Source organism: Amphiprion ocellaris, chromosome 4 (assembly GCF_022539595.1).
Source record: "Amphiprion ocellaris isolate individual 3 ecotype Okinawa chromosome 4, ASM2253959v1, whole genome shotgun sequence".
In the NCBI taxonomy this organism is placed as follows: domain Eukaryota; kingdom Metazoa; phylum Chordata; class Actinopteri; family Pomacentridae; genus Amphiprion; species Amphiprion ocellaris.
The window spans coordinates 8,535,291-8,679,469 of NC_072769.1; the positions used below are offsets into that span (position 1 = coordinate 8,535,291).

At 38.7% G+C, this 144,179-nt stretch overlaps 4 protein-coding genes across 8 annotated transcripts; all 4 read left to right on the forward strand.

Moving 5' to 3' along the window:
* The first annotated feature begins 11,253 nt into the window (after positions 1-11,253).
* On the forward strand, positions 11,254-69,502 carry rbm20 (RNA binding motif protein 20). 2 transcript variants are annotated; one of them, XM_023289934.3, is made up of 14 exons: positions 11,254-11,916; positions 47,575-48,619; positions 50,144-50,208; positions 50,608-50,717; positions 51,823-51,923; positions 58,351-58,497; positions 59,756-59,887; positions 59,967-60,046; positions 60,176-60,854; positions 60,933-61,013; positions 61,114-61,684; positions 62,630-62,695; positions 65,883-66,004; positions 68,163-69,502. In XM_023289934.3, exons 1-14 carry the CDS (start codon positions 11,795-11,797, stop codon positions 68,229-68,231), a joined length of 3,390 nt encoding a protein of 1,129 aa, XP_023145702.2. In that variant the 5' UTR covers positions 11,254-11,794; the 3' UTR covers positions 68,232-69,502. The 2 variants fall into 2 exon arrangements, with proteins under 2 accessions (XP_023145702.2, XP_035813001.2); XM_035957108.2 differs by lacking the exon at positions 11,254-11,916 and adding an exon at positions 36,570-37,020.
* A 2,240-nt stretch (positions 69,503-71,742) lies between these two features.
* pdcd4b (programmed cell death 4b) lies at positions 71,743-80,941 on the forward strand. Of its 2 annotated transcripts, none has more exons than XM_023289930.3 (12): positions 71,743-71,831; positions 72,270-72,374; positions 72,655-72,972; positions 75,362-75,456; positions 75,685-75,798; positions 75,985-76,206; positions 77,565-77,662; positions 79,030-79,144; positions 79,612-79,719; positions 79,953-80,063; positions 80,186-80,325; positions 80,435-80,941. In XM_023289930.3, the coding sequence occupies exons 2-12, from the start codon at positions 72,332-72,334 to the stop codon at positions 80,493-80,495; spliced, it is 1,425 nt and encodes a 474-aa protein (XP_023145698.1). In that variant the 5' UTR covers positions 71,743-71,831; positions 72,270-72,331; the 3' UTR covers positions 80,496-80,941. The 2 variants fall into 2 exon arrangements, with proteins under 2 accessions (XP_023145698.1, XP_023145700.1); XM_023289932.3 differs by having other exon boundaries at positions 71,772-71,831; positions 72,300-72,374.
* A 4,543-nt stretch (positions 80,942-85,484) lies between these two features.
* shoc2 (SHOC2 leucine rich repeat scaffold protein) lies at positions 85,485-107,221 on the forward strand. 3 transcript variants are annotated; one of them, XM_035957107.2, is made up of 10 exons: positions 85,545-85,576; positions 87,547-87,561; positions 92,119-93,184; positions 93,669-93,806; positions 93,962-94,092; positions 94,985-95,173; positions 96,069-96,191; positions 97,419-97,556; positions 100,587-100,704; positions 103,024-107,221. In XM_035957107.2, exons 3-10 carry the CDS (start codon positions 92,485-92,487, stop codon positions 103,230-103,232), a joined length of 1,746 nt encoding a protein of 581 aa, XP_035813000.2. In that variant the 5' UTR covers positions 85,545-85,576; positions 87,547-87,561; positions 92,119-92,484; the 3' UTR covers positions 103,233-107,221. The 3 variants fall into 3 exon arrangements, with proteins under 3 accessions (XP_023145705.2, XP_035813000.2, XP_054865990.1); XM_023289937.3 differs by lacking the exon at positions 87,547-87,561 and having other exon boundaries at positions 85,485-85,576; XM_055010015.1 differs by lacking the exons at positions 85,545-85,576; positions 87,547-87,561 and adding an exon at positions 85,653-86,066.
* A 7,307-nt stretch (positions 107,222-114,528) lies between these two features.
* adra2a (adrenoceptor alpha 2A) lies at positions 114,529-117,160 on the forward strand. The gene is made up of 2 exons (XM_023289938.3): positions 114,529-114,802; positions 114,967-117,160. The coding sequence occupies exon 2, from the start codon at positions 115,169-115,171 to the stop codon at positions 116,450-116,452; it is 1,284 nt and encodes a 427-aa protein (XP_023145706.2). The 5' UTR covers positions 114,529-114,802; positions 114,967-115,168; the 3' UTR covers positions 116,453-117,160.
* Positions 117,161-144,179: the final 27,019 nt, after the last annotated feature.

The window sequence follows — 144,179 nt, forward strand, 5'->3', positions numbered from 1 at the left end:
AGCAATGCTCGTTTATTTGTATAGCAACATTCAATAACAGGGCAAATTTTGAAAAAAGGAAATAAGGGACAGTATAAAAAAAGCATTTGAGAGTATGAAGAGAGCCATATGAATAGAGTTTTAAAAGAATAAATAGAAATATGAGCCAGGGAAGGTGACGGTGCCTCTGGGTGAACAAAATACAAGTTGGTGGTCACATGATGTGCTGTCAGCGTATCCACAAACGATGATAGTTTTTGTTACTAATAAGAGAGAATATGTAGTTTGTCACTGCATTTGTATGTTAATGGATCCAACAGAAAATAGAAAAACAGAAGATGTTCTAAGAGAAAATAATATGAGCTAAAACTTCATTAATCCCAAAGGAAACTCTTGTGTGAGATATTGTTCAGAAAAAACAAAATGACAGGAAATGCAAAATCTCTGCAAATACCTGCTTTGCCGTATTTCCAAACACATCTACAGATTTCAGTTTCAGATCAAACTGTGTTGTCCTCTCGATTTACACGAGAAACTAAAAGCTCAGTTTTATTATTTGAGTTTTAATTATTTTAACACACACCAAAGCCATTTACTGCTCTGTTTTAAAAAGACCCATGAGATCAAAATGCAGCCCAGTTACGTTATTCCCAAACGTTACGTGTTCAGAGTCACATTAAAATATATTTTTTACTATAGGTCACTGTGGTTCGACAGTTGGGGAAGCACATTAAAGATGGTTCTGTTCTATTAAAGTGTCCCAATAAACCATGACAGCGTGACTGGAAGCCAGCATGAATAATACCAGGAGCCCGGTGCTGAAGCTGCTGATTTTATGACCTACACCTGTGCTCTTCTTACTGTGACATGCCTGAATGCTTAATGTAAAGTCTATTGAAGGTCATTTAGAAAATAAATGTGGCTTAAAGGACACATTTTAGATAGCTGGCCTCATAGGCGTCATTCTGGGACTCTGACTGCATGCCCCGAACACTTTTGGAATAGCCGATCACTTTTTAAAAGCACGATTTTAAAAAAATTAAGTTTTGGAAAGCTTGAACTAAGAAATATTGCCTAGCAAATAAGAGTGCATTGAGAAATGTCTATTTCCACAATGAGAAAACATGTAATGCAATGCAAACATATAGAAGAAAGAAATATACATTGTCCACACAGTAGGGCTCCTGAAGTGTCTATTCAGCTGCTTTTGTAAGTAGAAGAATCCAGTGCATTTCGAACTACAGTCTGGGGTCAAAAAGCTAGGGAAGTTTACATTGTTTTCAATTATATTTAAACTGTTTTCTTAGAATGAGTCATGAATGGCTGAACTTGACTCATGAACTCTTCTGAACTCTAACTAAAAAAAGAAAGTGAGCAGTACTGAAACAACAAGGCCATTTAAACATCTAAATGTAAGGTAGATTTATCACATTTAGCTAACATTGATATTCCTTCACTTGTTTGTTTGTGTCATATTTTATGTACACTTGTAATACTGAATATTTTTTATCACATAACAGTGCAGTGATGCTAGATGTTATATTAACTTTTGTGGTGCACCATTATGCAAGTTTTTCCTCACCTTTATTATCAAATCTGACATTATGACAGTTGGCCCAGTGAATTGCCTAAAACTGCACATGTTCCTCATTCACTTCAACAAAGTGACACCCTTGAGTGATTTGGCTCATGATACAGCCAGTTATTAGCCATAAATTTACTAATTAACTATTTATGTATGCTCTGCTTTTGTTTATTCATCAACTTTATGCAGCAGCAAATCTGTGAACGTCCACAGGCCTGTATGGTTTGATTTGTAAAGATAATCTGTTCTCCGTTTCTTCTTAAATCGTTTCTTCTACCGCCTAATCCACCACCACTGCCAACTCCCTTCTTCCACCCCTGGCATCCCCTCTTCTCTCCATAGCCGAACAATAAACACCATATCTTCTCAACCGTCCGCCCGCCCCTCTGCCCTCTGGTTTCAGAATGTGGAGTACAGTAATGAACAGATAATACCAGCCCCCATAATCAAGCTCATTATCATAAAAAAGGGCATAAAGCTGTCTCGCTTTTTATAGTCAACAAGTTAATTTGTTGTCTAACAGGTGCTTATTAACTGCAGTGGAGAGAGGGAGGAGGAGGAGGAGGAGGCCTGTGAAAGATTGGCTCTGTCCTTTCACTTCATGGTGGTCCATCTGCCGTGCAGGCCTCACGGACTGACTGGATATTCCTCTGAAGTCATCCGTGTGTTTTAACTGCTTGTCAGCTGAGCAGTCAGTCTGTCATCTGTCTCACAGTTTTCCTCCAATCACGGATGCGTGCTTCTGCTCTGTGTTTAGGTTCCTATACAGACCTGACAGTGAGCCTGGAGCCCTGAAAGTTGTGGTACTAATGCTGTTTTTTAGCCCCTCTGCGTTAACGTTCTGTGCTTTCCTGTAGTGTTGTGCGTGTTCAAAGTTGAATATAATTAAAGAGGATTTCACTTTTTTTGTGCAGTTTGACTTTTTTTAAAACACGTCGTAGCTTTAACCACATCGACACGTTGGTGACTTGTGGCCACGTGATGCAATTGTGAATTCAGTCATTCAGTCAGTGAATAAGCAGAATTTTTTTGACACCTCGGTTTTGTGATAATGATTATATGAGGTGTCATATCAAGACAACAGATGTATGCATGTTGGTGCCAAGCAGCAACCTCCAGGGCCGAAAAAAGAAGCCAACCCTGAAGTGTCCAAAACTACGGTTCTTTAAATGGCCACTCGAGACTGAATGCAAAAGTGAGTCAATCCCCCACAGACCCCTTTGTTAAAATGTCCAACTTCACAGCAGAAATAAACACATTTACAGCCTGGTGCAAAAAAACTGTTATGGTCTCTAAAGCTAATCTCTCTGTTCATTAAATCTCTATAGGTGGTAATTTTTTTTATGTAACTCTCCCATTTAAATTGTATTAAGGGTGAAATTTCTGCATAATTAGAAAAACAGGTGGTTACTGTCACGATGCCCAGCCTCAGTTGCATTCAGGCTCCATCTCTTTGCTAATTTTTGGAATAATCAGGAGTTAGGAGAAGTCAGGCATGTTGGTCACCACTGAAGCCACCATCCTGAACTTGCTCCTCAGGAAACCTACGTTAGACATGATGGAATGTTTGTCCATCTTCACACACAGTCTATGGGTGATGTTCTTGGATGTTATATTGCTGATATTCCACTGTTACAAACCACTTTCCATTAGCCAGTGCTGCTTGATATCGGTCGACCATTTAGAAAGGGTTAGTGGCCGTGGTTAGTCTGTGTAACTGAAAAAGTGCTAGCGCCATCTAGCCTGAGAGTTATGCAATGCAACGTTTTAGAAGCATGTAACCCAATGAGAGAAACGAGGAGCTTAATGTTCTTTTCAGCACATTTTAATTCATTCGCTTGCCTGACATTGCCAAGGTTAATTGCATGTACATTTGCTTCAGTACTTTTTAATTGTGTCACTGGCATTAAATTTGCACCTGAAAGTGGTTTGTGTCAGTAAAATACCAGCAACTTATCAAATGAGAGCCGTGCCATGCAACTGTAGGAATCACCATCTTCCACTGAATCCAGAGATACCATCAGCCACTTTTTGGCATCACTCTGATCAGTTCTGACTTCTAAAAGATGCATGTTTGAATTGGATTTGATGTGTAATTTTTTTTATCTTTGTAGTAATAAACTTTCTTTTTTTTATATAGTTGGTGAATGCTGCATCTTTCTTCACGACCCACTGTAGGTTCAGCTCACAACAACAGGATGTATACAGTATTCTGAACTAGAGCGGTTCCTCTTTATGGGAGGTGATCAGTCCATCCTCACCCACTTAGCTCCATGATGTGCAGTGTCCCCACAGGCCTTATTCACAGAATTTGACTTGTCATGGTGGGAGAACCGCAGGTGTTTCTAATAATAACATTAACGATGTGTCTGTTCTACTCAAGAGTCCCAAAGCTGTGACAGCACCACACTGCGTCAGCATGAGTTGTGCAACAATCGGGACCCAAAACTGAATTTACACCTGTGCCGTCCCGACTGCGTCATGTTACGTGGATTTATTATTTTGACAACCCGCAGAGGCTTTGTGAATTTTAGAGAGCCTGACACTTTCTTCAGAGGAGGTAGGGGAGATAAAATGTCTGATGTGTGTTTTATAATATCCACACAGTCGACCTTTATGTTTGTCATTTTGTGAAGACCAGATCTGGCAGGTGTGTATGTCTGTGAGGGACTGAAGGATTCACTGTGGAGTATGAAAATAGAGCAAGTCTTTTTTTTTTTTGTATTTAACACGCTTATCTATTTGTATGGTTCATTAGCTGACCTAGTTACCCCACTTATGATATAGTATGGTAGAGCTACCTGTCAGACAGACTAAACATATATAATAGCCTTTGTAATCCACTTAGTTGCCTCATGACGTTCAAAGATTATGCTTTCTAAGTTTACTAGTTAGACATATGAGCCTAATCAGCCAAGCTGCTAACTGAGTGACCGTCTAAGATTAAATTGACAGATGTATTTGCTAATTCGAATGACGTGGCATACTAGCTCACATGTCTATGGCTAAAGATGGACAAACTCTCTGCGACGTCACACGTAGGTTTCCTGAAGAGCAGTTTTAAAGTTCAGTGTGGCGACTACAGCCGTCGCCGCCTTGGCAGTGCCTGACTCCTCCCAACTCATGAATAATCCAAAACTGAGCGAAGAGATGGAACCATGTAAATGTCTCAGACACATGGACTGTCCCAACAGTAGCAGCAGTCCCTGTCCCAACACATCCTTAAATATACAAAGCTCTACTCCTTATTACAATTAAAATAGATGACTTATCTAAACGTTTGGCCTCTGTAAAATTGTCATGAACAGGAAAGCTAGCTATAGATGCCAAACAAGTTTCATTTACCAAGCTGTAAACATAATTACTTCTGCTGTAAAGGCTGGCATTTTAACATGGAGGTCTATGGGGGTTTACTTTATTTCTAAGCCAACCTCAAGTGGCCATTCAAAGGACTGCAGTTTTTGGCACTTCAGTGTTGGATTCATTTTTTAGTCCCAGAGATTGTCCCTTGGGCTAAACTTGTTTGGGTAGACTTTTAATTTTACAAGATTATACAGGTATTTCAACATTGTGTCAAAATTAGTTTGAGGCTTCACTTTATTTATATATGACTATACCTGTGATTATTATTGATGAAAATGTAAGCCAAATTTGAATTAAGAATAATATTAGTTTTTCTTCCAGGGATTTCCTCGGGTTTATTTAGCTGACACCAATTAGCTGTTGAGCTGCTGGAGCCGAGCAGGAGGCCCAGGATTAGGCTCTGTGGAACCAAAGGTCACTGGTCTGACCGAAGCTCCTGGCCTGAAGTGCGATTTAATATGTTTCAGATGAGTCAGTCTTGTTCCATTAGCCTATTTTGTGATTTGTGCAAATTTCTAGACCTTTTGTAATTTAGCTTGAATAAATCAGCTGTGGCTTCTTAGACAAAAACAGTACTTTAAAGTGGTAAAATTGAAGATCCAGTTGTTCTTTTCTGTTACTTTCAAGGTCTAATGAGTCATTGTTGAATTGTTCACTCGCCAGAGATGACTTATGAAAGGAGCAACACGATTTAGCTATTATCTGAATTGTGTGATGTGACACGAGCCTGTACCTCTTCGGTCATGGTGTCCACAGATTCTTTTGCAGACGATCAGGTCTTTTGTTAATCTCTGATGATGCAATCTGAAATGAAATGAAGGCAAAGTGACCTGAATATCAGGGGACTTTAAAAGGAGAGGCCAAACTAACACCTGTATTTCCAATGGCAACTTATTTCTAGCATTTGATACACTGGAAATAGCATGATTTATTAAGTAGACTGAAATTTTGCAGTTTGCAGATTAATAGTTAGAATATGTAGTACCAGAAAACAGAAATAAGACATATCTAAGTGGTAAAATAAAGACAACTTGATTCATTTGAGTGCCTTGAAGATGTTCCACATGCAGTAGTCTTGTGGAAAAGAGGAGAAATGTCTTCAAGAAACTCAAGCTATCCAGCTCATCGTCAATAACAGATTTATTCTGAACTAGATTGCTGAAATTCTTTTCACTATAATTTGTGTGTTCAAAACTTCTTAATTTTAACTTTCCTTTGCCAGTAAGTAGATTTTAGTATCTCTCATCTCTGAGAGGTGAAACTTCTAGAGTATGTAGTTTATAGTTTGAGTTACAGTTCAGCACTAAGGTGAATTTTACTCTGAATTAGTGGGGGATGGTTTTATATTGATATATTGAATCTGCTCAACGGAGCTACTTTTAGCTGCAAACAGTGTTTACTGTTTTGTTCTACTTGAGTTTATCTAACTCAAGTATTAATGATAATGTTTTTACACTCTTCATTTCTTACAGAAACTTCAGCTGCAGCTTGTCTCACTTTCGCTCATCAAGGAATTATTACAGCAACTCTAAGGTAAGCTTGACGTTGCTCATTCACACTTTCATTTCTTAATTACACAAAGCTTTATTGTTTAAGTTTTACAAGCCTTGCCACATAATTATTGTGAGCCAATGCAGGGGCTGTTCAAGTCTATAAAATGTGAACGTGTTAACAAACTCTCCCGTGATCGCAGCTGTTAAAAGCTCCTGAGGTTTGGGACTTAATCCATTTGCACAGGATCTGCTGAAGGTCCCTCTGCTGGTGTTGGTGTCGCACGGCTCTATAAAACCTTTAAGTGTTTACAAATGCGCTTCTAATTTTGGCTGTTTTAAAGCAGACACTTTGTGCTCCGTAAAGCCAGCAAACATGACGGGATGGAAGCGACTGAGTATGCTGTGGTGTGGCCGTGAGTCAACGTGTAATTTTAGTCCAACAATAAAATAATGCAACTGTTGTCCTGTTGTGAACAATGGAATTTACAGGCTGTTGTCGTCAGTGATTGCTGCAGCCTCATTCCTTTTTTAAGCTGGCTTTATGAGGTCATATGTTCTCTGGGTCCTGGGCCAAATGCTGATGACTGCTCATAAGTTCTAGCCACAAGGGCACCAGTGTCTAAACTGTGAATTTCTCCCTTTTTGTGGTGGTTTGAATGTGTACCAATGTTCTTGGTGTGCGATTTTTCTGTGACTGTGTAAATGGGGAAAACACTTGCAATATTTGTGTCCCTTTCAAAATAAAATGTCATCATTTCAAAAGATATCCTAAATAGCTTCAACCAAAACCCGATTAGCGCTAATGCCCTGTGTGTTAGCGTTTGTCACTGGTACACACAAGCAGAGAGGCCTGCTGAAATAGATACGGTCTTCTCATGCAATGGCCATAACCACATTTGACCTTCAGCGTGCATGCGTGTCACATGTGTTAGTGAATGAATTTGCGTGCTTTCACTCCCTGCAGCCCGCCCGGTTCTCAGACACACAGAGGTCCCGCTATAATGAGGCCAAAGGTAGAGTATTAGAATGGTTTTAATTAACACACTAAGCCTACTTAATGGCTTCACACATGTCTGCTCAAATCCCCTGCAAAATAAGCATTCCCCTCTTCATGGGAATGCTCCGCTCCAGAGAGGCATTCTCAGCTGCAGCGGGAGAATTTTCTGAAAACTGATCGCTTGGAAAGGGAGTTGCTTCTTACTTAGCACGGTATTACGTTGGCATTTCACAAATGGTGAGGATTGTCATGGTTGTCTTTGTTTGAATTATTGTGTCACAGAATATAATGTGCATGCTGATATAGAGAAGTTGTGGTGCGATTACATTTTTCATCCCAGCAAGATTAGCGCAGAGGAGCAACCTCTCCGTGTTCCGTTTATCCCTGTAAAACTAGACACTCTTAACTGCCTGATAATGACTGCATGCATGGTAACATTTACTGAACTGCTCTCAGATCCACTCAGAATAGTTTGAATACACTTACTGTAAGCATATCCACACACGCACACACACCTTTAAGCCAAAATATATCAGCAATGGCTCTCACAAAAATATATCAGGTGGTTAAATTTAATCTTCTACTTTTAGATGACTTCTGTCATGTAAAACCTGCAGGTCTAACTAGGTACATGGCTAATATTAGTATGTACCGCCAGTGATAGAGAAGTTGGACTGACATGAAATCTTTTCAAACTGGAAGAGCATTTAGAGAACGCAGACCTCAGCCAAGGCCAAAATTCTGCTCTTATGTGATGTGCGATTTTACACCACAAACCAGAGTTGCACCAAAATGTTATGTTGTTCTTCCTTTACCCATGATCCACCTTTCTAGTAAGTTTCATGAACATTGGCTCAGTAGTTTTTGCTTAGTCCTCTTCAAAATAATAATTCTCAGTATATAATTTGAACAACAAAAAGCACAGTGCAACAAAAGTTAAAGTCTTAAACTTGCACAGCGTTTAATATCAGGCTAAAACAACTTAAAACACAGTACAAGTACACCGGACAAGTTACAACTTCTCAGCACTGAACGGACGCTAGATCTTACAGACGAACCTGATCTGCAAAAAGACTGAAGTGTTTGAAGAATACACTCTTGAAACACTTCAGTCTTTTTGCAGATCAGGTTTGTCTATAAGATCTAGCGTCTGTTGAGTGCTGAGGAGTTGTAACTTTGCCACCAGTTAGTTCTGCACGAGGAATCTTGTTGCCACTCTTAATCATCAAAACCGACTTCTCATCACTCCGCTTTTCAGCCACACCTGGCTACACCCAATATGACAGATCACTTCTCACCATGTTCTCAGTTGACATGATTGTGCGATGGTGGGGCCGCATCGGTGAATTCTGGGAAATGTGGTTTGATGGCAGACTTTCAGTGCAGTGAGAAGGCTGAACTGAATTCAGATTCACTACAACTACCATCATGACTAGAACTAGACGGTATTTTCGCACAGATGGACACGCGCTCAGACTCACTCCGATGCAAGATCACAAAAATGTTTTGCACGGGTGCCACTCAGATCATTTTTTAAAGCTGGATTAGCAGCTATAATGTAGGTGTTAGTTTCAGAAATGGATTTCCATTCCCGAAATTGCTGTGGCAACAGCGTAGTGGCGGATACTTTTTTCTTTTCAGTGTGGACAGTGCACATATTCTGCATTTTTTTTTCTCAATTAACAGGAATTCACAAAGTCTTTTACATTGAAAAACCCTATTACAACACTCGGTTTAATGTGGATACATGTCAGGGCCAAGGAAGAAAATTGCAGTCATATTATATCCATACATCGGTGCACTTTTCTCTGGAAATCCTCTGAGATGAAATTAAATATACACACAGTACATTCGTGAATTAAAAGTGAATTGTTTTGACTTTGATGGTTTTACCAGATTGCAGGAGATTCACTGGACAAACCGTTTAAATGTAATTCACCTCAGTAACTGCCTTGCTTAACACTGAGTCATCCAGGCATGCACCATTATAGAAACCCTTCATGCTACAGTGGTATCTGCTTTCTCGCAGGGCCAAAAATAAGCGGTGGGGGGGATTGTTATCTAGAGTTGTCACATGAATATATGCACACGCTCTCACACACGCAATGCATAGCGAGAGTTTTCTGGTGGTTGTCAGCAAGGAGTGTCAGATATTTTTCTAATTCTACCATTCATCACCGAAGCAGACGATGTGAGGATGGAGAGAATGCCTCCTCTGTTGGACCATTAGGAAATTGCCCTCCTGTTTTACCAGGATTTCTAAATATAAACTTGTGCCGTGCTTGTAGGAACCCTGCATGCTTTCGTCTGTGTCACCTTATCTGAGATTTAGGGTGATCAATGATGTTCTCAAATACAAGATGGTAATTATAAAGTACACAACCCTCTTACATTTGAGAAACACCATAAACACATGTTCAGACAGAATGCAAAGCAATCTACTGTTTTGCCTTTTTTTTGTTTGAATTCAACAGATGGACTCTTTGTGCACTCAGAATATATTTGCCCTCAAAATGTGTCTTCAGATGTCAGATGTAAACTTGTCTGACTCACTGGGTGTAGCTTATGGGTATAAGCCTCATATTTCCTCTGCTACTCTGTATGAGTTACCGCTTTTGAAATCCCATTCGCATAAGGAACAAAGAAAAACAACCTACGTAAAACAACCTACAAGCTGAAGATTTTAGGTTTTGTTCTTTCTTTTTTAGGTTTGGATCATGCAATAAAGCAACGCTGCTGTGTTAGTTTTCAGTGAATTAGCCATTTTAACGTTTCACATCCTCTTCTTAGCCCAGCCCAGCATTATTGGAATTGGTTTAAAGAAATATAAACGCACCAGAGCTTTTTTGATAATGTTTTGGTGCAGTCAGACCATTCTACACAGTGTTGTGTCAGCAGTAGAGAATGATCTGACTCTGCAACACTAGCTGTAGCCAAGCTAGCAGCACTAGCTATGTGTGTGGAGTAACTGTGTGTTTGTGTGACGACTCAGACTAAAGTTCCAGTTCTTTGTTTTTTCCTCCACTCTTTCTCTTTCTTTTTCTTCTCATCTCACTGCATTTATTAAGACGATTCAGAAAGTCCCAGATGTCTGAAGACCCAAGTTATGTGCACTATGGCCGCTTTTAGATTAAAAGCAATTTAAATCTAATTTAAAGCAAATTGGCCCAGTGTATTTTTGTTCCATGATAAATGGGATGTAAAAAATTGGTATACTCTTTCTTTTATTTACTATCTACTTGATTTATCATTTTTTTTTAGTAACCTTTAAAATGTGTCACAACCTTGACACCTACTTTCACATAATTACATTTATATGTGGAGGCCAGGCTTAGTTTTCTGACAACAGGCATGATGTATTTAAAACTGTACCAACCTGAAGAGAAAATTCAACCTCGGACACTCCGGGGCTCCCAGTCACAACATTTATCCTCGTTCCAAATAATTTCCCATCCAACCTAGACAATAATGTCATAAAACAACCACGTCTCTTCCGTTTGAGGTGGACCAGTGACTGATGTGCTCTCACTCAGTGCTATTCTTCATTTCGTGATTTATTACCAAACATGTCCTACCTTTTGGCTCATAGATGTGAAACCTCAGAGCATCAGACCATTAAAAAATGTGAATAATCTGACACCGTGTTCCAGAGCTGGAGATCGGACCCGTCCAATGATTCAGCAGCTAAATCGATCCCGACACCTACTGAGTGACTGATGGCATTCCCAGAACCCCAGCGCATCCCTTCACTGGCCAGACTGTGTGAGTGCTGGTGTGTTTGTGTGCGACTGCAGAGGTGATAATCAGCAGTGGCTGTTGTAGGGGAGGGAGGACTTTCTTGTCCCTGTTGTTGTGCCGCGTGGAGCTTGTCCTGGGCAGGGAATCCCATTTGGTTCAACTCTCCCCCCTCCTGCCATCCCCAGAGCCCACCTCTTCTGTTATTCCCCCTTAAACTTCACTCAGTGAGCCTCCTGTTTCCCTTTGAAGAGGCGCTGCTCTGATTTCCGTATCCCTCGACACTGGGGAGAACACGGGAAGTGAGGGAAATTCTTAGAAGTGTGTGTGTAGCACAGTTTACAGGGGACAAAAAGTCGGTGAGTCGAGGCTAAAGGGGGCTTCGCTGCCTTTGCTGCTGTCGATCAGGAGTATCTGAGTGGAAGAGACCCTGCTGAAGTGCTCAGCAGCCAGTCTCTTCCCGCCTGCTGCTCTTTCTGTCATCTGTCCATCCAGTCAGGGGAGAGAAGAACTGAGCAGCCCAGAGAAAGTTGCCTCATCAGGATTTGCTGTCTTTGGACTGTGGTAGTTATTTCTGAGGAGGGTGTTTGGGGAGGTTAGGGGTGTTGAGGCTGCAGGTGGTGCTAGGGAGTTTGTTTTGCCATGCAGCGAGCTTGGGATCGGACGAATAGCATTGAGAGTGCAAAAAAAGGCCACACAAAAATGCTGGGAAAAGGACAAAGTGGCGGATATCTCCCCGAGACAACGAGCGAGGCCTTGCAGAGGTAAGAGGACATTACGTGAACCACAAAATCAGAAGGTAGATACAGTAGAGGCCCGCACCCGGTGCTCACAAGGCTGTGAGGAAACAGAAGTCCACATGGGATTTGGGTGTTGGCATTCATGAATAATCTGTAATTTCCAAAACTAGCTGTGCTGGTGGAAGATATGACATCTGTACTGGAACGTCCGCCCACATGAAATCTCCTGCAGTGTGTCCGGTCTGAATTTCATAACAATAAAATTATTTTTTGCAGTCGGCTTAAGACAAGTAATTGGGTTTTTCCAGGGATGTAATATTCAGTGCAGTAACACAAAGTTCAACTTACTGGATGGATGTTAATATGAAGAAACAGTATAAAACTATATTTTTTAGGAACTTGTTAAATTGTTAATAATGTACATTATGACTCTAAAAGAGACTCAGAAATGTTGTGACATTAAAAGTAATATTTGAAGGTTCGATTTGTCTTAATATTACTGGTTGTTTTTTTTTTTTTTTTTAAAAGATTAAAAGTGAAAAGATGTTTTTTAAAAGTGGCAAATTACATATGGATGTCTGCAAAAGCAAAGACTAAACACGTCATAACACGTGACTGTAGATCTCAGTAACTTGTACCGAAAACTGACAAAATGTGACCAGATTGTTTTTTTAAGCTGCAACAAATGCTGATTGACTTTATATTTTTAGCACATCACACATGTTATAATTTTTAACCATTGATTGCTATCTGCAGTCATTTTTTGTTTTAAATTTCAGACAAAAAAAGTCGTGAAAGATTAATCTAATTTCAAATTTTACAACTATTTATGCAGTGTACATCAGGAAGAATAAAGAAAGAATAAATTTCATTCCTTTAAAAAAATAAAACATATCAATATCAGCATTTACAGCCATTTTTAAACATTTAACCATCATAGCATGCTATTTTTAAAATAAATGTAATTAACTGATTGCTTGCTGCCTGTTATTAGTCTAAAACTCTCCATACTTAACAGTTAAGGAATAAATTGCATTTTCTCAACATACAGCAATTGTTTTCAGCTTTTCTTAAACATAGGCCATGATTATTGAAAATACAATGTTTTTCAGTATGCACTGTCTGCATAAAACCACCAAATTCAAAGGCTGAACAAACTATATGTAGCATCTGTAGAGTCAGCCCAAATTTCTTTTGATATTTGGAATTGGGAGATTTCAACGTAATGTTTCTCTTGCTGTGAGTTTGTCTGCGTTCTTATATATTTGTGCACAAGTGCTGCAGTACAAGATTTTATGTGCCTTGCAGCTAATGCCTTATCCAACAAAGAAAACTGCTTAATACTGTATTTAATATTCCCTTTAACATTTTTGTATTGTTTTATTTCCAAAGATATTTTGTGAAAGTCTTCTTTGAAACATGAAACATTATGTGAGGACCGAGAAGCTTTTCATTCATTAGAAATGTCCACATTGACACACAGATGAATTTTTCTTAAAGCGTGAAAATTGACTTGTCAACTTATGTGCCATCTTATGCAGCTTTACTGTTTGGTTAACTGAGTACTCGAGGCCACTGGAAGATGACTTTATTGGTCTAACATTTGTCAGGGACCAAGAAGCGATAATGAATAAGAGTAAAGTGTATTTTTTGTATGAATATATTGGCAGTGACATTTTAATTGCTTACTTGCTGATCAACAAAGCAAAAGAGTGCAGCAGTCCCTACATGGATTTGCAGTCGGCTGCTTATTTTAGATCATCAGCGAAATAAGGATGTGCTTCCCTACATGATATCCAGCAGAGTTTTATTTAATTTTTTATAAGTTTGTGTTAGTGAATAAGATTTAGTCTTAATACACAATTTATACTACAGTGCTACACGTTGAGGCCACTGCACTCACTTACTGTTACAATACGGACATTGTAATTAATGGATTTGTTTTTTACTGGTAATACTTGTGATATAGTTTGTCAAGTCAGATTTTTTTTATGTAGTGCAGTTTCAAGTGCTTTACAATCTATGCAACATATGATTTCATGTAACTTTTGATTTTTTTAGTACTAGTAGGAAACATGATAAATATTGTTCTACAATGTGAACAGGAAAGGGTTAAGTAGATTTGCTACAGGTAAGGCAAACAAAAAGTGAACAAACCACAACCACAGACAGCTTTTACAATACAAGAAACACAAAGTTGAATGAAGCAGAAGATTGTGCAGAATCATTTTTAGACGTACCCACGTTAGTATAATAAACTGAGTCATATACATCCAAAGTTAATTGGCAGATTGCATATAAAAGTCATATAGCAGCTCCAACCAAAAGTGAAACATTGGCTTTTTGTTTCTGTTTCTAACAAAGTATCTTACAGTACATAATTTGCTCTTCAGCTTGGTAACAACTGCATGGAGTTTCTTAAATTGTTAAGCTCAGTTACATTTGTGCTGATTAACCTTTGCTATCACAATAAAGTAGCTGTTGTACAAAAGACATTTCAGTTCAACGATGAGGCAGCTTTAAGGGACCAGTTCTCTCTCACTTTTATTTAATTATCTGTATTTGTTTATTAAAGAAAACTCACACTGACTCCTCTAAAACAGAACATTTCCACTGAATAACGGGGTTTTGATGTTTGTTCTGCTAGAGTGAAAGTTCTCGATGGTAATGCTAGTTGCTTTCTCAGCACCTGTCAGGGTCTTTTCAGTTGTACTGTTACAGGATACAGGTTGTGGTGTTAAGTTTTCCTGTTCTGCTCCTAAGCGCCATATAAACCTGTTCTTTGTTGTCATTCTCTGAACACACCATCAGATATAAAACTTGCATTGCATTTGTTAAGGTCTGTAATGCCAGAAGGAACTGATTTGCAGTAAGGTATATATACTACTATTTGAATTTTGCTAGATGAAAGGAATTTGTTGCATGAGTGCAACTTATCAGATGTCGACTACACAGTTAACACTGACAGGGTTGTTTCAACAAGCAATTTCATCTTTAATCATCTTTTTTCGATGTATTTTTTTGACATGCCTTCCTAGAATGCTGACTTTTTGTGTCATTGGTTATTACACAAACCACTGTGCCTGCAAAATAAACGGTGAAAGTTGGAAGGTTAAGGCCAGTGGCAAGATGAATAAAGCAGCCGCAGTTTTACGACACTATGAATGATGGCAGGAGTGAAGGATCCAGGTGGCTTAACTACACTGCAGTCATGTTTTTATTCTGGTTTGGTGATGAGCGCTCTGTGATGGATCGTACCACAACAGATTTGTGGTCAAACAGATTAGTAATGCATGGTTAACATATGTTGTCGCATCATTTTCACATTAGCATTCATACCTGCCCTCCTTTTTGCTATTTCACTTTCCTCCTCTTGCTGCTCCCTCCCACCTGCTGGCCCTATATCACTCCGACAGCGTGTCACACGGGGGAAAGTTGGTGGTCTGAGCCAGTTCTACCTTCGCACCGCCGGTACATTGGCATGTGAAAGTGAGACAGGAGAAGGAAAATCCCTCTGGGCTTCTGTGTTTCTGCTTTTTTAGGGGATCACACTTTGTGTGCTTTGGGGTTGGATGTTTTTTCTCGAGCTGCGGCGCCAGCAAAGACACCCAATGTCTTTATATGGTGTTTCCAACACTGAACATAGTAAAGAGTGATTTTTGGTGTAGAGCAGAGACGTTGTATTGAGTTTTCTTTTTGTGGCAAATAAGGACAAAGAACATACAAAATAATTTTTAGAATAAACAAGTTTGGTGTCATAAAGCAATTTGAATAGGTTATACACTAGAAGGTGTAAAACCTTCTAGTTATTTTACATCACTTTTTCAGCACCATTAAGGACTGATTAAAGGCCATATACCAAAAAAAAAATTATAAACAAATATCCTCATGTTTTTAATTAAATAGTTTTCTTCCCATCTATTTAATATATTTAACTGGGGCTGACTGGAAACAAATGTAGTGGTGATTTCATGGAAGCATGGTTTTCATTTAATGCAGTTATTCTGTTCTTCTAAAGTTGTGTTTTAAGATTTATTATGCTAAAAGAGAATTTTTCGCCTTGAGTAGAAGGTATTTTATATGACTTTGTATTTTTTGTTTCTATTTTTTTGCTTGTAGTTTTCCAAGTTATTCAAAACAATAGAACAACTCTGTAAAGACAACCTCAGTGGTCAACTGAGAGTTTCAGTCACTTCACCCCAAAGGTCATTAAGAAGAGTTAATCTGTTGGGCTCTCCCACACCTCATATGGCTCTGCCCAAAAGCTTGTGTGGACTTAGATGTGGCGATTGATTAGTGAAGTGGCTTTACAGCTCTGCGATGGTTGGAGGATCACTTTGAAATTCAAGGCATTCGTTTGAACAAGGCTGAACAAAATAATGCCAAGTATTTTATTTTGTTGTTTCAGAGAAGTGCACAATGTTGTTTTATGCTTCCACGCTGGCGGCAGTAGTGGTCGGAGGCTTTATGTTTTCAGGTTGTCTGTCTGTCTGTCTGTCTGTCTTATTGTCGCAGCATCTCAGGAATTTCATTACATCCGACGCAAATGTCCTCTTAGACAAGAATGAACTGAATTCAGTGCTCAAAGTCAAACATCAAGGTCACCGTAGCATCACACACTTTCATGCCTGTCTTTAATCTCTGGCGATTGTGCAGATCTTCTGTCCTGCAGAGTGGAAGATGTGTTTGAAGCATCCATGTTTTACAGTTTGTAGCATCTTTGCATTATCTAACACCATGGCGACAAACTTGTGTAGTATCACAACCAGTTTTAATGGACAAACTAGAGAACACACCCAAGGAATTTGACTCTTTTTTTTAAAGTTTCTTTCAGTGAAGCACACTTCAAAGTCTCCACTTCATATATCATGTGAGACCAGACAGACGTGTAAACAGAGCAACAGAGAGTGTAAACTGCTGCTTGTAAAAACTTGCAACCATGAGATGTTAATTCTAGCTTTTCTTTCAGTCAGCAGTGGTTCGTGGATTAGCTTTACAGACTAAACAGTTGCACCAAAAGGAAGGACAGTGTATGAATAATGATGTATTTAGAAATACCATTAGGTACATGCTTGTGGTATTAACATTAAATCCTTACTGATCCAGGGTCTAGATGTTATCTCTTCCTCTGGTCTTACCAGAGCAGCAAACCACAAGCAGCAGTCGATTAACGGTTTCCTGTCCTTACTTGTACATGACAGGATTTGTCTCGCTCTCTGATTAAAGCAATTACATATTTATTGTGTCACCCCCTGTGGTCTCACCACTGTGTCCCTCTCCCACCACCACCTTAAGCATGTGTTCATTGCTGTGTTGACACGTGGCAACAACTGTAGCTAATCCTGATGTTAAATGGCTGACAGTTGCATGACACCAGACGGGCTCTGAAGCCTCAGAGTTACCAGGACCATGGTGCTGTTCACTTTCAATCAAATCTAAGTGCATCTTGTCAAGGGTTCATTAAATCAGCATAAAGATGCCTTGTAAAATGCACCAGTGACATCAGCCCAACACAACACAGTCCCGTTCCATCCAATTTTGACACTTTGACCTTGTTTGTGCCAAATTCTTGGCAGGTACACAAAGATCTCTATGTGTAACTAAAAGTGACAAAAGACAGAACAACAAAACACACTTGCAGTGTATCTCTCAAACACACTTAGTTTATTTTTGAAGGTTATATTTGCTAACTAGCTTTGATAAAATCCACCTTTTGTTCCTTCTGAGTTTGAGTGCACCCATTAGAAAATGGTTTTGTACAAAAAAAATGCACCTGTGTGGACTTAGATTTAAGGAGGGTAAACTAATCTTCTCAAAAAGAGCCTTACTTTGTAGTTTAGGAATTCAGCCCTATTCTGAAGCTTTTCTACATTCCACTTAATTCAGCACACATCACGAGTCTGATGCAAAGGTATGTTCTTTACGGTCTTTAAAATATGTTCATAAAGACATAATTTGCAAACAAAAGAGCTTCATTCGAAGGCAACTGGACTTTTCTTTTGGTTCTTGAAAATGTTTCATCCAAGAAGCTGAACTGAAAAAAATCTCTTGATGAGAAGTGAAATGTCTTCAAGAGCAAAAAAGAGAAGTCCAGATGCTTTTTACAGAAACTTTTTGACCTGGATGAATCTACAGAGACATTATATGCAGGATTTGCAGAGACATCCTTCAAATAGTGAGAGATAAATACAAGAGAAGCTAGAGTCTGGTTCACATAAATTAACGGCTGTTACATTCAAGCTCTAATCAAATACATCCAAACAATACTGATTAAGCCTATCAGCACCAGGTACATCTCTGCATTTTGTAGTATACCAGAGTTTTAAACCCAGTGTCTGTGATTACCTCTCCTGTGGAAGTGGAAAATGTAGGAGAAGCCCAGAAAATAAGTTTCTGATGCTCCGGATAAAAATGAAATTCATATCTGATGCATGCATCGTAGGCACACTGAAATAATATTTCTGCAGCCACTGCCACTGTCAGAGAAGGATGACAAAAGGTCTGCACTGCAGGTTTAAAGGTTCTGTAGCTCTGAATAGATTTTTTGGCTCATTTGCCTTTTTACTGCAATTATAAAAACAGTCCTAATTTGTCATTTGGCTTCCTTTTTGCTGTTAGACCAGCATGCAAGTTTGCAATATCAAATTTGTCTGTGTCAACAAATATCCACCAGTGCTGTGAATGATTGTTGTCATCCTGCAGCACACAGGGTTGTGTCCTGGTGTAGAGGGGTTTACGGGCGTTGAGTTGGTCGACTTATCAGGGCTAACTATCTGGAACAATGGGAACGGATAGAGTTAAAGAGGCTTAAACGTCTTTATGCGCCGTATCAACACTAAAAGATAGTGATGAGCAAAGAGCGTCGTCAAATATTTTCATCTGTATATATTTACCGATGAGATTTGCGGCTAACTTGGACAGGCTTGAGGGGGATCTACCAGTTAATCCGGAAACCACCACGGTTTGAGGGTTTGGTTCTGGTGCCTCTATAAATGAAGCTGTAATGTGACTCAGTTGGCCTGATGGTCTTCTGATACGACAGGAAAAAAATGCCAGCTTGTACAATACGGATAAAATGAGAAGCCGTGATACCGTTTATGTGATTTTTATTGCAGTAACCTGGAAACCTGGACGTTACTGTATATCACACATACTTCTGCTCCTGAAACTCTGTTGAGTGTAATTCTAGTAGCATCACCTGCTGCAGGAGCAGAAAACTGATAAAGATTAGCAGGATTATAAAGAGACACAGTGATCCTGCTCAGATTGTTGCAGTTTTATCAGTATAGAGCTCCAAAAAGCCTGTAACTCCAATATCATATATAGTTTTTTACTTTATCGCACTGAAGGAATCAGTGCAGGTGTGTATATTCCCAGATGTGGACTAAAATGAATGACTACAGATATGTTTTCTGATGTTATGGTGCACCTTTATGACATTTCAATTCCCTAGACAGTTAAGCAGAAGTTGACCTCAGCTCAGATAACAAGAAACAATCAATCAGGATCAGCTCTTCATCGCTGCCTTTCCAGATGTTAATGCTTGAATATATGAGCTGGCAGGGATTAAAGGTCTCGGTGTAAACACAATCTAAATTTAAAAGCTTGTTCATATGAAACTAATGATGGGCGCTGCCCCTTGGAATTATAATGTGCAGTCTGCGAGACTCCTGAACAAATATACAAGTGTTACTTAGATATATATACATATCTGTGTCTTAAATAGCAAAATGTGTGTGTATGACCACTGTGTTAATATGTGATTTCAAACTTGTTTATACATTTTCCACTTGATTGTTTTATACACCAATGACAGCTCTGATCATCATTAACTATCTCACTAATGGTTAAAGTACACAACTTAAATACTCATATAATCACCCATATTTTTGCACTTGTTGACCTTCCTACATGAAAACATACCTTTTTGCACTGTTTCTTCTGCACACGCCCCTTTTGCACTGTAGTTTGTATGTTCAGCATTATAGAGTATTTTTTCCTGCATTATAAGTATTTCACATGCTTTTTTTTTTTTTTTTTTTTTTAATCTTTTTTTTTCTGTACAGAAGTTTTTTCCACTGTTCTTGTATATTCATGTGTGTTACCTCAGTGTGTATGAGTAGATATAAGTGATGGGTGTGTCTGTAAAAGGGCTGATCACAGCACTCGGTAAAATTAACTGTTAACTAAGAATTTCACTGCTGCATGAGACAATAAAACCTTTGAATTCTTTGAATGTCACTTTGTAACTGGCTTGTTTTTTGGGAAGTGGAAGAAGAAATTAAATCCTTGTAGCCTTTCACCTATCACTTGTCAGAGGCACTAAACAATCCCAAAGTTGTTGAAAGACTTTAGAGGATCTTACAGAACAATTAACTGTCTGATTGATTAGAAACAATATGACGATCCAACTGATTTTTTTTCCTTTTTGATCTGTCAAGGCCATCTCCTTCCCCTTTCAATAGGAACAAAGGTCAGTGGAAAAAGTTGACTCTAAAAATGACAGAAAAAACATCAATTTTGCACACATTCAGAGCATATGTTTTAGGTATTCCCCACACTGCTGCAGAACTTTACACACTGTTGAATTAATGGAGACCAGATGTCATTCAATCCACTAGAGGGTGACTGACAGCGAGTAATGGACTCAGGTCCCTTTATGACCGTCACGTCTTTTACGCTGAATTTTTTCAAAACCTTGTGGGAATTTTTTCTTGTGGATTCCTTTTACTCTCTCTCAATAGATTTTGCATCACCTCACAGTCACTTTATCCATATGAACAGTTAGTGTATGCGACATGTGATATAATACATTTAGCAGTCCTTTCAAAAGGCCGACCTCTGACAGTATATAGCACTTGACCGGGAGCACAGCTGCAGCTGCTCTGCTTGGCTGCGCTGGTCAGGCTGCAGACATGATTATTGCTCAGACTTTGGCTGCATTTGCAGTTGACATTGATATATCCAGCTTTATGCAGTAACTATCTGAACCTGCAGTGCTTCTCTCAGATGTGTTACCAATACATAAAGCCAGCACAAAAGTTCACCCGACAAACACAACTGCTGCATGTAGTTAGTTTTACACCGTATCTTTGCCAGAATTGTTAGAGCCGAAGCCCAGCCGAACCGTACGGCCACAGTCACAACGACAGCTATGTCAGCTCACGATGCAGTCATAAATAATCACAGCTACAGCCTGTCTCCATCTGCCTCAGCAGCAGTGTTGGAGGCCAGCTATTTTTCTATCGCCACTGCAGATTGTTTCTGAAGAGACACAAGTGAGGATGTGTTCACTCCTGCTCTGGTCACAAACAGCATCGGCCTTCTACATTATACATACAGTAGAATCATAATGCAGCTCTTTCAGCACATCCTTTGTCTTTGTATAGGATGAAATGCTAAACATGTTGTGAGAGAAAGACAGAATTAGTTTAGGGCGGAAAAAGCAACAACGAAAGAATATTCCAAAACACTTTGATCCTTTGGAGGCTCAAGAGGAACCAAACCAGGACTTATGGTTTATAGCTGATAAGATAAGATAAACCTTTATTAATCCCATTTAAGGTAAATTTTCAATGTTACAGTAGCAAAGGGGATAGTGCAAATGTATAGGGAACATCAGAAGACATCACCAAAAAATAATACAGAAGTACTGATTCATATATGTTTATGGACAGGTTAAATAATCCTCTGGAGATTGTACTGATATTATTGATATTATTTACACATTATCTGGACTGCACAATTCTCCTTCCTCTTGATGCCGCTTGTTTTAATCGTAACTATAGTTTTAATGTAACATTCCATCTCTTATCTTTAATCGTCTGAACCAAGCTGTGCAAACCAAGCTACAATGTATTATCAAGATAAAGGCTGCTGAATCAAGAGTCTTACTTGGTTGCAGCAGGATTTCCATGTTGTTTCATCCACTTCTGTCGGGCAAAGAGCTCTGCTGTTGTGCAGAATGCATCAACAAGAGCAGCACTTAAAAGTAGTGTAGCAAGTTGTATGTCTGGTGTCAGGAATAGTAATTACATGACGTAGTAACTCCGCATATTCTGGAAGTCCAAGGATTGTACATAATATTCTCTTTTTAGAGCAACTATCCCATTTTTACCAGAAACCTTCTTTTCTTGCTTCTTTCCATGTTATTATGTAAGGGTGATAATATTTTTAATACGTTAATCATCAGTCCTTTACCTCAGACTAAAAAAACACTCTGGTTTCTCAATGAGCCTTGAAAATCATTATTTAAAAAAAAACGTATAAAAAGCAATCTTTTTTTCTGTGAAATTGTCCACTTGTGTTTTTCATCATTTTACTGACAAGGTACTGTGTAGGTAGTGAGCTGTAGGTGAGCTGAGTACGTGGGCACTCTGCATGAATTCAGCATAATTAATCCCCACATTTGCCTCCATAAGTCTGAAGTGAGTCAGACGCTGCTTTCAGATCTTGCCAGTGCTGCTGCTGAGCTATTTTCCTCCGACAAGGCCAACATTAGCAGGAAGCCTCTGCTTCTAGTTGTCAGTCAGGCGCTGGGGGTATTTCTTCAAGATATAGTGAAGCAAACGAAGAGGGAGGATTAAAGGCGGGTGTTACTTTGCACGCTACAAACTAAGTTTTGTTTTTTGACACTTAACGGTGAAAAAAAACTTGAGCTGACAGCTTTGTCACTTTCTCAAACTGACTTTTATGAAGTTTGCTCATACAGTGGAATCTTTTTCACCTCTCTAGATGTTGTTAAGGAAATTTGGCAAATGCACAATGGTGACTTTTCTTGTTACATTTTTTTAAATTTCATACAACTACACACAGTTCTGCTTTACTTTAGCAAAGACATGTACTGTAAACGGGCTTATAGATGCTTCTGTTGACAAAATTTACACCAATTATAATAACTATGAGGATTTAGAAAATTTGCCAGAAAAATGTGTTTTAATGAAGTGCACATTCTCAGTCTAATGTAGCACCATAGTTCCACAGTTAAAGCCTTCAAAACAAGCCTTTGTTTAGCTCCTCTTTAAAAATAAAATGACTCAGCCTCTGTGTGTCAAACTGAATGTGCATTTGAAAGACATGGCAGGTGATAATTGGCCAGTTTGACCCGGAAATAAGATGCTATTTGAAACCTGAAAGCTTTGGATGAACTGATACATTATTAATTACAGGACGGCACTGGCCTGCAGGTCTTCCTAATTAATAGAAATGACTGTCTTTGACACCACTCTACAATACAGCAATGATACAGCGATGTCAGGCATCAGCGCAAGGTCACACATTACACGCACAGAGTCCAATGAACAGCCTCAGTAGTGAATCCGGAGAATGTACTGAATGCGTGTTGCCCTACAGGTTGAACAGTAGGGGTGTCTAAGTGACACATAAACCCACCCCCTGTTTTAAGTCCCACACAGCCACTCTATGCTGCTCTGTTAGGCCGGCATTCAACAGCTGAGGCCGGGGGAGATTGGAGCACGTGTGCTCACCCCAAAGGCATCTTCCTTTCATCCTCATGGTGAGAGGGCCACAACACAGGAAATCAAATTTACTGTATCGTCGTCACACACAGGTGGAGCTCAACCACACAGAAGGGTGAGAAACGCTTTTGATAGAATGACAGATTTAAAGACTATGCCATCAGTGTCCTTTGCATACATTTCTAGAGTCTGTTTCCTGGAGGATGGCTGCAAGCCTTATAAAAAGTCTTTTTTTCCCCCACACAGTTCACACAAGTATGACTTTCCTCCATCCCAAGATTATTTTTGTATATAAGCTGAAGGTTTGCCAGTACAGTCTGACACTTTGTGCCGCGCGTTTTATAGCTTTTCATGAATCATCCACAGGGACTCGGAGAGACTAGTAGAACCATTCCCCTATAACACACGACAAAAAAGCATTCCTTTTATCACGCATTAATACTTTTATTTTATATAACTTAGAGACATAATTATATCACAGTTTGCCACAAAAATAACAAATGTACATATAGATTTGCTGTTTTAATGTATCATTTGTGACTTATTTTACAGATGTTTCATGCTTTTGTTGATGTATGAGTTTAGTCTGTAGGTGTATATTTGTGTTTATGTGTGTTTTGTGTATGTCTTGTGTGTAAATGTCCAGAGTAACACAATGTAATCTAATCTGACACAACCTATTACCATCCATGAATGTGTGTTGCTGCATGGCGATAATCTCTGTGAATACAGTCTGTCTTTATCCAGGAAAAGCAGAGCTGAAAACAAATACAAGACTACTGGCACCAGGATTCTGTTATGCTCTGGGTTTACACCAACCTTAACTTTAGAATTTGAAAGTAATTGGTTATGTAAATGAAAAGAGCTAGACTGCTGATGATTATTGAATTAGGGCGTGAATTCTGTTAGTATCAATGTAGAGATGACGGGTCTGGCTATGTTTAGGTCCCTAATAGCAGAAATACTGGGATCATCATCTCAGCCCTGAAAGAGACGCTGCTGACGAGGGAACAACAGAAAGCAGGAGGGAGGAAAAGGGTGATAATTATCTACGTATAGTTATTTATAATCACCAGTTAATTGATGCATGTGGACCATGAGTCATTCATCCTGATTTCAGTCTGCAGAGTGAAGGGGTCTGATTGCTGTTGCTCAGCGTGTTGATTAATCAAAACACAGTCAATGCAGAAGTTCTACTGTTTAGACAGCTGCTGCTAATAACTAATGTTCGTGGGTGTTTGCCAGTTGACAATGAATGGTTCTCCTGACTCTTTAGCTCGGATTTGTGACGTAGGCTTAATCTGAACTTTACACCAGGTTTGGTGATAGAGAAGATGGTGAGATACAAAGAAAAGTTTGTTACATCTACAATACAATGTCATCCGCATATAACACTGACTGGGGTCTTTGGTGGTGCACACATGTGGCGCATTTGTGACTCTTTATTTTGCAAACTTCTACTATATTATCACAAAAACGTTTCAGTGAATTTATGATTAATAATGTCTGTTTCTAGTCTGTTTTGAGTGCATAAAGTACCCAAGCATTACCAAACTGACTTGTTTGTTGTTGGCTAGAAATCACTGCTTGGGGTGGTGGAACAATTGCTTTGGACACTCGTGGTTTAGTTTGACTTTATTGTCAGCTTTTTAATACACAGCAGTCTCTTAAAAGATTTCTATATATTTTGTAGGTTTGATCCTTTTTTAAGTAAATTTTCTATGTGCGAGACCCTTCTACTAATTGGTGCTGTGTCATTCAGGCTGTTTCTCTTCCCCCCCAAACTGTTGTCCGATTGGACCAGCAGCAAACTGCTCACCTCCAATCAAGTCACATAAATTTTCCCGGCACCTGTGTTTAAAAGCACTGCCACACTGTCATTAATCCATGTGTCTCTCATTGCATTGTCTTGAGAAACTAGTTTCGCAGCAGGAGATTGGTTAAGATTAGTGACTTTTTTGTTTGTCTTAAATCTGTAGATTGATTAAAAGTGTTCGACAATAGATAGTGGTGCTTCTCTGTTTTGTACCTTTCGATTTAGCTAGTATAGATAATGTAACTCAGGATTTGATATGGGGACTTTTATTTTACTAATGCGGTCAAGGTATTAGCATATTTAACTTCTGGTAAAAATCCTTCTTTTAGTATATTATTTTGTTTATCTGTGTAGCATCCTCTCCTTTTTTATGGCCTGTGTTTGTATTAATTGCCTACATGCAATATAAAATCTAATCGGTTTGGGTTAAACAGCATCCACTTCCCTTCTCTTTCCCATTGTGAGTTTTGTTTTAACAGATGTTTTGGCATATAAAGAAATGGTCACCAAGCTATTCATCAGAACAACTCAAATTAAGCTACTGTTAAATCGCTGTGAATAAATAATAGATATGACGACACAATTCTCATCTTTTTAAATTGAAATACCTAATTGAAATGAGATGAGAAGGACACGTGTTTGTAACTTTAATAGCTTATGTCCTTACATGTGGAGGAGTCTAAAGCCAGTTTAGTTGTTTGTGTCACTCGTCACTTTTAGATTTACCATCAGGGCACATGTTGGTTTGCAAAGTTGGCATATTCTCTTGTTCCTTCTTGGGTTCTGTAAATGTAATATGAAGAAAGCACCAGTGGACACAGTAGAATGTGGCATTTCTGTCACTGTGGGATTTATCTGCGAAGTAAACAGCGTGAAGTACTCATGTGACTGAGCAACGTAACTCGTAGCTCACAGTGGGTCCCACACACTGACACATGTACACTAACACATGAGAGGCAGGAGCACAGAAGTCAATGCTTGAACACTAGACTTGTTTGACAGTCTTGTAAACTATTTGATCTACTCTGACCAGAATCTGATCTCCTTTCTGTTACTAACTTGTACTATTACTGTCATCAGAAACACTTTCTCGACCACTTATGATTATTCAAGTCGATTTCTTAATACGTTTTGAGTGCAAAGAGGGCCCAGGCACCACCAAACTCTTGTTTGGCCATAAAGCAGCATGTGTACATTTTAAAACTTCTGCATGTGTCGTCTCGCTTGTCTTGCAGATCCAGATTTATGGGTTTGGGTCAGCAAGTTACCCACCAGGAAGTCTAAGTTTTTTTCCATCAAGGGGATGCTTTTACCACCATTAGAGTTACTGAGTCTAATTAACCGCCTCTATTTTTTTACTAAATTATTACACTAATTGTACATGGTTTCATGTCGAGGAAGGCAAATACACAATGTTCACATGTATATATGCGCTTTTAACCATATGTGGCAATGGGTTCCAACATGGAGGAGCTTGGTGATTTGTGGTGGTATTAAGATACAGTGGGACATGTAATATCGTGGGCTCATGTTGCTTTTTGACCCGTTCCCATTTGTTTTAGCCCTTCTAAAAGTGAGCGGGGTATCTGGGCCGAGGCAGATGATGGTAGAGGCTGTTCTCGGTCGGATACATTCAGAAGCAAGGCAGTCTGGAGGGCACCAGGTGGGTGATGCATAAATTAAATGAGACATGCCACATCCTCTCCAACACCGGCGGGGGGCCGGGAGTGTTCTTAACAAGTCGAGTTAATATATAACTTTACAACTCAGCAATTGTAATTGTAGATACACTGCCACCAGTGGTAATGTATAGCAATGTGTGATATCCAGTGTGGAGTGTTCGGCCACTTCGGCTTCTGCCAACAGAGGAAGCAGGTGAGCAGGACTGCTGACATTATGCATTGACAGCTGAGAGCAGGTCAGCTTACAGTTGTCAAGATAAATGAAGGTTGTTGCTACTGTGTAGGAATGTAAAGATGTCAGGGTGAGTTTCAATATTAATATCCAGTCGATTCGATAAAGCACAATGCATTTGAATTGACAAGTTGTTGTTGTTCATGTGTGTTTAATGATCCAGTTTTGGAACAATCCACACAGACAATAATCAGAAACATACAAATAAGGCAACCATGAAGCAATTCATGACAAAAAGTCAAAGAAAGCATGAAGATGTCTGCAGCACAGGCCTGGGAAAGCTTTAACACAGAAGATACTACCGACTGATATCTGGGGATTGTCCACTGTAAAGAATTTGTAACCACAAATGAAGTTCATGTTAACTTCCTAAATTACTGGGAGACTATAAAAAGACCACAGTTATTTCACAGCTTATCTTGACTTTAAAGCTGAGAATTAACACTGAAACCTCACTGTGCCATTTGACATTGTGTTGAAGTCAACCTTCCGTCTCCTGGGTGCCGTAAAGAGTAAAACTTTTGTGATAAAGGAGCTCTGTTTGGCAGAAATGCATCAGCTACAGTTACACATTAACTTAAACGCTCTTCTTCTTCTTTACAATACAAGATCTCACAGAACTTTGGAGCAGATTTACATTCAGGGATTAGATGTAAATGGACTGAGCAGGATGGCAACAGGAAGAATGTTTCACAGGAGACCACATTGCCGCCAGTGAGAACCAATCAATCTGTCACCAAAACCACTTTATATTATCTTTCTTGTAATCAAAACCATGGCAACATGCCAAAATCTCTGCTCCGACGAGTGGATCACAGTTATTTATAAGTATTATTTCAAAACTCGGAAAAATTGGTAATTTTTTCAGTGAATCCCTCAGATAGTACATGTAGCTATACTGTCGTTTTTAGTATCAGAATATTCCTTATTTGATTAAAGTGTTATAACCGGAAAAGGAAATCAGAGCATGTGTTTACATACTGTACAATAACATAGTTATGGGCTGACAAGGAGTTGGTCAGTAATCAGATGCCTCCTAAACCCACCATGGGTTAGACTAAGATGTGTAAATTTAAACTGCATTAAAAGTAATGAGCTATAAATTCCTTGTAGCGATACATGACTCTGCAGCTTGAGGCTTTTTATTTTTCGTTTTTTTCGGTCAGACCATTTAAACAGATGGCTTAATGAGAGAAGAGATGTTTTTTCTATACTCACAAATAACTAAGTGTTCATATCTGTGGATCTGTTTGATTATTTGGATGTGTACCCGAGGAATTAGGTTTCTCCATCAGATTTAAAGCTGGAATTATGTTATCTTGATCTGATAAAGGACACAGCATTTATTATATTCATCTGCTGGCCACAACAGAGTATGCTGAGTTGCTTATTAAGGAATGACCTAAACTGGGCTAATAAGGAAAATGCTTTCCTTCACTTTACACCCCAGATATTACTGCCTGCCTACACATTTTTCCTGCACAAACCTGTTTCTCTAACTGTAAGGCTGCCTCTATATATGCATTTATTCACTGTATCATGGATTTCCAAGCTCACTCACTTACTCACTATTTGCTACATAGAAGACTCACTGGGGGATAAGAGCGGACAGCTGTTGATGAATTTCACACTTGGATGTACCGCTTCTACAGAATTATACATCGGATATTCTTAATTATCTCTGTAGCGTAAACAAACGACAGAACATCTGCGCCACATCTGAGGCCCTGGACACCACAGAGTTGCTATTTTTGGACATTGTATTAGACATATCTCTCTACAGCAGTGAAATATACCTTTATAGCAGAAATCTGTTCACGCGCAGCTTTATTTATAACATATTCTGGCTGTATTGTACCCAGGAGTGAAGGTGCGAGTAGCTGTAATGATGCTATTATATGATAATCTTCAGTATAAAGTTTAAAAAAAAAAAAAAAGAAGTTTAATAAAGGAGGAACAGTAAGAAAATAGCGACAGCAGCTGACATTTGTCTTCTTCTGTCAACAGGGAGACAGGCTGTATTGTGTGACTGATGTAGTGTACAGCTTCTGTGTACTATATTTTGTTATGTTGCGATGATTTTGTGCTGTTGCCACCGTATTCAACATTTACAACAGTTTTTGTCACGTCGTGTCTTTTTTATCATTTTGTGTTTGTTTTCGTTTTCTGTCTCATTTGCATCCTTTTGTTGTTTATGTCTCTATTGTGTCATTTGTGCCTGGTTTTTATTTTTTGTTGTGAGTTTTTTTGTGTGTGTGTGTCTCATTACATTGTTTTTGTGTCTGATTTTTGTTATTTTTTTGTCAATTTTTGTGTATAGTTTTTGTTATTTTGTGTCTCATTATGTCATTGTCTGGTTTTGGTAATTTTGTGTGTGTGATTTTTGTCATTTTGTGACCCATTTGTGTTATTTTGTGTGTTGTTTTGTGTCTGTTTTATGCCTCTATTGCATCTTTTGTGTATGTTTTTTGTCATTTTGTGTTGTTTTTGTCACTTTGTGTCAGATTTTGACATTTTGTGTCCAATTTTTGTCAGTTTGTGTCAGATTTTGTCATTTTATGTCCAATTTTTGTCATTGTGTCTCATTTGTGTCATTTTGTGTCTTGTTTGTTTTGTTTTTGTCATGTTGTGTTTTGTTTCTGTTGTTTCACTTCTGTTTTTCTGTTGTTTTGTGTCTCATTTGTGTCATTTTGTGTCTGGTTTGTTCCAGTTTTGTGTCTCTTTTAATGTTATGACTGAAGGTATTTTACACCTTCAGTGTACTACATTTTGTGTGTCATGATGTCTTTGTGGTGCATTTCATAGTGGATGGAAATTTACAGTTTTGAACCCAAACGGCACTAGAAAATCTCTGATTCACTGTGTACTGGGCTAATGGGTGCTCTGAACAGAGAACCACAATAGCTGCACAGCTTCACTCAACCCATGAAGCCTGTAAACATGTAGATTTCTAAGGAGGTGAAAGTCAGTTCAGTTGCGTTACCTGGAGAAGCTTTTACGGTCTAATGCAGAAGCTTAAATCCACCTTCGGTTTGCAGATCTCCATCAATTCCAAGAGTCTGATCTGTGACGGAAGTCCTGCTAAAATTTAAGTGCTGTTCAGTGTCCCAAAGTGTGGAACAGCAGGGGTTCAGATTTTGGTATATTTTGGGTGTAGTGATGAGTCACGTATAGGTTTGTGGGTCTGGAGTGAGTCACTGCACTGTCTGTCAGCACAAACCTTACATAACGCTCAAACAGTTACTTTGGAAACTAGGCCAGGTCATTCATCATCGTTGTGTTGATGTAACACTTCAGATTTTTTTTCTCTTTTCTCACTGAGGTAGTGTTATTGTTAAAATGCTCTGAGCTCTTTAGCTCTAATAGAAAGTTTATAACTGCTTAGGCAGCTCATCTATTAACGTAGGCTAACGACAAAAAAGCAAAAAGATCCTCTTCACTTTGTCATTACACTTGCCTCATCCCTGTTGTGTAATTCTCTTTTATACTTTGCTCTTTTTCTAGCATTGCCACCTTGTTGCATGCACATTTGTGTGCATGTACATACACTCACCCACACTGGGTTAGATGGCTGTGTAGAGGTGTGATCACACCTGTTGTTTGTTCCAACCCACATCAGAAAGGTTGACAGCATATTTGCATTTATTTTGCTTTGCTCTCGGTTTGATTTTGATTAAAGGCATCAATGCAAATTTTATTTGTGTCGATCCAACTTCCGGTAAAGATGAGGGACTTGTCATCAAGAGTATTGACAAGATATTACAGGGAACATTCCCACAACGTTGGCTGACATTATCTACAATCATATTTTAAAGAAAACATCTTATTCTAATGCTTAAATGTTGTTTTAAGGATATTTCTCATTTTAAACACTGTTCATGAACATTCAAAGGATGCTTGAAGGATGTTCTAAAATCAACATTCAAAAACGTGTTTTCATGACTTTTTCAAGGCCTCAGAAGTGTTTTGTTTTAAATAAAACCTTTCTGTAATGAGATATATTAACAAAGGTAAAACATTTTGCCTGCAATGTTCTGAAGATGTTTTGGGGATGTTGTTGAGGTAACACATAATATAATGTCTTTCCATAAAGCAAGATAACAAAGGAAGCATGTTCTCAATGCAGCAGTCAGATGATGTTTTAAGAGAGTTATGAGATAACTTTAACGTGCCTTTAAGAAAAAAGAAAAGAAAAAAACATCGACAGGTAGAACTACTACTGCTTTACTTTTGTTGCATGAAAAAGCTCAGAACTATGATACAATGCGAAATATGTAGGGAACATCATCAGAAAAACAAACAATAAACAATAAAATACTGGTTCTTTTATATATGGATATTCAGATTGTTCAAATGACTCATATATACCACATATCAATAGTAATTCTTTCATGAATAGAAATACTGACACAGTATGTTCATGTTGCACTAATTTGTCTGTAAGTAGAAAAATACTGATATTGCACAGTGCTGTACTTCACTATATTGAGACTAAATGTAGCTTTGCTGTCGTTTTTTACTATTTAGTATAGAAATCAAGTTTTGAATTGTTGTCACTCTAGTTTAAAAAAAAATCTTAAAAGTCGAACAGTGTTAATACGGACGTAGTTTGTGATTTTGTTCAGAATCATGTTGAACTCCTGCCCCATAACGACAACTCTGCATTGTGAAACTCTCCATTTCCAGAACTACCTCATGTTGCTGCCTCCAAAGTAGAAACAATGATACATCAGCCTCCTATTCCTGGCTGCTGCTATCAGCCACTCTACTCTTGCTATCATCGAGTGTCAGGCCTGGATGATGAAGAGACGTCTGTGTGTCTCTGCTGAGGGAGGAGGGGAAGCTTGTCTGCACAGAGGAAAACAGTGCAGGGGGGGTGAAGCACAAACAGGAAGACAGACGATGAGATAAGAGTAAAGATACATGCCCAAACACAAGGAGAAAATCGTAGAGCAGTGCTGTCATTTCCAGGAGTTTGAGGAGCAGATTAGGAATCAGGCATGCTAATGGAACGCTGAAAATACCCAGTGTGATGAGGGAGGAGGCCTGGAGGGTTTCTGTTTGTCATCGCAAGGTCAGAATCCATACCAAAGAGCTTCCTGTCAATTAACCTCCCAGCTAATCAATTACACCTCAGGGAGGTGGGAGGCCACAGCTGGTGGGCTCTGACTTCCCCGTTCACATGGCCGTTGTTACACAATTGGCAATAATTGCACGGCTGATTTGTTTCTGTCTTCTGCATTCTGCATTTTTCTAAGTGACGGTTTAAGAGGAAGTTTGTAGAATGGCAGCACAAGGAACAAACAAAACTGCTCTCATGTTTTCATGTTTGTGTGTCTGGATGAGCTTAGATACAGCTGTCAGTGAGTCATCAGTGTGACGATAGCAGAGCAGCAACGCTTCTAACTCCGAGCACTCTGTGGATTCATTCGTCCCTGTTGCAAAAAGTAAACAGAAGATAAAACTTTTCTATCAGAATGCTGAAGCTTTAAATGTGTCACTTTCTGGCTATATTAAACATATTTGTTTGTTTTATTCTTTTATTTTTTTATTTTGTGTTGTTATGTGACTGTTTTTTGTCATTTTGTGTCTGATTTGTGTTGTTATGTTTCAGTTTTTTTGTCATTTTGGTTCTCATTTGGACCGTTTTGTGCCTTGATATTGTCATTTTGTGTCTTTTTATGTCTTGTTTTCATCCTTTTGTGTGTCATTTGGGCCGTTTTGTGTCTGGTTTTTATTGATTTGTGTCTGATTTCTGTCTCATTTGTACTGTGTTGTGTCCAACTTTTGTCATTTTGTAAGAGATGAATAGCTGCATGAATCAGTGATGAGTAATGAATGATCCACATGGTGTGTGGATAAATAAGAGGTCTGTCAGTACTTTTCTGAGTTTACCTTTCCTAATATTGATTAACTGAACCCTGATCTTCCTATTAACAAAACTGGCTCTTTGTTGCATTTTGGATAGAATCTGATCTTGTACTGTTTCTGTTCTTGTACAGTGAATTTACAGCATAAGGGTTAGTCCATATGTTGTAAATTCACTGTGCAATATATGTTTGTGTATATATTACCTGCTGTGAATATTCTGTAGATCCGCCTTGTACCACAAAAACAGCTCTGACCTGTCAGGCCATAGACACAAGGCCTCTGATGGTGTCCTGTGGTGTCTGACACCAGGATCTTGGTAGTTTGTCCATGGAGTCCTGCAGGTTGCAGGGTGGGGCTTTCGTGGATTGGGTTCATTAAAGCGCTTAGATGGGCTCAGCAACTCTGACTCCTCCTTTTTCATTCCTTGAGCTGTTCCTGATCAGTTCTTGTACTGTGGTAGAGGACACTGTCATGCTGGAGGAGTGTCTTTGACATACTGGGGGTTGTACTTGGTACAGAATAACAGTGCCAGTCCTCTATTATCTGTTATGTGTGTATACTCATACGTATATCCATATACAGTGTGTTCATGTATAACAGAGTTTTTTTTAAAATCTATGATTAAAAAATGGAATATGATCATTTCTACTTTGTAAAAGTGTTTGTACAGGCAGTTCAAATGTACCCTCATAAAATGCACAACCGTTTTCTGAACATGTAAGTCAAAACCTACAGCGTAACTTTCCTTCTGTCAGCAGCTGCGGTTTCCTCAGTCTCAGATCCTGTGTGGAAAAATGCAGATTAGGTTCGTTTATGTGACTGAAAGTAAAGATAGATCCCAACGCTGTATAGCTGTAGCCGTAAAACGCTAACACAAAATGAACAGTCTTGTTTTGTTGTGTCTACATTACGAGTGTGTATCATTTCAATGACCGAGCTCAACAGAGAAGTCCCCTGATGGTCGTTACTCCAGGGCATAGCCAACCCATTCTGTCCACTGGCTTTGAGGGGGATTTCTCACCCATGCTGGGGTTTCGCTGGACAACTTCCTCTTTTTCCTCTGCACTTCATTTGCCGATTTACAGATTCTGCACAGCAGCTGTTGGAAAAGTTGTTAAGTTCACTTGCTTTCATTGTTTGGGCTAATTTGTACTGAAGGCTATTTGAGCAGCCTGTGATGCCAGCAGCTTCCTGAGATGAGACATGTTGAGCCATATGGCTGCAGTGCACTTTCTGTCACTGTCAGCCCTCAGTATTGTGCTGTGTGTCCACCATGTGATTGGCTGCTTTGCCCTGAATGTTTGATCCATCTGTTTTCTTTATTTCAAACAAGACTGCCATCTTTATTACTGTGCCTCTTCACTTTATTTAGATATCTCAATACATCTGAAATAATAATAGTTATCCATTTACATTATTATTAAAAGAAGACTGAACTGTTAAATCAACACATTTCGGGTGGAATCAGTCTTAATTAAACTGATGTCAATATTGAAATTTTAGCAGAATTATTATCAGATTCTCACCAATTAGTGTAAACTAAGATATATATAGTAAATTACTGTTTACTTTATAATCATTTTAACCTCTCTGCTCTGTTAGAGTAGAAAGCTGAGTCACCAATAGGCCATAATGTGAATCATCATGTTAATATTTTGTCTGTCTCTGTCTTTTGAATTAATTGTAAGTCCAAGTAATATTTTTTTCAAAGGAACAGTTATAAAATAGAGGTTGTTTACTCCTGTCTACTTATGCCAGTAATTTAAAAGTAAAGGTTTATTCTCAGTCACTGCATTCTGTTGAACAATAATGATAATGTTAAGTGCCTTTATGATTGATTTTGCATCATTGGCTACATATTTTAAATATAAAAAATAACGTCAGACAAAGACAAAATCTCATTATTTTCAAGGAACAGTCATAAAATAGATTGTCAACTTAGGTCTGCTTATGCCAGTAATTTAAACAGACGTTTTGTTCCAATCACTATATTCTGTTGAACAAAAGTACCATATAATACCTAAAAAAAAATGTCTTTGCAACTGATTTTGCATCGGTGGCCATTCAATTTTTCAAATATGCGTCATCTTTTCTGTGCTTTTGATCATTTCTCTCCTCAGTTTGAATTCAGCCTTCTTCCAGTTGTTTGACAGAATGGAAACATTTCCATTACCATGTCTGAATTTCATCAGATATACACAATATTAATATATATTTGTCTGATGTAATTGTATATATATAAAATAATGTCAGACAAAGACAAAATCACATTATTTTTAAGGAACAGACATAAAAAGTTTGTCAAGTTATGTCTACTTATGCCAGTAATTTAGAAGTAGAGGCTTATTCCAATTATTGCGTTCTGTTGACTTTCTTTATAACTGATTTCACATCAGAGGCCGTACAGTTTGTAAAATATAAATTATATTTTCTGTACTTTTGGTAATTTTTTTTTTCACGGTTTCTCAGTTTGAATTCAGTCTAATCCTTCTTCAAATTATTTGACACAATGGAAATATCTACTATCAAGATTCAATAGTTTTTTATTTGTCACATGCTCATATAGTATGTGCAGTCAAATGCAAATTCATGTCTGAATTTCATCAGATATATACAATATTACAATATTATTATAGCTTACAGATTGATGTACTTTGTCTTAATCACAATGACTGCAATTTAATTATGTGAAAGCTAAGGTTGATTTTCATAAATTCTTTGAACAGTGTTTTTTTTTAACCCTAACTATGTCTATACTGTAGATATATTTTAATTCTAACAATAACATTTGGTGTAAGTTACACTGAGCAAACAGAGACGTATGCAATGATTTTTGCACCAGTTTTCAGCTCATTTGGCAACATGTTTAACCACCCGTTGCAGTGTTACTGGGCTGTGGCTGTTAGTTTTCTGTGAATACACTTTTTGTATCACCGATGCTACAATATACTGTGATTTACTTTGAGAATGTACAATTTTTCTAACTCCCTATAAATACAATACTGCAAAATATATTAGGAACCACTATAGCTAGTCAAGGTGTGGCTCAATCGTAATGAAGGAATTTCAGGAATTCATGGGAGGTGAGAAGGAAGCTGCGCTGCTATTGGCTGGTAGGAGTCAGTGAGTGGGACGCCACAGCTGGGTGTGATTGGTATTTGCGAGCATGACAGCACTGACAGATGGTAAAATGCACTGCTTGCTTTGGACAGAGACGGAGGGGAGTGAGAGTGAGGTAAGACCAGAGAGAGAGGGATCTGAAAAGGAAGGATGGAAGGAGAGCGGGGCTGAAGGAGGGGTTGTGGGAATCATCGCTACGTCACCTCGTACACCAATATAGCTCTGATGTTGCTGACCACAGCCGGGGAAGACTCCAGTCAGGTGTTTCTTACTGTACCTCTGCAGCTGCTCATAAGCGGAACTAATCAGTGAGCCTAGTGGGAAATGTAATGGTCCTTTTTTTTTATAGGTTTACATTTGGAGCTGCAGAATATCATAGAGAAACACTGAGACTTTTAATGTGTCACCGCATGACAGCAGCCAGTGAAAAGCAAATTTACTGTCTACACCCGGGCAGCAGCTATAAATAACTATTTCGGAGCAGAAGGAAAAATGGCTGGTCAAGCTCAGTTGTCCAAGCCAACACAATCCTCCCCCACTCCTCATATTACTTCACCTCCGAGTCTTGTGATGGTTCCTGTACTTGAATTCCCCCCATACGAATATTTCTCTAATCCAATTTAGACAACAATACCTGACCAAGGAACAACATGATTTTTTAATTTTTTTTATGTAATCCCTACTTTGTCAGCTGTTTCCTGGAGGATTAAGAAACAACAAGGATTTTTTTTCTGGCTATAGCTGCTGTTTACAAAGTTTAGTCTTTCCCCGTGAGGTCGCCATCCTTCTATTTTTCTTGCCAGCAGCCACTTGGACAAGCCAGACGGATCTCTGATGTCACTCTGTCCAGCGTCCAAGTAAGCAGTCCAGAGTCACCTGGCCCTCCAGCTCTCAGCACCCAGTTTGACACTCAATGTCAGCAGATCCCAGGTAACTTAAGGGCTTTTCTTGGCTCTTGTCAGCACTCCCGCATCAAAACTGACTGCAGAACACCCGATAGGCCAGAAAAGAGTGTTGAAAAAGCGTGGTGTTAGAATTTATAGTTTACGTTTGAGGGCTTTGCCATGTGAAAGCTTTGTTTACTTTGTTTGACATCAAGTGTCCAATCATGTTTTATTTCATAGCTTTAAACAGGTGTCACCCCAAAGTCCTCAAGTGACTAATTGCTGCTCGGGGACATATTTGTTGGAATGCTCTTAAAAGTCCACAGTTGCGAGGCAGCTGTCAAGTCCAAAGGGTTCTTTTGACCTGTATGTTTCTCTGTGACCCCGATATCCCACCATCCTGATGGTCGAAACAAGATCAGCACACAGCTACCACGTGGAAGGAGGTCTATCAGGGTTTATTTGCATATCTCTCGGCTGAATGTGTGTTCGTTCGTGACTCTCCACTTGGAGGTTTCATCTGACAGGCCCAGGAGGCGAGGACAAGCGATTCTAGTTACCTCACAAACTTCCGTGTGTCTTTTGATTTCGTTTCATAAACCCCCGTGACTGATCCCCAGGACAAATCTGACCATTTTACAAGCATCTTCAGAGAAACACGGCATGAATCAAAGTGATGCCTCCGAGTTGATGGGCCGGCCTTATGGGGGTCATGAAGGGCTAGACCCTGCGTCTCTGTGGCCAAGATATCTCACCCCATTGCCGGGGTGCAATAAATCAGGAGTCACCCCCCTTGCAACTGCGCCAAATGCGGAGCAAAGCAAGCTGACCCTGCTTCCTCACTCATACCAGGCCCCGTGAAGCCCATCTTTCATAGCTTGATGGTGGCTATGTGTTGACTGTGCATGCCGCCGCTATGTGTCTCATTTGATGAAAAGTTAAATTAAGGCTCTGGAATGTCAGTAAGTGTTTATGCCTTATTAGGAAGACTGAGGGTTGCATCGGCTCCTCTTGATTAGTATTCCTGTTACTTCCTGTGCGTACGTATTCATATTCTTCCACATTCTGTCTATATGCCACCTCTGTGTATGGGGTTGAAGAAGAATTTATGAAGCACCAGAGCTGCTAATGTCATCAAAGTGGCGCATGTAAATCACTACCTGTAAACTGTAAACACTGTAACTCTCATTCTAACAAGCTGATTGCTGATTACAATGAGTACAGTGCCCTCATATGGCAGACTGACATCCTTGTCTCACCTCCTGGGGCTTGTAATGCCAATATGTGGCTCCACCTAGTGGGCCACAGGAAAAGTGTTTTAGAAGACACCTACACTGTGTTTGTGTGTATTACTCGTGTTGTATGGGTATAAATCTTTCTCATAATGTGGAGACTTGACCTACTTTTGGAGACAAAAATCAGGACCCTCAATTATTATATATTCTAGTTTAAGGTTAAGGTTAAACATGTAGTGACTGTGGTTGGGGTAAGGTTTCAGGAGATAAATGAAAGTCAATGTAATGTCTTCATATGCCACAGAGAAGCAACTTACCACGTGTCTGACTAGAAATTCTGTCCTACAACACAGGGGCAAGAAATAGCAGATTCAAGGTTCAGATTCAGATTTAAGAGATTTTATCTGTCATATGTTCATACAGCACTGGCAGTGAAATGCAAAGTGACTGTTCCACAAAACTGTGCAACAACAACACATCCATCCATCCATCCATTTTCTGTACTCTGCTATATCCTCACAAGACATGATTAAAAAACAAAGAAAAATAACATTCATTTTAAAACAAGAAAAGTCCTAAATAACAAGTAAAGAGGTTATGCACCTAAAATGCAGTGTGCAAGAGTTTGACTGTGTTTTGTTATGCATAAGAGCGTGGGTGGTTGTATATGTGTGTGTGCATACACCTATATTGTTTATGCATAGATTTGCTAAACAAACACAACAAATACAAATAATAGAAAAAAATGTAATTAGATAAAAATGTTTTTTAAAGATTATTAGTGTAATTTCTACAGCTTCAATGATTAAAATCTTTCACTGGGTTGAAAGATTTTTAGGTGAGGATTTGTGGCTTTCGATGCATTTCCAGCTGTAGTTTTGAAACTAAAGCTCCCACACCCATCCAGCACCACCTACTCACATTTGCAGCTGCTCACCAAGACCGGACAGTTCCCCAACGGAGCATCCAGCATCACGGGAGACTTCAGCCATAATAACAACAAAAAACAGAAAAGAACTGAACAAAAAATTAAATATACATATCAGGACAAAATAGTATTAGGATAATCACTTTTCTTTCAGAGTTTATTGTATTTGTCTGTTGGATTTGTCAGATATCTTCCTCGTTGTGTGTATATAGTGGTCATATACTATGGATGTTTTAATGTCAGATTTAGTACTGAGTACCTGTGAGGCCACATAAATGGGTCTGATTGATGCTTAGCAACTGATGTACCCTACACTTAACAATAATAATAATAATAATAATAATAATAATAATAATAATAGTAAAACTTCACTGTGTACTGTTTGTTGCCGCACTTTTTTCTTCCCCCAATTTACACATGCATCCACCTACTTATGTGCAATAACTGATACCTCACCCTCCTGTATATAGTCTTCTACATGGTATTTTAAAAAAAAATCTGTATATAATGTTATCTGCAATTTTTGCACTGTGTTTTTTTTTTCTTATTTATTCTTGCACTGCCTTTATACTTTATACTTTTCTATGGAGCGGCTGTAATGGTGAACTTTCCCCACTGTGGGATCAATAAAGTTTATCCTTATCCTTAACAATAATAATAATAATAATGACAATAATAATGATAATGATTTCCTTTATGTATAGCTTGTATGGTAGGCACAGGATAAAAAAACAGCTTGTTCTCTCTTTGCTGTCTGGGTGTGATGCTAACAGATGGAGAGACTGTAAATCTGTCAGGATGAAGCCTCTCTGAGAGCTGAATGCTTCTGTGCTTAGATAAAGTGCTTGTTTACAGTTGCAAAAAATTTATAGACAGCACTATTGAAAAAATCAGGATATAAAATATAATCGAACTGGGGGGTTACATGTGTTTTACTTGAATATTATATATTATTTCTATATCAATTACATGCCTATATTATGTGAATAGTATGTTTGTTTTGTTTTCATTTGCAAAATATGCAAAAAAAAAAGATTTTGTAATTTTGAATCATGTTGTTTAGGCACCGCTAATATAAACCAAAAATAAATAACTAATGATTAAATTAAAAACAGAAAGGGAAATTGTTTTTTAATTTCGACATTTTGACATCTTTGACGAATAATAAAGCATGAAATCAAAAATCCAAACAGGACATTTATAAAACTGTTTATTAAAGGCAGAAAAAGAAATCCATTGCTAACATATAAACACATTTCATTACTGTGGTGCTTTAGCTCAAATATTGCATATAAGAAAATTAGTATTCAGGTTTATTTTGCTCATAAAAAAACAGAATGACATCCTTAAATGTAAATTACATCTAAAATGTAATTTGTTTAGCTTGTTCACACAGCGCGGACACTAGAGGACATAAAGAACAAACATATGGCCTGGAATAGCAGCTTCTCTGGTTGCAGTGGGTTTCAAGCTTGTCGCGCTCCTTCAGGCGGCATCTTATATAGAAAGCAGAAATTAGGAGCGTATCATTCACACTGAGAGAGAAAAAAAAGAAACAACTCCATATGTTCATTTTTTAGGCTGGTTGTTTAAAATTTGTCAATGTCATGCATCTACAATTTTATGGCTTCAGCGTGTGATGTTTACAGTGACTTCCCAGGATTTTCAGTTGGGTTGTTTTGAAGATTCTAACTTAATCATTTGTTTACTGCATTATCACACGGTAATTTACTTTTTTTAAAATATTTGTTTTGTTGCATAAAGAAATAACTTCAACACACTTTCTGGTAATTTAGAAGTTCCATTTTACAAACCAAAAAAAAAAAAAAACACACTATAAATTAATTTATAAAGCAATATCTCAATCTGAAAAGCATTATGTAGATTTTACATTTCAGGTTTTTGAAGTTTTTATTGTAGGATTTTCAACCTCTCAATAGAAATGACAGTCATCTGTGTTTTGTATTCTTTTTTCTTTTTTTTTTTTGCTTTTGGCAGCATATTTGGTTACAACATAGAAAAAAGAAATCTTTACAGGTTTTTCACAATGTTATAAAAATGCATTGCTTTAAACTCAGGTCACTTTTACTGCTATACATTACATTGACATTATATTAAGCAGAGCCTGTCCATCACCAGGAACATTTAGGAAACAGCGGAAGTAACTGCCAGGAAATCAAACCCATTTTCCGAGTTAGTGCCAGATCGCTTGGGGTTCTATAGAGAAAAAACAGAAAGAAAAAAAAGAGCATTTTTACGCAGCTTCAAGAGGACTGATGGAAAACCTGATTTATTATCTTCCATGTGTTCCCATGTAAGATGGACACTGGTCGTAGGTCAGGAGTAATTAGATCAAGTTTTACAGCTTTTCGCCACTTTGAACCTGACAGTTGACTCTTTAATGCCACCGTGGAAGTTGCGGGTTTGGGGTTGCACAGCTTTACCCAAAGGCCTCCCCTGTAAATACTCTGTGTTGGTCTACTCCGGTCCTCACACACACACACACACACACACACACACACACACACACACACACGCTGACCACTCGTGGCTTTTCAGCACATGCGTCTGCTCTAACACAGGGAAGCAGCGTCACTCACATGAGGGTAAAGACCTCTCAGTGATGTTCTGCTGGTGTACATGTGCTAACGCTGCTCGTCATGTTAGAGGGACTAAGTGAGCGGCTGGCCAGAGGTCACACTATGGAGGAGCAGAGCGCAGTTTAGTGTCAGAAGTGTAGCTTCCACTGCCTGAGCTTTTCCAGGTTTGTGTGTTTCTTCCACTTCGTCCAGGTGTGCTTTGTCGCTGTGTTGTGGCGTCCTGTCAGCTGCAGTGTGTTGGGATCTGCGCAGAGGGAGGATTTATGGCTCTCTGTGGAGCTGCGGTGTGTTTGGACATTTTGTTGGATGTTTCAGTGGAAGGCTGCTGTGTAGCTGGACCGGACTTGAATCCTTTCTCTAATTTGTTACTTCCTCCGGTGAGGCTCTGAGGTCATTTTGTTATGACTACGGAGCCGTCGTTGCTCTTTGTAGATGTGTGAGAGTTATGCAAGTACAATCATATGGCTTTGAATTCAACAGAACAGTTTATTCTCCGGGACTAACCTTAAAAAGAGACATATTTGACTTAACTAGGATTGTGTAATTAATGCTGTGGTTTGGACTGTGTCCCATAGCTTTTAAATGCTTGTGTTGTTATTTTGTTGTATTTTCTAACAGAATAGAGTTGAGACTGGCCTCTAGACTGTATTAAATCATAGTCATGCGATTTTTTTTTTAATTACCTGTATGTATATAATATGTAATAACTGTCAAATGTTGATAGTAATTGTACATACAAGCTGTTTTTGTTCACACCAACATGCCTCACTCCTTTCTTCTACCATCGATGCATGCTTTCTGAAGTTTTGTCAACTATATATTTCACTAAGAGTTTTCTACAGTACGGTTTGATCACTGTGCTGTGGACAATCATAATTGAAAGAAATTACAGCGTGATAAGGTGAAGTCATAGCTGGATATTTGGAATTATGCTTTTGTGGTGCACCGTTGAGCAGGAAAAGAAGCTGGAATGTTTATCAGGCCATTTGCTGCAGACCAGAACTCTTCTTGTTAGGCTTTGTACCTGACATTCAACTTATTCTGGATAAGAAAGTCTAATCTTGGCAGTGGACGGCAGCTTAAAATCGTATTATTATCATTCATATAACCCCTCAACATTAACCCTCCTTTTTACTGAAGAATACCCAAAATGTGGAGGTATTTTGTTCACTGGACTTAGATTTAAAATAGCGTGTACCGCATTCAATAACTATGTGCTCCTATAAATGACAGAAAAGACACAAAACTACTCTTATTACAATGTAAGGAGCTGTCGGTGCTGTACTGGATTCTAAAAATGCAAGACTTTTGATTACAAACAACACATAGTTTGTCAATACATTGAAAATACAGCAGCAGAATTTTCACCAGGCTGTTGAGTGTTAAGGAATAAACATTTTATTTTTAATTCAGTTTTTTTTTTACGCCACAAATTTCTCAGTACCCTTTTATCCGATCAAGTTCCAGTGCAGAAGCCTCTGTTTTTAAATTCTAGGTTACTCTTCCCACTATACTCCTAATAGAAACTTTGTAAATCCTGGTCAAGGTAAATGAAAATGTAAAAAATAACAAATATATCTGGACAGACCAAATTTGCAGCAACAGAAGGCTGCATTGCTGATTGTTAAAAGAAATGGGAACTAGCAGAAAGAGTAAAGTTTCACTCAGAATATAAGCAAATGATATTGTGGATTGCTTAAAACTGAGCCATCACTTTGATTTTATATGTGTTTCACTCACAATCTGACCTACAGATGACCAAAATTCTATACTCACTATAATTTGGATGCTGTACATTAACTAAAATTATACGATTTTTATTTAACCTGGTGTAAGTGATTTTTCATTTAGATTTTTCTTTTATTATTATTATTCATTGTGAAACAAAACAGAAATATATTGTAGCATGGAAATGTGCCCTTTTGTTTATATGTACATGTCCACATGAAGCTATTCTGAAGACTGAGCTAATTCTGCCTGCTGTTTGCCAGAGGTTCAGTCCTGAAGAACGGCAACAGAAAATCTGGAAAACATGCATGACATTACATTTGAAAAATAAATGAAAACATAGGTCAAAGCATCATCGACAAACATATGCTTTGACTGCTATATTCTGAGCTCATAAGTGACATTATTCTAATATAATTTGTGCAACAGTACAAGTGTGTAGCAGGATTAAAATAATTTGAACTTACACGGACTTCATTCAAGGCTGTCTGGTACACTTTAGAGGTTTGTTGAGATTATAATTTTATTCAGACATTTACTAAAATAACAATTTAGTGCAACAGATAAGAAAGATGCTTTTGCTATTATGCGTCTCTAAACTTAGTCACATATTTGTGGCTGCTGCTGAAAGCCTTGCAGCAGCCTCAGTTTGGTTTCCTGTGTTCCACAAGTTAGCAGATATTCTCAGAAGTAAACTCTTTTGGTTTGACTGCTATTTAATATTTAAAAAGCTGTTTATATTCCCAGTTTCCCACTTTTCCACCCTGCTCTCTACTCAAATGCAGAGACTAAAGAATGCTTCAGATTTATCCAATCTTTGGTCTGTTTACATAAAATTCACCCAATTTTTTGAATCACTGGGTTCATTAATTTGTCATTTACCACATGGAAGAATAAGGCATATACTGAAATATTATCTAATAAATATTAAATTCCTTTAGCATGTAACTTTGTTTATAAAATTAATCAATATACACCATGATAAAGCTCTTCTCTCTCACTATTCATATCTCTTCCTGTTTTAAACTCCTCCCTTCCACACCTGGTTGAAGTTTATTTGACACCTATGTTCCCTATCGTCATCACAAGATTGGTCTGAAGTGTCTGGTGCACAGTGCCAGCTGCCCAAGAGTCCATATTAGTCTATTAAGGACACAGCATATCGGGATGGCAGAGGGCAACTCCAGTATTTATAGCTTTGAGTCATAAGCTGGAATGGTGTAAGCATATCTCTCCATCAGCATGCTTGTTCACTTAAGAGTGTGTACGATCGGCAGAGACTGGAGGCTGTCGATTGTCCAAAATGAGCAAATGATCATAACTACGGTACATGTGTAAGTCCGGATACTGTGGAGCATGATTGTGCATTACTATGGTATAGTATGGTTTATTAGTATAAGCTGTATGCATTGCAAAAACAAACAAAATAAATAAATACTGATATACACAAAATTTGGCAACTATTTATTTTTTATATTGGGGAGGGTTGATTATTAAACACATTTTTTTAAATAATTTTTTTCTTGACAAAATGCTTTACAGGGAGAGCAACAAACAGAAAACATTTGTATTTGTCTTAAATGCTTATCAAATGTTTGCAGTAATATTAAGTAATAGGCTGTAACATTGAGTATGTCTAATAAATGGAATGTGTATGACAAGAGTAAAGTTATATTAATGTAACTAAGTCATTAACACGGAATCTGTTACATAATTATGCAACTATCTGGTTCTACCATAGTGTTTATTGTTTTGTCTGTTATTATATTTGAGCCACCACACCTGCACTATGGAGTAGTTTGATTTTAAAAAAATCAACTGTGAATGCACAACCTTTACCGTAATACAGTATCTTAGCATGAGGTCTTAAGTCAGCTGCAGATTTTTAGGTTGTTCAGTCATCTCAAAACACAAAACAAGCTTACAAAGTTTCATTGAGTTTTCATTTTCCAGCTCAAGGGTGTGTTTTCAGGGCTGTATGTTTACAGCAGGATGATTTATAGTCCAGCAGGAGTATGAGTGATGGTTTTGATATGATGAGTTTATGATGTGGTGATGTAATCATAAGACCATATCACAACTAAAGAAGCCAGCAGGACGACAGACCTGGATGTGATAATCCTCTGCAAGATTGAGTTGCATAAATTAATATTTGAAAATGTCTTATGAATTGTTTTCATATTTAAAGACAACCACAGCACAGTTTATAATCAGCTCTCCATATCTGCAGTTTTATGCAGGATCTTAAACATGATTGCAAATAACCATAATTGCAATGCGTGAGTGTTTTTTCTGCATGTAAACTTTCTGGCCGACGATAGCTTTGTCTCAAAAGAGCTCTGCACGCAGAGATCGGAGCAGCGTCTGGGCCGGCCAGTGCCAGGTGCTTAGCATAGATGATGTGATGAATAGTTGAGTAGACTAAGTTTAGATAGCATGTGAGAGCATACATCAGAAATTGAAAAGGCAGAGCAGTCAGACAGGGTCACAGCAGCAGTGGATGATGTGGTTCTAAGGTTTTCTGTTACAGCAGTTTGTGTTGTAGGTAGTACAGAGCAGCGGTAGGAAAATAGGTACTTGATATCTGAACTGTGTCCTGTAAAGCTGTTCCTCTTTCACTTAATATGCGTTTGCTTTTGTCGAAGAAATTAAAATTACATTACTCAACCTGTCTGTGTTTGGTCTAACAACAGGCTTCACCTGTAGCGCCTGGACAGACATTAAAGTTGTTTAAACAAAATTTACAGTCAAAATTACATTTATAAGCATACAAAGCAATAATTAAAATAAGAATATCAGCAAAAAATAAATCATACAAGACACTATAATCCTATATGCTATAATAGTCCAGTAACAGTAACATTATTGTGTTTTGTACTTTATGTATTTGACTTCTTGCTCTTTACCTGTCAATAATTCTCTCTGCTCAACATTTTCCCTCTGATATGGATACTGTGTACGTAAACAGACTTTTTTTGATTTTACTGGTGCTTTTTGCATTTGTTACGCTGGGAAACCGAGCCAGCAGAAGCAAGGGTATTGGTTACCTCAGCCATCAGCTGATTGTGCTCTCCAAACCCAAACTACTGATCAGTGTAAAATTCCAGATTCCCAGTCAGTTGACTACAGAACAGAGAGAAAGGAGGAGAAAGCATAAACCCTCCGAGGTCCCCTGCAAATATAATAGATGCGTTTTTCGTTACCACTACCCAGAGGGAATATCAAGAATGCAGTATTGTGTGCTTTACTGAGATGTAGCTGCAGGAGCATACTCCACACACTTGCTCGGTGGTTTTCAGATCCTATAGGTCGACAGAGACTGCAGGCTGCTGAAAGAAAGGAGGGAGGACTGCAGTACAATGCAGTGTAATGTTGGATTAATAGATGGTATAATCCTGCACATGTTACAGTGAAATAATGCCTCAGGCCCACATACTAAACACTGAGCTGTGAAGCTATATCCATATTATGCATACACTGAGCCACATGTGCCATTGTGGTTGATGTTTACATACACCATCATCTTCATTATGATCAACAACAACTCTGACACCTCTACATAACAAACTTGATACCCCAGTACTTTCATATTAATGTTAGGGGACTGTAACATTTATAAGTGAGATTTTACTGTGTAAGTGAACGTGTTAGACTGTGAGTAAAACTTAAAGTGAATAAGCATGAAGTTTTCAGATGACTCTGCAGCTGTTTGGTGTCGACAGCAGCCAAGAGGCACGTAAGATGGTGGACCACTAATATTCCTGCTGTTTTAGATATGTTGCAAACAGCATTGCTTTTGTGCATGTGTATTCCCTGGTGACTTGTGTCATATTGCTACTATGTACATTTTTTACAGTGTCCTCTGCATATTGAAGTGATAAATCGCAGGGAATTGGACTTGCTTGTGTCATCTGCATACTTGAAGTTCTTAGGAGCGTGTTGTGGTCAACAGGTGCAAAAGTGGATTCATGCTAGCAGGTCTTGAAAAGTTAAAAAGCAATCTATACAGTAAGAACAGTGACTGTATCGGCTCTACCTATCATCCTCAACACCTTACATGAAAATGTCCTGTGAGATTTCTAATACATGTGATGCTTTATTTTCTGCAGCATCACTGCGGTCCCTTTGGACAATACTGATAAGAAGGGCCTCCAGGTGGGCATCCAGCTACCAGGCAGTGTACAGACGGGGCCTCAGCAGCAGAACCAGCAGCTCCTCTTGACCCCAGCCAGCCTCCAACTTGCTCAGCTCCAGGCCCAGCTCGCCCTCCATCGCCTCAAACTGGCTCAGGGAGGCAATACGGCCACTGCTGCCACTGTTCTCAGTCAGGTTCTTTCCAATGTCAACATGTCCCAACCCCTGTTTAATCAGCTACGGACGTCATCCATGGTTGGGAATCCACAGGGTGCCTTCCCCACAGGGGTGCTGGGTTTCCCATCTTCAAATTCAGCCTTGGGGGCCTTGGTGGGTGGTGGATTCAGCCAAAACCCAGGGAATGTGAGACTGAGCCATCCTTGTGGAGGGGGCACAATGGGCCAAGAGGGTGAGGAATTTGGTAAAAAATCAGGATCAACTTACCCTTGTGATACCGACCGGCGTCTTCAGTACAACTTTAGTGGAGGGACGTCTGCAGCATCAGCCACTGCTGGCGATGGACAGTACTCAGTGATTAATACTCAGGCAAAGAACGTGACCAATGTTGGTTTTCACAGAGATTTCTATGGGCAGGATCTGAAAGGGCAACAAGCTGGGTATAATGTCAATGAGCAGAGAATGAATATCTATAACTCCACTGGGCATAAGGAGCAGTGGAAGGGCCACGCTAACTTGACTCACACTGGAAAGGTGGATATGGTTTCTAATCCTACCGTCTGGGCAGCAGCTGGGCAGCCAGTTCGGTCCAGAACTGAATTGTATAACCCAGAGGAGCCAACCCCTGACCCCAAGTTAATTTGCAGTACTGTGGTTTCCTCATTTGGTTCAAGTGGCACGCAGGGGTTTGGAGGCTACCAGCCTCTTCATGGAAGTGAGGAAACCTTATCTTCAGGTACCAGGATACTTCAACCTTATCAAGTCAACGATTTCCATGCAGTGACACCCACTCAACTGCCACATCAGTGTAGCATCTGTGACAAGAAGGTCTACAACCTTAAGGTGAGTACCTGATCTGTCAAAATATAAACGTGTACAGTATATAGATGTCAGAATTGCATCTTATGTAAATGTGATTGTAGCTCTAAAAACAAAAAACATTCACCAGCAAGTATAATATTTGACATTTCATGTCTCAATTAAAGAATACACAGTGTAGTTTGTCTTTCAAAAAAAAAAGTCAGGGGACATTCAAGATTTTCAAAAACTCAAATAAAATTTGTTTTGGTTTAAGATGAGAAAATGGGCGTTTTAGCCAGTAAATAGCTTATAGACTGTAAGAAAACGTTTGGATTTGAGGGTTAGCACCTAACTATTAAACTAATCCAAGATATTGTCTCCTTCATCACTCCCAGACATGAGTATATACAAGAGGGTATGTCAGAGCTACTAAGCAAGGGCTTAGTGTGTACAAGCTGTTTGGACAACTGTTTGATGTTTGGACTGAGTGTATGTGTACAGCAGGGTGACAAATCCAAGGAATAACCAACATAGAGTGTCTCAGTAAGGTGTTGGGCCACCACATGCCAAATGCATTCTCCAAGTCTCTGAAACTCAACTGGAGGGATGAACACCATTCTTCCAAACGATATCTATTCATTTGCCGTTTTTGATCATGGTGGAGAGCATTGTCTAAGACGTCAGTCCAAAATCCCCCATAGGTGTTGGTGTCTGGTGACTGTGAAGACCATAGAGTATAATACACATCATTTTCATACTCCTCAAACCATTCAGTGACCCCACATGCCCTGTTGTCATTCTGGAAGACTCCACTCCCATCAGAATCAAAATGTTTCATCATAGGACAAAGGTGATTACTTAAAACAACTTTGCACTGGTTTGCAGCGATTCTTCCCTCTAAGGGGAAAAGTGGGCCTAAACTATTCCAGCAAAATGTCCCCTGAGGCATCACAGAGCCACTGGATCCCCTCTAAGGCCTGTAGTGTTTTCATGGTCTACGTCACACGTGCATCTAACTGTATCAGCTTTTTTCCACATCTCTGTAGATTAGTGCCTACTAGGTTTTCTGTTCTACTAAATTCTCAAATGTGCATTCTGCTTTGTCATAAGTGGTTTCTGCACTGCAACTCTTCTATTATATCTCTCTCTATTTAAGTGTCAAAAAACCGTTCTTGTTGACAGTCTGGTTTACTCATCTGTTTTTTTGTCACTCATGCACGAGCATTAAAGCGTTCAGATGTGCACTGTCAACCACAATTTCTGGACCTTTTATCTGATGTCTTTCCCATAGACCTAAATGCAGATGTCATTGTTCCTGTAGAAACACTATAGCTGTTTGAACAGCCTGTGCCTGAAGCTCCTGCCATCCGTGCCCCAACAGTAAACCCCTTTTCAAAGTCACTTTATCTCTTGCCATCTTGATAGAAAATCGGAATCAACTGAGTGTGATTGTAAATTAATCACTTAATTGTACCATGCAGTGCAGCTGTGTGGAAGCATTTGCATCTGTTGGGTTTCTCCACTTATTTCTTCATGTTTTTGTCACACTTCTTTGTGTATTTTTAGGACTGGGACCAGCATGTGAAGGGAAAACTACACTTGCAGAATCGAACATTGTATACAGCTGAAAGGTGAGATTTTTCCAGCTCCAAACTTTACTGGAAATAATTTAAAGCAGGTTGCAAAATATGCTCTTCTGTTGTTTTACTTCTGAGTCTCTCCGTAAGATATCCACAACGCTTGTAGCTGCACATAGTTTGTTCTGTTTTTTATTCATTTATCCCTGACATGGCTTGGCAGTTTGCCCGCCATCTTACCAGCTGTGTTTACATAAATTTTTTTTCAACTTCAACGTCATGTTGATCACTTCAGGGCGAACTTCCCTTCAGTGTTGGAAGCTTTTTATTTCCCTTTTCCTTGTTCTATATACAGCTGTCTTAATCTTTCTATGAATATGAGCACTGTCACAAGATATGAGCGAGGAAGGCAGGGGAGAGGCAGCTAAAATCAGCCTTCTCTGATTGTTGCAGCTCAGCGGTGGTATCAGCTGGAGCTGCTCACTATGCCGTCGGCAGGCCTTCTGATGGAAATCTGAACGCTGCAGGAACGAACACCATGGCCTGTTCTGCTGCAAGTCAAGGTAGGATAACCTGTTTGTCTCCACCACCAACCAAGAAACCTCTTTCTAAATGGCAACTCAACAGTGATGCTTTTTCTGATGGCTGGACTATTTTTAGAGTTACGTGAGAGTATGAGGCAATATATTTTTATAACTTGACACAGTGTATTTTGATACGATGCTGCATGCTGTTAGAAAAAGCTGTTTTTCAATCTAAAATACTGTGGACTATAGCGCTTGTTGAGCATTTAATAACTTTTGGTACATTTAGAACAGTAAACACACAAACCGTGTGACTTCTGTTGTGTTGTCTCTCCACATAAACAGATTCAGCACCTGTTCTCAATCACATCGATAAAATCTCTCTCTCGCATTACATATCCCTTATTTCTTGACATGCACTTACATAAAGACAAACCACAAACAGGAGATCTAAATGCACATTGTGCCTAATTTTCATGAAACTGATTTTTGAGGAGTCTCGGCTTAAAAACAGTTGCAATCCAGTTTCTTTGCCTTCCTAGTACTGTATTTTTTATAGCACCAAACAACTATTACAAGTAGGCCAGGATCATGTGCTATTTACAGGCATTCTAAAGCCATAATATTATAATTACAGCAAATTCAACTAATTCAATTTATTTTAAACTTAGAAAACCTTGTTGTTGGATGTTGTTTTGCTTTTGTTATGCTGTTTTGTGTGTGGGGGGGGGGTTGTTTTTGTTTTTGTTGCTTAAATGAATTTTAACATCTGGATATGTATTATAGAAATATCTAATTCTCCAATTGAAAAGTTATCAAATTGTCCATTGTAAACACCAAACCACTGCTAGAACAACCCAACTGAAAACCTGCAGATCTATTCACAACACGCTGGATTATCATTACATTTTCCAGTTGTCAGTTCTTAAGAATGGTACATTTTTTTTCAATCTTTTTCTCACAACTTACTTTGTTCAAATTCCATCCAAGAACAACAACAAATTAAATATCAAAAATGGGAAAACTAATGCTGATGAATGATATTTTGTTGCTACTATTTTTTTTTTTTAATGCTAAGCCACAAAGTCACCTTTTTTTTTTCTTAAGAGGAATGTTAAGTCCACAATTCCAACTGTTTCCACAGATGTATCCTCAGGAGCCAGTACGACATACTTGCCAGCTACAGCCATGAAGACTTATCCCATGTCAGACACAGGATTTCCCTCACACCAGCCAGAGTCAAAGGTCAGACAAATGTTTTGGGGCTGTCTTTTTTTCTGGATTATTACACTTTGTCTCGGCACATAAATCAAATCTTATGACAGGTTAAAAAAATGTCAGTGATAATAGAACAGCTGTTATTCAAGAACAGGAATCTCTGATTGTATGGAAAAAACAATAAATGAGTAATATTTGACTCTTGTCAATTACTTTCGGAATAATGTGCCCAGCTGGCGCTAGCTGTTGGTGTCCTTTTGTGCAGAGTAAGATGATATTTTACTAGACGTTATCCCTAATGATGTTTAGACTGTTACTAACACTGAATGTCTTCCTTGTGTTTTTGAAGAGTTTGTAGCTCAGCAGCAGGAAAAAGTTTATAAGGTGTGTAATGAATTGACCCTGAATGTGTCCTGTGTAATGAATGAACTCAGATCCTCCTGTTGACAGCTGCTGGGGCCCAAAGCAGGCTTTGTTCAGGCTTGACAACTCTTTTCCACTGATGTGGATAACTTGACAAACTAGATCATTAAACTATGGATAAAGGAATATGCATTTTTTTTCATATATTCGTATTTTACCATCTAAGGATTCTTCATCCTCCAGATACAATTTAATTGTACATTTGTGAAATCATTTATACTTTCCGATTGTCGTATGTATTCTTTAAAACTTTATCATACTTTTTTTTTTGTACTCACAATAACTAATTTATTTTAGGCTGGGGGAGACACATTTAAAATTTTTAAGTGCATCTACATAGTAAAAATTCTAGCCTGTTCAGCCTTTGATTTTCTGCCTTTCAGATCAGAAACAGTTCCAGTAACAGCATTAAAGCAGCTGTCTGGACAGGCTTTCTACAGGCCCACGCTCCAAATAAATCACACATGTAACACGTGTTTATTAGCACTACATCTTTTTTTATTATTATTCAGTACAGAAGCAACAGATTTCAGTGACATTTAACATAAGCTTAAATGTAGACACAGAAGCTTTGTTTGTTTTATTTTGAGGTTTCTCCTCGACCCTTCAATCTGTAAATGCAAATAAATTAAACAGAGTAAAATTGAGGGTATACAATCTATTTCACAAATGTGGAGGTTTACCAAAAATGAAGCAAAGATTAATGTTAATCTCAACACGTCATCTGAAATTCCTATTAATTAAGACTATTCCTAGAAGCTTAGCTTTCCAACCTGTAGCCCTACAGTCTGTTTGCCTCTTCAGGAGCCTTGGCTTTTGACTTGGGCGGAAAACAGCAGCTGTTGATAGGCGTCCGTCATGGTAGTCTCTTGAAAAGTGCAGTGCAAATGATAAGTCAGGTGAAAGGTGCCTGAAATTAGCCCCAGCGAACCTGCTCTACTGCTGATTCCCAGCGTGGAGCTTTCAACAGTCATTGGGCATTAATACGCTCACCATGTAGGAGCTCCAACATGCTTACAGACACATACCTAATGCACTGTGCAGCCTTTACATTATTAATTTTAGCTGCAGTTTTGTCAAGCTCAACGTCATGCACAAAAAACACATTGCATAATGAGTGTCCGCATCTGTTTTACATGTTCTTAAGTAATACTACACTATTCAGTCTATTGTCTCACACATATATATATTTTTAAGTTGCAGCTTCTGAAGTGAAAAACCTTTTGATGTTTTTCAGCTCAGTGTTTGTGATATTTTGATCCTTTTTTCAAAATTTTACCATACATAAAATACAGTTGAAAGCATTTTAACAAACTTCAGCTGAAAACACAAATAATGACAAGACTAACTTGAATGAATTTCATTTAGTTTATCCAGAAGTCACTGCAGTTTGGAAGATATGTGTTAGATGCCTGCAGAATCTCAAATCTTATTTTGAAGCCACTCACCTGTTGCACATACAGTTTGTCATCTCTTCGTTTAACCAGTTAATTTACCATCTAAACTCAAGTCACAATATGTAGTCTTTACAAAATCATGCAATATTGTGCATTTTAGAGTATGAAAATTAATAAAAATGTTTTTCAATAAGATAAAAAAAACAATCAGACAAAGAAAAAATTTACAACGGTGAATTTAAAAATAATTTGTCTAGCGAAAAAGAATTTGAGTAATGAAATGTAAGCTCAAAATACACAGTACAGTTTGGGCAATGTGAAGAATGCATCAAAGATTTGAGAAAAAAGGTTTGCATGACTGAAAAACTGATCCAGATTTTGATGCCATATTGGTTCAGTTACATCCCCTCTTACTGCAAAGCCACTTCTTTCACATGCGTGTGTCCGTTTTGTATCAGCCATTTGTTCTTTCCTTCGTTGCCAAGGGGATCTATTAAACAGGACCCTGAACTTATTTATGTGATATGTCATATGCTTCACTGGACGGTTATTGAAAAAGGATTTTTATTGTATTACAGTGAAAGTATTTATAGGCTGTGCTACATGAGCTAATGTTAGTTGCTATAAACACACACCTGTTGAAGCAGAACATGTGGTTTTACTGTTTTTAAAGCTGCGCATTGAGGTAACAGCACTTCAATGCACACACACAACATGCAATGGTAATATGTGGGATTTTCAATGTATTGAGTTTATTTTGTGATTATGCAGATAAAAAAAATTAAAGGTAATTACATTTACATAATATTTGTCAAAATCAAAAGAAACACCTTTGGTAAAGTATTTCAAAATATGAATTTCAATTGATTTTGTGATCAAAATAAAGAACAAAGGAACATTTGCTACATCCTGCACATAGAAGCTTGTACATACATGTTTGTCCATATTTATGCAGACATACAAACTGCTTTGAACTGCATTGTCCAGCGTGAAGCTGCACAGTAGCTTCTTGCGGCAGAACTTGAACAGAGATAAACACAGGATTACAGCTAACTGCTGTTAGGAGCACAGACCTAAAGACCCCTGGGTCACACCCCCAGGCAGCCGTGTAAAGTTTCAGTCTGGTGAAAGACTGGTAAAGTGATCCGTGGAATGGTGCGAGCAGTCTGCACAGGAACGTAGGGAGAAACTGTGAAACCAAACTGACCATCTCCCCGGATCCTCCAACATGGATCCTACTTTGTACAAATAAACAGACGGGTCCTTGGGAGAGATTCCAGCTGATGTCGGGCACCTCGCTGTCAGTGAAAGCAGTGAAAGCACAGCGTGAAATGGTTGTTATCGCTTTACAGCATTTGGTCCTTGTTTGCAAGGTCATAATGTTGAGAGTGTAAAGTTTTTAAGGTCAAAATATACAGCTGAACACACAGGAGGAGGTAAAGGAGGTTAAGCCAGGAACGTTCCCACAACACTGGCTGAAATTACCCACAAGTTCTTATAATCTGTCAAGGTTAAAGTGAACGAAGACAGAATGTTTTAACATTCAGAAGATGCTGTCAAATTACGTTTCTCTATAACAGCAGAACCAACATTCAAAAAGTGTATCAAAGTGTTCTCGAGGCCTCAAATGATAGAATGTTTTTTCCCAAAACATTCCTGTAATGTGGCATAATAACAAACGTAGAACATTTTGCCTGTGGTATTCTGAGGATGTTTTGGGGATGCTGCTGTTGAGAAAGTTCTCCTAGAAACGATTCCTACAATGTTGAATCACAACAAAGGAAGGATGTTCTCAATGCAACATATGAAAAATGTTTTAAGGCCATTCCCATTTAGAAGACTATTCTGGGAATTATTAAATTATTAAAAAATATCACTAGAACTGTGAAAACAAAAAATGATAGCAGGGTTACCACTCTTTAGTGTAGTCTGTAGTGTACAGCTGACTTTTGACGTCAAAAGGCTTTACTTGTTTTTATAACTTTTCTCTTAAGGCTAAACTATAATGACCTGAAAATTAAAATTCAGAAAAAAGCCTCCTTTAATAGAAACTGTAATAAACTCATTATTAATTGCCAATTAAATTAGAAGATTTTTAAGCTAACCATGCCTCAGTATCACTACAAAATGCATTTCCATGTGCTTTTAAATCATTATAATCGAGCTCTAGTGAATGTCAACATCTATCCTGCTCCATGTTGGTGATTCATTTATCCAATTTTTTTATTTTGGTTGTTCCACGTGTCAGGAGTCCCGTTTGCATTTTCAAGAGGCCTTGGCAGCACGTGTGTTACCTCCTTGTGAGGAGGAGGCAGTGACACCATAACTCTGTACTTCTGGTCTGCGGTCCACAGAAACAGCTACTGTTGGAAGCCTGAGCCAACCTTGAGAACGATATTACTGCTGTGGTCAAACTGTCTGGAGCTTTCAGAGACAGACAACATTTTACAAGTCAGATTTTAGAGTGTGCAGCGAGCAGCGACCAACACTCTTGTTCTCTCTAATATTCCAAGGGCATAAACAGCCTATTCCTGGATCTGTTTATTGAGCCCAACCTGCATTGACCTTTCTGTATCCTGGTGGTGGTGTTGGCTCTGGCATAGAGCTCTTAAGAGAATTATCACTCTTAGATCTGGAGCTGTTTATGTCATCGTGCTGGCCAGAAACCATTAGGTTGTGAATAGAAATAACCAACCAAAATGTAGAGTATCTGAATTGCACAAGAGCAATGCTGAAAGCAAATGGAACACCTCAGGTTTTTGTAGTCACACGTTCCATGTGAGCAGTGCACAATGTCTGTTTTTTTCTCTTTTATTTCAACATGCATGGTAAGTGTATTTCTAGTTTGAAAATTGCCTCCTCCCCTTTATGCATTCTACGCTTCAGTTAAGTGAAGTGTGTGTTATTGTTGGATTTTTCCCTGGGCAAATTCCGTGTAAAAAACAGACCCTGGCTGCTGGTCCAAAGGAGAACAGCACTGCCAGTCTGTCCCACACATGGAACTGTCTGTCAGGTCTGTCAGCCAGAGAAGTGGGAAGAGGAGGAGGAGGGGAACGGGACAAATTGCAGTTGCAGCACAAATTGCAGAAATAAGACTCCGAGATATAACAAGCTGAATTTACAACCGCTTTCTGCAGTGATGTCAAAGGAACATGAGGTGTCAAACGGCATGTTGACCAGCTACTTTGATGATGGATATAGACCATGCATTTTCAGAGTTGCATTATATAGCAGTGAGACAAACAGCTACTAAAAGGAGGCATGCAGCTCACCAGAACACTAAAGGTGAATGCAATGAGCCTTCGACATGCATTTGAATGACAACATCATCGCTGCAGGTGGAGCTTGTTGTTTTGCTGATCTTTGACACATTCTGCTCTCTAAAGGTTGCTTTAGACAGAGAACGAGACTCAAATAAAGGGAAGGATGGAGGTAAAGGAGAAATTAATATAATATGATTTTTATCTTGCAACCACACGTTCAATAAAATGGTGCTAACAGCTTCTCTGAATAATTTTTTTCAAGTGTTGAGACATGTGTTTCAAATGTATGAAATATCTGAAGGCCAGTCAGCCGACACGTCTCTAAATCCAAACAAGAAAACTTCCATTATCACGGCTGCACAACTGCCAAGGAACTATTAATAGGTGCAGTGAGGTGGACTGTTTCAAGGAGAGAAAATTACATGACGTCCTGTCTGACAGTATTACATTGATATTAGACAGATTAGTTTCTACAGCATGTCTGACTTTAATGTGATACACAGAATTGTAAAATGTCACACAAGTATTTCTGGTGACACACAGCACACACGCACTGTACAGCTGAAAATCAACACACACTGCACTGGTGTCACTGTCAGAAGATCAACACTACCAGACAACACTTGGCTCCAGCATGATGACACTAATGGGTGTAACAATGGGTCTGCAATGTTGTGGACAACTAATGCTCCAGCCACTGTGTCCACCACAACCAATTAACTGTTACCTATCGGGTACAAAAAATACAACTCTCACAAAAATATTGTGTAGTAACGCAGCAGGTGCCCTACAAACATGACTGAACACAATTTAGCATGCTTTTTTTGTTGCTAAGCACACAGTTATGTGAGACGATCAGTATTAACTCTGTTAAGAGTTACGGCAGACGTCACTGAAAGAAAAGAGAAAAGTGGTCGTATAAATTTGTAATAAGAATTTTAAAACTATTTAAAAATAAATTCTCCACCAAAGCTGTTAAAATTAAATGTCATGACTTAAAAAAAAGGGAATCAGACACTGTGTTTGGAGCTCTCAGCCTTCTGTTTGGAGCTATATTCATTGAATGACTGCTCCCTGTATCTCTGCCGTCCTGTGCTCATTATGGGACTGACAGGTTGACACCTGAACGCAGCTCCATGTCCACTGGTCAGGGTGTTAATAGCCTTGTAAACAGGATGAAGTGATTTTAATTTTGGCACCAGTGCAAGTCTGAGCGTGTAAATATTGATAAGCTGGTGTGAAGGTTGTTGATTCAGATTGGCAACAGATGTTTTAATGTCTGTTGGTCAGATTATTGGTCAGATTTTCATATGTATGTTTAAAACAACATGGTTACTGAAAGTTTGTATTATTATTATTTTTTATTTCCAGCCATTTCCTCCCAGAAAAGCCACCGCAGGTCGAGTCGTTCACATCTGCAACCTCCCTGAAGGCAGCTGCACAGAGAATGATGTAATCAACCTGGGGCTCCCCTTCGGCAAAGTCACCAACTACATTTTAATGCGTTCTACCCATCAGGTACAATATTAGGATTATTTATCGCTGCTGATCATTTGTTATTCCTATTTGCAAAAAACATATTAGCATTTTCAATTATAGTTTCCTGGTTCACATCAATATAGAAATTACATTTCTGGCACACATATTTTGCTTACATTAGTACAAAAAGACTAACTTCTACATTCAAAGTAAGCACAGTACACCATCAGTCACAGTCATTTCCTTTATTTGGGCATTTACATGTTATTGTAGTACAGCTGCTTGTCAGACATGTGACGGACCTTTCATATTAATCCTATTGATCAGGATGCTTGCAAACCACAGAGCTAAACTATATGTATATTGTTAAATCTCACAGGTTCTTTATTTATTTATTAGTCAGTTTTTTAGAACTTTGTGTTAATTAGGAATACATATGTTTTGGGATCAATCATTTTGAAGGAGACAGACACAAGTAAAGTAAAACTAATATTGTACTTGGGATAAAGGCTGCCATTTCTATCAAAGAAAAATATATATTTTAATTTTCCCCCAATTCACAATTGAACTGTTTTTCCTACATTAATAATAATAATAATTTATTTTCTAGATTGCATCAATTAATTTGAGAGAAGATAAGAGAATATTTTACTTATGTGGTTGTTTCTTACAGTGCTTTATTCTTAGAGTCAACAGGGAGTCTTGTTGGTAGTCCTTAAATGTTAAATATGTTGGAAGAATGAGGGTTTATCCATGTAGCGTTGTGTTTAATTACATTCTGCCAAACTTACAGTCATCTTAAACGTCTTGCTGATTTCTGTCCCAGGATCTCCTGAAAATGCTTTGATTCCATTTTTATCCTCGTTTGGAACAAATGTGTCAGATCACCACTTTTTCTCTGTATACCTTTGTGATTATCTGCATCTTTTTGCTGTTGCAGCTGTTGTGTGATATCATGTACTCTGTCATAACTTACTGGCTGTTTAACTACCAGTACTTGACAGCTCACTTGGGTTTTAAGGTTTCACTTGGTGGAACATGAATATCACCCCTATCAAATTCAAAGCATTCATACTAAAATCACGGCACTGGCTGCGGAGACTAAGGCAACCGTTCTGATGATTTATTATGGTGATAAAATGTGATCCCTGATCATGATGATTTTTTTTTTACAGATTCTCTTGCATCCGCTCTGTCATCTGAAGTTTGAAATATGTTTGAGTAGATTAGTTATGAAATGACAAAGCTGTCAGAAGGGGGGGTTATTGTTTATGGCAACTTTCTGTTCTCCATGAAGGCGTTTCTGGAGATGGCGTACATGGAGGCAGCTCAGGCCATGGTTCAATACTACCAGCTGACTCCAGCCATGATCAACAATCAGAAACTTCTTATACGAATGTCTAAGAGGTACAAGGAGCTGCAACTCAAGGTAAAACTGAAGAATAAGGTAAACAGCAGGTTGTGTATGTGGTAAACGACTACTAAAGTTGAATGTTTTTTCTGTGTAGAAACCAGGGAAAGATGTTCAGTCAATCATCCAGGATATTACCTCACAGCGGGAGAGGGACGAGATGCAGGAAGTTGAACAGTAAGGCAATTTTTTTACACTACTGTGGGGTTCAGATGCTTATTTTTATCTAATGGGGGTTTGAAAGGAAATCCTGTGATATGAAAATGAGGATTTCTTGATGTAATCTACTTCACCATCTTTCTCCAGCTACATGCCAGAGAGAGCTCGATCTCGCAGCCCAATCAGCCGCTCTCTGAGTCCTCATTCCCACAGTCCCAGTTTCACATCATGCAGTTCAGCCCACAGTCCTCAAGGTGCAGCCTGCAGGGGTCCAGAGAGAGGCAGCAACGGCCTGGGCCCCCATCGGAGCTCCTGGGATTGGCCGAGGGAGCGGGACGACCCGTGGAGGAATGGGAGCAGCGTAGATGATGAACGGCCAAACGGACGGGCGTCTGACCGTCGGAAGACCTACCAGAAACCCTTAGATCATCTCAGCCTGAGATCTGCAGATGAGCGAGGAGGAGGAGGAGGAGGAGGAGGAGGTGAAGGGATGAAGGGCAGCAGAGACTGGCACCCACGAGGAAGCCCTCAAGGCTTCAACTCATACAGGAACATGGAAGATGATTTCTACATGGAACAAGTGTACAAGTCCGACAAGCCGCCCAGGCCTCCGTACCAACGGCACGACACAAAGTCAAAGAGGAGGGACGGTGGCGACTACCACAGTAGATCAAGACATTCTGAGTTTGAGATGACTGAGGATTCACTTTGCAGAACAGCAGAAGACAAGAGGCAGAGTTCACCAGGCAGAGGCAGGAGCAAGAGAAGCAGCAGGAGGCACACAACTGCAGAGAAACAGGAGAGAGAAAATACTACTGAAAATACTGTGAGTAACTTTTGTAGTTGTGCGTTATTGTTACTTTACATCCACCATGCCCTTCTAGCGAATATTTTCTTTTTACAGGATCGCCATTCAAAAGAAAAATCTGTTTCACCTCAGCAAAGCAATAAGTCAAAAGAGGCTACTGAATGTAGTAAAGACACTGTAAGTAAGCCTGATCTATATTATACAAGCACACAGGTTAAGTGCAAACAAACTCACACTATGGAGTGTTAACAGCTCTTTTCTTGACCTGTTTCCTCAGAAGAAGGAGTGGGAAAGTGCAGAAGACACGGATGAAGAGTGCTGGTATCCTAAGAACATGGAGGAACTAGTGACTGTTGATGAAGTGGGAGAAGAAGATGATTCCATTATTGAGCCAGACCTTTCTGAGCTAGAGGAGTTTGCATCCTGTCCTAAAGCGGTGGTTGAATCAGTGGAGGAACATGTATCGCCATCTGCATCTTCTTTGGAGGTGCAGCAGACATCGAATGAGAAATCAAAAGAGGAAGAGTCTTGTTTGGATATTGGAGATCAGGTGGCAACAACTGAGAAAGCAGAGAATGTTCTAACTGCAACCAGTCCTGAAGAGCAGAAAACCAGTCCAGTGACTTCTGAGCAATCGGTCACTAACCTCGGTGAATTCCCCACTGAGGAGTTTAAGGCAGCACTGGAGGAAACATGCACAGAGGACAGTAAAGTAACAAACAATGAGCCATCAGAAGAGTCAGTGGAAAACCACATTTGCGAATCAGAGGACAGTAAAACCCAGGAAGTAGCATCGGTCATGGAGACGATCAATAATGTCCAACACAAGGATGGCCTTCATAAAAAAGGTACTTCTCAAAACTGGAGTTTGCAGAAGAATCAAGTCATTAGTTGCAGAAAGAATCTTAGCTTAATATCTTCCATAAAAATAATGCAGATTTGCTTTCAGTAAAGATTAAAGTAATGTTGGTAATTTGATGGACAAACATCTCTAGTTTTACTTAATACAACTGATTCATTTTCTATATTTTTGTCATATTCTTTGCTGTTTAAATTTACTTTATTTTCTGTGGTTGTACAGTATAGTATAGTATAGTATAGTATAGTATAGTATAGTATAGTATAGTATAGTATAGTATAGTATAGTACAGTCAAAAAAATTTTTTTGGACTGTTTCTAATTGCAATTATTTGTCAAATTACAGATAATAACTAGTAAAATCACAGAAAAAAGTATTGATTCAAACACAACAATAAAACAATGATCAAATGTATAAATAAAGTCAACATTAAAGACCTCTATTTCTATGTATTGTAAAACAATAATGATTAAAAAATAGTAAATAATTTATTAAACAATTGTTTTAGAGATTTTCTTTGCACAAGCTAAAACTGTGCATAATGTTCACATCAGGAATCAGTATTTTCACACTTTCACAATGTGTCACCATAAAAATAATATTACAGTTTTACTGCATTTAAATCTGACTATTATTTAATTGTTTATTTATTTATTTTCAGATATTGTAGCTTATGTTTTTCTGGCCTTTTTCTTCATTTTTTTAAAAAAATGTGTGTCTTATTGTGTATGACCTTTGTAATAAATACACTTGTTACAAGTCACTTACTATATACTTACTAATATTTATCAAAACAGTTGAAGATTTTTTTTCTGCAGCCCTCATATTTAGTGCCATAAATTCAGATTTAAAAAAAAAAAAACATTGTCACCAAAGCAAACAGAAGTGTTATAGAGAATTTGCCTTTCTCATAATTTAATTCTGCCTTTCATAGATATTGAGGCCCCATCGCCATCGCGAGAACAAGATAAAACTGTCAGTGAACACAGCATCCCTTTGGGTAAGCGCAACATATTTTGTTTCTATGACTGTCATACCAATAAAATCTTTGAGGATTATTGAGTAGCCAAAGTGTAGTCCATATGTTTCTTATTTTCTCATCAAATAGCTTACATGAAATAGATTTAGCAGTATATCAGACGCTGGATAAAACCCAACTGCTTAGCATTTAGATTTCAGTTCAAGTTATTTTCACAGGTTTCCAATTTGATTTAATGGTCACAAAATGTCACACACGAAAAGTCTCGAACAGGCCTCACAAAGCTTAGTACTTGTAATTTTGGTCCCCCAGATGGAAGTTTAAATTTGAGTAGTCATTTAAATCCAGGAGTGGAGTTGTCTATCTTCCACGAAATCCTGTAGATCTTCTTCTGGGAACTTGATACTAAAGAAATAATCACCTTTTTCCAAACTCACTGTGGCATTCTGATCATCTGCACAACTATTTTATTAATTATGAATTTCGGGTAATTAGTAACAGACTGCACTGAAGACTGCCAGAGTGAACAACCTGATTGTATGTAGAATTCAGTTCATGTTTAGTGTTCATTGCCGTAAAAAATGGCCTGTTCTATCTGATGGCCTGGTGGTCCAGGACACATCCCCAGTGACTGAAAGGTCACCCAACTGAATCCAATGAAAGTTCTTTAATCCATATATGTCAAAACAATGTGCTTGGAACCTGCTTATCAGCGTTTGTGGCTATATTTAATCATTGCCACTGACACAAGCTGATGGAGTCCTGAGCCTGCAGTCTTAGTCCTAAAGATAAAGTATTATCTTATACAATATTAATAAGCGCACTGACAACCTGTTGCATTAGCACTCTAATTGACTGGAATTGCTTGGCCACTTGCTGACCTATTTCTGAGCAGGTTGTGAAATGCACCCCAGGGAGGTGAGTATTTATATGATTAGGTTTAGAATGACACGGCCCAGCACATGGCCAGCGTTGGTTCTCTACATGGAGACTTACGTAAGTCCTGCTGCTGCGTAGCAACAATAGACCTCAGGACAGACACAAGAGTGTGTCATGAGTTGTGCGGCTATTTCTGTTGTATGATGCCCCAAGAACGTGTTTGTTTGGGTGTCCACAGCAAACAGCAAAGAAATCCAACAGTGACGACTTGTCTGGCTGTTGCTGTTAAGTTATTTTATATTATCAGAGCTCAGAGAATATTGCTCTATGCTTTCCAAGTCATTCAACATAGCAGAAACTGAAATTATGGTGTTTGTATGCTTCTCATATGCACTTTACTACCATACAAATTCATAATTTTGAGATTTTTTTGTTTTGATTTATCTTTTGCTATGGATGTGTGAAATTCCTCACTTGGCTTTCATTTACATAATTTAAGTTATAGTTGTTTTCCACTGATATGTGACATGTGTTATTGTCTCTGGTGACTGAAAAGGATGATATAAGTAATGCACTGACAAACTAGATGTACACAGGTACAAACAGAATACATTAGGACAATAAGCCTCACACTACATTTAAAAGGTCCAGAGAACAGTTTTGATTTAATTTTAATCTTTTCTTTGTGATGCATTTTTTGTTTTGTTTTTCTTTACCATGAAACTTATTGACTACAATCATTTAATTTTATTAGATGGTGTGTGGAAGTAGGTGGTGTGGCAGGTTTGTTAACTGTGGAATGATTTCTGTTCTTTGTTGGTGCAAAGAGCAAAACCTAATTTTACTAGTGGTGGAAGAAGCATTCTGATCATTTACTTAAGTAAAAATATTATTGCAGCAATGTAGAAATTACAAGTAGAAGTCCTGTATGAAAAATATTAGTAAAAGTACATACATATTGGCAGTAAATCGCAGTTAAAGTAATGAAGTAAAAGTACTGCGTCTGTCCCCCTGCCTGACATGTCAGTATATATGATATTATTAGATTATTAATACAGAAGCTTCAGTGTGTCAGCAGCATGTTATTGTCGTAGCCGCTGCAAGTTCACACTATTTCATATGTAGTTTTATATACAGGGACATCTGAGAGGTCATGACATGATTAAAAGCAGACAAAGAAGAAAAAACAAAGCTTGGATGCACAAATCTGTTTTCATTGATTTATGGTGAAATATTGAATCATTTGAACATTTACTGAAATGAAACCATGCGAGAAGTTTAGAGAGAAATACACTGAGAGAACAAGTAACCACTGTGTGGACCAAATACCTTAGGATGATAGGAAAATAACAAACAATCACATTACAGAACATTTACAATTTTCAAAGCAAAATTTTAAAAAGTTACATTTTCTATGGAGGAAAGGGAAAGGAAAGACAAAAAAGTAGATACAGTCAAATTTACAGAGCAGCAGGGGACGCTTACAAGCTTTCTGGTGCGATCTGCCAACACTTTGGCCAAATCAATTAATCAGAGTGGGTGGGGATGTCAACAAAAATATACTCACCCAGTATGAAAAGATAAATAAATAAATGACATCACCCTAGAAAAAACCCAGTGTGGTGTGATGTGAACCCACACCAGCATGATGTTCCCAGGGAGTCACACAGGCCCAGTTGATTGAAAACTAATTTATATTTCATGTCTGAGCCTCACTAAACATTCAAAAGGTTCATAAAACTGCTTTCATTTTGCTTTAATCTTTTCTTCGTGACGTGTGTTGATTTTTTCCATTCTTATATGAGTTTTGAACTCTTAAATCATAAACTTTTTTCATTCTTATATCATAAAATCTTATCTCATTGTCACCAATCCATCAAATTGGCCTAATTTTTTTTTTTTTTTTTTTTTTGGCCTTTTTGCTTTTTATTGTATAAGACAGTGGAGAATGACAGACAGGAAATGTGGGTAGAATAATGGGGGAATGAGATACAGTAAATGGTCATGGGTTGGACTTTAACCCATGACTGCTGCATTGGGGACTATAGCTCCTGTTTATGGGTCGCCTGCTCAGCCAGCTGAGCTGTCTGTGCGTCCCCAAACTGGCCTAATTTTAGTAGTTATAATATACAAAAGGTGGTGCAGTGAGTTTATTGACAGACTCATGATTTATGCTCTTTGTGTGATTGTGGATGAAAGATGAACTCGTGGCATAAAAAACAAAAAGATGTTTCATTTTTGTTCTAAATTGTGGTACAAACCTCTTGTGAGGCCCCTCATCTGTCATGTGCTGATTTCTAGGATTAAACTCTAATTATTGTGTTAACAGGAGTGGAGTTCATTGTGCCAAGGACTGGCTTCTACTGTAAACTCTGCGGCTTGTTCTATACCAGCGAGGAAACTGCAAAGACATCTCACTGCCGCAGCACTGTGCACTACAGGAACCTGCAGGTAAACACTGAACACACCCCACCTTCAGGTGATGATGATGGGCAATCTGGAAATCTGGATTTACACATTCCTGCATTATAGTCAGTCTGCCTTTCTTGAATTACTGTATATATGCACATCTGACTTTGTTTACGCATACACACATCTGTCTGGGAAATTTATGTCATTTGCGAATGAAGTGTTAAAACCTAAAATCTGTACATCTGCACGCTTCCTCTGCACTGAGGGTGCTGTTAGTGTGGTCCACAGTCAGTGTGGTCTGGTAGCAACAGTCTTGAGATTATACCACCTGTTGTCGGACTGGTGAGTAGTCGCTTTGTTTCATACTTTACATTGAGCACATGCGTACTATATCAATTTTCCTTGCCTTTCTTCATATGCTGGTTTTATTGTGGGGATAAGTCCTACCTTCAAGTTTTTATTAAATATGTTGTTCTCTAAACAGGAGTGTGACGAGGAAAATTTATCACCTGTTGCTTGATATGAGCCCCTGTAATGTACTGTACTGTATAAACCGTGTGACTTATTTATGCATGAATCATACCTTCCAAAAACACACGATCACACAAATTTGAAAATATGCAGAATTTTTGGAAAAACTACTTTGCCCTCAAAGAAAAAAAGGACTTAATAGACTGCAATTTGGTAAAAAGTACAACTATGAGTAGACAGTTAAAAAAAAAAAAAAAAAAAAACACCACCGGGGTAGTCAGTGTTATGTTAATGCTGATAATAAATAAATAGTTTTGTCATTTGTTGTTAAAATGTTTGCTGACCCCACTTAATTCAAGGGTTTACAGTATTATAAATGTTTGTGCTTCATGCTGTTGAATGGACAAAATAAGCCAATTAAAAGCATCACCTTGAGCTCTGGATCCTTCTAAGCATTTTTAATCCACAGATGCCATCTCATGGACAAACACAAACAAATGCAGACTTATATATGGTCATATCCTCGCTCACATACATACACACAAACATAAACACTTGCATGTAAACCTGCAACTGTATTTGGTTTCCGGTTTTTGGCCAGTCAGCACCAGGCCTTCTTGCATTTCTCTCGTCTCCAGCAGCACAGCTGAAGCAAACCAGAGGAGCGTGATTCCCTCACATTTGATGGATTACATACCAAGAGGAAAAAAACGCTTTTAAACAGTTGTGCTGTCTGTCAAAGCTCTGCATGTATGTGTATTCTGGTGTTTAATAGATTTGCTCTTGAGATTCAGGCTTTCCTTTACTCATCTACAACACATACTGTAGTTAGCAGGTATTGCATAGTGGAACAAGTTTGTATGTACATCACCAGAATAACCAACTTCACTTTTTAGGAGAAATTTTCTGGCTGTGGATGCTACTTGATAATATTATCTCTAGATGATTATTATCTTAATTCACAGAATAATATGTGCCATTTCAGAAAGCACTTGAACTGCTCACTAACACTGTTGACACTCAGCGGAAAACTATGTTTAAGTAACGCTACCCCGGAAAGGGTTCATAAAACTGTATAATTGCCTCAGACATGCTGCTGATATAAAAGAGTGACCAGATGGTCTGCAATGCTGATGAAATGCTGTTCAGTTTTCTTGTCGTGAACTTTGCAGAAAAAAGAAAATTAATCTCCATGACTGGATAGATTTAGTGTAACAAATCATAGCTACAGAGCTCTTAGTTTTTGTTCTAATTTGGAAAAAAGAGATCACATTACCTCATGTTAGGAAATACATTGGTGCTGTCAAATCATTCACACTTTCCAATATCTTTTTACATACACTGATGAGTGAAATAGTTATAACCACTCGTCAACGCAACTCACCAAAACAGCACAGCCTGCGAGATGCTCTCGGACTGCAGGAGGTCTGAATAGGAGCGAACCATGAATAGGTGGCAGGGTGCTGGAGGATTTACTGGAAGAAGCCTGATCCGTGAGGGCTCCTCCAACTTACAGGGCTTAACGGATCTGCTGCTAATGCCTTGGTGCCTGATACCACGGGGACACATGCAGAGGTCTTGCAGAATGCACATCCTTGCTGTTCAGCTGCCGTGCAAAGGACACATTAATAAAGATCGTTCATAATGCTGCGGCTCATGAGTCCATACTTTATATATTCAGATATATTTCAGATTGTAAATTCTCCATTTTTTTTTCTTTTTACAGAAATACTTGTCTCAGCTGGCAGAGGAAAGCCTGTCAGGCGCATTCACTGACCCCTCAGCTGCACAGTGACAGCGGCTTGACCTCTCACCTCTTGCACCGTAAACAGCAGAAGAAGGAGTTGCGTACGTGTGCAGTTTGTGCAAAGCTATGGACAACTACAGCATGGATAATGTCATACATTAAAACTATAATATTGTCGACACTTGAAATGGTTTTAGTATTTGTGGGAGCGTGAAGATTGAAGGTCTTGAACAGCGCTGACAATCTCAGACATAGAGGATCTCAGTTTTGTACATACCTGAAATGAGATGTATAGTGAGGTTATCATATTTAATAGAATTTTGGGGGGGAATTTTTCTTACAGTTATATTTTATTTGGATTGTGTGAGATAAAAATAATTAGCTATTTTATTGAATTGATAATGCAATATGCATTGACAGTTCCTGAGAAGACAGTCTTTTATAACATGGACTTATACTAGTCTATTTGCTAAATTCAAATCAATTCAGAAGATAATATATTTTTTAATTTTGCCTGTACACCATTCAAACAACAGATATGCATTTAGGCAGATAAAATGACTTGAAATATATGTTAAGGAATGTTTTCACAGTGGCCCTGAGAGCTCAATGAGCTACAACATAAGAAAAAACCAATAAATAAGTACAATAGATGAACATTTGTAGCACTTCTCAGTATTTGGTAGTGTTTTCTAACTTTGCAGATTTCTTTTAAATGCTGTGATAATTGCCAGATTTGTGAAGATGTTTTCTTAGTTTGCTTGTGTTTTATCGACTTGTATTTTGCTGCAGCACATTGTACGGGCCACCGTATTTATTCTCAGTTTAAAAACTGAGGCAGATTCTCAGGTTTGTTGTATGTGTTGAACAGATTTCAGTGTATTGAACATTTACATTTTCATTTATGTCTGGGTCTTTCAAAGTCAGGCTGTTTCCTTTCATAGTGTACATGTTTGTGCACTGCAATATCTCTCTGTCAGGTAAGAATGTACATCACTGAGAATAATAATGATGCAACTATGCAAAAGATTGTTTTAACTTTATTTATTTTTATGTTGGATTTAATTCATAAGACAATCCCAGTCCTATTTGCGATCATATGTAATGCCTTAAATATCAAAGACCTTAAACTGGACCATGTGTTTTATTTATCAGTTAAACATGAAGTGTTTCTGGTTCTGGATTATCAAGCCAGACTCTGTTTTTGTATACTGTGAATACTGATCCTGTGACATCAGTGATAGTGTTGTTTTCCTTGACAGACTTTTCATATGATTTTTGATGAAAAAGACTTGAATAAACATTGTAAATGTTTCAAATTCCATGTGACCTATTTTTTAAAGACTAAAATCAAACCATTCAGCGTGTTTAGATGAGTATTTTTACCTGATCTCAAGTGAAAATCATACATTTTGGATATGTCATACCAGCTTAGTTAAAATAAAAGTACTGATCTAAACACAATGGGACACTGATCCGTGTGCTTTTTGTATATGAAGACTTGTATGAGAGTGTTGTGAAAGAGCTCCCCCAAGTGTTGAGGCAAAAACACATCTGGTCTGTAGGAGCAAATAGTAAATGTGAACTTCAACCAGTTGTGGAAGATGTATACAGATCACTTACTGAATGTAAAAATACAAATTCAGCATTGTAAAAATACTTTAGAACAAATCCTGCATGAAAAGCCCTACTTAACTAAAAGCACATAAGTATTATTAGCAAAATGTAGTTAAAGTATGAATGTTAAAGTACTGATTTGGTGCCTCTGACTGGTATATCATTATGTATGATAGTTTAAAATTATTATTACGCAAACATCTACGTGCAAGCAGAATGTTACTGCTGTAGCTGGTGCAGGTTTTCACTTATATATGGTGTTATATACAGGGACAGGAGCTAAAACATTTTGGTGAAGCTGGTAACAATTCATAGACGTCTGAAATTGAAAAATGCAGATTTAAAGGTGAACAATGTGTTGTATTTTAAAAGATTTACATGAGTCATTGTGTAAAATCTTCAGTTTTAAAGTAAGTAAAGATGTCAAAGGAGTTCATTAGAGCAGAAAGTGGAATCTTTCCCTCTAAATTGTAGTCAAAGTTTAAAGTGGCATAAAATGGAAATACAAAGTAATTCATCAGGGGTACTTGTGCTTTACACAAATTAAACGGAATGATAAAAAAGAAGGATACCTCGCCATTCTTCAAGAAAAGAAGGTTGCGTGGGAGTTTCAAAAAGACAGTGACATCAAATATACATCGAAAGTGTCTTGTTTTTTGATTGTTTTTTTTTTTAAACAACCCTTAAATAAAGCTACAATTGAGATTTTAGACTGGTCTTCCCAAAGTTCTGATTTAAACCCCATCAACCCAGAGACTAGACTGAAGAAACAATTGTGTGTCAGAAAGCCAACAAATTTTGTTGAACTGCACTAATTCTGTCAAGAGGAGAGGTCAAAGATTTAACCAGAACCTAGTGGACAGCTACCAAAACTGCCTGGTTTCAGGTGAAAATGGCCAAGGGCCAACAATAACCAAATAATTATCATTGCTGTATGTACACTTTTGACCCAGTAAAATTGGTCATATTTCTAGAAGGCCGATAATAAATATATGAAATAACTAAAATGCATGATTGTGTTTTGTCACAAAGACACATGCATTTCAATGATCCCATCATAGAAAATCCTGAGTAATAGGAGTCATTGTAATTTCAAGAATGCCCTGATAAAAATGGCCTTTATGAGTGTATGTAAACTTTAGTTTTAATGTACGTAAATCAGTGATGTCCATGGTGGGTGTCTTCCCTCAAAAATCCTGCTCTCACTCTTTCACATATTACTGAAATTTTTATTTTTCATTCATACTAAATGGATACCGTCTGCATAACTCTCATATTAACGGCAGAGAAAAGTTTTATATGTATATTCTGATTTTTAAAACACAGGAATCATTCCTTTTAATTTTGTCAGACCAGTAAAATTATTTCAATAGTGTCTAAAGATCGGGAAAAACACTGTAATACCCTAATTTATCCTAGTTGTTGTAAGTAAATTGCACATTAATTTTACTTGATAAAAGATAATTACCATCCACCACTGTTTTTTAATCAGTGGTTGATCGATCTTGACCAAAATTACAATTTTTTTCTTACTTATTTACCTACTTACTTGCTTATTCACTCAGTTAATTGTAATTTACTTACTTACTGGTAATTTAGTTTCCTAGATTTAGTTTGCTAATACTCACACTTGAATGCATGATATTTTAAGGGGCTTAATTGTATATGTTCGTGATGGTTAACATGCGGTGGCCAGAAGAAGTATTTATTTAGACAAAATCAATCGATTTTCATCATAGATAGCATTATTGTTATTATTTTGAAGCAGCATGTGGTGACTGATGTGATAAACGACCAACCCAGATTAGAAAACATAGAGCACAGCATAGTACGCTGTAAACCACACAGGCCTCACAGAACATGCGAGAAGAAAAATTCCGTGTTGGATTTTGATTGGCTCTCCTTTTTAAACCCCCACGTCCCGACAGCCAATCAGAGGAGGAAAACATTGGCCTACGTGCCTGCGTTGCTGGGTAGGTAAAACAAAAAACAGTGTTCGTGTCAGAGTTTGAAGCTTGGACACAACTGACGGTCAGTGATTTTATTACGAATTTGCCATTTAGTCGACAAGTGAGGTAGATATGCATGTTTTATATGAGGGCGTTAGCAATTGCGTCGAATAAATTAGAAGCGCTACACCGAGTCCCCAGACTATGCAATTTGATTGTAACATTTACTGACGTTTGGGCTTCGACAGGAGATAAGTTAGCTAAACATAAAAACAGCTGTAAACCTTATATTTTGGTTTTATGTGGGGGTACGTGTCGTTTGGAAGATAACATTTGGTTCTTAGTAGCTTCCACTCTGTTTCTCTTTGCAGTAAACATTCAAGCTAGCGCAACGTTAGCCATTGTTTATCAACAGTGCGACTTTGAATGAATAGGGGGAGGGGAGGCTGTTGTGTTGCAGCATGTCTGGACATATTATCAACGCATGCACGCTCATAAAGTGTCCTCTTTATTATTGCAGATATCTTTTGAAATTCGTTTTTTTGCACAGTTTTGCTGCAAAATCTACTTTCTACTGTAAACATGGCAACTGACTGTGAGGCCTGGCTGAACGCAAACCCTGTTGGTAAGTGAAAGCCACACATACATACATATTGGCACACACAGCCTTTTAACTGCTTTATCAGCTGTATCAGATGTGGGGCAATGGGGCTTTTTCATGCGGAAGTGGTTGATTGCTTGCTCTTTTGCAGTGACAGAATCTGACACTCATTTTAATCTGCATCCTGCACTTTGAAATAACATAAAGCATGTTTTCCTGGGTTTACTTAATTCGCCCTCCACAGAAAATTTGCATTTAAATCTTCAACTCAAACTCTGCCTCATTTTTTCTTGTCATCCAACAGAGGCTCAGGACCTGAGTGACTCCTTTTTATCAGGAGAGGAAGACAATGGTGGGAAGCTCATCTCAAATAAAAATATCAACAACGAAATCAATGGCAACTGGCTGTCCTCGTCTAGCAACAACATCCACGAGGCACGTCTCAAGGCAAAGGCCAAGCGGAGGCTGCGAAAGAACTCCTCCAGGGATTCTGGCCGCGGGGACTCCCTCAGTGACAATGGGGATGTGGTTCGGGGAACCACTGTGACGCCCACAAGCCCCAAGAGCAAGCTGCTGGACAGGAAGTCTCGGCTGGGGAAAGGCAGAGGGCTGCCAAAGAAAGGTAAGAAGACTTAACATATTAATAAATGAAGGTGTCACTTCAGTTTTAGTGACACCGTTTGCTGGTCCACCACCACAGGCGAGCGAAAGTCAATCAAAGAGCCACTGGTGTTTCACATCCCTCTGCTTCAAAATGAAGTCACAACATCACGTTGTTTCATGCTGTTGTCATCCCCTGTTACCTTTACATCTAGGAACCATAAACCAATTAGCCTGTGAACAAATGGTTCAGCAATCTTTAGCAGCTCACACCTCTCTAAATGTACTCTTTCCTTTTCTTGCCATCTGTTCAGTGGGGGATTTCCATTAAAAAATCAGGGCAGTGTTTTGTGCTGTACCAGAACTGCATTTGTTAGTGATACAGATGTGATGTGATGTAAACATTTTATTTAGATGACCATGAGAGCCTACAAAGAAAGCTGGCTATTATTGTAAGGGAAATCATATTTAAGTACTTTTATAAGGTTTATGGAGCTTCTGCTTTTACTGTTTTATTTAGTTGGTTTTCTGTTTTTGTGTTGCTGAAGGGTGATGATATGTGCCAGTGCATCGTAACAGCTATAAACTCTTTTCCACCGTGTGGCCCTACTGATAATGTTGCACAATGGCTTAACGTGAGTCTTTGGTACATCACTATTGTATAAGAAGATTAGGATTCAAGCAAGTGTTAATATTTTCGATTCACCTAGCTTTCTCAGTGATGCACACTGCCCACTTACATGTTTCTATAGACTGCAGTACAGTTTGGACACTTTGCTCTTCCCATTGGCGGTAGAAAAGGAGCATGCCTAGTTTCTCCTGGCACAGTTTGTCCATTTTTTTGGTTACGTAACAGAACTGCCACACCAGTGAAGCCCTGTACTTTCAGTTCTGCTTTCCTACAATAAAGCTTCATGCTTTACAGTTTTGAGAGACAGTTGCAGTGGGTGCACAGAATCTTTGGTGAAATCAAACTAGAGTACACAATGTTTTAACGCAGAAGTGGGCCGGCTTCTCATACCCAGTGTGGGCTACGCTAAAAATAGTGACATCTCATATGGCACATACTGGGTGGGACTAATGCAGGTTTTAAAGCATGTCTGACAAGCTGCTTTGGTGTTGGGCTTCTTAAACTGTCTGCAATCTGCTGGTGCTGACCTCAGACCCCGCAGATGTTTGCTGCATGTGTCTACGCAGAAGATGTAGCAGCAGCTTCATGGGCGTGACAGACAGTATGGAGTTGTACGTCACCCACATTTGGAAGTGCTCCGTTCTCTTTCACAGTCATAGATACGTATATCAAATGCAGGATCATAGCTTTGAGCCACTGAGGTTTCTGTTTACAGATGTAGAGCATTAATAAAACGTAAGCTGTTGTGCATCCTGTACTGACAAATGGATTGTTTAGGTGCTGCGACATGTACAATGCGTCACCTCCCCATACAGAGGGATTATAACCCATCATGTTTGGCCTTGGGATTTTAAGAATGTAATTTGGGAATTAGCACAGATTACACACACAGATTATCATTCATTTAACATTAGCAGTAATGTAATAACAAAAGTATCCTTTTACATTACTGGATAAGACCTTCATGAAGTCAAATTTGTGTTGTAAGCTATAGCTGCGAGCTGTCGAAGATAAGGTCCCATAGGGAATGTATATGTTTTGTGGGGTGCAGAGAACAAGCAGTAAACTAAGCATTGCCACGTTAAATCAGTTTTGTGGTTTTTGGTAAAACACTGGCTACATACTCATTATAAAGAGAAAAATTTACCAGTTGGCATTTTGTTGAACTGTCTCTTGTTTTTTTCTCAACTTTTCATTCCTTCCTGACATTAGAACGCCTCCACACTTGAAGATGAATAAATCAGTCATTACATGTCCTAGAAGGAAAATGTTTTCCATATATGAAAACAATCTTGAAGTGTCTGATGATGTTTGGAGCTCTGGATGACACACTCACTGGTGTGGCATTTTTACAGCATGTGCATAGAATTAGTTCCAGCATACAATTTATGTTTGACCCTACGTTGCTTACAAGGTTTTAAAGTGACAAGTGTAAAAAATAAATTTAAAAAATGCTAAATTAGATTTAGACTTTAGATGCTTTCCTGCCATAGATCACCTTGCTGCTTAGTAGCTCTTAATATCATGTGCCAGATTTGCAAATTCTGTATCTGATTTCAGATGCATAATGTCAAGCTACCCAGATGCTCTCAAAAGCTGCTACTGAACTTTCTAAGCTGTTTTTTTTTTTTTTTTTTTAAACAAAACACCTCATGTTTCAGGCAACTGAGATATGTGGGCCACTAAACCTTTGGAAAATGACACTACTTAATCTCTTTACATGTGCGATAATGATGTTGTCTATACTATGTGTAACAATGTCACTGAACTTTGTCTGCAGGTGGGGCTGGAGGAAAAGGCGTGTGGGGCAGATCTGGTGAAGTTTATGAACCAGAGGAGGTAGATGAGAAAGACCCCAACTATGATGAAGCTCAGGTAAGGATTGTTGGAGTGTGGAGTGTTTGATCACATGTAAAATCTATTTCAAGCCAAGGCACAGCTTTGCCTACATTCTGTTTAGGGTTTCACTTTAATTTTATTGATGGTTTGCAAATTACTAGAACGCATTATATTCAATTGTAATGTATTGTTCTAAAAATGTAAACACTTTTCCGTGTGTGTCTGCCAAACAGAAGACCTGAAATAGGATTTGTGTTTTGGCAGGAAAACTGTGTGTATGAGACTATGGTTCCCCCGCTGGATGAGAGGGACTTTGAGAAGACGGTCACTCCCATCGTGCAGGAGTACTTTGAACATGGAGACACGAATGAAGTAGCTGTAAGTGCTGTAAAATGTAATACTAAGCAGGAAAGAATTTGTCAGTTAACATGTCGCTATGCATGACAGAAGCTGAACTCTACGTAGAATTTGTTCTTTTACAACGTGCTCCAAATGAACAAGAATTAACTGGCATGAACACAGCTATAAAGCCCATGCCACATGTATGTGCTTTCCTATTTCCAGGACCTGCTTGCAGAGTTGAATCTGGGGCCCATGCAGAGCGAGGTGCCCTCATTGGCTGTGTCACTGGCCCTGGAGGCCAAAGCAAGCCATCGGGAGCTCACGTCCAGGCTGCTGGCTGACCTGTGTGGACCTGTTCTGTCCCACAGTGACATGGAAAAGTCCTTTGACAAACTGCTCAGGGAGCTGTCTGATCTGGTCCTGGACACACCTGGAGCCCCTCAGGTGGGTCTACTTGCCACACTGCAGAAAAAGAAAAAGAAAAAAAAATCCTTCTGCATTGCCTGTAGACACCACGGTCCTATTATTATACTTGAACTCAAGGTTGTTTTCTCTTGACTATCCTTGCTTGTGTTGTACTCTACTCTCAGATGTATGTTGCTTTGGATAAAAGTGTCTTCTAAATGAAACCGTAGAATTGTAGAATAAGCGTGTGTAGCTACATATTGAAAATTTGTCTGGTGCTGCATATAATTTTAGGCTTAACTATTTTCTTAAAAATAACTATAATCTGGATGAACTCAAGTTTGTAGGAGGAGATGTTGAAGTGTAGCAAACAAAAGAAAGCTGGCAGAGCAACACTAAATCCATTATACAGCCTTTCTTGTTTTTGTTTTAAGATATGTTACTTTTTTTTTCTTACCGTCTAGAAAATTTAAACTGATCTGCAAAACCACGTCTCATTTTAGCCACTCCCATTACAGAAAATGCACAACACTTTTTAGACTCGTCAGCTAAACGTGTGATTTGTGTTTGAAGAGTTTTAACACAGCCTGTGGTGGAGTACAGGGGAACAACGCTGTGGTTTTTATGGGCTGGTGTGTGAGAGAGAGCCAGTGTGTTTGTATTTGAGCGCTCTTCTTTTCAACCTTTACAGACATGAGATCTCTGGCTATTGTCTGTCTGCGCTCGCAAAGTGCAAGCTCAGCAAAGGATGCTCAAAGGGTTATTGGTTGTCCTTCCCCCTCACCCCCGCCTTTCACCGTCTCATTTGGTCTCACTGGTCATTTCTGTCCCACTGTCTCAGTTCGCAGTGGGTTTAAAGGGGCATTATGATTCTGCCCTGCCCCCACTTCCTTCCTTCTGCTCTTTCACTCTCTGTTTCTCAGTTTTTCTCCCTGACACACACACACTCCTTTTCTCCTCGTATGCCTGCCAGTCTAGCCACAGCGACAGATCAGATGAGATGTAGCTGCCTCTTCTCTGTAGAGGAACAATGAGCAACAGTGACCACAGGCTTTGTGTAGGCCAGAAGAGCAAAGCCAGCTCTTTCATTGCCCTAAATCATGCACTCACTTTACTGTAAACAAAGATACACGTGCCACTGAGGCCACTGTTGGTCATCTGTCCTGTCAGTGTTTTTGTGGGGCCTTCAAAATGAAACTTTGACACTGAGACAATTTTGTGATTGTTACCTAGTAATGTGTAACAGTATTGTTGTAGGTTGTTGATAGTTGACTGGGTCCTCTTGTCTGGTTTAGCAGACAGATTAACAAGTCTAAGGATTAAGCTGCACAACATATTGCCATGTATTGTGTTTTGAGATTGTTTACATATTTCCCTCTTTTGTGTGCCTCTTTCAGTTGGTGGGCCAATTCATTGCACGAGCTGTTAGTGACCAAATATTGTCCAAGAGCTACATTGAGGGCTACAAAGGCAGAGTTGACTGTGAATACTCAAGGTAGGAGATTGTTGATGAAGCTCTTTTGCCTGTGATTTTAGTTTCCTGTTTATGCTGTTAGCATGAAAGTCTGATTGCCAAAGATAAGGAGCCATTCAGTCAACAATAAACAGATTATTTTTCTTGCAAATATAACTACACATATAGTCACATCATTACATACAGCTTAGGACAAGTATATAGTAGTTAAAGTGTCTCTTTAAACAATAATCAGATGCTAATGTAACCAGTGAAACTGTTTTTCTTGCTATGATCATTTCTCCTGTTGATGCTGAACACTAAAAGATTCCTTCCTAATATTTTAATTATAGATTGACTGATATATTTTTTCTCATGGCTGATCCTGATAATCAGTAATCAAGTAGACAGACAACTGTTATTTGGAACCAGTATCTATTTGCAGTAAAAATTGTAATGTTATTGTTACAGTAACATAAGCACAAGACTCTGTCGAAATGCCTTTTGATTTTTTTTTTTTATGGCTTTCATACATTTAATGAAAAAGAGAACTTTTTAACATTTATCCTTTAGTGTTGATAGGGGATTTATTACTCATGACTTGTAACCATGTGTTGCTGTATTGCTCGCCCAGATGAAGGGAAGAATCTGACTGGGGGGGTGTCTCAAAATTAATATTCGGATACCACCGTAATGACTGAATATTCAGATATTCAGGTCCAGCCCTAATTGAAACAAACAAGTGCAAAGTCAGTCTTTCTATTATAGAATTCCCTCTTTGAGTGTTCCTCTTGAGCTGCAGTGGAACGATTGTAACAAAAAATGTGTAATTTTATTTCTTCCCAAAATGCATGATATGTTAAAAAAAAAAAAAATCAACTTGATGATCAAAGCTTCAGTTTAGTTCAGCATGGTAAGATAGATGTAGATTTTGTCTCCTACATTGAAAGAGCATTGGGAATGGATGTCTAATAGGCTAATGTAAAGAGGAGGAATATCAACAGCATGAAACAACAAGTTTCAGTGTTCAAAAGGCTCTGAAATGTTGTTTCAAGACAGACTCCAAAAATTGCAGCTCTATTGGTTAAAGTTAATGGCCACTTGAGGATGACACCTATATGTAAAACAAGAGAATCTGAACTTCCTAACTTTTTGTTAATGCAGACTGGAAATATATTTAAGGGAAGGAATATGGTTATAGGAGCTTGTATTTGTAGATCACATCTGAAAATCAAGTCCTTCTTGAAGTGTCTTTCAGGGAGCAATAAAATAAACAATACTTTTACTACATTACAAGAAGATATTGTCAAAGCCACAGTGTTAATAGAAATAGTGGAATGTTTGATTTTCTGTGTGACAAGAGAATCCCAATTTGACTTACAAACCTTGTGTGTTATTTTTGGTCTTAGGGCGGCACTAGACCGGGCGGCCGTGCTACTGAAGATGAGTATGGGTGGGCTTCGCATAGAAAACCAGTGGGGGGCAGGCGGTGGACAGAGGCCTGTCATGCAGCTTATTAAAGAGGTAAATTAGATAAAGCAAGATATAGAAGATGCTGCCAAGTTGAGCTTTTTGTGAAGAAATGTCCAATGTTTTGTTAGTATATAGGTTTTGAATTTGTTGTTTTGTAGTTTAGCTTGTTTAAAACCAAAACTCAGTCAAACATTTTGCTCTATAAACAATGATTTTCTGGTAGAAGGCTTAAACAAGTTAAATAAATTCACCAATTCAATGTAGTAAACTCTCGATACTGTTATACTACTAACACTGCTCTAACTTAAATCAGTACAGCATTACTTAACCAAAACAATGCTCTATGAATGTGCCTGTCTTAATAATCAGGTTTAAGGTCACTTAATGGAGTATTATGAGATACAATGATAAGTTCAAGTAATCCCTATAATCATAGCAGATTTTACCTTTTTGCAACTTGTAGCTTGAAGAATAATTCCACGGGTTAATAATTACCATTCTGTATTCTGATCTGCCAGATGAACCTGCTGTTAAAGGAGTACATCCTATCTGGAGATAGCAAAGAGGCTGAGAGATGCCTGAGGGATCTCGAAGTTCCCCATTTCCACCATGAGTTTGTCTATGAGGTAAATACAGGGGTACATTTGATGTAGCAGTCAAAAGATACTCCTAATGCATCAAACTGAGATACAAAAGCTGGTAAAGTGTTTTTTTAAGTCCTCACTGAGGAGTGTAAAACACCTCTTGTACCCTGTAGTGAGTACAGCTGTTTCGTATTGGAAGTAACTGCTCCTGGTAAATACTAGTTAGGTTTTGAGAACTAATAAAAGGCTGTATGTGTTCCTGTTGTTTCCCTTAGGCAATAGTTATGGTGTTGGAGTCCAAAGGAGAGAAAACATTCAAAATGGTCCTGCAGCTACTCAAGTCTCTCTCCATGTCCTCTATCATCACCGTGGACCAAATGAGAAGGGTGAGGTGCCACCTGGTGTTTGAATTATGCACTGCAAGTCATTTCACCAAGCACCAACTCATTGCTTTGGTAACATTATAAAATGGTGTTTTAAATCCAGTACCCTTTCTTTTCTTCTTTAGGGCTATGAGAGAGTTTATATGGACATTGCTGAAATTAACATCGATGTCCCACGTGCATACTTCATCCTGGAGCAATTTGTTGACAAGAGCTTCAGCATGGGAATCATTGATGTAAAGCTACGAGATCTCTGTCCCTGTCGGTAAGTGCACTAGTTTTGCTAAACAAACACTTCATGCTTATAAAAGGAGATGTGCTTTCCTGTTTGTTTGTTTTTTACATCATGTTGCTGTTGATCCGTTTCTTATCAGGGGCCGGAAGAGGTTTGTCAGCGAGGGGGACGGTGGTGTTGTCAAACTTGAAAGCTACTAAGAAGACCTTTTTATGTGCCAGATTTCCTGAAAAGAAGAGGCTAAAGCTACTTTTTTACTTGCATATTTTTCAAAAATAGTTGAGTACAGATTTCTCTCTTCCAACAGTCAAAAGAATGTACATTTCTGAAATTGAGGTGGGGTAAAAAAAAAAAAAAAAAAAACAACTGCACTTTTGATTGAAACTGAAGTAGATCACTTTCTCCAAGGTGTTTCAATATAAACATTTACATAAGCTAGCCCTCAAAGTGCCACACCTCTCAGTGTCAGTCATTCCATGTTGTTTTGTACAGTATTTTCTTGATTTCACTGCCACTCCTTTTGTGTTTTCTAGAAAGCAGTGTTTGTACAGAGATGACTGGTTTGTGTCAAGAGCTTTATAAAAGTGTATGGAAAAAAATAAAAGGGAGCGTGTTGGTTCAAAGCAATACTGGCTCCCTAACTAGCTGCTGTTTCTATGCTGTGCTTGACTTTTTCTTTTTACCCTTTAAATCACACAACGATGTCATTATTGAGTGTATAATGACATGAGTACAGTGCAAAAACAAGTACCAGCCGGGTAACTTCACAAAACGATGTTAAGAGTGTTTATTTTTATATTTGGGGAACACTGGTGTGTGAAATATGCCACGTATAGGTCCTTCTGTGTTCATTAAATCACTATTAAATAATCTAAGACTGTTTTTGTGACACAATATTACCACACAGTACATGTTGTAACTTAACTCTTCCCTCATTAACCTGCCTTATAACTCCACAGAAAGCTGTGAACGGACATGTTGTATGCATTAATGCCAAATCACTGACGCAATAATACAAACGAAAAATAAAGACAAGCACACACCTATATAGCCAGCCATACTGGAAAAACTGACAATCATTAGATATAATCCTCACTAACAACATGCTGAAGATCATTAGACAATGACTAAGGAACAGCAGGACTTCCAAATGAATTATTAAGCTCATTCTCCCACACTTTCTTTGCTCTTCTGCTCTGTGAAGCCAAATATCAGTAACTTCTTGACTTTGCATTTCATTGTCCATACAGATGCTTAGACTACAAGTGTTTTTGAAACACTGGCCTAATGCTGTCGAAAGGAATTAGACTATTACAAATGCTCCATCGGGCATTCAGTGCAACTGCTCCTTCGCTGCCAGCTCCTGCTGTTTCACAGCCTCTTGAGCCTCCATCTGCATCTTCTCCAGTTTCTCTAGGGTGACTGATTTGAGTGGGAGCAACTTTGGCTTACACAGAACCATGGTAGGGACATCTTCCATGGAAAGCTGTCCTGTGAACATTGCCAGAAAAACAAAACAGGATTTCTCACATTTCCACAACTATTCACTTAAATACAAAGATAACTAAACACTTGGCTAGGTTGGTTCTATTTTTCACAAAATCCCCCAGCACATGCGCAGTAAGAAGTGCTTCTTCCTACAATTACACTTTCACATCAAGTATTGCAACTGGTTGACAATGACTTTAAGACAAATATTAATTGCCAAATGTTGCATCTATAAGCTATATATTCGACATATCTGTAGTCTCTTGTGTTCACCAATATTTTTGATTTGCATTTGAGTCGTAGTCAGCTATCTTATTGCATGAAACATCTGAGCACATCTGGTAATCCAACGCCGAAAGCTTGCTCACTTTGACAAACATCACACATTTAAGTACAGAAAAGACCTACTGTCCAGCTATGACGCTGATCCAAATTACAGAACTCTTTATATTGCAACGATGTCAGTGGCTTTGAGCTATAAAAAGAGACCATAAAGATGGTGCAGCGAGCACCTCTTGACAAACTGTGCAAGCTTTTGCAAATTTCTAAAAAGTTCATGTGTTGTATTGAGATCCACAAACAACCTTTTGTAACTACTGCTTACCAAATAGCTAACTGCTCTGGTACAAACCTTGTTTAGGCAGAACTTCTCTAAATATTGGCTTGACTTCTGGCATTATGTCGCCTGAATCCTTGCTGAAAGACAAGCACGTAAGTTTATTACGTTTGACAAATTTCGAACATAATTCAACATAGATCCATTAAGTATTAAGGGCAGTATGCTGGCGGATTAAAAATTCTATAATTTAGATAGCTGCTGCCGATAATTAATGTTCGAGGGTATTTATCATGAATGGCTCTCTGACTCGTGACTGTTTAGCTCGGATTTATGACACAAGCTCAGTCTCAAGTTTAGAATTTGGACAGTGATGACATGGTAAAAATGACTGATATGAGAGAAACAGTGAGACACAATAAACATTGTTTGGTTTGCAGTCATTGACAACAGTTACATGTCAGTATACGGAAAAATAACAGCAGCAGCTTTCTTGTGGTGTATTTATGAAAATCGAATATGCAGCTTGATGTTTGTTAATTTTCCCGTTGCAACCTGGTTTTCGGGGTTTTAATTCAGGATCATTTAACATTTGATTAAGCGATTCGGCAACAGTTTACACAACATCGTTCTAATGTCTTGTCGTTAACTGTCCGAATATATTGGTTGCCAATATCATAATACAAGCATAGTGGCTACCTGGGTTGTTGGACAAACAAATATTAGCAATAAAAGCGGAATCGTAGAAAGCTGTAGTTAGCAAGCTCAGGCGCTAGTTTGGTTTAGCATATATACGACTAGGTTCGGCTAGTTATCTAGGCCAAGCTAAATTAACGGCGTCGTTTGTTTTAGCGAACTACCTGTCAAATATAATTATTACTTCACACAAAACACGACAATATGTTTACATTACCAGTGAAAAAAAATGATCAAATCTATTTATGCACGTATAAAATGTACTCTTTTGTCAAACCCACCTTTAGCAGCAGGTAAAGATTATAGCAGTTGTCAAGCCAACGGTTCCGCGAGCGTCACGTGATCTTCTTCGGCGCTTTATTTCATTGCCGCAGTGCTCTAGTGACACCTATAGGCCGCCGTAGGAACAGCAACACACACGCTAATTTCCCCTTGTCTACTGGAGTCGTTGTAGTTTCTGTCATGAATATACTTAACTATATTCTCAGATTTATCATATTTACATTAAAGTCATCAAAATAGTCTCCTTTGCTGCCAAAGAGAGGGTTTTAATCAGCATGTTTAGACCGTGACTGATCACAATCACTTAAAACCTAATTTTGCAAAGCTAAATAATAAATATATAAAGTAAATATATATAATTAGTCTTGCTGATGTGCATTTCCTGCACATGTGCTTTATTTGGATTGTTCCCTTTCATGCTACCTATTACTTCTGCTCCAATCATTTTCATATGAATATATTGTACTCTTTACTCTAATGCATGCATTTGACACTTATATTTCATAGTTACCTTATAAAAACATTTCATATAAAACTCAGTCATCACATAAAACACGACTTATTGATTGCGATGAAATTTCCCAGCACCTAAATAACACCTAGAATTAGTTCCACTAGCTGCAACTTGAAAATGCTACTTATGTATTGATGCTTCACTGATAATAATCTGCAATGTAATACATAACCATTTAAATTATTTAAAAGATAGTTCTGCATAATGAGCACCAACACCCTCACTCCAGTTGTTTTCAGTTTGTTGAGTTTTGCTAGTTCTTACTTTACTAAGATGCCCGAGCCTCACTGCGTATTTGCATCTACACATATATGTGAATATGTGTAGGGTTTAATGCTCTAACACTTTCAGGGCTGTTTCTGCATTATCTTGTCAAATGAGGAAAGTTTTTCCATTCTTATCTTAAATCAGAGTTGAAGACATGTGCATACTTACATGATTTTGTGAAATCATTGTAGTTTGGAAGTCATCTGTGGTTTATTACATCTAGCTGGACATTTGAAACCCAAACTGGCTTTTCAGCATGTCCAGAGGCATTTTTTTTAATTCACTTGAACACGAAATATGTGCATATATTTGGCACACTGGTTTGCTCAAATATTTAAATGATCAAATGTGATGTGTAAACTCAAAGCCTTCAGTGAACATATACTGAGACATGCAAGGAAGCAATATATGTCCAGCAGTCACACTTCTGAAATGACAACAAGGGGATAAGTTGTATATATGTGTTCAACAAAGTTATTGAACTCTCTTGAGGGGAAATCATAACAGACGCAAAATATTATTCTAAGCCGAGTACATAGTTTATATACAATATGTAGTTTATGTGTGTCTGGAGAGGATCTTTGACTAAGACTTTGAAAGCAGGACTTTTATGAAATTGGGCATTTCGAAATTTTCCTGCTGTTGTTATTAGATTACTGTAACTCACAATTCCTGGGTTTTGGTCAGGCCTCACTGTCTCATCTGCAGCTGCTAAAGGACTCTGGTATTAACAAATGGCAAGTATTTCTCCTTTAGTAGCATCCCTGCACTGGCTACCTGTTAAATACAAAATTGATTTATTTGTTTTTTGAGCCATGCACATTTTGACACTTGGATACATTTCAAATCTCCTCTGCTGCTACTCTACCTCTAGATTCCTTTAATCCATAGAACAACTGCATTAAACTGTTAGATTGTGCTTTTTCAGTAGTTTTGGGTTCCAAAAACATTGATATTTTTCAGAAAAAAAAAAAAACTCAGGATGTACGTGTGTTTGATAGCTACCATTCGCCCTTAATTGTCCCAGCGTTTTAATGTTTGTATTTATTTTAAAAATGGATGTACAAGTTGCTCTTCTGTTCTAATTTTATTTTACAAGCTGATCTTTTTTTCTTTTCTTTTTTACCAGTCTTTATCCTGTCTTGCCCTTTGCACACTACTTTTGTTGCTGCCTGACTGATAACGTACACAGCACTTTGGCCAACTCAGGGAGTTTCAAATGGGCTATATAGATAAAACTGATCTTATTTTATTCATTATTGTTAGAAACTGAAACAAGCACCACATTTACTACTTGCTTACCGTAGATGTATATGTATATTTGTAAAATAATGAATATGTGATTGCATCTCAAAGTCTCGTGATAACATTGGTTAGGCGTGTGAATGACGCAGTTTGGTGTGCGGAGAGGGAGGGGAGCAGAACAGTGTAGGAAAAGAGGAGGAAGCAGCGAGGATGGCGGAGTCACACCTCTGAAGGTAAAACAGTTATTTTATCACATTAACAGTGGACGTTTTAACCCCAACAGCACAGTAACGCGGCACTCAAGACAAAATACACTTGCCGGCCTCTTGTTACGGCGTGTGTAGGGCTGAAGTGTCATTTTGCGGTGGCGAGTACGAACGCACTCTTTTGTTCAGCTTCGGAATGGCCGCTGTTTTTCAGAGTGTTTTCTTTTTTTGCTCGGCTAATATTCAATACGGGAACGGCGCCTAGACACTGTGGTACAGTTAGTCCGCACCTAGTATCCCCTCTCCGTGGCAGCTCGGCTTTGAGATATCTAACTGCCTCCACCGGCTTGCTCTCTTCGGGTGTCTGCTGCCCGACTGCGCTCAGCTGGCTGCAGCAGAGATTTCCCCTCTCGGTCGAACTCAACGGCGGACGGGTCGGTCTGCGTCCGACAGCCGCTCAGCTCGGGCCTACGCTACACACTCACAGTTCTGCTTGAGATTAAGCTAACCGCTGGATGTGAGTATTACATGTTTAAGAAGGAATCTCGACACCAACTGTGCCGTGTAGCACACGTAACACTACACGTTTGTTTTATTCAGTCATATTGGACGTGATGTTACTCTTCCTCGTTTGAGAAAATCTCTCGCTGATTACTGTTAGCTGGTGGGCTAAGTTGCTCGCTAGCTGACGTTAGCAAGTTAGCAGTCTGGCATAACTGACGTTTGCTTTGCTGTTGACGTTTAGCTTAGCTGTTTTTATTTCCTGCCTTGTTGTCAGCAGTGTTACCAGGCTCGGCAATTGGGCTTTTGCCTTTTGGACTATTGAACTCTAGAGATATATACTGTACATTTTCTCCCCGGTCAGTTCAGTGGCTGGCTTAGCTAACATTACACATTTTTAGCCTACGCGAGTTGACAATTACTTGGCTAGTTGATGATGTTGGGTTCACAGTCACAACGTAACGACTAGTATTATTACTGCTCGCGTCAGTGCATTGCTGTCACACCAGAGACCATACCAACTCTCGTACGGTTTTCTGTGTTCATATTATGTAAATTAAGTAATCTTGGAAGGCAACTTGACATATCCACTAGCTACGGTTTTGTCAGTAATCTGTTTCTGAGGATTTGTCATTGGCACACGTAGCCATCAAGCTAGCTGGGTCATGTGTAGTAGCAGTAAGGATAGCTGCCACCTCACCTCTGTAGGGTGATTTTTCTCCATTATCACATGGATCTAAGCTAACAGGGCAGAATGTTCCTGATTTATAAGCTTTTTTTTAAACTTGAGGAGTAACCTACTGTCAAGCAACAACACTAGTGCTGCATTTTTAGATATCTCTATAAATCAGAGTTTGTAGTGCATTTTGTTACATTGAAGCACTTTAATTTGTTTGCTTTTAGTCACGTGTTTTATTGCATGCACTGACAAGCTAGCATTGGTACACTTCTTATTTAGTCCTAAAGCCACTGTATTGTATAAACAAATGAGCACAGTATCCAGTTCTGCTCAGGCCTAAATGCACTGGCATTAGCAGATGGACCCAAGATATCCTTAATGGAAACTTCATTAGTCTGTATGTGGGAAGTCCAAGTAGCACTTTGTGCTGGTGTTGTGGTAGTGTTGATGGACATGAATTAGCTTTTTCTGTGTGAAGCTGTATATGAGTTTAGCCTCATATTTACCTCGACTAAACGAGTAGTTCTAACTTAATATAACTCTCAGAGTGCTTGCAAGTTTTGTCACTGCAGGATCGGGCTAGTCAGTAAACACCTCAAGTACATCTTTAAAATGACCAACCCACATCCACAGACATCCAGACACCACTAAGATAGACAGTTGTGCAGGGTAAAAACTGAACAGAAACTGAGCCTCTGCCTCAGTGATGCAGTTTTCTGATAAAGAAACCTTTTATTGTATGGCCACCAAGTGAATTGTTTTGTGTTGTGCACAGCTAATGGGTTTCTGATTATCTCTTCTCTTTTCCTGGGTTTAGGTTATCAAGTCATATGTAAGTATTCATTATGCTGGTTGTGTTACAGATGTAGGAGATGGCTAACATGCTGAATGCATGCTTAGGTGGGGCTGTAGGCTTACAGTAATGTCAACACCCGCTGGGTCATGTTTGTTTAGCAGCAGTAAGTTGGTGTAAGGTTATGCTTAGTACATTAAACAGATTTTCTTGGTTTGGCAAAGCACACTCAGTACCATGGTATTGACGGTGCTATGACACTGATAACCCACCAAACCTGTTTAAGTGCTTTCTGTTTTTTTTAGGTTCATGTCTAAGAAAGAATATTGTCAGGGTTATTAGGACTCCCTTTTAAAGAAAGTATTTACTTTTTTCTAGAGCATGCAGCTTATATTGCACAATTGGGCCCCTAAACACCAACTTTAATATGAGTTTACTGTATATATATTTTGTGTAATAATAAATGTAATATCCTGTGGTATTATTCAATATATTTGTCAGGAGGCATGTAAGTAAATTTGGATTTGTTGAGTCTGTCTCTTTTGCATGAAAAAGTTTTCAGTCTACAGTAGTTCAGATGTCACTGAAACAAACATACAATGAAGTAATTGCCAAAGATGTGTCCCTACGTTCATCGCTTGGTGCTGCATATTGTCACTCAATAGTATTTGAAAGTGCTTGTCGCTGTATGATTTAGCATCATTACTGTCATCACTGTGCAAAAGGAGTGTAACAGCACATGTATTTGTTCTGAACTTGAATTTACCTTGGGATTTATAAAGCATCTATCTATCTATCTATCTATCTGTCTATCTGTCTATCTGTCTATCTGTCTGTCTATCTCTTTGAACTGTTCAGTACATGACGAAGGTGTGATATAGTCTCGTTTAGCCAGACCTATCTCCACAGCAAATGTCAGCACTGGAGGAAGGTGGTTTTTTGGTGGAGGGCTGTCTTCAGCGGTGCTAAGCCCAGGATGCAGTGATGGTACCCCTGTCTTATTGCTCATTGATCCAAAACTTGTCATTTTTGGCAGATGGCTTGGTTAGAAGTTGTTGTTTCTCATGGCAAAGGGGATTTTGAAAGCAGCAATATGCTTAGCAGAAGGAGAGGAGAATACCTTGTGAATTGCAAATTGGAAATGGCAGTTTTGTCTGCTAAGTCGGACTAGGCTTGGTATGAAATGTCCTCGGTTGGTATGCCCTTTGCGCTAAACAGTTACTGTCAGAAGTCTTACATGCACTCTTGAAACAAAAATGATAGAACTGTGATTTCCCACCGGAACATTTTGGCGGTCCACTGGTTGTCCATCAGCATACTAGCAAGGTTAGCCTTGAAAGCTAAGCAGGCACTTTCCCAGTTTTATTAAGCATATACAATGTGTTACTGTACTATACACATAAAGTTTGAGTTTTAATCGGCCTTCCTCTGTGGCCAGAATCTGTGACTTCTTTACTTGGACTGTAAAGATCAGTCGACTAACCATCATGTGGAGCTCACATTGAATTTTGAACCTAAATATCAAGCCTGTGGTCACTTTTGTCCAGTGATTGTTCCAATAAAATTTTTCCAACAAGATGTGTCTGCCCTTAGTGTTGCCAAAAAAAGAAAGGCAGCAATATTTTGTGCAATTTTTAAAGCTGAATTGCACTGCCAGCATTAATGGTTAATTTAATTATGAATATGCTTCCTTTTTCTCAATTAATATTTTTGATTTTATTTATTTTATACATAAAGGTAAACAGCTCAGTCTCTTTTTTTCATTGGCAGTATGCAGCATGTGAGTGCTCTAACTGTTAGAGTAAGAATTATAGTCCATTAGGCATTTTTAAATATTTGAAATTCTTAAAAACAGAGGGGAAAAAAGTGTTTTTCTTTAAAAGCGTTTTCTCCGTTGTAACAAAAACCCACAGAATTGTGACTGTGAAACCATTTTGTATCAAACTGTGAATTTTGTGTAGGGAACGAATATCATAAATCCATGGATCTGTGGCTTGTTTTTTTTCTCCTTCTATTTTCATTTTAAAGTAACAACTTTTTTTCATCAAGTAAATATTAAACTTGTTAAATTATTTTGCAGAAACCACGTAATTCATTTAAAATATAAAGCCAATAGTAGGTCTGCTCTGTTTTAGTTAATATTTTTTTTGTGACTGGTGTTGATGAAGAGTTCCTGCATGATTGAGGCTAGATTTCTTTGCCAAAATTAGGTGTATTGATAACATAATCCCAAATGTAATTTAAAATAGTAAAAATTCACTACAACATGACATCATTCAGTTTCACTAGGTCTAAGAAGAAAATGTTAGTGTGTAAATGCAGAGATAAATCTATACAGATGATGTTTACATGAAGTTTGTTGTAGCCACAATGATGTACCAGGACAGGGACAGAGAATACAACCGTAAAAGGAAGTTGCTTGCTCAGTTTGGTTTATGTGGCCCCAGCAGTTCGGTTGGCCTGGCTATTCTCATTTTCTGTTGATAATTATTTAGTGCACAGGTATGGCTGTTACAGCCAGTGGTATGTCCATCTCCTTATTTGTGACGGGCTAAAAGAGTAGTGGATACCTTTTCATTATTTACAGAACACACCGGAAACCATTCTATCATGTAAGGGGTGCTGCTATTGACTGAACATTTCTTTTACCCGAAAGGTCATATGACCTGTTGTTGTGGGGACTTCATGCTTTGAAGTCCACTTCTAAAGATTACTCTCAGCAGTCCTAACCTTTTCACTTAGCTCTGATCTTGAGCCAAACCCGCTTCTCGTTTTGCCACAGCTTAACTTGTACTAGTGCTTGAGAGCTTTACACATTCATCGAGGTACAGCAGCAACAGAGACTAAACAGAGACATGCTGCGAGAGACACAGTGGCTCAGTTTGTCATGTAAAGATCCAAAGGAATGTGTGTTTGGTCTGGTTTTCTTTGATATGTAAGTGTTCAATGTGATTGTTGTGTTATAGCTATTGTTGGAGATGGCTAACTTGCTGATTTAATGCTTAAGTTGGGCATTGCGCTTACCGTAATGCTAACACTGCTGGGCCACATTTGTTTAGTAGGAGTAAGTTGTTGTGAGGTTTAGGGCTGGACCCGAATATCCGAATATTCGGTCGTTACCGTGGTATCCAAATATTTATTTTGAGATCCGGACATTCGGATTCGGACAGTTTGTTTAAATATACTTGCATTATTTATTGTTATATCCTACAGCACTATATCTGTTGAGACAAGGGGGCGAGGTATGGATTTGGTTAGGCAGGAAGGTATAAGCCCACTTTAAACAGAGATACCACTATGCTGCCCTTACGAAGACCCCTCATTATGCCAGCTTTGCTTGTTTGCACTGAACCAAACAAAGCCAGCTTCCCCAGTGTGTGATTTTTATTTTGCACTCCAGTGTGACACATACTGTACGCATCGGAAATGCGAATACCCTGGGCTCATAGGGTAAGGAGCTTGTGGACCTCACATTCCCTGCAATTCTCAGACGTTTCAATGGTGACGTCTTGTTTCCTGCAGGTTAGCTGCTAACCGTCTTTTCTGAGATTTTTTAATTCCCCGGTGATACACAGACGTCATTCCAGCTTTGTGACAGCCTCCACTGCAAGCTTAAAGGTTAAAAAAATATGTCAGTCTTTAGTATTATTTTTGAAACAGGTTATTTCTATTTGATTTCATTTTATCAGCATGGACAGTATGGTTATTTAATAGAGCATACTGTTCCATCAAAACATGCTCGGATCAGATATCGTGGATGAGCTTGTGATAATGGTGATAATGTGATAATGAGAATCGCACTGAAGAACTCACTTAACTTACCAGACATTTTCGTCAGTGACAAATCTATGCGGTATAGGTTCCAGTTAAACAATGGAGGCAGAGGTTTCAGGACTTTAAGACCAGGTTTAAGACCTCCACACTGTAAAAATGTTTCTGTGGCCATAGCTTAATATAATTACATCAAGCCACTCTATTGTCACTTCCAAAAAATCATGAGAATTGGTGAATTTAAAAATTCCACATTTTTCCCAGTTGCCTCATTGGGCAGGTTGATCAGAGTAGGACAGGCACTGGACATGGAAGAACAACATCAGTTTCTGAATATTTGTATAGCACTCAATATTTAAATTTTCATTTAAATTGTTAAAAAAAAAAAAAAAAAAAAGAATCTGGAAAATGATCCGTGTTTATTTGAGGCAATCTACTGCTAAATAGTCAGCTTATTCATATGTTCTTCACAATGTTCTCCTTACATTTCTAACAATGGAAACTTGTTCTGAACTGTGCTCACAACCATAAGAGAAACAGTTTGTTGTATATAGTGATGAGTGGTGTCTTCTTTTAGTTGGAACCTAGTTTTAATCGTGTAGTTACAGAACATCTAGATAAGCATTAGTTGGGTAGTTTTCAGTACTCAGTCGTTTCTTTTGTAAAAACTGTCAGATAACAACAATTATAGCAATAAGTGAGGCCTTTGAAGATCAGAACGTTATTCAGGCAGAACCACTGAACTGTTGAAATTCAAAATATTAAGTATGTATTGTGTGAAAATGAAATTGAAAATGTCAACAAAATGTCTTTCTTCCCCAACAGCAAATATCGGAGCTAATAAATAAATCCTTGAAGACATTTGCAGCCTGAAAGAACCTCTATCTGAAGGTCCTGGAATTCTATACAGTTCAGACGCTTAAGCATGTGGCCCATGGATGCCACAATCCAGCTACTTCAAAAGATTTTTTCTCCAATGGGATTTTAGCAAAGGAAAAAAGTATCATTCGTCTCCAAAAACCTTCGGATCACAAGACCTTTATTTCAAGGGTAATCATAATTTTGTGGGCCTGCATGGGGATGTTTTCTTTTCAAGCCTCTTTGGCTGTCTGTTTTCGTTTTTTTCTGAATAAGTAACCTGACAAGAAAGACTCCCATGAGCAACTCTGCAGGAGGCCCGATAACGTCGACATGAGTAGTACTTTAGGCAAAGAAAAAGATTCGAAAGAAAAGGACCCCAAAGGTGGTCCAGTGGGTAAAGAAAGAGAAAAGGAGGCCAAGGCTTTGGCCAGCTTAAAGGATGGAGGCAAAGAAACAAAGACCAAAGGGAAAGATGCCAAAGATGGAAAGAAGGACACCAGCAGCTCAACACCGGGTGTTGCCTTCTCTGTTGACAATACGATAAAGCGGCCAAACCCAGCACCAGGTACACGCAAGAAGTCCAGTAATGCCGAGGTGATCAAAGAGCTTAACAAGTGTCGGGAGGAAAACTCCATGAGACTGGATCTATCTAAACGGTCCATTCACATGCTGCCCACCTCTATTAAGGAGTTGACGCAGCTGGCTGAACTCTACTTATACAGCAACAAGCTGCAGAGCCTGCCGGCTGAGGTGGGTTGCCTATCAGGCCTGGTCACTTTGGCCCTCAGCGAGAACTCCCTGACCAGTTTGCCTGACTCCCTTGACTCCCTGAAGAAGCTTCGAATGCTTGACCTCCGGCACAACAAGCTGAGAGAGATACCAGCTGTTGTCTATCGCCTGACATCTCTGACCACGCTGTACCTGCGCTTCAATCGCATCACAACAGTGGAGAAGGACATCCGAAACCTATCCAAGCTAACCATGCTCAGCATCCGAGAGAACAAGATTAAACAGCTACCCGCAGAGATAGGTGAGTAGAAAATACATGGAAAAACAAAAAGCAGACCTTCCTCTTTGCGGCCGTAGGAAGTAAATGAGTGCAGGAGGTATTGGGCTATCATTGGGTTTAACTGTTGTTGATTTCCATCCTGTATTTTGTGTACATTATTGTGCAACATGCTCATATTATAGATCCTAGTGCATGGTCACGGAGTGCACACCTATCTCCCACTCCAGCAATACTACATATCCTGCTATTCAAAAGCACGTGCAAAAAGCAATGTTTTATTGCTCGCTATCGTGTCCTTTGCATTTATTGTAATGGAAGAGTCATGGTTATAAACTTAGTTTTGCAAAAAGACAAATCTTTGTCACTGAGTAATCAGCATTCTAGTTCTATGAAAAGGGATTAAGACAAATGGCTTGGACCTCTTCAGTGGGTTCAAATTATATTGTTAAAAACTCTTTCATCTTGAATTAAGTAATATCTGATTTTGGCGTACATCTTTCTGCAGGGGAGCTGTGCAACCTCATTACTCTGGATGTTGCCCATAATCAGTTGGAACACCTACCGAAGGAGATTGGAAATTGCACACAGATAACCAACCTCGACTTGCAGCACAATGAGCTCTTGGACCTCCCAGAGACTATAGGTAATCATTTTATTACACTTTAGGAGTCAAAGCAAAGTTACTTTCAACTGATGTCTTTCTTAATGGATGTTTTTTGGTTTATTTTATATGTATTATTTTAATTTTTAAAAACTTGTAAGAGAAACAAATCTATTTTTTTATTATTATTGTTTCAGGTAATCTGGCAAGCATAAATCGCTTAGGTCTGAGATATAATAGATTGTCAGCCATCCCCAGATCCTTAGCCAAATGTCGAGAACTGGAAGAGCTAAACCTCGAAAACAACAACATTTCAGTGTTGCCAGAGGTAAGTAAAACACAAAATTTATATAAATATGTTAAAATGCATAATTTAAAGCACCAATGTCATCTTGGAGTCTAGACACTTTGGTACCAATACTCTAAAATGTTTTCCAAAAAATAGATGTCTTATTTTTTTAAATTCATGCATGCATCATAAACCCCTCAGCCAGTAGTTGATACCGTAATCATTGTCCTTAAGATATCTGATTATCAAGAAGTGTGCCACAATCTGTGGGTTCCTTTTAAACACCTGTAGCCTGTCACACATATAGCTGTGTATGTCTGTAGGGGTGCATTGAATAATCAAAATAGTTTGACAAAAATGACAGACCTATTCTCAGGCCTACCCTGTCCTCGGTAAGCTGTCACACAAATTATAGGACACCTTGTTGTTTGTGTGTTGCTGACCTGCACTACTCTCCTTTGAAGAAGACACTTGGCGGCAGTGACGCAGCAGCCATCAGACCGTCAAAACATTCATAAATTTTTCACTAGCCCTGCCTCTTTACTGGCCCTCTTTGTGTGCTCTTTCAACATCATGTAGTAAAGCTAGGTACTGGAAACTGCCGTGGTGTAGCAGAAAATTATATAAATCATTAAAAACACACATACGCTATATCAAAGATATACACTTATTGTTAGTTAACACGTGGCTAAAACAACATCAGGCTAAATGTAAAGGATGACAGCTAAATGAACCTCTGTAATTGCACCAAAGTGTTCATAATTCAAATAGCCGAGTATTTGTCTCAAAAGTCAACACATTTATTAAACATAGACAGTAGTGGTGGCGTTAATATCTAGTGCTACCAGTGCATTGATTGCAACTGCCTATAATACCAGAGGCCTATTTGGATCTTTTGATTTATGTCATGTCTGTTTCTGTGCTTTGTCAGGGCCTGCTGTCAAGTTTGGTAAACCTTACAAGTTTAACACTGGCAAGGAACTGCTTCCAGTCGTACCCTGTGGGTGGGCCATCCCAGTTCTCCACCATTTACTCCCTCAACATGGAGCACAACCGTATCAACAAGATCCCCTTTGGTATCTTTTCCAGGGCCAAAGTGTTAAGCAAGCTTAACATGAAGGTACATATGCATGATTGTCTCTAAAACTGGTTTGGGAAATTTTTAAGTCAACTTTTGAATTTCTAAACAATGTAAACATGATTGAGAATAAGTCCTCACAGCAGACATTTTTGACGTGACGATTAGTGCAGAACATGTGTTACTAGTAACATTAACAATGGCTGTGTTCTGTTGAAGTGTTTCAGTAAGCTGTGAAAGCGAACCCGCGTGTACAATGCCAAGATACTGAAGCTAGAGCAGCTTAATGGAATACAAACGTCATTATTTAATCTATACGTTTCCCAATGTGACATGTAAAATATGTTGAGTGAAAAAAAATCTAGGGGAACATGTGGTATTGAATAGGAGCTTTCTGTCATACATGAGCTGTACTGTATCAAAAAGATCATACAGATCATACATTCATTTTAATACTGAGTTGGAAGTCTATGCATAGATATAATTGCATACTCAACAAGGTCCACTGATTTTACTTTCATTATTTGGAAAGAAGTCAGATTGTACATAGGGCCGCTATTCTTGAAAGCGGATCGAGAGTTTGTGTTATGTGGTGTGTATTCAATGCCAGTTGTGTCATTTTAGTTGAGCATTGTAGAGTAGAAATGCATTGAAAAATGCCTAAGGCTAACTTGTCTGAACCTTTATTCAAAATAAAGGCTGTCTAAACCGCACATCTATTGATGCTTATATTGGCATATAGCCAGCCATGTACAATTTTTTTTAAAATCATTTACTTGCATTTATAGGCTCCTTAAAAACATATTATCCAGGCACCTGTTAACACCTCTGCCATAAACCGCAGGTTTGTCCAGTCTATGGAACAGTGTTGTCCTTGTATTGATCCACTGTATTGCCAGTTATATTGCTAATAAAGATTTGCCATTGTCTTTCTCAGGACAACCAGTTAACATCCCTGCCACTGGATTTTGGCACATGGACTAGCATGGTTGAACTTAACCTGGCCACCAATCAGCTGACTAAGATCCCAGAGGATGTGTGTGGTCTCGTCTCTCTGGAGGTGAGTCTTCCATATACACACATACAGTAGGATGTTAGTTTACCAATGCAGTGTCCATTAGGTTACATATGTAAACTAGAAAAGCACTCAGAGAGTGCAGTACTCCACCAAGGCTGCTCAGTTGACGTATCATTTCTGATGGATGAAATATTTTTTAAAAAATGACCTTGCGCTGAGCACAGACATGTGTTATGCATGTGCATGTTATGTATTGATACCGAATTGTGTCTAAATTACTCTTATCAAGGTCTGTTCATCAGTTCATCGCTTTTGGCAAGCCTTTGTTTTGCTAGTGTTAAAATAACCGTTCCCTCCAGGCTTTTTTGAAGGTGTATTTTTAATGCTATAGGCTTTTATTTTGTAACCATTCCAGCGGCACAGGAAGTGTTTGTCTAAGAAGAGGTTTCTTGACATGACGGAGAAGCTGCCAAAAAGTCCGAAAAATCACATAAAGATGAAAGAAAATGGTGACACGCTGTTGCTGTCTAGCAAAGGATGTGTATAAACTTAGAAGCAAGCTAAGCTTACGGTGTTTCCTGAAGAAAGGAGTGAAGGACAGAAAGATGAATTTGTGTTCAAAATAAGGCTGACAGCTGAACGTCAATAAAGGCTTTGTGAAACATCAGTAGCTTCACCGTTGTCTGGCTGGGGTTTGCTACATTGCCTGACCTAAATATGTAGCAGGCGGCAGGAATTGATGGGACTCAGAAACACCCCACAGTTTAATCATTTGTTCCTTGTATGATTTCCAACTGATAAATTACAGTCAATTTGTAGTAGGATCACAATCATGTGATCGTCAGCAGGTAACTGACAGTGTTCACATCATGGTTACAGCGAAGCCGTGCCGGCAGCTATATCTGGCAATGGGAAATCCTTAACAAAGCTGTAGATCCAGACTATAAGCTGCATCACTGCAAAAATCTGATCAGTTGGTCCTTGTGTCATTTCTGACCTTCCCTGAAAATTTCATCCAAATCCATTAGTTCGTTTTTGAGTAATGTTTCACACAAACAGATTCACAGACAAACGTACGATGATCGTCACATAACTTCGCCGTTCCTTGGCGGAGTAAATATATAATGCTTTTTGCTAATTTGGCAATTTAATCTTTCTTCTGTGTTGGGAGGGATAGCTCCATTCTGTAAATACGTCCATAATGCTGATTTTCATAATGCCTTTCACTTAAAATGTGTTATTTTTTTACAAACTTCATTGTCTCCACAGGTGTTAATATTGTCCAATAATCTTCTCAAGAAGTTACCGCATGGTATTGGGAATTTGAGAAAGTTACGAGAGCTTGACTTGGAGGAAAACAAGTTGGAATGTCTACCTAATGAAATCGCTTATCTTAAAGATTTACAGGTAAATTTTCCAGACACAGTTTTCTTTGTTGTGCTTGATTTTTCTTTAAATTAATATGGAGCTTTGCTTTTGATATGCTTTATATATATTTTTATACTTATTCCTTCCTCCCAGATAAGAGGTCAATAATTAGAACCATGAAGTAATGAGAACCTAAATCAAATACATCAGAAATAAAGTTTACAAAATGGAAAGATACTAAAACTGGTATACTTTCATGACAACGTAATAAACACTGAGAGCCTAATCCTTCCCTATATACAAATAATTTTAGTTGTAAGGAACAGATTACTGGACATGCTGTCTCCTTACTAGATAATCATCCACAGTTGGTCTCCACAGTTGGAGGAAACAGAAAATACCGTGACATACTGTAGATTCAGACCTCTTCACATTTTGCAGAATTTATTGTGTTGCAGTTGTGGTTTTATTTATCACAGACCTTCACTGAACAATGTGAGGCAAAAAGAAAAACCTGTAACAAATCTGATTACTTTTCTGTGATGTACATGCAGTTTTTCAAGGTATTTCACTTGTTGATCAGTCTGTGGGGGTCGTGCCATCTGCTGCAGGACCTCTTGTTGTCCCTGTTGTTGAAGATGGTCTTTTTCACTCTGGCTGTATGTTTGGGGGGCTGCACAGTGGCGTAGTGGATAGCACTTTCGCCTTGCAGCGAGAAGATCCCTGGTTCGCGTCCCGGCTTTCCCGGGATCTTTCTGCATGGAGTTTGCATGTTCTCCCTGTGCATGCGTGGGTTTTCTCCAGGTACTCCGGCTTCCTCCCACAGTCCAAAAATATGCTGAGGTTAATTGATTACTCTAAATTGCCCGTAGGTGTGAATGTGAGAGTGATTGTTTGTCTGTATATGTAGCCCTGCGACAGACTGGTGACCTGTCTAGGGTGTCCCCTGCCTTCGCCCGAGTCAGCTGGGATAGGCTCCAGCCCCCCCCGCGACCCTAGTGAGGAATAAGCGGTGTATAGATAATGGATGGATGGATGTATGTTTGGGCTTGCTGTCATGTTGCAGAATGAATTCTTGAATTATCAGATTGCATTGCATAATGGATAAATATGGAAATATCTGAAGTGCCTAAAATGTTTGCACCATTCTATATGTTTTAATGAAGTCTTTCACATAGATGGATAGGCATGATGCCCATGTGACATATCAGGCTTATCAGTGCTTCAGACTAACTTTTTCACTGGTAGCACTGCAACCAACTTTCTTATTAGGTTGCATCTCACTTGCTGAACATCTGCTAGACACTACATTTACCAGTGTTTCCTAAACGCCTCACAGTGCAGGCTGCAGTAGATGCTGTTTGGTGGCTGCAGTGCCCTCAGACAGCTGGTGAACCAAAAATTACTTTGAAAATGGTAAAATAGGGAGTTCTACTGTCAGATCTGTCCAAGATAACAGAGATTTTTTCTACTTGCACTGTTTTCTATGAGCAGAAAAAACAGCACATATACATTCGGTCCACATTTCACAAGAAGAGTGCATTTTAAGTGTAAATACCGTGTCAGATCGAGTTCATGTAATGGTGGGAAGCTAATATCATCATTGTGATCAATGTTCATTTATTTTTGCGGTCCTACTTCTGTGTTAGCCATTGTAATTGAATGTATTGCTCCTGTTGTATATGCTCCTGCCTGCATCTGAGCTCTGACCATCAGGTGTGTCTGAGTTGGAACCTCTCCACCAGCCACTTCCTCTTTCCTCATTTAGTTTTTTAAAATAATCGGCTACAGACTACTTTATCTTTTTAACACACAGCAGCTAATGAGCTTGTTTTACGCAGGAACAGGCAAACAGAGCCAGTGTAATTTTAAAGTAATACTTTCCACCACTGTGGTTAACGCAGTAGCTGCATGTGCCAGTTTGAGCGACGCTAAAACAGCTTTATGATCATCTCACACTCGCATGAATGCGACCACTTGAAATTTTAACTAGCACATTAACAAGAAATGGTTGCAATTCGGACCATTTTGTATGCAGTCCAGAGCCCTGCTTATGTCACTGGTGAAGGCCTAATTTAATTAAGAGTGGCAGTCCTGAAAGCCAAGTCATAAAATTGAGAATACTCTCTGTAGACTTTCTCAATAAAATTAATGAATTGGTGAGGCACAGATCAGGACAAGGGTATAAAATCATATCCTAATTTTTGAGTTTTCCAAGGACCAGCTCAGTAATAGTAAAAAAGGGAGAAGTTTGGAACCACCAGAACTCTTCTTATACCCAGCAGTCTCTCAAAGAGCATCAGAGGTTCTCCGCAGCGATCGGTAAACCTGGGAGAGCAATGATCATCTCAGCAGCACTCCTTGAATCAGGAGTTAGTATGTCAGAGAAACTCCTGGTTAATACCATCCTTGTGAAGATGCAGCATCATACTGTGCTGTTTCTGGAATGGATTCAAGACAAGTTCAACACAAAACCCGACAGAACATCTGAGAGAGACTTAAAGATGGCAGTTCACAGGTGGTTTCCGTCCAATCTGACGAAGCTTAAGATGATCTGGATTTGGATAAAGTGTCTAAGTCCAAATGTGCAAAGCTTGTGGGGATTTTCCCAGAAAGACTTCATACTTGGAAGACTTGCTATTTATTACCAAAGGGGCTTCCACTGAGTACTCAGTTAAGGGTCTGTAAATCTTTTATCTAATTAAAAGTACATCTACAACACAAAATGTGCAGAAAGCAAAGGGGTCTGAATATTTTGTGAACCCACTGTATGGTGTGATGTTGAATGGTTCAACTGTATTTACCAATTAAGGGATGCTCCCATAGTATGTTTAATAAGTTATTCTGTCCTGCCGTTTACACAGTGGGCTTGGTAAATGTCATTTATTTTTCTGCAATGCTCATACTTTGACTGTAAATTAACTGTAATTTATTTTGCTGATTAATGCTTCCTTCCTTAACATGCATGTAATACTGGTTACTGATTTGCAGTGTTTTACGTTTTGCACTTGGTGTTATTGTTTGAAGACGTAATTGTTTGATGTAAAACTTTCCCTGTTTTCATGATAGAAATTGGTGTTGACAAATAATCAGCTGACTACGCTACCCAGAGGTATCGGCCACCTCACCAATCTGACTCATCTTGGTTTGGGGGAGAACCTGCTGCAACACCTTCCTGAGGAGATTGGTAAGTACCTCCCTCAGTCCCCAACTATATCAGTAACATGCTCAGGGCTGTGAAAGTGTTGCATTGCTACTCACTACTTGATGCGCTGCCACAATGGCATCTTTCTGTGATGGTGGGAACAGACCTGAACTAGGGATGTTCCACTGAGAGCAAACTGAGTTCAGTGTTTCTAGTAGATATGGGGAGATGAAAATGTTTTTTGTTGTTTTTGGCCAGTTGTATAAAAACACAATATTTATTATTGGTATATAATTCCTTCAAAACTGATTATTGCTCAAAACACCTTATACCATTGAACTAAATTCTACAATCCTCTGATATGGGAGATTAAATTTATAATTGACTAAGAAGTGCAACAGGTAATGGCTTTTGACTTGCTTGTGTCTTCCCCTACTCTATAGCTTTAAGTATACTTTTCCTAAATGACGTTAAGACGCACATTCCACATTTCTAAATATATTATAATATTTCAGTAAAGCATACAAGTTGACTACCAATGTTTAATAAGTACCATTATTTGTTATTAATTTGTGCTAGTAACAACAAGGCTTCAACAGCAAAACAAATAAGTTAGAATATTATTTTCTCATAAAAGCTAAGCTTAACCATCAGGATTTATGAGCTTAAAAGGTCACAGTATATATCACCTCTGAGCCTTCCTCTCAGTAATTGGTCCAACCTAGATATATTGGTTACTGCTTAAGTTTAGTAGTAAGCCAGAGATTACAATGGATAAGGTAAGAAGCCAAAGGTGAATGTATTTTTAGATATTCAGACTGGGTGAAGAAGTGAGTTATAACTGTGGGTTGGAGGTGTTAAGGCTTCCACTTGAAACAATATTCAATACATATTTCATATAAGATTGGAAAAATAAATGGATGGTGCAACATCATCACTTACAGTAATTTAATGTAACTGCATATGCAGTATTTAAAATTTGTATGTGTACTGAACATCTCAGATTGGCCTGTAACCTTGCAGACTATGGCAGCTAATTACAGACTTCTCTATTTCAGTTTTTTTTTTTTTTTTTTTTTAGGTAAATGAGCTAAACATTCTGTGAGTGTGGCTTTATTTATTGTTACTGTAGTTTAAATAAGTAACTGTGATACAGTAAAAACAGTCACAGTGCATTAGAACTTTTTTTTCTTACAGCTAATGCTTAAAGGCCCATGTTATACATGGACATTGCAGCGGCACGTCTGAAACGCTCCATTTTAGCTCCTGTCTCTTTAATGCCACCTTCCCAAATAGCTCAGTGTAGAACCAAGTCAGTTTTGGTTATGTACTGTAACACTGGATCAATAAATGTAGGCAGAGAGACTTGGGTTTCGCAGAAACAGCTTTAGTAAGGGAATATTGGTTACCTGCGAGGAATACGCTTGTTCTTTTGACATGGTAAACTAAATGCTAAACAGGTGTTCTGCAAATGTATTTACTTTTGGTGACGTAGATTCTCAAATATCCACGTCAAGGAAATCTTAAGAGCTTCGCTAAAAAGCAGTTGGACTTATCTTTAAAGTCCTTGAAGATGTTTCATATCTTGTTCAAGAGGCCTCTACAGTTCTACCTGTATATAGCCACCGCTGCATTGGACCGTTAGCCGTGTAAGCTGGGGGTAAGTATGTACATCTGAAACTCAGTCTGTCCATTAAAATTGAAGAAGCCTCTCAAATGAGAAATGAAATGTCTTCAAGAAGTTAAGAGAAGTCCAGTTTCTTTTTACTGAAGCTCCTAGGATTACAGGGTGATATAAATAAGTAATGGAAGAAAACCCTGGACATCAAATGAGGCATTTCAGGCAGGTAAGAAACAGTGTTTTGCACTAAACAAAATAGCTCCATTTGGTGTGGACTTTGCTGTGTAAGTGGAAGGATGTTTTACATTCCCAAAAAAGCTATATAACACGCTAAAGGGAAGGAAATTACCTATAAAGCTTATGGGCTCTTTAATTACTAATCAAGAATTGCATGAAGGGAAGTTCTTTAACGGAGTGGATCACTGCTCAAGCCAAGTCTCCTGCAACTATACGGAAGGATGATACTCCTCGCTGGTGGGTTTCTTTTCTTTGCACTATTTTGTGTCACTGTTCCATTCAAATCAAAATGGAGCAAAAAGGACGTTAGATGAAAAAACTGCCAAAGATATCACGTCCAACAGCAAAACGAAGGAATTGACTCTTACACTTATTGAATCAGTTAAAACTGAGGTATAGTTTTATTCCAAAAAACTGTGTTTTATCGACATATATTGCTCAGCTGCTGCTGATTTCAGACCTTGGTCCATGCATGACACTATGTAATTAAACTCTGTCCTCAGGCACACTGGAGAACTTAGAGGAACTGTACCTCAACGACAACCCCAACCTGCACAGCCTCCCGTTCGAGCTGGCTCTCTGCAGCAAGCTGTCCATCATGAGCATCGAGAACTGTCCCCTCACCCACCTGCCACCACAGATTGTCGCAGGAGGCCCCTCCTTCATCATCCAGTTCCTCAAGATGCAGGGGCCATACCGTGCCATGGTCTGAGCGAGAGCAGCTCAAATGCCAGTCCTGCTTAACTCCAAACCCTCCACTTGCTCTGCACCCTTTCGCCTGCCCGCCCCCATTACGTGTATCATACGCTGTAAAGAAAACAGACTCGCCACAATCAGTGTCGGGGGGGCAAATACGAGGAGGAGGTTGATGAGGAAAATGTTTCTTTCTTTCACCATCCTTGTGCAGAAACGAGGCGAATCTTTGGAGACTTGACTTCTGTGTTGCTCCAGAGTTTATCACGGTCGTTTTAGGACCCCAGCCACCACAACACCCCCATTCATCTTTCATTCCGACTCATACAAGAGGAAAATATTTCCATCTATTTGCCAAAACTGAAGATATATAAAGTTATATATATTGAGTAACTGTGAGCTAAGTGGCAAGTCTTTAAACCATATAAACCGTGCTCCCATTGCCAATGTATTTACAGTAATTACAAGCATCTATTATGTGAGCAAGGATACAATTGTATGCAAAAACAAACAAAAAAAAGTCTTTGGAACTTCTCATTTTCTGCTGCTGCCGTAATTTTAACTTTGTCATCTTGTTATACTTTCTTTTGATATTTCCTTTTTCTCTTCCTTTTTTTTTTACATCATCTTCTCTCGACAGAACTTATGTTAATTGCTTGACCATAGAGAACAAAGGTCTAATGATGGTGTGCTTATAATTTCGTTTTTATATTTTTTTTTCATTTTTTTTAACATTATGTTTTTTTAAAAACTGTGCCTATGTTTAGAGTGATCCAGTGGTTCATTTCTAAACACAACTGTCAATGAGAATACAAAGATATAAATTATTTCAATAACTTTTTTTTTAATTGTTACTGCTGTTTTTACTTTTATTTTTCCTTTTTTAGTGTTCCTATTGCATTAATCTGTCAAAGCAAGTGATATCAGTTGTAAAATAGGATGATTGGAGATCTTTTTGACAAATAGCAGCAGTGGTTGTTCAACATTAAGCTAGTAATGTATACATATGAGAAATGCCAATCATACGTGCTTGAAAAACAAAGCAACTTGGACTTTTCTCCAAAACGGGCGGTGCTGTGTCCCCGTCCATATTGATTTTGTGCAACAAAAAGGTATTGAAAAAAAGTCAAACATACATAGGTGATGGGATAAATGATAGATGTTTTTATATATGTATACAAAATCCTGGTTGTTGCCTTGTGTGCAATTTTTAGTTATGTTTACTTGTTTGATATTATCTTCAGTGTTGGGCTGCATAGCTGTCATTCAGTTGATCATTGACCAACATATCAAGCGTTTTTAAAAAGATGTTTTCTGAGTCTCTGAAGCAAGTGGTGAGTGTATCAGAGCTTCAAAAAAAGATTTGATAATAAAACATTGACAGGTAACTCCTTCTTGACACTTCCTTTTTTTTTTTTGTTAATATCTCAGATTTTTCTGTAGTCTTTTTATTTTGACAGGGTCTCCTAAGAATCTTGATTGCCTGCCAGAAAATATTCCCTTGATTTGTATTGATTTGTAATTTAGTTTTTTTTTTTATATATATATCTTTTGTCCCACACTGTCCCAGCAATGCTGCTGCTCTTATGCACTTTTTTTTTTAAGACATTGGCATCATATAGACAAAAACACAATTGCCCCTCATTGGTTACTGTATTTTGAATGGGGGCATTTTGTTTCATAAGTATTTTATTTTTAAAGTTTATCATGTAAATTTGTATCAGTTAAATAGAAATGTTTGAGTTTTGCGGGCTCAGAATAAACAAGGAACTTTTTTGGCAAATTTTTATCCTGTCAATCTTACAAAAGAAGCTTACTCTGTGGGTATGAGACATTTAAAAATTCCCATATCCTGTTCTCTTAATTGCAAGAAAATTGGCTTATTGCAGTTAAGATGAACTTTGTTTATTTTACATCAATTTACTTTGAATTTTTTTTTTCTAAATGATGAAATGTGCATTCAGTTCGTATTATTTCAAGTGACTGTACATTAAAAATCCTAACAAAAGGTAATCAAAACCAAACTTTTTTATTTTTTTCCTTTTTGAAAATGTTTTGCATCCCAGTTCTATATTCAATCATGATTCTGTTTGTGTATTGAAATGTGTGGGTCTACTTTCTTTGCAGCAGCTTGGTGTGTTTTAGTGGGCTGTGGTCCGGCCTCCACTGGAGGCCTGAATGATGAGAGCGCCACAGCTCACCTCGGGGTTGGGTCGGGTTTGGGGAAAAACAATGAAACGCTGCTTCTAATTTACCAGCAGAACCTGTTGCTGCTTTTCATGGACTTAAACATATGCTGTTCAAGACGGAGGGAGCCGGGTGAGGCAAGAGGCGGGAAGCGATCCATTCCCAACACTGATACAGACTTCACTCGAAAACCTGACGAGGGACAAATCCACTGACCTTTTCGATTTTAGCATCAGGCCCGGTGGTTTTCACAAAGATCAAATCGTTTGGACAACAACGATGAGACAACACAACAAGGTGCATATTTGAGCTTAACGCAGTTACAGTACAAGACTGTCGGAAAAAGACAAAAAAAATTGTAAAAAGGGCTTTCTGTGTTCACGCTCAACAACACACCGGAGGCATTGCATTCCTGGGTTTTATATAAAAGCTTTGGAAGTTCCTTTTCTTTTTGTGTATTTACTTTTAGCTGTAAACAATTGTGTGAAAAATGCCTTCGAGTACTCAAAAAAGTGAGATGTGCATTAGGTATGCAGCGTGAGTGCTGTGACCCATTTTTACATTCAGTCTCTCTGTTCTTACTTTCTTCATGTGCCATTTTGCAAGGTTGAAAATGCCAGTGTATGAAGACACGGAGGGTAATGGGAGGTGAGGCAGAAACGGAACTGGGCTGACTGACTGGAGAGCATTTATCAGATTGTGGAATGTAGTTTTACTGGGCTGATGGGGTGGAAATGGGGATCACCGACTGGCCCATTCAGTTGGAGGTGTGGAGCTGTCGCTGGATCAAAGTGATGACGATGTATTGCATACTGGTGCATCCAAAATAATTGGAGTATTTGTGTTTATTTTTCTGTCGTCTGTTATTTCAGAATCAAAGTCATTTCGCTCCTTTTGCTTTTTGGTCCTGCATCATACAACTTGTCATTCTCTTGCCTGGTTATTTTGTACAGGAAACAAGCATGTTGAACACATATTTGACATGATTTGTCTGGGTCAGAATCGAGCGTTTTTGCATAGAAGATTTCGATTTAGTGGCTATTTGGTGTACCTGCAAATGCTCCCTTTTTGTATATTGCAAAGGGTGTCGAAGCATTGTGTGGCAATGCTTATCCTACTTAATCTACATTGACAAGCAGCCTTAATGGTCTTTTTTATGTGTTTGTTTGGCTATTCCTTTTGTCTATGGCCACTGACTGTACTTGATTACAAGCAACTGGTCGTTACGATGTAAATTTGAGTCTAGTTTCTTCTGTCTTATTTTTCCTTTTACTCTGTACAGTAATCTGATGTTACGGTAGACTCAGTATTACAAAATCTGTAATGTGATGATGAGAGTTTTACAAGAAGATAAAGAGTGCAATGGAAGATAATGCCATTATGCTACCAAGTGGATGTGCATTAGCTTACGTCTCGCTTGTCTTTGGCATTAAAGGGGAATTACGCCAAAACTGACTCGGATTGTCATTCCGCAAATCTTTTTTCACAAGAAAGACTTATTTTTAATATATTCTTCTCACAACTTATAGCCGATTTCAGTCATGATTGCAACATTGGGGGGATACAGTTGGATGTCAGCAACTTTGATAGTAGTGAAACTGAAGTAGGCTAACTTTTTTTTTTTAATCATCTGTATCAAGATTAGGCACGTTCTTCATAATGAGAGCACATAGCTTCATAAATTTCCACTTTTTGAAAAACTAAACTCAGTCAGTTTTGGCAGAATGGCCCTTTAATGTGAAGTTGCCCGCTCCTTCCTACTGCATACCTATCTGAACCCCACCCACCCGCTCACACACCCCTCTATAGTATCTCCATACATTTACTTGACTGCCTTATGCGCACCAAGCAAAACCTTTATGACCGTTTGATTTCATCAGCAGAGACAGATAATCATTTCTTTTTTCTTTATTTCCTTCTTTAATGTCAGTAAAGGGATCGGGGGTCCTTGGATCGGTTCAAGTTTTCGGGTCAGTTGTCTCTTGACTGGATGAGCAGATGCAGACATGACTACCTCTATGTGAGTCTTTATTGCTAACCACAGTGACCAAGATCCAGTCTGAGGTGTTTCTACCTGTGTAAAGCCGTGTGTTGGCAGCAGGAACTTGGATTTGGACCAGCAATTCAGCAACAGTTTTGTTTTACTAAGCACCCTCCTGTTGTTGTTTTTTTTTAATGAATATATGCCTTTACTAAGCATTATTTGGCAAATGAAAAAGAGGAAAAATACACAGATTTATGTGCTTGGTTGTAAATGACAAACTTAATCAATGCCGCCCCATTGTAAGACAGTTATCCTGAAACCAACTAGTTGCAGAGTGCTACTTTGCAAATGAGTGAAAATGACCATGTTTGGTGATGTTCTGTATGTACATATATCTTTTTAACTGTAATAAACTGATAAATATTTACAAATTTGTGATGTGCGGGAATGTTTCCGTTTTAGCACAAAACAGTAAGTTGCTTTGCGCCGCCTCATTCATGCTATAAAGTTTTTTTCTTCTCTACATCTTCGTTAAGACGGACAGAACAGCATGGAAATATCAGTGTTTATTAAGTTTTTCTTAAAGTAAAAATAATGTTTTGTTTTGTCAAAAACAACAGGTAATATTCTTTTAATCAAAACAACTTCAGAGTGACAATGTGAATATAGGAAAATTGCTAAAGTCACTCTGTTAATCTACGCATACCTCAGAAATATAAAATGTAAATAAAATTGCAAAAGAAAATACAAATTTAATGTTCTGCTTACTAGTCTATTTCACTTCCAAAACAAAAAACATATAAAGAAAATATCAAGAACTATTTTTATGTATAACTAAATTCTAAGAGAGGAAGTTTCACCTGAAAATAAACTAATAGTACTGCAGCATCAACCATCAAGTCCAGACAATTTACATACATCCTAGTACATTAAAATGTTCTCCAAAACTTATCACTGTTGTTTCCTTATTAGTATGTGAGTGGTGTAGAATATATGGAAGAGTTAACAGCATCTTACTTAATCTACCATTTGATATCCAAAGTCTCATGGCATGCAGAAAGCCAAAATATATTATTCTGATAAAAGTGTGTCTGATCTGCAGTGAGAGAGGAGCACACACACCTCAAGCCTTAACCTTAAGGTGTTAATTTAATTTGTTGATTCCAGCTGTTTCTGGGAGTTTTTCCTCTGAGTTGATAAAATACCTGCAGCATCAAACAGCAGCAGCATCCCTTGAACTCCAGCCCACTTCTTCCAGCTGCCCATTCCCACCAGTCTATTGTGCATCACCATAACTATACATAGTTAAGTTTGAAAATGTGGGGAAAAAATATATTTTCACAGTGAAACTTCTGATGTCCACATTTTCAACATTTTTGGGAAATCTTTGAATATTTTTTGGTGGAAAAAAAGAAAAAATGTTCCTTTAAGAACATTCACATAAAAATCAACCAAAATCCAGCGAATTTCAGTGGATTTTGGTTGATTTTTTTGTGAATGTTCTTAAAGCAAATACCACAAGTTTTACTGATATATATGTAATCACTTTAGATATTTTTAGGATTTTTTGGAAGATTTTTACTCATTTTTTCGAAAATGCTGTATTTACAAGAATTTTCTTGCCAAATTTGGGGGATTTAAAAAAAAAAAAAACTTTTAAGGGAAGCTTTTAAGGAATTGTTGGAATTTTCTTCCTGAAGGTTTTGCAAATTGTCAGAAATTTGAAGGATTTTTTTTGCAGAATGTTGGTATTTTTTTCAGACAAGGAAACAATATTTTTTGGTGCCCGTAAATGAGGGCAACAGGTGGGTTAGTGCCAGAGCTTTACACCATAGCAATAAACGTATGAAACAGTTTCAATGTTGGCTTGTACTTTGTATCATCTGTGTTACTCTGATCATGCATGTATCCCAGTTTGTGTTATATATTCCTTGTCCCACACCCCCTCTACCTCTTCTGTCTCTCTGAACCCGGCCGGCCAGCTGCAGATGGGTCGCCCCACATAAAAGAGCCGGGTTCTGCTCAAGGTTTCTTTTTGTTAAAAAGGAGTTTTTTCTTGCCGCTGTCACCTTAGGGCTGCTCTGGGGCTTCAGGCACATGGGTTCTGTAAAGCGTCTTGAGATAATTCGACCTGCAATTGGCGCTGTATAAATATAATTGAATTGAAGTGTATCCAAAGTGAGAGAGGTGCACACATTTCTGCACAACACAACACAAAACAGTGGTAGCTTCATTCATTACTGAAAGATGATCCCTGACTTGTAGAGAGGATACAGCTACGACAGCATAATAACATCTCTGAAATTCAGTTATGGTCTCTGTGCCACCTGATTATTAGTGATCACATCTGGCTATTTTGTATTTCTATCGTACTATAATCCTACTAGAAATAATAAGCTATAAAATCCACAAATATATGCATATATTTTTCATCTGAGTTTGCAAGTTGAGGACACACTCAGACATGTTTCTTATTAATGTGTTTTGGCTCGTGGAGAAGCTGTACTTGCTCACGACGTCTCTTTGACATGCTGATGTTATTCTTTAAGAGTATTGTTCAGAGAATACACCTGCAACCACTGCTGAGAATAAAGTAGATTGCTCCTGACTGTTGCCTTACATTCAACATTTTTTCATATCAAATTCATGTTTCTTCTCACTTTGCAACTCTCCAATAAAATGAAGCAGTTTAAAGGTGTTGTAATCTGAATCAAGATTTTTAGAGCTCAATGCACACATACACACTGATTATTGTAATATGTATCAGCTACGATGCTAAGATACTTTAAAATAATGTAAAATAATGTTATCACAAAAATATTTTTTTATTTAAAATACATTTTCTAGACTTAACTTTATGTATATTTAAGTTTCTACAATTACTAGATAGATAGATAGATAGATAGATAGATAGATAGATAGATAGATAGATAGATAGATAGATAGATAGATAGATAGATAGATAGATAGATAGATTTTAATTCATCAAAAGGAAATATTTATGAAATTACAATAAATATATAAATATAAATTGTGAATGTATTTTAAGTCTTTTTATGTTAAAAATAGTTTTCTTTTATAAAAACAAAGTATGGTTTTTACAGTTATATGGTTTTGTTTTTTCCCCATTAGCTATTTAAATTCTCAGCCTAATTTTAAAATTTAATTGATATTTTTGTGTATTGAAAAAAAAATTTAAAAAATCCGTAAACCAACAAGGACAAATTATAAAAATTCACAGTTGTTTTTCTTTCTGGAGTGCTTTGTCGCAACTTGTCAATAATTCTATTCTAGTCCAGTCATTGATTGACTCCTATAATTCTTTTCATCGATAGAACACATAGAATATGTACTGAAAGGTGGTGAAACCGACAGTAATCCACAGGTATTTCAAATACATGTTGTATATTTACAGTCTTTCAGTGACCTGAAGCTGTCTCTGTTCAGTGCAACATCGCCCCCTGCTGGTGAAAAAGTAAATCAGAGCATTAATGACAGTTAAAGCAGCCTGCATTTTTTAAAAATATAAAATAATAAAAACACAATACCGAGAGCTTTGTCCTGCAGGGATCCTTTCTGAAAGTCAGTTCCAAACAAAATGAGCCTATAATCTCATCTAGTGTCAATTAATTGAGTCCTGTTTGAGCGTAAACTCCACTTTACACAACGTTTTTCCTCACTGAAGGAAATCACCAAGAAACATGAGAAAACCTGTAGCGCTGTGACTTCCAGTTCCTCATCCTCTTAGTTGTCATACCTCCATAAATATGTTATTTTTCCCACGAAGCTGGGAGGCTCTTGCAGGAGACGACAGGTGTCACTATATCCTTGCGCTTTGTCTGCGCCCTCATGCATCAAGCAGCGCCACGACGCGCTGTTTATCCAAAAACAGTCCGCTGGATGTAGGACAGCCTCTGTTACCAGGCGGATATGAGCCCTGTGTGTGTGTGTGTGTGTGTGTGTGTGTGTGTGTGTGTGTGTGTGTGTGTGTGTGTGTGTGTGCGTGCGTGCGTGCGTGTGCGTGTGTGTCACAGGTGGGCGCTTTGAATATTCACTCACCTCCAGTTAAAAGCCTGCCTCACATTTGTCAGATAGTTTGGTGCTTTGTGGCTCCAACAGGTGATGATTAGCAGGATGGAGAATATCTAATAACCCATTAAGATGCTTTTTTCTGCAGCACTGCATTCATGTCAGTGGAACAGGTGTGGGTGACTCAGACACAAGTCACACACCAAAGCAAAGTTGCACATTAAACTGAGAAATTTTATGGAGAGATGAATCATAACTGAATTCAAATTGTAGGAAAAACGAGTAACTTGTACTGGAAATATTATCGTCAATGGCATAATCTTCAGTCAGACAGCTGCTAAACAATTAGCAATCCTCCGTAACTCCAATATCATTACACTGAAATGTAATTTTGTTCGTAATGTCGCATTTGTGTTAATAAAAATTTCCTGGCATCATTGAATAGAAATAGTTCCTGGCATCTGTGGAGCAGCTGACCTGTTGGATGTGAAGTGGGACACAGAACAAAGGCACACAGGCAGTAATAATGAATAATTTAGTCTTTATCTATGCCTGTCAATAGATTTCTGGATGCTTGAGTGACATGTTGTACACAGACCAAAATGCTTTTGTAACTGTCCTTATTTTCCTTATAATATGTACTAAATTAAATAGATCTTTTCAGGAAAAAAAATCCTGGAGAATATTTTTGAAATTACAATAAAGCACTACCAGACTAGAAGTACAAATATTGTATGCAACAGCATGAACATTTTTAAAAAGTTTGAATTGAAAATAACTTCAGAGTACAAGACACAAAATCAAGGTCTAACAAATACAAGATGTGAAATAAATGAATGTGCTCCTCAGCCTTTCAAGTAGATTTAGAAAAAAATATCTTAACAGGAAAAAAAAAGCGAGACTGGAAGTGTGAAGATGGTTTTTCATCCTGATTTGCAATCTTGAACACATCCTTCAACAAGTACAGCAAAAACACCTGCAATGAAAGCGTTAAATTTTGGAACTTAATTGGAAAAATGGCAGCAACAAGACATGTGTGAAACTAGCAGGATTTGCAGCACGAATCACAACCGAAATCAAGATCTTTACAGCTCTTTCATCCAGGGGGTAAACTGCATCCTCCCACAGCTCTTCATGAATTTCTTCCTCCACGCTGCGCTCCTGGAGTGATTTTAAATGTACCATGGAAGCAGAACAAAAAAACGTGCATTAAGCAGAGCTTTTGTTGTCTCTGAGGAGACTCAGAGTTTGGACCTTGATGGATAAAAACCTGAAGAAATGTCTATTAAACTGAAAGGATGCAAAGTAACCGTCTGTGTAGTCTGTCCATGAAAGAGAGGGAAAATAATATGAGTAGATTTTAAAAGCCCTGTCAGTTTTTGCGACTTTTGTGTGAAATTTTAGAGGAACACTGGTTTTCAGATGAATAAATTAAAGCTGGAAAAGTTGTGTCAAAGTGAGGAAAACATGTTTCTTTTTTCATGGGGTCACAGTTCTGTATCATTTTAGTCACACTTAGCAGTAAGAATTTGCCTTTTTTTTGTAACTACTTTTTTTAAAAAACAAATTTTAATGTCTCTCACAGTTGTAAAAAAAAAACAAACAAAAAAAACACTTGCACATTGTTCTGTTTACCGCTGATACAGTTCCAAATTGATATCATGGGATATAAATATCATGCATGTCAGCATTAAAATGACACGCAAAATAGTTCAGGCTGGGGTTAAGGTCAAGGACAGGGTGTTCATCGACGTGATGTGATGTAAAAGGACATGCAAAAAGCAGAAAATGCACTGTGAAACACAAAAATGACTCGCTGTGTGATTCGTACACTATTTCATGATACCAGGCTGTCATTTCATACACATTGAATGTAATAAACCTTTACGGTTATCAATGTGGCAAGAAAAAAAAACATGTTTATGAAGCTGTTGCATGTTGACAATGACCTGTCACATATCTGAATAAACAAGACGGACACAAAGTTCATATCATTTAATCAAACAGCCATGAGGAGATTCATTAAGGGGTCAGGTAGAGTTCAATATCTCACTTCAAACATCAGCTTAGCTGTTGCACTGAATTAATGACAAACACGCAGACAAGAGGTTTAGCTTCATAAAATCTTAGTACAAAATATCACTGCCTCTTATATGCCCTCTGTTATCACTGAATTCCCTTCATGAGGCCACAGAGTGAAGCCTTCCCAACAAGACGTTAATGTTAGTAAGCCTCTTCTCGCTGAGGATGAGTTTTTCCTGCATCTGGCTGTCCACCACTGACCCCAGAAGTACCTCGTCATTTCTGCGCTTTATACAAACAGACCTGCGAATCAGTCTGAGGTCTGCTCCTGTCAAAGGCCAGGGACTCCCCCCATGTGCTTCACCTTAGTTGTAAAAGGTGGCTAAATAAATTAAGTTTGGACAAAGTAATAAAATGCCTCTGCTGATCTCCACATGGTGTGGCTCTGGCTGCAGCTTAGCAACAGAGTCTGGCGGCTGCACTGCAAAAAATGTCCGTCCCAACAGGTCCTGGAGTTTACTCTGAAAATACTGTTTCTTTGGAAAGTACGTGAGACAATAAGCTGCAAACTGGTACTTCCTTGTTTTTTAAACCTTTATTTATTTATTTTTACTGAAGCAGAGCAAATTAGGTGCGACTTTTAAATTTGTGCAACAAAAACTCACCTTACCTTGAATAAGCTCTCCTTTCATTGAATATTTACTAAATCTATATTTCTTTCTAATCATGACTGAAGGATCAACACATTGTTACTTGTTGACACAGGTGCAATTAATATAACACTAATAATAATAATAATATAATAATATTTTGGACATTATTGTTGGCTGCATGTGTGCTTGCTATTTATTTTAACATCTGTGACTGTGTGTCTCCTATATATGTCTGTAAGTGCACATGTGAATGGATAAACTATTCTTATTCTTATTGTATTGCCTTCCTGGTGGTCTTTCCAGCTGATGTTTCTGTCTGCAGAGTCACATGTTGCCAGACAAACATGGCAAACTGCGTGTTGACATTCGGCGGACGCACAGTGACCCGGTGAGCGGGATACTTTTTGCAGCGTACGGGCTATAAAGAGAGGGAGTGGCGCACTGGAGAACACTGAAGAGAGAAACTCCACACGCAGACAGAAGCACGGCAGCGCCCGGGATAACGTGATTAGCGCTCTATTAGGTCCGCTATTGAGCACAACTAGATGCAGTGCAGAGATCATTGTGCCGAGAGAGACAGAGGAAACGCTTCATCCGACACATGGATCTCCTTTGCCGGCCATTGATCTGTCTAAAGAAGTTACCCGCTGACAGTTTTTTACTGCCCGTGCGTCTCTGGCACTGGAGAGGTTGTGTCACTGCTCGCTGCGTCAGGTAAGATTATTTTCTCTTTATATGCCTGTTTTTCCTCAGTGTTTTTCACCTCTAAATGCTAACTTAATGCCCGAGGTCATTATATTTGTAATAATGTAAAGTACATGTCATAAAATTTAAACGATTTAAAGGTCTGATTTTTCCTCTTGTTGCCATATTTCCAGATGAACTGACAGCCTTAGAAATAACCGGGGCTTATCCTTGAGGAGGCAGGGCACGATGAAAGACAAAAATCCAGGAAAGCCTCAGAGGAGTGATTCAGTTCCTTTCTCAGCCCTGCGGTGAGCTGCTAGCTCTGTCCTTCCTGGTGGATGGTACTTGTTAACCTCAAGTAAACTCACATAGGAAGTGGGCCAATCTGCTCCAATGGAGTTTGGCAACGACACCAACCAGACTCTTCTAAACGTGGCTCCGTACAGCCTGCAGATCTCCCTGCCGCTCACGGTGCTGGTGGGGATCATGATCCTGCTGACAGTGTTTGGTAACGTGCTGGTGGTCATTGCTGTGTTTACAAGCCGGGCCCTGCGGGCGCCACAGAACTTATTCTTGGTGTCTCTGGCCTCGGCAGACATTTTGGTGGCTACCCTTGTGATGCCTTTCTCCTTGGCCAATGAGCTCATGGGATACTGGTACTTTGGAGAGGTGTGGTGTGAGATATATCTTGCACTTGATGTGCTTTTCTGTACTGCCTCCATCGCCCACCTCTGTGCTATCAGCTTGGACCGCTACTGGTCCATCACACAGGCCATCGAGTACAACCTGAAGAGGACGCCACGCCGCATCAAGTGCATCATCGTCATTGTGTGGGTCATTGCGGCGGTTATCTCCTTCCCACCTCTAATCAGCATGGAGAAGGGAAACCGCAAGGAGAACCCAGTGTGTGAGATTAATAATGACAAATGGTACGTCATCTCCTCCTGCATCGGCTCCTTCTTCCTCCCCTGCATCATCATGGTTCTGGTCTATGTGCGGATCTACCAGATTGCCAAAAAGAGGACGCGGGCGCCACCAGGAGACCGGAAGAGGACGGACCTGCCAAAGACGGCCACCATCCATGCCGCCAACCAGAAGGAGAATGGCGTTGGTGATGCTGAGGACCGCCTCTGCCTCGAGAAGCTGAACGGCGAACGGGACATCGAGCTGAAGGAGGGAGTAGGAGGAGGAGGAGGAGGAGGAGGAGGAGGAGGAGGAGGCGATGAGGAGAAAGGTGAGGTCAATGGAGTGGACATCGAGGAGTCATCCTCCTCCGACCACAAAATGAACAATCCATGCTCAATCAAAAAGAAATCGACCAAGGCGAGAACCAGAATGACTCAAATCAAGCCAGGAGATGATGAGGTCCAAAAGCGAGTGCCCAGCACCAAGTGCAGCCGCTGGAAGGGCCGACAGAACCGGGAGAAACGCTTCACCTTCGTCCTGGCTGTGGTCATTGGAGTTTTTGTCATCTGCTGGTTTCCCTTTTTCTTTACATACATGCTGATGACGCTGTGTCAGTCCTGTCCTGTGCCTGACACCCTGTTCAAGTTCTTCTTCTGGTTTGGTTATTGCAACAGTGCACTGAACCCCATCATTTACACCATCTTCAACAATGACTTTAGGAGGTCATTCAAAAAGATACTGTGCAGGAGGGACACTCGAAGATACGTATGACGGACTCCATTTTTATGTACATGCTATTTTGTTTTTTTTTGTTTTTTTTTTTTTAACAATGTTGTACATAAAGTGTAAACACACTGACCACTGTGCATGGATCCACCAGTCTGTGAATGCTGTAGGTGTAACTGCTTGTAAAGCCTTTCCCAGGGCGAGCTTTACGTGCAACATCTTTTTTTCAAAACCTCCACCACCCACAGCTTCAACACTGAGATCACACAGACAGGTTTAAAGTGCAGAGCACCACATGCGAACATGTTTTCATTTTAACTGCTATTTTTATTTTTATAAAAGAAGAAAACAGTCACAGTGAATTCCATGATATGTATTGTATTTTATGACAGTATGATGTACAAAATGACCCTGTCTGTATATTTGTCTCTATTTTTGTTGTTATGGATACATTATTGTGCCATTTTGTATGATATGATATGATAATGATGTTGGTCAGGATGGTTATGGTGGTGTTGACAACATGTGGGGAAAATACAGACTCTTTAAAGAATAAATAAAGCCCATTTCCTGAAATGGTTTCGAGGATCCATATAAAAACAGGCTTGTGACGTCTGCTCATTATGTATGTTACACAGTGCCGGCACACACATATTGACACATTTCTATGCACACACACTGGAAGCTAGGAAAACGAACTGAAATGCAGCAGCAGCCACACAAACAGAAAAAGTCGGAATTTGCTGATTGACATGATTAGATGTTAAGGGAGGGTTCCCAAGTTGAAAATTTGCTTTACCTGCCACCCATGTGAAGGTGTAAACGGTGGGGCTGCATGTGCAGTGAACTGGAGACTCCAGCCCAGAAGTGCAAATTCACTGGTCTGCTGAATTTGACCTTTTCAAGAGATTACCAAGGAGCTTAGGTCTTAATGAGCCTGAACAGAACATGTGCAAATGTTCTTTTAGTCCTTGGATTAATCGTGTTTGCAACGAGATGGGACTCTTTTGTCTGAGATGTCAAATCTCCGACGTTAAATGACATTTTTACATTCTTTTTCTTCTTCTTCTGAGTGTGCGTTTGCTTAGAATTCAGAATTCGGCTTATGAATCAAGTTTGCATGATGAATACAGTTGCAGCAAGAGGCACGAGAAGCGGACAAGTAACGGTTCATTTGCCGTTTTGTGTTACCACCATATGCGTCATTAAGTAAAGACATGGAGCCTGTCAAACCAGAACCTGATTGACTGGTCTCTCTCTCTCTGACAGTCTCTCTCACTCAGTTTTTTTTTTTTGTTATTTTTTTTACTGTGCTCCCTCTATCAAGTCTAGCAGAATAAAACAAAAGAATTACTATCATATAGCTTTCCTCAGCGAAGTGAGAGTAAGTAAATGGATTCTTTTGACAGTGAGGAGAGCGGCTGAACAGCAAAGTCCACAGAAAGCTAAATGGTTCTTCTGGGAGTTTTTCTTACAGTAGATCCAGCACCTCATTCAGCAGAATCTGATGCATACTCACAGTGATCGGGCCAAGTGTTTGTCTGCACGTTTACAAAATGTGCAAGCGTGGAGTGTCTGTGAGAAAAACTGACTGCATGTGTGTGAGATTGTGTATGTGTACTTGCAGCACGTATAAACAGGGGGTGAGCTCCCACTGGACAGACAAGTTTTGCAGTCATGCTGATACTCCACGTTCAATCTGAATTAGACACATGTGTCTCATAAGCTGCTTTTGCATCACAAGTTCCACTGACTCCCAGGAACTAATGTCCACAAACTTTTACCCCGGGGAAGGTTCCTGGACATTAACACATTATGATTTGTGTTTCCACAGTTGCATCAAAAGCATGTTTTTTTGTTTTTTTTTTAATACTCTTGATGTCAGAATGCTGTATATTCCCCAGGTGAAAACTGTAGACTGTATGTAAAAGAAGATGTAAAAAGTGAAGTGGAACAAACTTTAAACTTGTATTCTTACTAACAGCCAGCAGGGGGTGACTCCTCTAGGTGCAAAAGGAAATCTGATTGTATAGAAATGTGGCAGAAAATGATCCTAAGTCTCATTTGATTTATTACCTCAGTAAACAATTTCGTAATGAGGTCCAGGTCTCAATCGCTAGTTTCAAGTCCCTTTAAATACAGCAAGGTGTTCAATTTGTGAACTCTGATCCCATTTAAAGTAAAATAGATGATGAAGCAAGGTGTGTTTTAGGGTGTATCTTCCTTGTGATTAGCCTGACCTAGTCGGTCCATTTTGTCATACATAATAATCTGGCTGCAATTCATGATCGCTGTGCTATAATATCGAGCTCTGGTTTGTTTGTATTTCTTTAAACAAAACACAGTTATCTTGGTTTGAGCTAAGCAATCGATGTTGCTTTGGTGTTCCCTCAAAATATAGATGAGCGAAATCGTTTTAGTGAAACATCTGCAAGCAGATAGATGAGCACTGTAATCAAAATGAATAATCTACCAAAAAGAGAAAAAAAAATAGCTGCTGTACTGCACTATCCAAATCCCTGTGCAAAACTTAAATTTTCAGTGTGTGAGGTTGCTACCTCAGAGGTTGTTGATGCTTTCCATAGCGAAGGTGATTTTAAAAACGGCAACCCGCAGATAGAGTAACTGAAGGACAAAGAGTGACCAACGGCAGGATTATACCCACAGTCAACATCTGGTGAGTCACACCACCATGTGATTGACAGGTTGTTAATGCATCATCAGTAACACTGTAAACACAGCATCATGCGTAGTATCTCTAGGGTTGTTAGATCACGACAAGCTTGTCTTGTTAGTGGATCTAACTAAGACTGTGGAAAAACTAAGATGGTGATGGCCAAAATGCCAAACTCGACGATTCTAAAAGGGTAGTCTGTGAAACAAGGGGGGCAACTGAGCACCTCAAATGTCTGCTTTCTTTGAGGAAAATTCCTTTGACGGAAATGCACATACTAATTTTGAATCTACAACATTAAAAAAGGAAAGACACTTTTACAGGAAGCTCACCAACACCTTAACACTAACACTGACTTATTTAGGAACTTTAAATCTACTGTCACACTGCTATGTTTAAAAGCTGAAGGGTAGGCACACATTTTTCAAGTACTCTATTATACAGTCATCACATGCCCATATTCACAGTGCACTGAAAGAGTTACTGATTGGTGCATCCATTCCTCCTCTACACATACACAACCAGTCAAAAGTTTGGACACACCTTCTCATTTAATGTTTTTTCTTTATTTTCATGACTATTTACATTGTAGATTCTCACTGAAGGCATCAAAACTGTGAATGAACACATATGGAATTATGTAGTAAACTAAAAAATGTGAAATAAGTCAAAACATGTTTTATATTTTAGATTCCTCAAAATAGCCACTCTTTGCTTTGATTGCTGCTTTACACACTCTTGGCCTTCTCTCAGTGAGCTTCATTGGGTAGCCACCTGAAATGGTTTTCACTTCACAGGTGTCCCTTGTCAAGGTTCATTTGTGGAATTTCTTGGCTTCTTAATGGGGTTGGGACCATCAGTCGGGCTGTGCAGAAGTCAGGTTGGTACTCATTTGACAGCCCTATTTGACAACTGTTAGAATTCATATTACTATCACATGAAGCTCATCTCATCTCATTTCATTCATAGTTTTGATGCCGTCAGTGAGAATCTACAATGTAAATAGTCATGAAAATCCACCGAAAAGAAAAAACATAAAATGAGAAGGTGTGTCCAAACTTTGACTGGTGCTGTATATACAGTAATTTCTTCTTTTCATAACTCCACTGTAAGAGAACAAAATCCAAAGACCCCATTCTGTGGACAAACACACATTTAAAGAAAGTGTATTTAATTTTTAATAGAAACAATGATACATTCTTCCTCTTAAAAATACACACAGTCAATTGTATGACTAATAGATTCTGGTTGCTGATTTTAGTTAATTCTAGCAAACCTTGGATAAACATCAGTGTGTAACTCACATTACTAAGTCACTTTATGTAAAGAATGCAAACAACTAGAACATTACACTGACAGCAACTGATATTTTGAGGAGAATACAGACAACAGTTTCTGATTTTACTACATGCAGCCGTTGCACAGCAACATCATTATTCACTGTGAGTTGTGTTTCTTCAGTCTGGCTCTGTTTTTGGTCTCTACCAACTCCTGAGGGTATTATCTCAATTAGTGTCTGTCTGCTGTTTGGTGTTGAGCATTGTTTTTGCATTTGAGCTCCTTTAAGTACATCCATCCATCCATCCATTATCTATACACCGCTTAATCCTCACTAGGGTCGCGGGGGGGGCTGGAGCCTATCCCAGCTGACTCGGGCGAAGGCAGGGGACACCCTAGACAGGTCACCAGTCTGTCGCAGGGCCACATACAAAGACAAACAAGCACTCTCACATTCACACCTACGGGCAATTTAGAATAATCAATTAACCTCAGCATGTTTTTGGACTGTGGGAGGAAGCCGGAGTACCCGGAGAAAACCCACACATGCACAGGGAGAACATGCAAACTCCATGCAGAAAGATCCCGGGAAAGCCGGGACGCGAACCAGGGACCTTCTTGCTGCAAGGCGAAAGTGCTAACCACTACACCACTGTGCAGCCCCCTTTAAGTACATACGTGGGCAAAAAAAAATAAATAAGACAACACAAAAATGTTTAAATGAAGGCCCTCCGTGATTTATCTACTGTACATCTCTTCTTGCAGCAGCTGTAACCTGCCACAACTGTTTGGCTGAGCAGATTTAGGGAGGTAAACCTGCAGCTGCCCTGTCAATTCGCTTGCTCTCCTCTCCTTGCTCTCCTCTCCTAAGTACTCAGCCCATGACACATCTCAGAATCGCCCAGGATGACCATAGCCACCGCCATTGTTTGAGCCGCCTCCGTAGCCAACAAAGCTCCTGCCACCTCCAAAGTTGTTCTTCATGGGGCCAAAGTTTGAGGCCTAGGGGTCGTAGTGGCCCATATTGTAGCTATTTCCGCCGCCTCCACTGCCACAGTTGCCGTAACCATTGCTGTCATAACCATTTCCTCCATAGCCACTGCCTCCTCCTCCATCACCCTGGTTGTAACCCTGGTTATATCCATGGTTGCCATTATTATACCCACCAGGACCACCTGGTCTGTTCTCCTTTACGGAGACAGATGTGAAACACCGCCATCCAGCATAGGGGTTTTGTAAGTGGACATTCATTGATACATGACATCGACATGAACTTACAAATTTAAATCTACTGTCATGCTAGCATTTGGAAGCTGAAGGATAGGTACACATTTTTCCAGTACGCCATCATACAACACTCCCTCGCAAACTCCTAAAAGAGTTGCTGGTTGGGGTATTCAGTCTGCCTCTCTGCATTTGTTCTTCTGCAAATTTCTTCTGTGCCTAACTCTATTGTCAGAGATTCTAAACATAATCATTCAGTGGAAAAAAATTTTATTGGAACAATTGGGTCCATTGTGATATGACTAAGACCTGATGGTGGCTGATTTTAGTTAATTCTAGCAAACTTTTGATGAACATCAGCATGTAACTCGCATTACTGAGTTGCTTCGCTCAATGCAAAGACAACTATAGAAACTTACACTGACAGCAATGGATATTCTGGGGGAGAATCCTGACAACAGTTTCTTATTTTATACATCCAGCAGTTCCACAACAACATCATTATTCACTGTGAGTTGTGTTTCTTCAGTCTGGCTCTGTTTTTGGTCTCTACCAACTCCTGAGGGTATTATCTCAATTAGTGTCTGTCTGCTGTTTGGCGTTGAGCATTGTTGTTGCATTTGCTACACATGCTATCATTTCAATTAAAGCTCCTTTAAATACACATATGTATTAGTATTTGTGTTTATTAAGATAGATGTCTGTAAGGGAGCACGGCGGTTTTCTCAGTGGACACTCATTGATAAATATGCGTATGTTTGTCTCGTCTTGTCGTCCTACTCCTCTCCGCCTGCCTCTCTGTACCTTTCACACATCAACAAGCAGCAGTGATATCATTAGGCGGATGTGCTTACTGACAGCCTATTGGAAGAAGCCAGCTGTTGAAGTCAGCAGACCCCTCTCCACACACACACACACACACACACACACACACACACACACACACACACACACACACACACACACACACACACACACACACATGCACACACTAACACACTTTAGCCTCTGGGAATCGGGGCATGGATCATCAGGTTAGAGTGCACATCCGTCTCCAAAAGGCTAAGCATGGCGGCTAAGAGCAGCTAACATTCAAAGAGACAGGGACAAAATGTCAGCGGCCTCAAAAAAAATCAAGCAGGACGAACAATCATTTCAATCAGCTGGAGGATACATGCGGGGATGAAGTTGCATTTGACTTGACTGCCTCTTATCGAGATGAGTGTTTACAAGTGTCTGTGGGAGGATGGGAGGGTCTGTGTTGTGCACATATACTGTAGGTGGCCGGGGTGAAAAGGTCGTGATGACAATGAATGCTGGCACCCACATACTACAACCTGAACATCTTTCTCTTTTTTCCAGGGTGACAGGGTGACGCCTATTCGAGGCAGCAGCATTTTACATGATTATTCACAGTTACCGATGACTCACTGCTGTTTGCGCCTACTTTTACTCACCTGCAGTTTCACAGGAGGTCTGTGGTCTGTCATCTAAATGACACTTTACACCTTCCGAGAACATATTACTTAAGTATGATCATATTTTTGATCCTAGTTGGGTGTCATATCCTCTCTATGGGAGGAGGGTGTTTCGGAGGTGTTATTTAAAATGGAGGCTCATTAACGGAAGGCTGATTAGCTGTCAGGCCTCGGGGTCTGACTGAGGACACAAAAACAACACTGTCCAGGGGATATTTCCCTGGAAAATAATTTGTCTGGACAAATCTATTTCCCAGGAGCTCATTATGATTGAGAGCAATCAGGTCGCATTGTCCCGGGGAGCATGCAGCATTATGAGACGTGATTATTAGACCTATAAAATAATTTGCTCTGGCTGAAGAAAGGACGCACAGCGTTTAATGCTCCATTGACCTGCATAAAAATATTTGTGCATTAAGGCAAAAAAATCAAGAAATAGTTCTTAACTGTAGGGACTCACGCACAAGGCAAAAGTGTAAGCAACAAAAATTATATGTTATGTATACTAGAATTATATGTATACACATAAATACGACTTAATAGCAGTTTAAATTAGAAAAGTCTTCAATACAACTGAATCAAAGTATGTGTCTCTATGTTTATGTCAGTCAAGCTCAGTTTTAGCGCCCCCTCTAAGCACCACTTAAGCAAATGAATGAATTCCTGCAATTCCTGAGTCTGGATTAATTAATCCGGCCGTTGTCTTTTACTAGTGAAAATGTCTTTAAATAGATTTTTTTTATTTCTTCCAAAAAACACCCAAAACATGAAGACTTTTAAATTTCAATAATGCTAATATGAGAGAAGGTTGTGAAAATAATGTTTATCTTGCATACAAAAACTGTGTGTAAGTAAAGCTGGTAGATATTGACTGTGTGCTCACTAAAATTTAAAGCAAGAATCTAAAGTCAAAGCAGAGATGGATATGTTGTTCTGTGATGCTGACTCACAAAGAGCACTACTGCTGTAAATCAGGTTATGTTGTTTACTTTAGTCCTTGAATTATGGAACTGCAATCTAAAAAATGTTAATTTAAATTCAAACGTGTAAACAGTAATTCAGCTGAATATGAAAACTATTTGAAAACATGAATTAATGCAAAAAAAAAATCTACATATACGCTTATTTGTATGAAGTGCATATACGGCACCTGTGTGCATGTTTCCATATGTACATGTGTACCTTTGTGTGTTATATATCACCAAAATGTCTTCTTTTCACCTGCACAGAAAATCATCTTTGTGTTCAGGTTTGTAATGATACATTTCAGACATTCCAACTAAAATCATCAGGGTCCTTCCACTTGATTATCTCTGATTTGCTTGATTTTTTTTTGTACTATGGATAGTTGAATACTATGTAAAATTTTAGATTGATGTGCCAAGCACTTTTTAAAAAAAATTACCTTAACATTTTTTTAGCACAATTTTTCCACACATTTAAATTTGAGGCTATGTTTGAATGACTATCTCAGAAATGATACAAGCCTGAAATTTTCCGTGTTATTTCTCATCATGCCATTTATTCAGAATTTGCAATATTAGACAGTTCAATCTTTCAGCAGACATTAACAACAACAAAAAATGATGATGCTCAGGTCAACGAGTGACAATTTCTGGGAGGCGCACTTTGAGGGGGGATTTACTGTCACGGCCTCATCTTAGCCCCGCCCCCTTCCGGCCATCCACTCCACTATGTCTCCTGGATTGAGTGCAGCAGCGGGAGCCGCACACCTGCAGCTCATCTACCTAGAGTAATTGTTTAATTATTATTTTGTAAATAGACTTATTGAATACAGTCTGTCTGCCCTCTGCTCTATGTGTCTCATTTTGGGTTAAAATTCTCCACCTACCGAAACATGCATGTCACAATAACACAAAACAAAACAGAGAATATATTTTTTAAATGACATTCTTGATCACAAAGATGAAAAATTTGTATTTTAAATTTTATTGAGCTTTTGTAACTGGTTGAAAAGTTATGGTCAGTTGTACCACAAATACAAAAATATTGCTAGACAGCTTAATCTAGTAGGACAGCATTCTAAAAGTTGAATATGACTGAAATTATGATTATTTTATTTGTTTTTTTAATACAGACATATTCTTCATTTTCAGATCCCATTTTGTAGGCTGCAAATTGAACTGTTGCCTTGCCTTTTGTGCTTATTGAATGTATATACTTCCTGGATGACATGCAAGAAGGTAAACTCTTAAGCAGTTACTACAAACATTCATGTACTCACACTTGAACTTTCTGCACTTGTGCAGCTTGTGACATTCATCTTGAAGGCCATGTTTATTCCCAGTGGAACACAGAGCAAGAGAGTCCATTTTAAACCTATTTTTATCTCAGAGAGCATCAAGCTAAAATTTCACAAATATCTATAAATATCTTTATTTTATGCCATAAAAATTTCAGACATATCAGAGACTGCCAAGCAGAAAAGGTTCTAAAAATATTGATTTCAATCAGAATGACATTTTTTTTAAAGCTTTTTTTTCTTAACCCATCAAGGAAAACTTTATCAGCACATTTGAAGATGCACAGTTTACACTGGACATATATGTACACTAGTTCATTAGATTAAAAATAATAGAAACAGAATGAACATTAAAATCATAAAAATGGTTGCTGATTTACACTACCAGTCAAAAGTTTGGACACACCTTCTCATTCAACGGTTTTTATTTAAATATTTTATACATTGTAGATTAATACTGAAGACATCAAAGCTATAAAAGAATACATATGGAATTATGTTGTAAACCAAAAAAGTATTAATCTACAATGTAGAAAATAATACAAATAAATAAAAACCATTTAATGAGAAGGTGTGTCCAAACTTTTAACTGGTAGTGTGTATACTGTCAACTAATTGGACATGCTTGTTGACTAACTAATACGCTGAATAAATCATTCAACATTACTTGAATGTACACAGATAAGCCACAAAATTAGAACCAACTGTCTAATATTGTGCAGGTCTTATTTGTGCTGCCAAAGAAGCTCTGAACCTGTTGGGTCTTGAACTCCACCTCTGAAGGTATCCTGTGGCATCAGGTACAAAGATTTTAGCAGCAGATCCTTTAAGTCCCGGAAGCTACAAGGTGGGGCCTCTGTGGGCTTGGCTTGTTTTTCCAAAAGAAACACACAGTTACTCAGTCGGATTGAGCTCTGACACATTTGGAGGCCAAGCCGATGCCTTGAACTCTTGGACTTTTTCAAGAATGGTTGCTCAAACCATTCTTGAAAAAGTTTTGCAGTATGACTGAATGTATTGTTCTGTTGACAGAGGACCCAGCCATCAGGGAATATTGTTGATGTGAATGACTGTATGTGATCTGCAACAATGTCTAGGTACACCATCTTTGAAAATATTCATCCTTCTTAGAAGTTCTCCCCTTTAATTCAACATGGAATTCTGGTCAATTAAATTTGTCTTTTTTCTTCTTTTTTAACGATTTACCAAAAAGACAACAAAATTTGTTTTCCAGCAAGACAATGACCCAAAGCATATAACGAAAGCTACACAGAAATGGTTTAAAGACAACAAGGTAAATGTTCTGGAGTGGCCAAATCAGAGCCCAGACTTCAATCCAACTCAGATTTTGCGTCTGAATTTGAACTCGTTTACTTGTGATTACTATGACAAAGCTTGAGCAGTTTTACAAAGAAGATTGGACTAAATTTGCAGTGTCCAAATGTACAAAGCTGATTTAGAGCCATCCACACAGGCTCAGTGCTAGAATTGCTGCCAAAAGTACATCTACTAAACTATAAAGGTAGTGAAATTAAGAAGGTAGTGAATTCTTATGATCATAATTCAATGTTAAAACACTGTAAAAGGAGAAAACCTCAAAGGAGGACGAGTCATTTTTTAAGGTACTGTAGACTGTTGTCAGAACAACAGAACATCGCAGAGCATTGTCCAGAGCATCACACTGCCCCTGCTGCCTTGCTTTCCTCCCACAGTGCATCCTGCTGTCATCTCAAGGGCCAACCTTTGCTCACCATATATACCAGTGAACTATGAGCACCCATGCCCCTGTTGCCAGTCCACCTGTTGTCCTTTCTTGGCCCACGTTTGGTAGGTACTGACCACTGCGCACAGGGAACATACCACAAGACCTTTTTAGAGACCCTCTGAGTCCCAACAATTTGACCCTTGACAAAATTGCTCAGATCCTAACACTTAATTGCCCATTTTTCCTGCTCCCTGCCAATCATCTTCAAGAACTGCCTTTTCACCTGCTCCCTAATTCATTTCACCCCATGGCAGGTGCCATTTTAACAGGTTAATTAATGTTATTCACTTCACCTGTCAGAGGTTTTAATAATGTGGCTAATCGATCTATGCTGCCTGTCCAACCAGTGGTTCCTAAGGAGCCAATTACCCTGATGGACACCACACACACATACCTGCCACACATCAATCACAAGCAGATGATGGTGTTCCAGGTGAATAAAGGGTTCTGCGAGAGTGTTTAACAGAGGTGGAAGATTAAAAAAACAACCAACTCATATCTAGCCCCGAGAGCACAGTGTGGCTCCGTAATTATTGCAGATAAAAGCAACAAATGGTTGAGCTCTTGCTCGTCATTATTTAAGCTCTTTGTGCTGGAAATCCCAGTCTCTCCACAAGTGACAGACAGCAGAGAAGAATATGTGTATGGTGACACAGGAACAGCAAAATGAGCGTGAGGCAGGGAGGGCAGCTGAAGTGGGCTGCTGTAGTGTCTGTAATGACTGTCTAGTGTGTGCTGATGGACAGGCCGGTGGGCGTTTGAAGGAGATTATACCTGAGCACTCCTCTGTTTCATCGGCCCTTAACGACGGTGACTTAATGAAAGCAGCTGGTTCACGAATAGCAGCTTGGTGGGTGTCGCATGAACTTCCTGCGTTCATGTTTTGTGTTTTAAAGAGATGTGAAGACAAAAATAACCAGTTTTCTGTCAGCAGGGCTGCAACTTTATAAGGTGAGTTTTTGGTTGCATTTGGGATCAAATAATTATTGCTAGATGAAAACATGTACAGATTAATATACATCTATCTAATCATTCTATGTCTGAACAAAAGAACTCAAAACCACTGTATTAATAAGAAGACGATGAGCGTTTTTGAGCTATTGCGAGAGATTAATATATTCTTGTTTTACAGTTCTATGCAATAGCTTTGCTCAAGAGTAGCCTCATGGACACCAGGTCAGGTGGTTGCTGAACTTATATTACTTATATAAAGTATCTCATACTAATGAATTTATCAGGTCTTTCTCTTTATTCATTAAAAATGAATGACTAATTAAGCATGAATCACAGTTTGACCTGGAAAAACTGAAAACTTGAAGCAGATATAATTGAAATTTTCTGTCAGTCAGAGACGTGAAATGTCGAAGTGTTGAAGGCGTCACTTACTGTGATGAAGCTGCAGAAACCACAAGCCTAAATGTTGGTTTAGTTTTACTGTTTTCATCCTGCAGCTGTTTTCTCAGAACAATACTGTACACTACCTTCTCAGGACTTCAAAGTGAATAGAACACATTTGGCAGCTGTCGAACAGAGTGCAAATTAGCAGCTAAACAGCCTGACACTTCCTAAAGAATGAGTAGAGACCAAAAACAGAGCTAAAGAAAGAAGGCAATACCAGACTTTTGACTAATGAAGAACAAAGTTCCTCTGTAAAGGCTGGATGTGAAAATGATCATCAGTCAGCTAACAGGTTTTACCATATCAGCCTAAAAGATGATGATATTGATGTCATTGCTACTTTAAGGTGTCGGATATACATGAAATGAAAATTCTGGTGTCTAACTTTAATGTTATACCAAGTCCAAGGGGAAAATGTGTTGAAATGCCTGCATTTATTCATGTTTTACACGTTTCATTTAAACAAAAATAAATAAATAAATAAGAATTTTCAATTATTTGTATTATTGGGACTTGGAAAAAAAAACAAAAAAAACCCCCAGAAATACCAATAATCACAAAATTGCTGATTAACTATGTCTACAACTTTTTACGTTGTTCATTTCCAGCAGAAACTAGCAAAGAAGCAAACTGATGTAAAGGGCTGGCATTAGGTAAAATGCAAATAAAATGCAAAAGTGCCTCGAATATGCCAACTGGCATATAATGACTTTTGAGCACATTTCCAGTGAAAGGAATGATGTTCTATGGTTGTATCAGAAGACCTTGAAAAAAAAAAGAGTGGCAAGCAGACGTCAGTTCATTGTAAAACTATAGGAAACTTTTTTTCAAAACAGTCTGAGGCCTGAGCTTTTTGGTCAGTGGAATGAGTTTTTCATTTCCCTCATTGTTTGAAACTTTGGCCAAGTTTAATATGAACATTCAGTGTTGTAACATTATATGTGACAGAAAATAAGAAAAAAAGGCATAATTGGTCTACTTCAAATATCATTTATTAAAAGACAGCTAATCTGCTTTATGTTGAAAAAAAACATGTTTATGTAGGAGTCTCTTTTACATGTAGTACAGATTGAGAAAACATATTTTCAGGGCCTGTACGATGGGCTGAGATGACAATAAGAATTTACCTTGTACATCTGTAAAGAAGCATAAAAAAACAGAGTTAGTTTAGCAAAAAAGTTGCCATAGCAACAAAGGGCTGTATTTTGTTCAATGACTTTCCTTGTTCATCGTGTTCATAGTGAACTGTTCAGGCTGAGGTTGCACATTTTAAAGATGCCATAGATCTGAAACCTTGTATTACTTTTCCATCAATAGATTGTGATTTATTCTCGGTGTCGGAGCGTATTCCTTGAGCGGCTCAGTGACACAAAATTGTGATGTCAGACAAAAAGTGTTGTCAAATGAAATCTCAAATTTGCCTCATATTCTTGTACAAAATAATCAATCTGGACAAGTGTGATTATTCAAGCAAGGACTTTTTAACTTTCTACTTTACTTTTTAAGTTTAGCTTTCAGCAATTTCTGTGCAACCCAGTTTCTGTTGTTTGCTGCACTCCTACGTTCTTGTTCTTACTTTCATCTAACAAACAACAGCCTCAGTTATCTGATCTTCTCTCCTGAACCTGAGTTGCAGTCTTAATTTGAGTCTCCTGTAAGGCATCGCATGATGAGAACGTAATGACACACGCTCGTGGGAACAATCCACCTTGTCGTTTCATGTCACGTGTAGATGAAGCTCTCATTGTTCTCTTCTTGACTCACCCACCTTATGCACCCATCCCTTGGTACAACACCGAAGCTTCGTGTCCGCATAGAAGCTCACGATAAATACAGCACAGGCAATAGTAGCACGTCAGCGCCTGGTAAGGATGAATTATTCAGAAACATTTTATTTTATGTGCAGTTTGAACCTTTCAGTGGAAGCTTGTAAATCCCAGAAAAAGAAAACACATTATGAGTAATTATCCATATCATGGGAAATTAGAAGGGGTGTGCCAGCGAGCATGAACCCAAATGGTGTAGATTATCTAATATGTTGATGTTATCGAGACATGGATGCTATTTGTTTCACGGGAGACAGATGAAGGGAAACGTTAGTAGAAATGTAATAAGGAGACGGTGGAGAAATAAAGGGGGGAGAAAACAGAAAGCTAGAAACAGAGAGAGCGACAAAAAAGTAGCAGGTAATCTCCCAGGGTGATTTGATATTGTGAAAACAAACAGCTAACTGAGATCAGAGACAAAGGGTCACAAGCAGCAGGTGTACGTTATATGTATTGAAGAGAGTGACTGAAAGAGGCTTTAGAGAGTAAAGTGAGGCCACAGACCACTCTGGCAGGAACACAAAGTCCATCTGATCTGTATGCTAAAACCTTCTCCTCTATTTGCATGAGAAGATCTTGAAACCGCTACAATACAAGCTCTGCCCTGCTGATTCCTGTATATATTACATCCAGCCCAACCTGCGTTCAGGCTGTCATCGTCTCATATAGCAACCCCACTTTTTTTTGTCAAAGCAGATGTGATTCTGCCTCTTCCCATCACTGACAATAATCCTATTTCCCTGAGACAAAAGGCTCATCTTTCATATCAATGCCACTGGTAAATTAGTCTGAGGCCCAGGCATGGAAAATGGACATGATAGCCCATATTTATGAGTGAATTGGGTTATGTGGCTGGCAAACACAAATGGAAGAAAACCACCGGTATTCTCTCTGGAACGTTCCCAGCGGATCAGTAGGCAGTGGACAAGTAGTGTGTACATTAAACAGTGGAGCAGCTGGGAAACATGGGTCTGGAACCTCTGGGACACGGTGTAAAAACTGAGAAGTTATTACAAAATCAGCTGCATATTTTAACACAGATCCCCAGAAAATCTCTCCTTTCTTGCTTTCATTTACTGCATTCATTCTTTTCCTTCAGCAACCAAAGCGGCACACCTCAGGATATGTTCCTGTACGAAATTAAACAAATAAACTCTTTTATTCTTTCTCACAGCATGCCCTCTCCCGAAGCCCGCTTAGTCACAAATTGAGTTTAATGCCCCCCTGAGAGAGCACATTTGTAAATATTTGAGCTGTGAAACATAATTGCTCAAGAAAAAAAATCAGGTGGGAGACAAATATTCCTTTTGTTGGATGAAGGGAAAAGTGGTGGCTACTGCTGGACTTTGCTACCTTATCAACATTGTTCCTTCAAAGGAAGTGATAACACGGGCTTGTTGCAGCACATTAGGTTGCATTATGCTCTATAAATAACAGCATGTAAAAGGCCATTATTTGTGAGCATAAGACATTGTTCCAAAGAAATACTCTAAGTAATGCTGCTTTAACAGGCAACGGACTTCTATCACACAACCTCATCAAAGCATTGATACGAGCATATGACTGATTTTCCTCCCTGATCTCTGCTCAGCTTTTCTTAAGCAGAAGGACTTTTAAACTGTGCCAACAAATTCAGAGCATCCCCTTCTCCACAAAGGTCAGCCTTAAAAATTGCTCTGGGAGCGACATCTCAGTTTTACAGGTCTGTGTTTGTCCATCCATCCATGCATGTGTGTGTGTTATCTTTTGCAATAAAATTCTGCATGCTGCGCTTCTTTGAATCCACCCCACACTTTATTCCCCCTTCAACCTCCCATCCATCTGCCTCTTGTCCTCCCATCCCATGTGGTTTTTCACAACATGCAACACATTTATGTCGGCTTTTATTCAGTCTATTGTTGTTGTATATTCTTTCATTTATCAAGCCTTTCATGGAGGAGGTGGAAAAAGTGATGCCAGAATGTAAAAAATGTGAATTTAAAAAAAGGCTATACATGAGCAGCAGAGCAGCAACAGGGAGACGGGCCTGGCTGTGAATACTGATGGGGTAATCATTTGTGTTTCGATTGTTGCATGTAAAAGCTAGTCAGCGTTGGTTCGGAGAAGGAGGAAGAAAAGTGGGAAGAAAGAAGGAAAGGACAAATCTGGCGCGGTCTCAAACTCCTTCCCCCGTCACGTTTTTTGGGTTCTTGTTTGTTTCTGGGGGAATTACTCAGGCCGTGGGGGAGTCGACTGAGGGAAATACAGACATCAATCTCCCAGAACATGCAGGAGAAATTAGAAACACATCAAAGTAGCGCTCCAAGCACATTGTTGGGCATCAGTCAAGAATTACGGGATATGATGTTCCGAATGCATGTCTTCATATTTCAAGCGGGTGGGAAACACTTCAAGACTTTTATTCCCGTTTCATGCAACAACCCCTCCCTAGTGTTGAGAAGTCAATCAAGCACAGTGAGTTGATGTTTACATTCTGGCTATCAATCATCGTTATTCATGATTAACATCGTGACAGCTGGGAAAATCTATTTGTTACGACTTAATGCCTTGATAAAACTGCCGCTGACCATATTCGATTCAATCAATATAGGAGCTGCCAGACCGGACTTTGACTGAGCAGGTGGCGAGCTGCTGTGTAACAGTTCCCAACACTTAGCGCCCTGCTGGGTTATGATTGTGGACTGTGTTTGTGTGTGCGCCGCCTCCTGAACCTTCTCCACATGGAGTCAATCCAGGGTTCCACAGTAGTCAGTTCTCACAAGATTTCAACCTTCCTGAGGGGATTAAATGATAAACAGCCGGGCTTATTCTGGAACTGCACACCCCCACTGCCCTCCCCTCCTCTCCTCCCATTTGTTGTGTTTAATGTTCTTTTCATTTTTCCTGTTTCTTCTCTTCCCCTCTTCCCATTCTCTCCAGCACTTCTTTCTTTTCTTTACTTTGTCCTTCTCTTGACTTTTTAAATGTTCCATTTCATCCTCTCTGCCCTTTTGCTTCCTTTCTTCCTCTCGTTTCCTTCTCTCCTCGCCTCTTTACATGTCTCCTTATCTCTCCTTTCCCTTCCTCCTCTTCTCATCTCTCCTTTCCTGTCATTACTCATTCTCTTCATCCTCTCTCCTCCTCCGTTTCCTCCTCTTGTATCTGCTGACCTCTTCTCCCCAGCGACTGTTTGACTAAGTGGGAATTCATAGCTGAAATATGAAAACAACAAGCCAAACACAAAGCAGAGGGACGCAATCGCTGCCTGCCGATAAGAGACGAAATGCCAGAGATTTTGTTTGTTTTGAATTTGAGCTCCTCCTCATCTCGCGCACAAATTCCATCTCACGAACGTGCAGCAAGCAGGTGATCGCTGATTCATTTCGGGGAACAGGAATTATACCAGAGGGGGGATTCAATTGCAGGGACCTTGTGCATAATTTCAGGGACCCCCCACAGTTTTCTGCATCCACGCTCTTATTACACTGATATTTTGCAGCGGGATGATAAACTTATCGTTCTGATGCGACACCAGGGGGGAGACACAATCCAAATAGGAACGTTCACAAACAGTGTGCAATTAATATTGCAAAGTGTCAAGCAGCCAAATCTGCTGCAGTGGAGAAATAAAAAATAAAAGTAACCACTATGCTAGTTGGAGCCAGGCATTAGAGGGTTACAAACGACGGGCCAATGCAGGGGGAAGGAGGAGAAAATTCATCTTTTTCTTGTTGTTTGAGGCAGACGTGACTAGAAAAACTCCAATAAACGGAAAATAAATAAAACTGGGGTGGGCGAAGGCAGTTTTGAGGGAGTGTGGAGGCATCTGCTTTGGACTGTGGTGATATTTGATTGGAAAGAGATTACAGTTCTTTCTCAGAGGAAGGTCTGTCAGAAAACAAAGGCTGAGTCAGTGAATGAAAGACAGGAGCGGAGTCCAATTACTGACGTGACAGTGCATTTGTGCACTTGTCGTATATGCATGATTGTCTGAGTGTGCCTGTGCATCAATGCTCGCACTGAGGAGTGTATTCCTGTCAGTGACACGCTGTTTATTTCATGACTGTGCCTGCAGTTTTGGTAACTGCACATTATTCTTTATTTCTTCAGCTAGATTACTTCCTCTGAATTACAATAACAAAAACAAGTTTTCACCAACGACTCCCCATTTTTGTTTTTCGCTGTTTATGCCTAACTGTTTGGCTTTTCTTCAATTGGTTTTCAGTTTAGTTTTGTGGTGTCTAATTTTATTAGTTTTTCTGTGATTTTGCAGTAACCTGTTAGTATGTTAAGAAAATCACTGATGTGTTGAAATGAGTGTCTGCCCTCTGCAAGCTGAAATTCCAGAATAGAATAACAATAAGCAGGAGAGGCATCTGCTTGATTAATATTTTACTCCACTAAGGACGGGGACGATCAGCACTGGTTTGTCCTTTTATCTGTCTGTCTGTTCGCAACATTACTCAAAAACGGACTAACGGATTTGGATGAAATTTTCAGGAAAGGTCAGACATGACACAAGGACCAAGTGATTAGGTTTTGGCAGTGATGCAGCTTATAGTCTGGATCCACAGATTTGTTAAAGATCCCTGTATCTGTAATGGTACATCAGCTGCCTGCTGTGGACTTATCGGGACCTATCCATTGGAAATGTTACAAGGAACAACTGATTAAATTGTGCGGATGCTTCCAAGTCCTATCAAGATCACGTGATTCTGTGTTCGTTCATAACATACACATGCATAACACACACCTGTGCTCAGTGCAAGGTCATTTTGTTTGTGGCTACATCTATATTAAACGGCCACATTCTATGGTGCTGTGATTTCTGCCACAAATTTTTTCAAGATTTCAGCTGTCAGAAATGATAAAACATGATACAAGCAGTCTTGGTGGAGTACAGCGCTCTCTGAGTGCTTTTCTAGTTATATTTATGTACTTCAGAAGTAGTTTTAGGCAAACAGTATTGAGCTGTTTGTCTTTTTCTTTCTAGTATATCTTAGTATATTTGGCACATTTTGCAAGTGTATGAATAAGTACAACCGTTCACTCTGTTTCTTCAGCCTATAAAGTGGGATTTGAAAATGAAAAATATGCCCATATTAAAAATGTTATTTTCTTAGTCATTTTGAAATAACCTTTCTGAAAAATTATTTTCTTGACATGATGAGAATCAAGAGTGAAAATTTCAGGCTTTTATCTCTTATAGTTGTTGAGATATTGTCATTCGGACATGGCCTAAACTTTCAATGAAAAAACTTAGCAATAGTGGATCAACAGGCAATATAAAAAAGTTTTTGTCTTGGTAATTGTTTCATATGTCAAGCTAAAATGACATAAATTTCCTTTTAAATAACCACATTCAATGCTATAAAAATTTCAGGCAAATTGGAGGTGGTTAAGCAGAAGTTGCTCCTGAAATGTGATGATATGAGATGGAATGACCCCAACATGAAGTCCACCTGCTGCTTAATTTTATTTAATGTTATTTTTGTTGGTGTAATAAGCTGTTGAATTATCTAAAATTCTAGGTTTGTAATAATACTATCATCTGCTCCATTATATGTGTCTGCAGTATGTTGTTCCACTGTTCAGCAGTCCAAACACTGCGAAAATGGACTGTTCATTTTTATTAATGGCAGCAATTTGTTGGTTACAGTTATAGCGCTTTAGGCCACAAACACGCGGCTGTCTGGTGCGACCGAACCCAGGGGTCTGTTCCGTATTTAGACATTATCGTTAAACACTGTCTGCTCTGTGCTGTGAATCCACATTACATCAGCGCCCACCTATCTGCTCTGCTACCTTTTTCTCCCAAAGATGAGTAAATATCTAATTTGCAGAAATGGTTTCATCATATGAAGCTTTGGCCTTTGCAATATCTGCTTGCCATTTGATGCATAGTTTTTCATTCATGCTTCCGAATGGGTGATTTTTCCTGGTTAGTGTTTGCTTCCAGCCTTACCATCCCCACCCCAACCCACCCCCGAAGCCTTTCCACTCAATCTCCCCAAGATGCACAGAGGTGATACTAATGCAACAACTTGTTACGTAAAAACAAAAGCCGCCACCACATGAATCACTCACAGGCACCTAAATGGAAAAGTTGTTACGACCCACAGAGAGAAAGACTGCGAACCCATCCTCCCACGGCTTTACACAGATCGTTGCATTTTTTTAATGGCATACGACACCTTTTTATCAATTTGTGGTGTTTTCATCTTGACAGACAAATGAGAGAAATTGCAGAGCAGCACAGAGAAGCATTACAGCTTTTCACAAATTGAATTTCCAGAGGAATAACAGAGTATTTTTCCTCTATGGAACACCTGGATGTGTTAAAAGTTTTGCTGAATTGCTCAAGCGAATGTAAAGTGAAATGAAGAATGCATGTGGTCTGATGTGCTCTGTAATGTAATTACACTTATTCTTGAAGTGAACCTATTCTTTTCTATTCTGCACGTTCTGTATAGCTCAACACAGACGGCTAAACATTACTCTTGTGTTCGGTGCTTGTCGCATTTTCAGACGTTGTTTTTGGACGTAGAGTAGTTGAGGTGTGCAGGAGAAGATTAGCACAATTAATTACTGCACTGATTGTGTTGCGTCACAGGACTTTTCAGGCTTTGTTGAAACAGCTGCACTGGCAAAGAACACCTGGTTATGTAAAGCAGCGGCCCTGTGAGGGGAACATTCATACCTGAGAGATGCAGCATAAACAGTCTCACACTGTTGTTTACTGTGGCAGCAGCAGATAATGGGAATGTCTATCCTTTTATGTGTTTTCTTAAAGGTAACATACTTCCACTGAAACAATCAAACACAACAGACCTCCCCGTCGCTGAAGTCACCAGTGTTGTAACAGCATATCGTGGTGTGTCAGGGATCTCATATATCAACAGAAAAGGTCAGAGTTTGGCATCTGTCCCTTGAAATATAACATCAAGGGCTTCTTTCAGGTCTCATTGCTTCACGTATATTTTCAAGCGCAACAGTGGCAAGAACAACCCGCACAATATCATGGCTATGCATACGGATTTCACCTTCTTTTGCTACATCTGCTAAGAACATCACCTGAAAATAGAGAACCATTAAAATAAATGTTATAATGAGCAAAATTAAAACTTTCCAGCAAAATTTAGTCCCTTTTGAGCAGCTGGCGAGACATCTGTTCATATGTAGCAGCTATCACTTGTGAGCTGGTGGAAATGTTTCATAATTTTATTAAATTATGCTTTTTTTTACTGATTAAAAGGCAAGAAAACACGGAGTTTAATCATTTAAATCAGAAGCTAGAGTTGGTGCTCAGTCATGAATAAAGCCACAATTAAAAAATCAAGGTGCATTAATATCGAAGAGGCTGAGATATTAGCGTCTTTAGTTCAACATCATACATTCACTATTCACTGCAAGTCTCAGGTTCATAAAAAACTTCACAAGTCATTTAGTGTCACATTGCAAATCACAGACAGACAATGAAATCAATAATGCAGGTTGAAGAAAAGTGCGAACCCCAGAAAAAAAAAAATCACTGTCCCTTGGAACAAAAGCTTCTAAAATAGATCCAACATCACCACCTGGTCATGAGTGTGAGAGTGAGGCTGATAACCATCCTGTCTTCTCTTTTTTTATGAGTCTGTCACCTGCCATTTTAGGCATTAAACGCTCACAGGATAACAATGGAAATTGACTGAGGACAGTGATTGTTTGCTGACCGTTATGACATAGTTTGGTTTAGACGCTCCAGATTTGCTTTTATGGCTCGTTGCCAACTGTATATCCATTAGACTTTGTTCAGAAAGTATCTTATCTTTGTCTGGTGCAAAGCAGAGGTGGAGGTGAGTAAATAAAGCATCGTGACAGTGAGCAAAGTCATATATATTTGACTTCCACTTGTTCCACTTTAACGTCCATGAAAGCAAATCAGTAAAAATAATTTTACGACTTTTAATTTTTTGAGATATTTTCCTCCAAAACATGTCAGATTTCTTCTGGTTTACAGTGGGAAGCATCAAAGTAATGTCATATTACCATGTTTTAACTTTAGCAATACAATATTATAGCATTTACATTTTGTTTATAACTCCACCAGTTGCCTTAAGGAATGTGTTTTAATTTGTGGATTCCCTACATGTTCACTGAACTGTTTACTAAGTGCAATTCGCTATCCCAGCTACCACCATCAAAGAAAAACCTGAACTCACATATCCTGGACAGTAATCCAGGAGATACTTGAGTATAAGATCAAGAATACAACATGCAGAGATTTGGAGAAGAAGCTTGGAAGCCAAGATCGAGGAGGACCAAACGTTTAGTTGGATAAACAGGTGCAAAATGAGCAGTAGAGTAGGTCCTGGATGGATAAGAAGCATCACTGTGGTTGAAGCAGAAGGCAAGAGAATAAATGACTTGTTCGCTGAAGATCCATCAACTGAATTTTAGTAACTCTATTATGCTGTTGTTGTATATGAGCTAGTTGAAAACCACATCAGGTAAAGAGTTAAGAAATCTTATGCAGATATACTTTGGTTTCTTATTTTACAGGTAATGTTGTTAATTATCTGATGTGCACAGACTAATACTGGTATAGTTAGGAGTTTGGCTATTTGGGTGACCGTTGTTCGGAATAGCCTAGAAGACGAGATGCTGCGATTTACGACCTTGTTAGAAATATCCATGAATAAAACGCACATCCGCATCTTGATTTAAATATTCCGACTCGACAACCTGTTGCCATATTTCGGTAGTTACTGATTAGAGTGAGCATTTTGTAACACATTGATGAAGTAAAATAAAGTGAAACAAAGGAAAAATCTGCCTAATTGAAAAAAAGGGACAGAAAAGTATTTAGACTTTAGTGAACAGATTAAACTTTTATGGTAAACTCATATCGATCACAGCTGAGTTCAGGACAGAGCTGTGTAACAAATTATTTAACTGAGGCTGATAAACTGTCATTTACCGTCTCATCCTGACCGATCCTGTCTCCATGTCGGGGATGCTGTATTGTGTTGAGCTGTCTGCATAAAAGTGTGCACCTCCCTTGTTTTGGAGATGTTCATATCATCATAATGCTGTCTGATGCTGCAAATACTGTATTTGATAAGTTCAGAGGGAAGACTCCTACAAACAGCTGGAAGCAACTCCTGTTAAATCTCTCACTCTCTGTGATGCTCTCAGTGACTGCACACAATCGGTTAATTTTGCTGTTCACTGAAACTTGGACATTGCAGTTTCAGTGAATGAACTTCTGCCGATCAGATTTGGTTTTCTAATTTCCAAGATCTCAAGAGGCTCCTTGTTGAGTCCCTATCTCAATGTGTCTGAGGTGTTTTGGTAGCATTAGAAGGAGGTGATTTTAATGTTGTGGCTGATCGGTGTACATGATTTTTATTGAGATCATTGAAACTATACATATATACAAGTAACTACAACTACAATAGGATCATTCCATGTAAAGACATCAGATTTGTGGGATAATTTCTGCTGTACCATCTCTGATTTGACGGGATTTTTTCATAGCATAAAATATGGAGATTTATAAAGTGATTTATCAAATTTTAGCTTGATATATCTTGAAATACTTATACTTACTCATATTTTTTTAATGTATTGAAATTTAAAATGTTTAAGCAACATTTTCTCAGGGACCATCAAGAAAATTGAGTAGTCTCTGATTATGGGTGAGTCAAAACATGAAAAAAAATTAAGTCTTCATGAAAAGTCCCATCGTTGAGCACACTTTGACAAATTTAAGTAGTGATATTTTCTAAACCATATGTAGCATAAGTAACCAGAGTTTGAATCAATGACATGATGAGACAGCAGGGAAAATTTCAGACCGGTAACTTAAGTAGTTTCTGAAAAATTGACATTGTAAACATAGCTTCAAATTTCAACGTGCGAAAACCTGCTGAAAGTTGGTCGATGGACAACTTTTAATCTAATATTTGACAGATAGCATTTCAAATATCCATAGTTTATGACTAAAAAAAAAGATTCAGGGAAAACAGAGCTGGTCGAGCAGAAGGCCCCTGGTGATGTGAGATGGAAAAACAAAACCTACTTTTAGGAAAACAGTTTATTTTTTGTAACTTTCCGTAGCTGCGTTTCTCACATTTGAATATACAACTTACTGGAAGCCTTTTGGACATTGCAGAAAACTGTAACAGAGTTGGTTTAGTGACATCATTGGGGAATGCTAACCATGCCATTTTGCGGGAACCAAAGGATAAGCAAAAGCATTTTTTCCCACAATATTACAAATATCTGCTGAAGAAAACCGAACAACTAAATTCCAAAATATTAAAACAAAGAATCCCCACAGGATTGTGGCACTGATTGTATGCTGGCTATGAAAATCTTTTGGCTTCCCTTCTTTTATTCACTGGTCACTTTTGTGTTAAGGGGCTTTTAACGACCGGAGGGTCCTGACGTGCAACAGCTGACAAATACAATATTTTCCATCATCTTTTCAGTGCTGTACATCATGGTACAGAGGACAGGTTCTCGTGCCAGGAGCAGCATGTCGATATTATGGCCACTGTGGAGTCGACTCTAAATGTCACAGAAAATTTTCAGCCCTTCATCAATACGAGCTCTCTTTCTGTGCTTGTGGAAGAGGAAAGACAGCAGCTGTCGCACCTGGAGAATGAGTAAAGTTAATATCCCAAAACATCATCTGTGCAGCTGAGAGTAAAGTTTTCTTCAAGCCACTGAGGAGACATTCAAAGAGGGCTAAACCAATAAAACCAACTGCTGCCATTTGTCAGCGGAGTATTTCATTACCACGCGATAGTTTATCTGCCCTTGGCATCACTCATATGCATGTGAGGCAAACCTGCCAGAGGGCACATAATCAGAGGAATGGAGACGAATGCGTAAAGAACCAGTGAAGGAAAAGCCGTTTACTGGCCCATCAAGTGTTTTCTGGAAATGACTGTTATTATTTAAAGATAGAAATGAACGCTCTGACATGCCGCTCTCGCAGGATTTTATTGTGTTTTTGAATAATGGCCTCTGAAACTGCTGGATGATTAGGAACAAATGAGAGCTCATTTCCGAATCGAGTTGTGTGGGTACTGAGCTTTCATTAAATAAAAAGTTGGATACAAGGTTCTCTCATTTGAATTTAACTTACATAGTTTACAAAGTTCTTACTTCCACCTTTTACTTTAATTATCTGTCAGCAGTTTTGCAACAACTCGACAGCCTGTTTTGCATGAATATCCACTTTTTTTTTTTTTTTTGGCTCTTTCTTCTCAAAGCTTGCAGGGATGTGCAGACGCCTCGGAGTTCACCTGTATCCATCTCTGCTCTGATCATATGAGTCTTGCTGTGATGCTCTCTGCTCCTCTCCCAGTGTTGGCAGACCCGCTGCTAGTAATTGAGAGGCGGCCTCTTACTTTATTCATCGATTTTCTGCAGCAGCTTGTGGTCTAATTGCCCTTATCAAAATCATGACCTGCTAAATGATGACTGCCTTTAATCGCCTGCACCCCTCGCCAGCAGCTACTGACATTTAGTACAATTAATTAATGCAAAGACAACAGGGAGTTGGTATCTGCTCCGCTTGACTAACATGGCAGCTTTTGTTATCTGAAGATGCTCAGCCAGAGAGGGGGGAGAGCTGGCTGATATTTTACTCTCAGAGCCTGTGTTGAGGCAGCGAAGATGTTCAATTAAAAGCTTGTTGCTTTGAATAAAAGATATGGGGCTATGTTGTTGCTATGGGAATAGCGTGCTGGGTGTTAAATCTTATTACCGGACAGCTACTAAAGCTGTTGCCTCCACTGGGCTACAAGTGCAGCAGTTAATGATCTCCAACTGTTTCCTAAACACCTCCGAGCAGTGAGCAGTGAACATCTAATCATAACACAGCAACTGGTAGGCAAAGATCCAAGCCTTGCATTTTCTCAACTGCTAAACAGGTTAGGGTTAGGAATAAAGCAGAAATCTGAAGTCTGCATCACCTCTTTCTGTATATTTTTCATGAGAAGCAGCCAACATTTAATGCCTCCTGGTGAAGTTTTTTTTTTTAGCTAGTAGGAGTGTAGCATTTCTTCTATGACACGATCTCTGTTTTGCTTGTCTCCTACACATACATGCATGAGGGTGACACAATGTACAGTGTGTACAGATCTATAGGAGTCGAAAACACGCCAAGATATGCTGTAGTGTGCCAACAAGAACTTAAAATCATTGCAAATGTTTTATGAGGAAAGAAATGCACTCCTCAAGAATGAACACAAGGATACACATAATTACAGCTGCTCTGTCACTAGCTTGGCTGTGATAAAGCAAAACTAGAACTTGGTTTAACCCTCGTGTTGTCCTGCGGGTCAAATTGGCCCATTTTAAAGTTTGAAAATGTGGGGGGAAAAAAAGTATTTTCACAGTGAAAACTTCCACATTTTCAACATTTTTGGGAAATTTGTGAACACTTTTTTGGTGGGAAAAAAGAAATGTTTTTAAAAAAAAAATGTTTCTTTAAGAACATTCAGGAACAAATCAACCAAAATCCAGCGAAATTCGCTGGATTTTGGTTGATTTTTTTCTGAATGTTCATAAAGAAAATATTAGAACTTTTACTGATATATATCACTTTAGATATTTTTAGGATTTTTTTGGAAGATTTTTTTTATTAATTTTTGGAAAATATTTACAATTTCTATATTTTTTGAATTTTACATTTTTTGAATTTTTATTTCTTGCCAAATTTGGGGATTTTAAAAAAATAGAACTTTTAAGGGAAACTTTTAAGGAATTTTTGGAAATTTATTCCTGAAGATTTTGCAAATTTTTATAAATCTGGGGAATTTTTTTGCTGAATTTCTGGATTTTTTTCAGACAAGGGACAATATTTTTTGGTGCCCGTAAATGAGGACAACAGGAGGGTTAAAATGCAGCTGGGCACAAAACAGTGCTGCATGTACATCCTAAAAATATCATTATGTAACCAGGTGGTAAACAGAGGCAATTAAATAAACTGAAAACCACTGAAATCCCAGCGTGTCTATTCTGCTGATTTTCGTTTTGGACAGCAGGGGGCGTATTGTTATTGTTGTATTGGCGGTAGTGTTGAGGTCAAAGGGTAAGATACCGGAAGTTGTGGTAACAGAGATGATCGCGGATCGGGACAGTAAGAGAATGTAAATAATACTGTGCTATGAAAGCCTGCATTATGAAATATAGTGACGCGGTGGTAAATTGTTTATGTTATTTGCATAAAAAAGTCCACTTTATGTCCGTGTACTGTGCTTAGGAATACCGATGGTTAGAGAATGAGTGCCGGTGCTAATCGTCCGTGTGCGAGGTATGAGACTTCGTGTGTCATTTTATGTTCTTAGTTCCAGGAAATATGAATGTATTATTATATGCATTGTATTTTTGCGTTGGCTAATGATGAGATATTTGTAAGTGCTTTTTGTTACTGCAGGATGTGTTTAGAACAGAGGCTTATACAGGGCAGTGTGGTAACTGTGTGTTTTATTTGTCTGCTAGGTGCCACAGCCGTATGTTTCTGCTTCTGGTATGTTTTTAGTACTATTTCTGGTGCTTTTTCTTATATTTCGACTAGTGTGTTGCGCCATAGCTTTTGTGAACCACATTTCAATGTGTGAATTCTATTATATGTAAATAAATCGGGAAACAAAGAACCCCCCAAAATTTAGTTTGAAGTATTGGTGTCTGATTTAACCCGGCTTCAACTGTGATCATAATTTTATCAGTGTTGCCGTATTGCTGCATTAATTGTAATCTGCACTGAGCTCTGCAGTGTTTCCACTGGCGCTCACTTTCCCATATTATTATACAAGTAAATGATAGCACTGTAATTGACACTGTGTACACAATTATTGTGATTACAATTATTGACATTGAGCCCTA

Excerpts from the sequence above, each read along its gene's own strand:
- rbm20 (XM_023289934.3), top strand. The coding sequence starts at position 11,795 with ATGCAGCGAGCTTGGGATCGGACGAATAGCATTGAGAGTGCAAAAAAA. Across the intron at positions 58,498-59,755 it reads TAATGCGTTCTACCCATCAG|GCGTTTCTGGAGATGGCGTA; the intron begins GTACAATATTAG and ends TTCTCCATGAAG. Across the intron at positions 66,005-68,162 it reads TGCACTACAGGAACCTGCAG|AAATACTTGTCTCAGCTGGC; the intron begins GTAAACACTGAA and ends TTCTTTTTACAG.
- pdcd4b (XM_023289930.3), top strand. The coding sequence starts at position 72,332 with ATGGCAACTGACTGTGAGGCCTGGCTGAACGCAAACCCTGTTG. Across the intron at positions 79,145-79,611 it reads TCATGCAGCTTATTAAAGAG|ATGAACCTGCTGTTAAAGGA; the intron begins GTAAATTAGATA and ends CTGATCTGCCAG. Across the intron at positions 80,064-80,185 it reads CCGTGGACCAAATGAGAAGG|GGCTATGAGAGAGTTTATAT; the intron begins GTGAGGTGCCAC and ends TTTCTTCTTTAG.
- shoc2 (XM_023289937.3), top strand. The coding sequence starts at position 92,485 with ATGAGTAGTACTTTAGGCAAAGAAAAAGATTCGAAAGAAAAGGACCCC. Across the intron at positions 93,807-93,961 it reads GGACCTCCCAGAGACTATAG|GTAATCTGGCAAGCATAAAT; the intron begins GTAATCATTTTA and ends TTATTGTTTCAG. Across the intron at positions 94,093-94,984 it reads ACATTTCAGTGTTGCCAGAG|GGCCTGCTGTCAAGTTTGGT; the intron begins GTAAGTAAAACA and ends GTGCTTTGTCAG.
- adra2a (XM_023289938.3), top strand. The coding sequence starts at position 115,169 with ATGGAGTTTGGCAACGACACCAACCAGACTCTTCTAAACGTGGCTCCG.